This window comes from Panthera uncia, assembly GCF_023721935.1.
Source record: "Panthera uncia isolate 11264 chromosome E2 unlocalized genomic scaffold, Puncia_PCG_1.0 HiC_scaffold_19, whole genome shotgun sequence".
Lineage (NCBI taxonomy): Eukaryota > Metazoa > Chordata > Mammalia > Carnivora > Felidae > Panthera > Panthera uncia.
The window spans coordinates 10,399,995-10,513,806 of NW_026057588.1; the positions used below are offsets into that span (position 1 = coordinate 10,399,995).

General features: G+C 55.0%; 6 protein-coding genes and 1 pseudogene across 10 annotated transcripts in view; 5 read left to right on the forward strand and 2 right to left on the reverse strand.

The window, feature by feature from the left end:
* The first annotated feature begins 32,935 nt into the window (after window positions 1-32,935).
* Window positions 32,936-46,625, forward strand: ERCC1 (ERCC excision repair 1, endonuclease non-catalytic subunit). The gene is made up of 10 exons (XM_049621195.1): window positions 32,936-33,020; window positions 33,490-33,601; window positions 34,562-34,777; window positions 36,626-36,729; window positions 37,585-37,684; window positions 38,648-38,724; window positions 44,968-45,067; window positions 45,838-45,909; window positions 46,131-46,199; window positions 46,523-46,625. Exons 2-10 carry the CDS (start codon window positions 33,509-33,511, stop codon window positions 46,574-46,576), a joined length of 885 nt encoding a protein of 294 aa, XP_049477152.1. The 5' UTR covers window positions 32,936-33,020; window positions 33,490-33,508; the 3' UTR covers window positions 46,577-46,625.
* POLR1G (RNA polymerase I subunit G) lies at window positions 46,464-49,020 on the reverse strand. The gene is made up of 3 exons (XM_049621185.1): window positions 48,939-49,020; window positions 48,431-48,572; window positions 46,464-48,244 (listed from the first exon to the last, which is right to left on the reverse strand). The coding sequence occupies exons 1-3, from the start codon at window positions 48,958-48,960 to the stop codon at window positions 46,969-46,971; spliced, it is 1,440 nt and encodes a 479-aa protein (XP_049477142.1). The 5' UTR covers window positions 48,961-49,020; the 3' UTR covers window positions 46,464-46,968.
* PPP1R13L (protein phosphatase 1 regulatory subunit 13 like) lies at window positions 49,020-65,803 on the forward strand. Of its 3 annotated transcripts, XM_049621161.1 has the most exons (15): window positions 49,020-49,367; window positions 50,481-50,761; window positions 51,724-51,827; window positions 54,926-55,002; window positions 55,109-55,251; window positions 55,629-56,142; window positions 56,232-56,330; window positions 56,427-56,518; window positions 56,827-57,313; window positions 58,463-58,926; window positions 61,935-62,066; window positions 62,149-62,282; window positions 62,403-62,569; window positions 64,127-64,326; window positions 65,353-65,803. In XM_049621161.1, the coding sequence occupies exons 4-15, from the start codon at window positions 54,948-54,950 to the stop codon at window positions 65,389-65,391; spliced, it is 2,526 nt and encodes an 841-aa protein (XP_049477118.1). In that variant the 5' UTR covers window positions 49,020-49,367; window positions 50,481-50,761; window positions 51,724-51,827; window positions 54,926-54,947; the 3' UTR covers window positions 65,392-65,803. The 3 variants fall into 3 exon arrangements, with proteins under 3 accessions (XP_049477118.1, XP_049477117.1, XP_049477119.1); XM_049621160.1 differs by having other exon boundaries at window positions 49,020-50,761; XM_049621162.1 differs by lacking the exon at window positions 51,724-51,827 and having other exon boundaries at window positions 49,020-50,761.
* A 3,560-nt stretch (window positions 65,804-69,363) lies between these two features.
* Window positions 69,364-72,197, forward strand: LOC125916147 (V-type proton ATPase subunit G 1-like; annotated as a pseudogene).
* Window positions 72,198-75,508: 3,311 nt separating this feature from the next.
* On the forward strand, window positions 75,509-91,967 carry ERCC2 (ERCC excision repair 2, TFIIH core complex helicase subunit). Its single transcript, XM_049621163.1, has 23 exons — window positions 75,509-75,547; window positions 75,868-75,967; window positions 77,299-77,376; window positions 77,455-77,517; window positions 77,712-77,825; window positions 80,920-81,036; window positions 81,123-81,239; window positions 81,469-81,592; window positions 81,688-81,784; window positions 81,978-82,111; window positions 82,193-82,361; window positions 84,065-84,183; window positions 86,445-86,514; window positions 86,595-86,664; window positions 86,751-86,852; window positions 88,346-88,409; window positions 89,032-89,153; window positions 90,287-90,379; window positions 90,480-90,552; window positions 90,807-90,877; window positions 90,989-91,132; window positions 91,263-91,406; window positions 91,759-91,967. Exons 1-23 carry the CDS (start codon window positions 75,543-75,545, stop codon window positions 91,849-91,851), a joined length of 2,283 nt encoding a protein of 760 aa, XP_049477120.1. The 5' UTR covers window positions 75,509-75,542; the 3' UTR covers window positions 91,852-91,967.
* KLC3 (kinesin light chain 3) lies at window positions 91,951-99,977 on the reverse strand. Of its 3 annotated transcripts, none has more exons than XM_049621181.1 (13): window positions 99,884-99,977; window positions 96,419-96,684; window positions 95,693-95,923; window positions 95,310-95,379; window positions 94,735-94,954; window positions 94,323-94,410; window positions 94,149-94,250; window positions 93,554-93,727; window positions 92,935-93,025; window positions 92,813-92,853; window positions 92,623-92,729; window positions 92,370-92,433; window positions 91,951-92,184 (listed from the first exon to the last, which is right to left on the reverse strand). In XM_049621181.1, the coding sequence occupies exons 2-13, from the start codon at window positions 96,674-96,676 to the stop codon at window positions 92,113-92,115; spliced, it is 1,518 nt and encodes a 505-aa protein (XP_049477138.1). In that variant the 5' UTR covers window positions 96,677-96,684; window positions 99,884-99,977; the 3' UTR covers window positions 91,951-92,112. The 3 variants fall into 3 exon arrangements, with proteins under 3 accessions (XP_049477138.1, XP_049477137.1, XP_049477139.1); XM_049621180.1 differs by lacking the exon at window positions 99,884-99,977 and adding an exon at window positions 98,329-98,498; XM_049621182.1 differs by lacking the exons at window positions 92,813-92,853; window positions 99,884-99,977 and adding an exon at window positions 98,329-98,554.
* Window positions 99,978-109,341: 9,364 nt separating this feature from the next.
* Window positions 109,342-113,812, forward strand: part of CKM (creatine kinase, M-type) — a 10,232-nt gene continuing 5,761 nt past the window's right edge. The window contains exons 1-4 of the mRNA XM_049620860.1: window positions 109,342-109,436; window positions 111,692-111,902; window positions 112,675-112,829; window positions 113,226-113,358. Of these exons, the coding sequence (XP_049476817.1) occupies window positions 111,710-111,902; window positions 112,675-112,829; window positions 113,226-113,358 (481 nt within the window). The 5' untranslated portion in view covers window positions 109,342-109,436; window positions 111,692-111,709. The remainder of the gene's footprint in view (window positions 109,437-111,691; window positions 111,903-112,674; window positions 112,830-113,225; window positions 113,359-113,812) is intronic.

The window sequence follows — 113,812 nt, forward strand, 5'->3', positions numbered from 1 at the left end:
CTTAAGCATCCACCGGCAAGGGTCCTACCAGCTGCTTTACAAATTTCAAAGATCCTGATTCTTCCCTCCCAAAGCAGAGCCTCGCCCAGCCCTGGGCACAGAGGGAGAAGCGCTTTGAGACTATTGAAGCCCAGAGAGGACGAGACCCTGATCAGGGTCACAGGCAGGTCTGAGGCAGAGCAGGAGGGGGTGGGTGGACCCTGACTCCCAGGAGAGTCTTGATTCCCCGCTTCAATAGTGGGGAAGGAGGTAGGGAGACGTGGAAGGCTGGAGGGACACAGGGGCCAAGATGGGCAGGCTGAGGTTTCCAGACAAACGCCCAGCCTCAAGCCTACCCTCCACCTCCTTCCCCCACGCCCCCTCTGTCTGCCACCGGTCTGGAAGTAGGGACACGGACCAGGGTATGACACAGCAACCACCAGCAGGCAGTGACTCGGCCCCAGCATCAGACAGGGAGTGACCCCTCATTCCCTGTCCTGTCCAAGCCCCCCATCTCTCCCACAGAATAAAGGAGACGCACAAAAACCCTGCTGCCCAAAGACCTTCACACCCTAACAGGTGGCCCATGCAGCCACACAGCCACTGGCATGTACTCACAGGGTCATGTGGGTATTCAGACATTCACCTGCCAGCAGCAACACACAGGGCCACACACGGAAATAGCTCCACACACCCCCCCCCACCACCACCACACACACATATTGAAACACACACTGTTATGTGGTCACAAGCACACGTGACATTCACACCTTTACTATGGAGGCACCCGGATGTTCTTCTCACAATAATAACAAGAGGTTGTTCTTCCCGAGCACTCATATTAATTTCTCTCATCCTCACAACACTCCTATGAGGTAGGAACTACCATTTAACCTGCAAGGAAAAGGAGGCCCAGAGAGGTCAAGTCACTTTCCTAGAGTCACACAGCAAATTAGTGGCAGAGCTGGGCTAAGAATGCAGCATGTAGGCTTCAGAGCCTGTGCTTTTTTATTTTTTTATTTTTTTTTTTAAGATTTTATTTTTTTAGGGGCACCTGGGTGACTCCATCGGTTGAGCGACCGACTTCGGCTCGGGTCATGATCTCACGGTTCGTGAGTTCAAGCCCCACTTCGGGCTCTGTGCTGACAGCTCAGAGCCTGGAGCCTGCTTCAGATTCTGTGTCTCCCTCTCTCTCTGCCCCTCCCCTGCTCGTGCTCTGTCTCTCTGTCTCTCAAAAATAAATAAATGTCGGGGCACCTGGGTGGCTCAGTCGGTTAAGTGTCCGACTTCGGCTCAGGTCACGATCTCACTGTCTGTGAGTTCGAGCCCCGCGTCGGGCTCTGTGCTGACTGCTCAGAGCCTGGAGCCTGTTTCAGATTCTGTGTCTCCCTCTCTCTCTGACCCTCCCCCATTCATGCTCTGTCTCTCTCTGTCTCAAAATAAAAAAATAAACGTTAAAAAAAATAAAAAATAAATAAATAAATGTCAAAAAAAATTATTAAAAAAAAAAGTACAGGGGCGCTTGGGTGGCTCAGTCACTTAAGCGTCCGACTTCGGCTCAGGTCATGATCTCACGGTTCGTGAGTTCGAGCCCCGTGTCGGGCTCTGTGCTGACAGCTCAGAGCCTGGAGCCTGCTTCGGATTCTGCGTCTCCCTCTCTCTCTGCCCCTCCTCTGCTCATGCTCTGTCCCTGACTCTCTCTCATGACTCTCTCTCAAAAGTAAACTTTTAAAAAAAAATTTAAAGAGAACATTTTATTTTACCTAGAAGTTCAGGGTTTTTTTTCTTCTTATTTTAAAAGAAATTAAATTTTTTGGTGGGCCTCTAAAATTATCATAGGTCCTAGTACTGTGCCCTCTGTGTCTAAGGAAAAAGTTGGTCCTGGGGACCACACACACACACACACACACACACACACACACACACACACAGTGTCACTCAAACACACACACAATGACATGCTCACCTTGCCCACAGGGAGCCTGGGGTGGGCCATGGCAAGTCTTCCTTCACAGGGCTCAATCCCAGGGAGCTTCCGGGAGGAGGAGGACTTGAATGTGGGGGAGAAGGCAAGATCTCCGCTCTGGCTCCAGAGGGCTTGGTCCTGCTTGGGGAGGGGGCAGGGGAGCCCTCAGCCTTCTGCTCCCACTGGTGTGTGGAGTGGTCCTAGCTCCGAGCATCTCACAAACAGCCCTGGGGTCAACTCTGCCAAAGGCAGGCCTCACCACATCCTTCCATTCTTTCTTGGGCAATACTCTGGCTACCCTGTTCCTCAGTTTCCCTGCCCAGAGAGCAGGAAGGCTGGATGATGGTGGACTCCTTTCGGGAGCCCTTTCCTTTCCCTTTTCCTTTGGGGAGTCCTTTCGGGCTCTGAAATTTAAGGCTGAAAATGAGGAGGAGGAGGAGGAGGAGGAGGAGGAGGAGGAGGAGGAAAGCAAATACTTAGGAGGCTGTGCTTGGTGTTTTCACGCGCGTTACCCCGGTTAATCCTCCCAGCATGCCAGCCCCGTGAGGGGGTTGTGTTATTATCCACACTGTACAGAAAAGAAACAAAGGAAGGTTAAGCCTAAGGGCCATGTTTCCCAGCTGTTTGTGTGATGGAGAATCAGCCGGGAAATCTGGTTACAGCACAGATGTATTTGCATTTCTAGCAAGCCCCTGGGTGATGCTGAGGCTTCAGCCCAAAGAGAAAGGTCTGTGAGTGTTTCTGAGGCATGAAGGGGGGGTGGGGTGGGGGGGTGTGCAGGAGTGCGCGCGCAGGTGTGTGTCCTGCGGTCGTGACTGTGACCTCCGTGACAGTAGAGCCAGGCTGGTCGGTGACTGCTGGCTCCTTGATACTGAGCATCGAATAGTGTTCCTGGCTAGCCAGGCCAGCTCCCCACTGAGCACTCCTGGAGGCCTCTGGGAGGGGGTGTCTATAGCATTTCAGGGAAGCCAAGTGGTCCAGACTGGGGACTCCCAATACCCCTGCATTTGGAATTCAAGCTCCTCGCTCACCGTGGCCCACAAGGCCCGTGGCATAACCTGGACTGTGCCAACCACCTCTGGCTGGAGCTCTCTCCCCGTTGCTTCCTTAGCTCATAATCTCCTCCTCCAGGAAGCCCTCCCTGGGGCAGCCTCCCTCCCAGCTCTGCCTCTCTGGGCTCATCACCCTCTGGGGACTGGATCTCTCTCCCCCCAGGGGTCTGCACTGTTACAGAGGTCTGCGCCGCGGCTGTCCTGGTGTCACTGCCATGTCCCCAGCACAAGGTGCCAGGTACTCAGCAGGTCCTCAGGACACATTTTTTTTTTTTTTTTTACTGAATGAATCTTCACTGGTCCCTCATTTATGCATTCAAACTCCGACAGATTGTCTCCGACAGAAACCTATCCGGGCTCCTCTGTCCCTTTGCTATCACGCTGATTGAGGGGGAAAGATCTTATGGACCCGTTGACAGGGGCGGAGGCCGTAGGTGGGTGTCGAGGCCTGGCTCCGGGTGTTGAAGGGTCGGCATGCTTGTCTTCCCTGCCTGTTTCCCAGGGGAAACGGAGCTGGGCGGGCGACCTTGGGTCCTTCCAGGGGCGGGGCGGCGTGGGGCGGACGTGTTTTTCTCAGGGGTGGGAAGAAGGAGGCTTGGTTTACGGAATCCAACCCCGTGGAGACAGAAAGCCAGGCACGCGCGCCTTTCACTCCTGTGTGCCTGGATACAAAGACAAGTAAGTAAATACACAGTCATGCACACAGAACTACACATACACGCTTGTGCATACATGATCACAAGGGTGCGCCTACGGCAGACCACACAGATACCGACAGGCACGCCCCTTTGTCCGTCCGCATAGACACACAACTCCACACGCACAGAACGGCACAGCCAGGCACCCCCAAGGCCAGATAAAGCGGCGAACTCAACAGAAGTTCTCAGATGCCCCCATTTGTGCTGAGATGCCCCCACAGACGCACAGGCACAAAGAGCCTCCAGGGCCTTTGCTCAGAGTTGCATAAAAATCGACAGAACGGGGGCGCCTGGGTGGCTCAGTCGGTTGGGCGTCCGGCTGCGGCTCAGGTCATGATCTCATGGTTGGTGGGTTCGAGGCCCGTGTTGGGCTCTGTGCTGACGGTGCGGAGCCTGCTTGGGATTCTCATTCTCTCTCTCTCTCTCTCTCTCTCTCCCTCTCCCTCTCCCTCTCCCTCTCCCTCTCCCTCTCCCTCTCCCTCTCTCTCTGTCCCTCTCTCTCTGTCCCTCCCCACCCCACTCTCTCTCTCTCTCTCTCAAAAATAAATAAACTGGAGGGGCGCCTGGGTGGCTCAGTCGGTTAAGCGTCCGACTTCGGCTCAGGTCACGATCTCGCGGTCCGTGGGTTCGAGCCCCGCGTCGGGCTCTGTGCTGACCGCTCAGAGCCTGGAGCCTGTTTTGGATTCTGTGTCTCCCTCTCTCTCTGACCCTCCCCCATTCATGCTCTGTCTCTCTCTGTCTCAAAAATAAATAAACGTTAACAAAATTAAAAAAAAATAAATTAAAAAAAATAAATAAACTGGAAAAAAAAAAACAAAACCCTACAGAACAAGGCACACAGATACACAGAATCACACGCCCCGCTCCCACTACTGTGTATTCTCTCTCCCGTGCACGCTCATACTACGGGCACAGTTCCACATATGTGGGCAGGCAGACATAAGCAGAGGCCCCTCTCAGCTGCTGGCTTGTCTCGGGCCCTGGGCCACGGGTGCTGTGGACCCCCGCCCTGTGGGGACTAGCCTCTCATTCACCCCCAAACCAGACTCGCACAGTGTGGCGGTGTGGTTGTGTCACCGGCTATAGTCACTCCAGGCTTTGGGTGGCCTCACTCAGGCTGGAGCAAGCCAGGAGAACTTCCTGGTGGAGGTGTCTGGACAACCACTATCCAGTCCTGAAAAGATCTAGATAAGGAGGGAATCCCTAAAAGCACTCTCTCCTACTGTGTACATAGCAGACCAAAGACAGGGAAGCAGGAGAGACTGCGGGAAGCTAAGAGGAAGGACCAGGCCAAGGTAGCAAGGATCACTGTTCTGGAGGCTTTTCCAGCCGGACTAAGGATGAAAATAATATGAGCAGGATTAATAATATGGCAACAGTCATTGGAGAAAATTGACCACGTTCTACATTATACAGAACCACTCTATTTTTTTTTTCTTTTCTTTTTAAAAATGTTTTTATTTATTTTTGAGACGGAGAACAGACAGAGCACAAGCAGGGGAGGGGCAGAGAGAGAGGGAGACACAGACTCTGAAGCAGGCTCCAAGCTCCGAGCTGTCAGCCCAGAGCCTGATGTGGGGCTCGAACCCACGAACCGCCAGATCATGACCTGAGCTGAAGTCTGACCTTTAACCGACTGAGCCACCCAGACGCCCCTCCTTTTTATTGTTTAAGTAAGTTCTACGCCCAATGGGGGGCTTGAACTCATAACCCCAAGATCAGGATCGCGTGCTCCTCTGACCCAGCCAGCCAGGTGCCCCTAGAACTACCGTATTTTCTTGTTTAACTCTTCTAGGAACACGAGCTGTGGGACCCTGGGCAAGTAACTTAACTTCTCTGAGCCTCCGCGTCCTCCTGTGTAAAGTGGGGGTAACAACAGCACCTCCCTCCTAGCCTTGGTTTTCGGAGTAAATGAGTTTATATGCACAATCCTTAGAACAGTGCCTGGCAGAAAGAATGCTCCCTCTAAGCGTTAAGTGCCTAAGGCGATGATTCTTACTATCCCCATTCCCCAGATAAGGAAACTAAGGCAGGGAACCCTTAGGGAACCTGCCCAACTTGCAGGCTTGTGTGGAGTGAGGCCCAGGTGACGACCCACTGAGGGAGGCTCCGCAGTCTTGGGGTGGATGGCGGCAGGGACTCCCCACCTGGGGTTCGGGGTGTGCGTGTTATGTGTGGGTGTGTGTGCGTGCTCGAATCGTACGGAGATCCCATTGCCCCCCCCCCCCCTCCACCACCCGAGGTTCTCTGCGCAAACACCCAGGCCCACCCCACCCCAGAAGGTCATCCAGCCGCTGCCCACAAGCCACAGCCTCCCGGTCACACCCACACGGGCTTCCTCCTTCTGGCTTAGGGGCCTCCCCGCCGCTCTCCTCCCCACTCTCTCCCTCCAGCACCTTGAGGACGCCCGCGGGGCCGGTGGTCTCCGGCGGTAGCCGCCCGGTCCCTGACTCAGGCTCCGTGCCCCCTCACTGACCCCGAGGCGGCCTGCGGGCCCCCGCGGCCAGACGGCCACGCGGGGGTGTCTCGTGGAGGGGGGTCACAGCGGGCCACGTGCCCGCGCCCGCGGTGGCTGAATTCCGCCTGTGATTCAGTCCGCTTGTCTGGGCTGCCGGGGGGTGCCCTGGCTGGGTGATGTCAGCGGCCAGGTATGCGGCCCGGGGTTTCTCTGAGGTGACTCAGGCGCCTGAGCTACCCTTTCCCTCCTGCAGACACGCCGGGCATCCGTCCAGGGCGGGCAGCGGGCGGGCAGTTGACACTCCCTTCCCGGCCCCTTCCACGCCCTCCGCAGCCCTGAGCTGTGGGAACCGCGGGGTGGGGGATAGGGCCGAGGCAGGTCCCGGAGGCTGGGGCCCCTCTCCAGCCCTGACAGCCCACCAGGCCTTCCCCACCTACCCAGAAGCCCCAGACTCAGGCGGCTGTGGCATGAAATTCACTCACTCACGTATTCATTCAGTGGCCCATTCAAACACATTTACTCGGCAGGTTCCCTGGGTCAGGCGCTCTAGGCGCTGGGGGACAGAGCTGGGAACAAGACAGACAGAAATTCGTCTCCAAGCCCCTAGCAGAGTCTACACTCTGTACCTTCCTGTTATTGCTATTGTTACCCCCTCCCCAAATTCCACCAGCCTGCAAGACTCAGCCTGGTTTCTGTTCCTCCCACGGCTCTCCAGACACTTCCAGCTTCTTTTAATCCATTGAATGATTTGAACCTCCACACCTCCCACCCCCCAAACTCCACCCCTCCTCTGCCTTCCCCAGAACCTGGGCATCACAGTGATGATTATGACTGGGCCTTGCAGGCACTGAGTGCTCACTTCATACTTAACACACCAGGGCCAAGACTTAGGCACTTTCCAGATGCTCTCTTTATGAACTCATGCACTCCCCACAACAGTCCCATGCGGCGATCAGTTTTTTATCCCCATTTGCCAGATGACAAAAACTGAGGTATGTAGAGGCCTTAATGTCCAGACAGAGAGAACCACACGGGTCAGGTCCACAAATGTTGACCGGGACCCTCCTATGAGTCACACAGTGTGGCCGGGGCTAAAAATTAGAGCTACACGGTCAGACACAATGCTCTTTCCTGTGATCTGAATGAACACACAGGAGACCACCGTCCAGAAGGACAGAATCATTCGCACAGTTACACAGATCTGTGCACTTGACATGGACACACATGAGTCATTGATTCATCTACTCAGCTAATGATTACTGAGTACCTACTGTGTGCAGGGCAGCACTGGGGACCCAGCATTGACCACAACAGCTCTGGGCCTTGCCTTCATGGGACACACAGTCCGGGGGGGGGGGGGGGTGACAGACAGTAGACAAACAGAAGTATAACTAGAAATTGTGATAAATGCTGTAGGGAGAACCCAGAGATCACCCGCTCACAAATACAGGTACCTGCATAGTTACACGCAGATGACATATACAAGAACCACACACACACAAGGACCAGAAATGCAAACCAGACGCAAAACCATATACATCCATAGGTACTTATGCACTTAGTGTTTCACACATGACCACATGCAGAGACACAACTATGCACACGCACACACACACACACACACACACACACACACAGTGAGCAGGCCTCCAAATACCCACGTATCCAGATACACAAATGCAAGCTGAGGAAATTCTCAGTCCGCTAGCTGCTCTCTCACACACAAAGGAAGCCCTCATGATCGTGCTGTCACACGGGAAATACGGGACGGACACACTGTCACTGGCAGAGTCATTCACCTATAGTCACATCCACTCACACTGTCACACACCCAATTTCTTCTCTCTGCTTGGAGATTCGCCCCAGCCCTGGTCACATGAAGCTACTGGATTGGGGGTGTTGGGGGTATGTGTTGGGGATGAGTTATTAGACCCTCCCAGCTGTGGACAGCATCCCAGGCACAGGCTGTTAGGACCGCGGGCTGCCTGATGAAAGAGGACCGAGAAAAGACAGGCAAGAGAACCCCGAGGAGAGCGGGGGGAAAAGGAACGGGAGGGAGCTCTCGGGCTGTAGCTCCCACTGTGTGTGCCGATACAGGTTTGTCTCCACTGGTTGGGACCTCCGTAACAACAGTGCACCCAGAAACCCCAGAGTCTAAGGCAAAAGCGGCAGGGCCAGAGAAGTGTGCTTTTACCTATTTTGGTTGTTATTGTTTGGGGGGGAATATGAGACAGCCACGGCGCGGGAGACGCTGGACAAACAGACATGCCGGGGAGGAGGGGGCCCAGACGAACAGATACCCGAGCGGAGGCGGTCCCGGGTCAGACAGGAGGAGCAGGCGACAAGCAGACGGCGGCTGTCTAAAGGGAAACCGGCAATTTGGGGACCCGGTTCTCCCCCGCTCCCATCACCGCAGGCACCCCCACCCCGGGCTCCCGGTCGGCCCATCTGTCCGCCCGGGCCGGTCCTGGTTGCGCCCTGTGCGGCCGCGCAGCCGGGCCCGGGACAAACAGCCTTCCCGTTGCTAAGCGACAGCGTTCCACAGCCCTTCGCGTCACCGCGTCTGCGCGGGCGGGAGGGGGGGGCACGCGGAGACGGCGGGCGCGTCGTTTGTTGACGTTGCCTGGCAACCACGTTGGTGCTGCTGGGCAACGCCGGCCGACTGTTCGCTCTCTTAAAGGGGCAGGAACATTTTACAGGCGCCGACTTGGCGAGACTGAGGCGCTGTAAGGAGAGGAGAGGGTCCCACTCCAGGCGTCAGGGAAGTGTAGGGGAGCGGAGGCCGGGTTAGGTCCTCCCAAGCAGAGAAAGATGAGGCGGGAGCTCTCGGTATTTGAACTAAAGTATTTGAGATGTCAGTGTTAGATGTTACATCGATTGCACGGTGCATAGATGCACTGCGGGCACGTCCCCCGGGGAATGGGTGGCAGCGATAACCATCCAGAGAGACCTGGGTTCAAACACCCGCTCTATGACCTTGGCCTGTGACTTCCTTTCTTCGAGCCTCTTCCCTTCCTGAAATGGAGGTGATAACATCACCCACCTCCAGAGCTGTGACTGTATGAAGTCCTGTTAAGCACTTAGTACAGTGTTAGTGCTCTGTATATAACGGGTATAATTATGTTATAATTATATTATTTAATAACTGGATTCTGTCCCTACCTCACCGGGCTTTGGAATACGAGATGGTGTTTGTAAAGTACTCCCTGTGGCACAATGCACTCAATACCCAGGGGGGCTGTTGTGTTATTACCGGTCTATTTCCTCCCCTCTGGAAAGAGGCACATTGGTAGTCATTGCCTTTCTCGGTGCCTTGGGGTGCAAAGGCTATGAAATCAGGCAGATATGGTTGGAATTCCTGTGCTGCTGGATCCTGGCTGTGTGACCCAGAGCAAGTGCCCTGCCCTCCTCTGACCTCTACTTCGTCCTCAGTGAAACCCATGATCTCTCACATCTCAGAGTCATTTCCAGATAATGGCCCTGGGTAAGGGGGTCCCCTCTTGTTGGGTGTGTCAGGTCAGTGCCCCATGTCTGCAGCATGACTCACGGGGCTATGTTATGTAAAGCTCCTAGATTCTGCACAGAGGGCAGGTTATATAAACGCATTTAATGTGCATCCTACATACCGGGCCTGGGGAGGAGACCTGGCTTGGTAAGCTTGCAATTGCCAAACTATGGCACAGGCTGCTTCTCGAAAGTAGGGCCTATAAAACGTGGGCCATGTGTATACTGTCTCATTGAAAAGCAATGTTCCTCTCTTGGGGTATCCCTGCCCCTAAATGGCCGCCTCAGTCTCTGCTTCTTAATGTACCTCTCTGTCTGCATCTTTCTGACCCCTATCTCTATCTCTGTTTCGGTATTTCTGTGCATCTCCGTCACTGTCTCTGTTCCCCTAGGTCCCTTTCTGGGTCCCTGCCCTCCCCTGGTCCCCCCCCCCCCCCTTTTTCTGAGTCTCTGTATCCTGAGTTTCTGTTCATTTCTGGATCGCTCTCCGTATCTGATTTTTTTTTTTTTAATTTTATTATTCGACTCCCAAACTTGTTCCCAAAGGGATTCCACCAATCGTGGACAGCACGGAGCCCCTCACAGCTGACTACCGTGTGATGTTGGGATGGGGCCTCTGCTCTCTGAACGGATGCTCTTATCTGTGTGCAAAATTCCATGGAATAACTAGTAGAGGCCAACAGGGGTCCCAGTCACCCAGGGAGCTTTTTAGAGGTGGATTTCTCCAGTCCCACACACGACAGGCTGCTGGTCAGAATCTCAGAGAAAGAGGTGGCGGGGATTATAACATGTGAGATCCTCCCTGGGTGTTTCTGATCAGCTACCCAGAACTGCTGACCTGGGGCCTCCACATACTCGATGTCACATTATAGGTGAGGTTCTATGGAGACACATGGCCAGGGACAAGCGTGATCTCCACTGCAGGTAGAGGATCCTGAGTGTGGAGATTCGAATGAGAAAGACAGAGAGGGGGAGAGGGTGGGGTCAGAGAGAGGCAAAGATAGCAAGACAGAGAGATAGAGACAGGATAGGGTCAAAAAGATAGAAAGAAAAATACGGGAACAGAAAGAGACAGAAAGAGACAGAAATTATATGTTTTGTTCACGCTGCCTGAAAAATGCATCTCTGCAGTGGAGGGCCATGTACCTGTCTGCGTGCGAGCGTGTGACAGCTTAACAGGTTGCTGCAGGCAGCGGCTGGGGTGTGCCAGGGCCAGTGCTGGGATTAAGTGTGGGAGGCAGATGCTGGACTGGGAGGTTCTGGGTGGACCCTCCCTGCATGTAGCTGCCTGCCTCTAAGCAAGTGTCCCGGGCCAGCATGGGTGACTGGCTGATAACCTGAACACCAGTCGGGCAGCATTCTCCCGTCGGGCCATCGCTTTCTCTACACCCACCGGGTAAGGCCAGTGAGGGTCCTGGGGCTCACGCGGATGAGTTTGAGCGTAGCTCCAAGGCCCTGAGGGTGTTGTGAATTTGACAACAGCCACCCTGATAGAGAAGTGCCATGTTTGGAGCCCGACTGAGCTGTGAGTCCTTAGGCAAATTGAGTGACCTCTTTGGGCCTCAGTTTCTGCATCTGTAAAACGGGGCAGGGGGTGATAAGTTCTCTGGAGATGTCGTGAGCACCACCTAACATAATGGTAACTGCTGCCATCTACTGAGGGCTTGTCGTGAATGTGCCTGTCAGAAAATTCTGCAGCTCTAAGTTCAAACACTTCCAGAATCTGTTCCCTGCTCCCCCTACTCCAAGTCATCATTGCCCCTTGCCTGGACCATTGCCTGGGGCTCCTCACTGGTCTCCCTGCCTCCCAAAGTCTATTCCCCACATCGGGACACAGGGATGCTGTTAAAATCAAAGGCTTTCAAGTCCCTCTTTTGCTCAAAACCCCCCCCATGGCTCCTGACTCACTCAGAGTAAAAGTCGAAGGCCTCACCATGGCCCATAAAGCCCTCCCTGCACAATCTGTCTTTAATCCCTCTGACCCGGTCTCTGTCTCTGTCTCTGTCGCTCGCTCCCCTTCCCTGTTCTCTCTGCTCCCACCACACACCAGCCTCCCTGTTCCTCCAACTCGCCAGACGTGTTTCCACGTAAAGGCCTTTGGGCTTGCTGCTTCTGCTGACTGAGATGCTCTTAGCCCAGACTTCTGCCTGGCTTCCCCCTCACCCACCTCTGGTCTTTGCTCAAACATCACCTTCTCCTGTAGGTCTTCCCTTGACCACCCTACTGAAAATGGCAAATCCCGAAAAAAGAAAGAAAGAAAGAAAGAAAGAAAGAAAGAAAGAAAAAGATAAAATGGCAAATCCAACCCTCCACTTCTCCCCTCTCCCCCAGCACTTACTACTTTCCAATGCGCTGTATAGTTTGCTTCACTTATGTGTTGCTAACCGCCTCCCTCCCCACTCCCAGAAGGACCGGGATCTTTGTCTCATTCACTGATGTATACCCACGACTTACAACAGTGCCTGGCATATAACAGGTACTGAACAAATAGCTGTTGCATGAATGAATGACGGATGGCATGTGCCAGAACTGTGCTACGAGCTCTAGGTCGGTGCATTAACTGAATCGTCATAACAGCCCTAAACGCTAAGTGCTACCCATTTGACAGACACGGAAACTGAGAGTCAGAGAGGGGAAGTCCCCGCGACAGAAATGCAAAGGCCCTGACGATTAGAGGTAGATTATCCTGCCTTCAGAGGCGTCCCTGCGGGCCTGGGGTGGTCTGTGTTCATCTCGCTCGCTATCTCTGTGTTTATTGTGGGGGCCCGTCCTTGCTCGTCTCCAGATCTCTCTTCCTCACTGCGTCCCAGACAGATCCCTGTGGCTTCAGCCTCCACGAATTTCTCCGTGCTTCTTGCTCCGGGGCCCCGAATCTCCAGGTCCGAGTTGCTGGCTCTCTGTCTCCGGGTCTCTGCGCCCTGCAGGCCTCTGGGAGGGTGAGGGCCCCGGGCTCCAGGCCGGGGCCCAGCCGCCTCGCCGCCACCCTGCCCCGGCGCGGCTGGGCTCGCTCGGGCCGCCCCAGGGCGGGCGGGGCCTGTTGCCCGGAGACCAATGTTTTGCCGCCGCAAACTGGGTCTCTGGGCCACCGCGGGGGGGCGGCCTGGGAACCCGCGCCGGGCGTGGGAGCGCGCCGGGGAGGGGCGCGGGCCGGCCGGGCCGGGGGGCGGGGAGAGGCCCGGAGGGAGGGGCGGCTGTCAGGAGGGAGGGGGTTGGGGGAGGACGCGATTGGGGGGGCGGCATATCCGGACAATTTCGGGAAGAGGAAGGGGGACTGGGGGCTGAGATCAGGGACAAGAAAGAGTATTAGGGGTCAGTTGGAGGGTGGTTTGGGGAAGATGGAGATAGTGGGGCGAGGTTGGGCCGGGGAGGGGGGGGGGGGGGGAAGGGAGGAGATTGGAAGAGCGGGGAAGGTGGAGGAGGAGTTTGAGGGATCCGGAAGAGGGGCCCTGGGATGGGTGAATGAAGGAAAGCATGGGAAACTGGAAGTTTCGAGAATCGCAAGTGGCCGGGGTGAGGGCAGGGAGTTGGGGGGAGGCGGAGTGTAGATGACAGATATTTGGTGGGTCGGGCAAAGAGCCGGGTTGTAAGGGGTACAAGAACTGAGGGTGGAGAGTTTAGGGGAGCTAAGGATCCCTGAGGAGAAGGAGGGGGACGAAGCCGGCCGGAAACAAGGGTGAATCAGAGAAGGGGGCACCCCCTGCCACTGCAGGCTCCCGGCGGGAGGGGCCCCCGCCCATTGTCCCCGGACCGGTCAGGACGTCCGGCGACATCCCGGGGGACACGACGTCGGGTTGTGTAACACCGCCGGGGAGGGGCCGGAGTCTGGACTCCCGGTTCCTCTCCACGCCCCATCCCATGGGAGGGACAAGTGTCGGGATCCCCTAGCGGCTTGTGACATCACAAGCGGGCGGAGTCCACCAGAGGCGCGAACTCCTTTTCTGGTTCGCCCCTATCCCACTGGAGAAGCAAGGTCTGGGAGGGATCTGAGACGCTGAGTAGGGAGGGGTATCGCTAGGGACGCCTTCGGCTGAGGGGACCTGATGGCCACAGCTTTTAGGAAGGAGGATAAACTGAATCCCAGTCTCCCTTTCATTTGATTCCGTCATTCAGTAAAAATGCATTGAGCCCCTACTGTGTTCCAGTTACTGTCCTAGGTGATAGGGACACAGCAGTGAACAAATCACGAGTCCCTGATCCCAGCAGCCTTGGGCTGATCCCTGCTTCTGAGCCCAGACCGATGCCACCCCAGTCACATCTCCTTGAAGCTAGACCCCCTTCACTGGACATGGCCCCAAAAGACAGATGTCACCTCCAACCTCTAGGCGACCCTTCCCTAGTGCACGGGGCAGAACACATCTCTCAGCTCCTGAGTCCCTCTGGTCTTTGCATGGCTGCATTCCTGTCGACCTCCACTCCCACCCCATGGCTTGTCACTTCTTCCTATCCTCATTCCCCCCCCCCCCCCACAGGGCATGACGAGATGCTGGTTCTAACAGGCACTTGGCGAATCACTCAGACGTCATAACAGCCCGCTGTGCTATCACTGTGTCCCTGAAATGTCATCAAGCAGCCCCAGTCTCCTATAAACACCCCTGGGGTCCTGTGGGCCCGAGGAGGAGGCGCTGCCCTGGTGCCAGTAGTAACTCAGCCACGTCACCCCCACGGAAGTGATTTAATTCCCTCCAAACTCTTCACCAGAAGGCTCTGCAAGCCACCTTTCTGGCTACTCTCACTCCTCCAGGCAGCCCTCCTTGAACTCTCCACTGTGGGCACCCCCACTCCCATTGTTCCTGTTCCCTGGGCTCTGGACTCTGGCCTTAGGGACCTTCCCTCTTGGATCATTCCCGGTCCCATGCCTTCAATATTGAAAAGCTGTCAAATCCAGGCAGGTGAAAGGACTTCCCTGCATCTCTCCAGGCCTTAGTTTTCATTTCTCTAAGATGGGCATAGCACTGGTACCTGGCCCGTATACTGAGCAGTGAGGTGATTTGAGCGAGGGGGGGTTAGCACAGGCCATGCCAAAACCTCTTTAAATCCAATTGGCCGACGAACAAAAGAAATAGTTAACGGTGAGAAGTGGGGATCAGGGGGAGGAAGGAAATGTACTTTTCCAAGGTATAACTTTTTGGTTTTGCCAATGCATTTTCCAAAAACTAAAAACAAACAAACAACCTTGTTACTATTCAAAATTTACCATCTATGGACTGACTTTGAAACTTATCTGGGTGTCCCCCAGCCAGACCTGTCCCATCCCCCTCCTAGGCTTCATCTCAGGGGGGACCCCACCATCCACCCTGCCACCAGGGCAGAGACTTGGGCCTCATCCCAAGGGTTCCCCTCCCTCCACAGCCTCTTGGCCACCAAGTCTGGTCCTTCTTGCCTCCTGTCTCTCATATCTACCCTCTCCTCCTTCTCCCCTCCCCAGTCTGCCTCCACAAGGCTGGAAAGATCTTACTAAAGCATAGATCTGTCCTTGTCTCTCCCTGCTCAGAACCTGCCATGACTCCCTAGTGCCCGTGGGGCAGTAGTCGAGGCTCCTCACCATGGCCCATAGGACCCAGTTTGATCTGGTCCTTGAGGACCTTTCCAGCTTCTTAATTCCTTGATTCCAAATACATGATTCTTTATTTTTTAAAGGACCTTTGTCTGGTGGTGAGGTCCCTCTGCCATCCAGACAGCAAAACAACCGGGCACCTGGCTGAAGCTGGATGTCCCCTAGGGACAGGGACTTTACCGCCACTCAAAGCCTCCCATCCACAGCCAAGCAGTTCTGCCGGAACCAACATCTGCCTACTACACCCTGCTTTCCAGGGCCACACAGGACAGGGCAGGTCCTCCGGACTGTAATGTTTCAGAGGCTAGAAGATGTAAGTATTTGTTGTCTTTGAACCTTTGGAAACTGCAGTGTAAGATTCCCTGAGGCTGATTCTTGGAGTCAGCACTGAGAGTCACAGGCTATCAGAATAAAAAGGCGACTCCGTGGATCCAAGGGCAAAGGGGAGTTCTGGCTGTCCCCACTGCCTGTCCCCAGGCCTAGAGCTATTCTGTCCAATCAAGGACTTGCAAAGGTGGAAAGAACCGTAGCGGATTTAGGACTGGGAACAAACAGTGAGTGCTGGACTGTGCCCTGACTCTGATGACACAAAGACCCCAACATTGGTGAGGGAAGACCTCTGTCTGGCCCCAGCCTGAATCCTAACGCTGGGCATAGGATGAGGAAACCGGCCCAGACCCAGACCTAAACCTACAGGCAATGTAGAAACAAACCAAGAAGTCAGAGCCTTACCCCGAACCCTCAGCTGGTCTGTGTCTGACTTCCTGTGATCTCCCCCCACCCCACCCCCACCCCGGGGTCCAAAGGAAGGGCTGAGAACTGGGATGGTGAGCGGGGCAGAGACAGATTCAGAAAGGTGGGGAAGAATAGGGCCAGGGCTTTGGGATGGGGATGAATACCTGTTGGGGACACGGTTGGGGGCCAGGGCTGGGAATGAAGATCGGGATGGGCAAAGGGGGAGGAGGGCCGGTGGTCAGGGATGAGGGATAGAGGGGAAGCTGAGGATGGACGGGGACCGGAGATGGGCAATGCGGGAGGCAGCGGGGGAGAGGCGAGGGTGAAGCCAGGCTGGTGACAGGCTGGGGGCAGTTGGGGGCAGCGGGGCGGCCAGGTCGCGGTGGGGGCGGGGTGGGCCGGCCGGGACTGCGCGGCGAGGCCCGGCGGAGCCCGGCACCATCCTCCGCCCCCCGCTGCCTCCCCTTCCGCTCCCCGGAAGCGCTGAGTCGTCCTGCCTTATCTGGGGGCCGCTATTTCGGGCTCGGCTCCGAGCGCGGCGACTATTTTTAGCCGCGCTCGGGTAAAAATGGACGCGGCGCCGCGCGGGTTCCCGAGGCCGTGCGCGCCCCCTCGCGAGAACTGGGGGCCGGGGGCGCGCGCCTGAGTCACCTTCCCGCCCGCCCACCGCCACCGTCCCCCCCCCCCCCCGCCGCTCCCCGCGCGGCGAGGAGCGCGGCCCGTGGGTCCCGGACGCCTCGCATCCGCTCGAGCCTCCCGGGTTCCGCTCGGCGGGGCTCAGAACATTCCAGGAACATCGGGACGCGTCCACCGAGGCTCTGGCGGCCGCAGGCGGGCTTTGGGCAGAGGCGCCGCGCCGCCTGGTGGCCCCCGCGGGGATCGCAGGCGGGAGCCGGGCCGGGAGTCCACCCGCCCGCGTACCCACTTTATAGCGGAGGAAACTGAGGCCGGAGAGGATCTGGGGTGGGGCCTTGCAGCGTGAATTGAGAGGTACGAAAGCTTCTGTTTCAGCTGGGATACCTCCCTGAATGGAGAACTCACCACCTACCAGAAGTAGTATTTACCTCATCACTAGCAAATATTTACCAAGGGCCTGCCGTGTGGCAGGTGGCTCCGTGGCAGGACACCGGGACACAGCAGTGCCCAAGACAGGGATTCCTGCCCTCGTGAGGCCAACGTTCTAATGGGGAGACAAAGTAAATAAGATGTTTTCAGATTGTGATAAGTGCTGCAAAGAAAGTAAAATGTGATGGTTTAAAAAAGGGGGGGTGGGGGCGCCTGGCTGGCTCCGTGGGTAGAGCATGCGAATTGATCTCAGAATCGTGGGTTCGAGCCCCGCATTGGGTATAGGTGTTACTTAAAATGTTTTTAAATAAATAAATAAAGGGGGATGTTTTGGCAAGAGTAGTCAGGGAGGGCCTCTCTCTGGGGAGGTGACGCGGCTGCATCCTGGATGATGAGAAGGGGCGTCTAAAACGACCCCGTGTTTTAATTCGGTCCCCTCATCCCATTTCATACATAGACCTGGAAGCAGAAGCCTCCAGAGAAACCGGTTGGGGACCAAAGCAGGCTCTGAGCTGGCCGCACAGAGCCTGTCGTGGGGCTCGAACTCACGAACCGTGAGATCATGACCTGAGCTGAAGTCCGCCGCTTTACAGACTAAGCCAGCCAGGCGCCCCGATATTGATATTGTTATTTTAAAAATAACAGCCGCTCGGGCGCCTGGCTGGCTCAGTCCGTGGAGCCTGTGACTCTTGATCTTGGGGTTGTATGTTCGAGCCCCACGTTGGATGTAGAGATTACTTAAAAATAAAACCTTAAAAAAGAAAAAGCTACCGTGTATTCAACACCTCACCTACTCTTCGCAGAAAAGTCTGCTCAATGCCTCGCCTGCGTTATTTCTCCGAATCCTCTCCCTAGACCTAGGAGGTAAGGTACCGTTCCCATGCCCCATTAGCAGATGAGGAAAACGGCTTCCCTACCTCCCATTTCTCCCAGCCACGTGGGCATCTGTAGCTTGCCAGCCTTCTGCCTCCTGCTTGTCCTTTGAAAAACCACCCCTTTTGAAATGTCAGTTCACCTGTGTATCTCACTCCGCTCTCTCTTTCCCAGGAAGGGAACATGATTCAGGCCCAGCCAGTCAGAGCGTTCCGGTCCTGCCTTCTGAGGACGGTGCTTGTCTCAAGGGTGGACATGTGGCCCAATCCAGTTTGTGAATGATGGAACCACCGGGCAGGAGACCTTTCTTCCCTCTGGGGTCACTAAGAGGGTGGGATGTGAGCCCTGAGCTGTTGGGGCCATCTCTGCTACCTTAAGGAAAGTCTTCTTGAGGAAAAAAACCCCCAGAGAAATGTGGAACCTAGAGATTGGAGAATGACTTCATATCATCATTTGAGCTCCTGGATCAAGCTGTGACTGAAGCTGGTGTTACCCCTTGACTTTTTTTTTTTTTTTTAATTTTTCTTTTAGTGTTTTTATTTATTCTTGAGACAGAGAGAGACAGAGCATGAGCAGGGGAGGGGCAGAGAGGGAGACACAGACTCTGAAGCAGGCTCCAGGCTCTGAGTGGTCAGCACAGAGCCCAACGCCGGGCTTGAACCACGAACTGTGAGATCGTGACATGAGCCGAAGTCGGACACTTCACCGACTGAGCCACCCAGGCGCCCCAGACTTTTTTTTTTTTTTTTAACGTGAAACAGTACATCTCCCTAAATGTGTTTGCACTTGAAGCTGAGAGACTTCTGATTAATTCACTCTGTCTCTCCAAACTCCCTCCCAGAACTGGTCCTGACACTTCCACTGTCCCTGGTCCTTGGGCATGGGTCTCTGTACCTCCTGGAGCCCACATTCATCACACACATCCCCCGTGGAGGCATAGACTGCTTCTGTGCCTCTGGGCTCCGCCGCTGACCAGGCACTCCTGTGGGGCCTGGGTCTGCCCGTCTCCACGTCCCTAGGCATAGACCAACATGAGAACCTGGGCAGGGAGGCCACTCTCCTGGGCAGGGACACTTTCCGTTCATCGCCGGCTGATGGTGAGGTTACCGTGCTGTACCCTCCACCTTCTCCCACTGCCAAGATTTCAGCCCTATCTGAGCTCTGACAGCCTCCCGGCCTCAGCCTTGCTATCTCTTCTGCACTCTAGACCCTAGTGTCTGGCAATTCTTAGATGCCTCCCCTAAGATGTCCCACAGGATTTCATCCCAACCTCAGCTTCCTTCCTGTGCCTCCTTCTGCCCGGTCCCCAGCTCAGGCAGAGTCCCACCATTGGCCCTGTCTCCTGGACCAGAGGCCTGGCCTCATCCCGGATGCCTTCCTTCTCTTTCCTCCCATAGCTCGTCCCTCCTTTCCGTTCTATCATTTAAAGATTTCATATGTTCTGCCTCTTGCGCCTTCCTACTTGAGCCCCTATCCCCACTTCATCCTGCCCTACACTCCTCCCTCGTCCCTGCCCCAGTCCTGCCCCCTCCCATCCAGAAGGATCTTGCTAAAGCACAAACTTGTTCTTGTGAAGTCTTTCCCCTGCTCAGAGCCTGCCATGGCTCCCCAGTGCTCCAGTCCCCTGACCTACAAGGCTGTTCGTGGCCTGAACGCTGCTGCTTCTTTAACCCCATCTCTCACCCTCCCTTTCCCCAACACTCATTCACTCTGCCCTCAACTCGTCCCCAAACTGCTTGCCTTTTCCCAAACGCATTGCGCTCCGGCATGCTACCTGAAGTTGACCTTCGGTTCCTTCTGCCTGAAATATCTTTCCCATCCTTTTCCACCTAGTGAATATCTCTCCATCCTTCAAGGTCCAACTCAACCATCCCTCTGCTGAGAAACCTAGCACGAATCCCTCTTCGTAAGCCGGGCCCCCACCCCTAAGAAACCTGGTCTGTGTTAGCTCATTGTCTGCTGGTCAGTGTGCCGGGCCCTTTGCACATTCTATCTCACTGAGTTCCTCTAATAATCCTCTGGGGGCAGGAACAAACATTCCCAGTTTCTGGATGAAGGAACTAAGCGCCCGTGAGGACAAGTGACTTCCCAAAGGAATCGCAGCCAGGGAAGGGACAGAGTCAGGATTTGAACTCTCGACCTTGAGGCAGCCTGGCTTGTCCAGTTGTGCTGAGTATTTATCTCAGTTTTGTAAGTGTTTATTTTACAGCATTCTCAGTAGAAGCACACGCTCATACATACAATTAATTGATGAATAAAAAATAAACTCTGTAGGGGCGCCTGGATGGCTCAGTCGGTTGAGCATCCGACTTCGGCTCAGGTCATGATCTCACGGTTCGTGAGTTCGAGTCCTGCGTCAGGCTCTGTGCTGACCGCTCAGAGCCTGGAGCCTGTTCAGTTTCTTGTCTCTGCCCCTTCCCCACTCATGCTCTGTCTGTCTCTCTCTTTCCAAAATAAACATTAGGAAAAAAAGAAGTAAAAGGAAACAGGTGAAGATAATTTTGTTCATGTATATTATTTAACCAGATACATGCAAAATGTTATATCAACACGTACTCAAGAAGAGTAATTTTTTTTTAAGTTTATTTATTGTTTTAGTAATTGCTTTATCCGACATGGGGCTTGAACTCACAACCCCAAGATCAAGAGCCATGTTCTTGGGGCACCTGGGTGGCTCAGTTGGCTGAGTGTCCAACTCTTGGTTTTGGTTCAGGTCGTGATCTCATAGTCATGGGATCAAGCCCTTCATTGGGTTCCTCGCTGACAGTGTGGATGGAGTCTGATTGGGATTCTCTTTTTTCCTCTCCCTTTCCCCCCGCTCACGTGTGTATGCACTCAAGCTCTCTCTCGCTCTCTCGCTCTCTCAAAATAAATAAATAAACATTAAAATAAAGAAAGAGGGGCACTGTGTGGCTCAGTCAGTTGAGCATCCGACTTCGGCTCAGGTTGTGCTCTCACGATTTGGTTCGTGAGTTCGAGCCCCAGGTCGGGCTTGCTGTCAGTGCAGAGCCCCCTTCAGATCCTCTGTCCCCCTCTCTCTCTGCCCCTCCCCCACTCGTGCTCGCCCTCTCTCTCTCTCTCTCTCTCTCTCAAAAATAAATAAAAATAAACATTTAATTAAAAAAAAAAAAAAAGAGCTGCACATTTGCATGTACTTACAACTCAGCCAGCGAGGCACCCTTCAATATCAGCAATTAAAAAAAATTTTTTTAGTGTTTTATTTCTTTAAAAAAATTTTTTTTAACGTTTATTTATTTTTGAGACAGAGAGAGACAGAGCATGAACGGGGAAGGGTCAGAGAGAGGGAGACACAGAATCTGAAACAGGCTCCAGGCTCTGAGCTATCAGCACAGAGCCCGACGCGGGGCTCGAACTCACGGACCGCGCGATCGTGACCTGAGCCGAAGTCGGCCGCTCAACGGACTGAGCCACCCAGGTGCCCCTGTTTTATTTATTTATTTATTTATTTATTTATTATTATTATTATTTTTATTTATTTTTGGGACAGAGAGAGACAGAGCATGAACGGGGGAGGGGCAGAGAGAGAGGGAGACACAGAATCGGAAACAGGATCCAGGCTCCGAGCCATCAGCCCAGAGCCTGACGCGGGGCTCGAACTCACGGACCGCGAGATCATGACCTGGCTGAAGCCGGACGCTTAACCGACTGCGCCACCCAGGCGCCCCAACCCCTGTTTTATTTTTGAGAGAGAGAGGGAGAGAGACAGAGGATGAGCGGTGGGGAGTGGGGGGAGGCAGAGAGAGAGAGGGAGACACAGAATCCACGAAGCAGGCTCCAGGCTCTGAGCGGTCAGCACAGAGCCCGACGCGGGGCTCGAACTCACGGACCGCGCGATCGTGACCTGAGCCGAAGTCAGACCCTTCCCCGAGTGAGCCACCCAGGCGCCCCTAGCAGCAACTTTTAATGAGATAATTTACCTTCTTTTTTGCCGCTCCAACTCTCCAAACTCCAGTGTGGATTTCAGAGTCATGGCACATCTCATTTTGGACGAGCCGCGGTTCGAGCACCCAGGAGCCCCGTGCAAGCGGCGGCTCCCACATCTGACGGCCTGGCAGAGGACGATTCCCTGACCACGGACCCTGGAGCGCGGCCTCCTCAAAGTCCAAACGTAACACGCCCCAGGGTGCCTTCAGGAGACAGTCACGGCTTACAGTCAACACCCGGGACTCTGAAACCTGAGCGCGTGGTTCAAATATTAGCTCTGTAACTTCCAAGCTGCACCTCCAGCCTTCCAGTCCCTTCTAGAAAAGGATCTCCTAGGCGTTTTGTGGGGACTGAGTTCATAGATGTTCACCACTCAGAACACGGTGTGGCATAATTAAGCCCCGTGTGAGTGTCGGCTTTTATCAGTGTTTGGAGGTTTATGTGTGGGAGAGGATCCCTCAACTCCACGATAACAGTCGAAGCATGACAACTCCCTCCAAGACTTCCTGTCCTTGAAGTGGAGGATGAAGCGGGCTCTGCCCTGACAGGCTGACAGCCGCGAGCCCAATGTGGGACTCGAACTCACGAACCCCGAGATCATGACCTGAGCTGAAGTCGGAGGCTCGACCGCCTGAGCCACCCAGGTGCCCCGTCTTCTCTTTCGATCTGTGGAGTGGGTCGAATGATGCACCCGCCCAAGAAACGTCCACCTGAGACGTGTGGATGAGAGCTTATTTGGGAAAAGAGTCTTTGCAGATGTAATTAAGGGAAGGAACTCAAGATGAGATCATCTTGGATCGTCCGAGAAGCCCCCGAGCCCAAAGGCAAGTGTCCTTATAAAAGAGAAAGGCAGGGGCGCCTGGGTGGCTCAACTGGTTGAGCATCTGACTCTTGATTTGGCTCAGGTCACGATCCCAGGGTCGTGGGATCAAGTCCCGCACTGGGCTCCATCCTGAGCATGGAGCCTGCTTAAGACTCTGTCTCTCTCTCTCTCTCTCTCTCTCTCTCTGTCCTTCTCCCTTGCTCACACATACACACTCTCTCTGTCTTAAATTTTAAAAAGCCCCCGGGTGGCTCGGTTGGCTGGGCGTCCGACTTCAGCTCAGGTCATGGTTTGTGAGTTCGAACCCCTCATGGGGCTCTGGGCTGACAGTTTGGAGCCTGGAGTCTACTGCGGATTCTGTGTCTCCCTCTCTCGCTCTGCCCCCCCCCCCCCCCCCAAAAAAAAAAAAACGTTAAAAAAAAAAAGAGAGAAAGGCAGAGGGCAATTGCACACAGGAGAGGCAATTGCACAGGTACAGGAGAGGCCACGTGAAGACAGTCACAAAGGTTGCAGTGAGCCCGTCACAGGCCCAGGAGTGCCTGGAGTCATGAGCTGGAAGAGGCAAGGAAGGATCCCCCCAGAACCCTCCAGAAGGGGGGCAGAACCGTGGCCCTGTTACCAAACACCTGGTCTTAGGTCTTCCGGCCTCCGGGATGATAAGAGAATTCATTTCTGTTGTTTTCAGCCACCGGGTTTGTGGTAATTTGTTAGGCAGCCACAGGAAATGAATACAATCTATTTGGGGGCCTGTCTCCTCCACTCTGAAGGCAGAGTTTCTGTGGCTTTCAGATATCATCTCTTCAAACCCTCCGTCATAGGAGAAAACTGAGTCTAGGAAAGGGGGCGGAGCCGGAGCCAGACCTCAGGCCCCCAGCTCCACATCTAAGATCCAGAGGTCACTGTGGAAACTTCCAGGGTATTTTGCATGTTGGAAAAAATACATCGAATGTTTGCTGAGTTTTCTTTTAAGGCAGTGGTTGAGAACACAGGTTTTGGTTGGAGTCCTGGTTTGACCGCTTACTTGTCGTGTGGCCTTGGGCAAGAGACTAACTTCTCTGTGCCTCAGTTTCTCTGCCTATAAAATGGGGATAATGGGATAAGTCATCTCAGAGGGTTGTGATGTGCAGTATATGACAATTGATCTACGTTGCTGCTTGGCAAGGTCCTGAAAGTCTTTGCAAATGCTACAAGACAAGAAAATAGGTATAAAGATCAGAAGGCAAGGGGGAAAAAAAAAGCAAACAAAAACAGATCAGAAGGCAAGAGAGAAAACTGCCATTCGGATCATTTTCAAGGGAAAACTAAAAGAATCGACAAGCTATCTGAGTATGAGAATTTGGCCAGATTGCCCGTGGAAGGCAGTTCTGATCCACGTCCATGCCAGTCCCTCAAACCTAAGCTTTGTTCTTGACCGTCCCTCACCCTAGTCCAGGCGACCATCTGGCAACAGCAGTCACTTCCTCACTAGGCTTCCCGCTTTCATCCTTCCCCTCCCCCCCCCCCCCCCCCCCCGCACCCCTCCACAGTCCATTCTCCACTCAGAATAAAATCTAAAGTACTTATCATAGCCTTCAAGGCCTTTCTTATGTAGTCTGGTCCCTTGATCGCCCAGACTTTATTTCTTGCCACTCTCCCCTTGCTCCCTGGGCCCCAGCTCTTTCCATTTTTTCAAACTCACCTAGCAATTTCCCACCCACTGGGCCTTTGCACAAGCTGTTCCCACCCCCTTGAAAAGCTCTCCCTCCCTTCTCCCTAGCCAATTCCCGGTCGTCCTTCAGGTCTCCTCTTCAATGCTCCTTTGACAGAGAAACCTGTCCTGCCCTCAGTTGAAATGATGTTCCACATTCTTGTCCTTTATCTAACCCTCATTAGGTGTATATGATTATTAGTTCAGTGATTTGTAAACTTTTTGGTCTCAAGACCCCTTATGTTCTTAAAAATTATTGAGGACTCCAGGGACACCCGGGTGGCTCAGTTGGTTAAGCCTCTGACTCTTGATTTTGGCTCAGGTCATGATCTCCATGGTTTATGGGATCAAAGCCTACATCAGGCTCCATGCTAAGTGTGGAGCCTACTTGAGATTCTCTCTCCTTTTCTCTGCCGCTCTCCTGCTCATGCGTTCTCTGTCTCAAAATAAATAAATAAACATTAAAAAAAAATATTGAGGACTCCAAAGAGTTGTGTTTTTCTTTCAAAGGATTTTTCTTTTAATGTGGATTCTATCAATTTGGCTGTATTATAAATTAAAACTGAGAAATTTAAAAATGTTTCATTCATTTGAAAAAAATAAACGATTTCATGTTAACATAAAATCATATATTTTTGAAATATCTTTTTTTTTTTAAGTTTTATGTACTTAAGTATCTCTACATTCACCATGAGGCTCGAACTCACAGCCCCGAGATCAAGAGTCCCATGCTCTTCCCACTAAAGCCAAACAGGTGCCCCCAAATCATATATATATATTTTAATTTTTTCAATGATTATTTATTTTTGAGAGCGAAAGAGAGAGACAGAGCGTTGGCAGGGGAGGGGCAGAGAGAGGGAGACGTAGAATCCGAAGCAGGCTCCAGGTTCTGAGCTGTCAGCACAGAGCCCGATGCAGAGCTGGAACCCACGAGCCATGAGATCATGACCTGAACTAAAGCCAGATGTTGAACCGACTGAGCCACCCAGGCGCCCCCATTTTCTTTTAAATTAAAAATAACCAGATATTCCAAAATGAGGAAAAAAAAAATTAGTGAAAAAGGGCATTGTTTAAAATGTTTGCGGGGCGCCTGGGTGGCTCAGTCGGTTAAGCATCCGACTTCAGCTCAGGTCACCATCTCACGGTCTGTGAGTTCGAGCCCCGCGTCGGTCTCTGGGCTGATGGCTCAGAGCCTGGAGCCTGTTTCCGTTTCTGTGTCTCCCTTTCTCTCTGCCCCTCCCCTGTTCACGCTCTGTCTCTCTGTCTCAAAAAATAAAATAAAACGTTAAAAAAAATAAAAAATAAATAAAATGTTTGCAAACCACTTTAATGTGTGGCTCAACAGAAGATAGTTGTATGTCCTCACATCTGCTTGTGTGCCTACTGTATTGTGACAGTCTCCAGGCTGCACTGGGTAGTCATGAGAGTGAATGCGAAAAAGGCAGGTGTCTTAATATTATTGTAACCGTCTTGACCTCTTGCGCCCCTGGAGAGAGTGCTGGGGAACCCCCGCCCCAGGTTCCATGGACTGCACTTTGAGAATCATTCATTAGCTTTGGGTTCTATCGAGCCTAGACACAGTATCCTGGGAGCTGAAGGCTTTGGAGGTGGGGGGCAGGTAGCCCCGTTCAGGAGATGCCTCTGCCTACATTCAGGATGAGCTCAGATACTCTCTGAGCTGTGGTCTCTTCATCTCTAATGATGAAAACAGTAAAGGCACCTCTCCCTGCTAAGGTTATATAGTGAGACCCGGAGGAGATGACTCTCCAACCCACGCCTGGCTCGTAGCATACAATAAACATTTGCTGTTAGAATTTGGGAAAGTCATTTGATTTTATTACCAGCACTTTGCATTCATGCAGTTAATTTCTCCAGAGGCTTGCCTGGTGCTGGGCAGTGCTAAGGACTGAGTGGTGTTGACTGAGACGTGCCTGGCCCTGCCCTGGGGGGAGGGCGGTGGGGGGTTGCTCCTAGTCGAGGGGGGTCACAGAGTTTTCATTTGTGAGGGATTGCCCTTAGCACCCAGTTCTTAAAACTGGGGCAACAGGGCGACGGACTGGCCAGCTTAGCGTGTTTCTTTCTCTGCCCCCAGGATGCTTCCGTTCTGTGGCTGGGGAGAAATAGGAGGTGTGCGTATCTGTTTCCTCTCCCTTCCTTCCCAATCTCTCTTTTCGTATTAAAGTGAGTTCCTAGAGGGGCGCCTGGCTGGCTCAGTCGGTAAGAGCATGGGACTCTTGATCTCAGGGTGGTGAGTCCAAGCCCCACGTTGGGCACAGAGCATTCTTAAAATTTTTTTTAACGTTTATTTATTTTTGAGAGAGAGACAGTGCGTGAGCAGGGGAGGGACAGAGAGAGATAGAGAGGGAGGGAGACAGAATCTGAAGCAGGCTTCAGGCTCCGAGCTGTCAGCACAGAGCCTGACGCGGGGCTTGAACTCACAAACCATGAGATCATGACCCAAGCCAAGCTAAAGTCTGACGCTCCACAGACTAAGCCACCCAGGTGCCACCCGGGCATAGAGCGTTCTTAATACAAACAAACAAGCAAACAAACAAACAAAAAGTTTCTGGATTCCGGGCCCTTTGGGGGTAAGTCCCACCTCTGATCTAACCTCAGTCTCTCATGCTGCAGATCCTGCCTTTTGCTGCATGTCAATCCACAGCGCCCGGTGAAAACTTGGGACGTCCCAGCAGAAGAGGTGCCAGGGACGGCGCGGGGTCCGGGCCGGGCCCCTCCACTGCCCCCCATCCGGGGGCCGCCGCTCCGGGCCGGGTGAGTCAGTCCCCGGCGGCTCCCGCGTCATGCAGGCCGCTCGGCTCCGCGCTATTTCGGGCTCCGGGCGCTATAAATAGAGGCTCGCAGAGCCGAGCCGCCCCCCTCCGCTCTGGCCCCCCTGCGTCCCCAGCCCCGTCGCGATCGACTCGCCGGGCCGCCGCGCGTCACCGTGGCTAAGTTTAGAGGCGGGTGGGGACGCCGGCCTGGTCACTGCGCCCCTCGGCCGCGCCCCCGCTTCCAGAGCCTTCGGCTGGCGGCTCTCTGCCCCCCGCCCAGAGTTCCTCCCGCGGAATTAGGGGCCGGGTCCCCGTGGTCTCCATCCCCACCCCAGTGCCTCCGAGGCGCAGACGAAACTGGAAGTTGGGATGAGGGCAAGTTTTGGGAGTGGAGCAGGGGCCTGAAGTCACCAGGAGGAACTTGAATTGAGGCTGGAATTTGAACTTGGAACGTTCAAGGAGGACGCGGGATCAGAGCAGGGACAGCTGCAAGATTCGAATTCACAACTCTGAGAGCCCAGAAGATTCCAATCCAAGATCCAAAAGTTCCATAGGGGCATCGAGCAGAAAGAAATCAAACTTGGAAATGATGTGGAACCAAGGGCAACTTTTCCCCCACGTTAACTAATGCAGACAGGCTCAGCGTTACATTGACCGCAGGCGGTGGGGCCTTTGCACACTTTTGCGATAAAGAAACGGGTTCAGAAGAAGCGAAGGGGCCGCCTGCCGCCTTGGAGAGGTTTTGCCCCGGGTGGCTTCTGGCGAAGTAGCTCCCAGCGCCCCTACACCCCAAAATCCTCTTGTGGGGAACCATCGCCCCCTGGCGCAAAAGGCACGAGTTGCAAGTTGGTTTGGCAATTCCATTCCCTGGAGGGGGGAAACTAAGTCCCGCCGGGGTTGGCCTCCTAGAAGCGCTCTCTAGCCCTTGGATTCAGGGGCACATTTCCATGGTCCTTCTCTGTGTCGCTGGGGCCTCTCAGTTCCTTCATATGTCAAATGACCTAGTGATTCCTAAGGGGAGGATTATCGTGAGGTCTTAGCTCATAGTAAGTGCTCAATTTATTTTGATGGTATTCCAGTTGATGGTACTATTTTTATTATTTACAAACCTCCTCCTCGTGTGGCGCTGTGACCCCCTCCCGCATCACCTGCCTCACAACACTGTGTTTTATCTTCTTCATAGCAGGTATGGCTGTCTGGAACTTTCTTTAAAAAATGTGTATTTATTTTTGAGAGAGACAGAGACAGAATGCAAGCAGGGGAGGGGCAGAGAGAGAGGGAGACAGAATCCAAAGCAGGCTCCAGGCTCTGAGCTGTCAGCACAGAACCCCATGCAGGGCTGGAACCCACGACCGAACTGTGAGATCATGACCTGAGCCTAACCTACTGAGCCAGCCAGGCGCCCCTGTGTGCTTTTATTTATTTATTTTTTAAGTTTACTTATTTATTTTGAGAGAGAATGATAGTGAGCAGGGGAGGGGCAGAGAGAGGGAGAGAGAGAATCCCAAGCAGGCTCTGCACTGTCAGCGCACAGCCCGATACGGGGCTTGAACTCACAAACCATGAGATCATGAACTGAGCCAAAATCAAGAGTGGGGCCCTTAACCAACTGAGCCACCCGGACGCCCCCGTGTGTATTTCGTTCTCATGGTGTGTGTCCTCCATGAGACCATTAGCTGCACAGGGCAGGGACATGGACTGCTTTGTTCGGAGCTGTGCCCCCAGCGCCTGGCACACAATAGGTGCTCAATATGTAGTCACTCAAGGAATGCGTGAGCCATCCACGTCAATACAGTTCTCTGAGGGGCGCCTGGGTGGCTCAGTCGGTTAAGCGTCCGACTTCGGCTCAGGTCGTGATCTCACGGTCCTTGAGTTCAAGCCCCGCATCGGGCTCTGTGCTGATGGCTCAGAGCCTGGAGCCTGCTTCGGATTCTGTGTCTCCCTCTCTCTCTGACCCTCCCCTGTGCATGCTCTGTCTCTCTCTGTCTCAAAAATAAATAAACATTAAAAACATTTTTTTAAAAAATACAGTTCTCTGTAGTCTTATTGAATCCTCGGCAGTTGCAGACGGGGAAACTGAGGCTCTGAGTAGTGCAGTCGCTTGCCGTAGTGTTTGGCCTCGGTTTTCTGTTCATTCACACAGTACAAGGTTTGGGAGCCCCTTCTGGTTGCTGGGGGCTGGGGGGCGGTGGGTGCCCTGTGACATAACAATGGCCACAACAGCTCCAGCCCCCCCTGCCCAGGACTTGGTTAGTGGTATTTTATTTATATGATAGACTCAAATGTGGCACCTACTGTGTGTCAAGTACAGTTTGGGGCACTTTGCACATAGGTCGTTTCACCCTGGTAATAAAGCTATTATTATTATCCCCATCTCATGTATTTATTTATTTACATTTGAGAGAGAGGGAGAGCAGACAGAGACAGAGAGAGAATCCTAAGCAGGGTCCATGCTCAGTGTGGAGCCTGACGAGGGGCTGGATCCCAAGACCCTGGGATCACGACCTGAGCCGAAATCAAGAGTCAGACGCTCTACCGATTGAGCCACCCAGGAGCCCCATATTTATTTTTTTAAAGTTTCTTTTGTTTATTGACGCTTAAGTCATTTGTATACCCAACATCGGCTCGAACTGACAACCCCGAGATCAAGAGTCATGCCCTCCACTGACAGAGTCAGCCAGGGTCCTTCATCCCCATTTTAGAAATGAGCAAACTGACACACACAGAGAGGCTGAGTTGTTGGCCCAAGGCCACACTGCTAGTAAATGACCTTCCGGGGAGAGTTACACCCAGTGACGAGGCTGCTTACGTAGGAGGGAGAATCACAGAGATAGTACGCTTCTCATCAGAGACCCAGGAGCCGGGGAGATAGAGAACCAGTATCTCCTAACTCTTCTTTTTTATTTATTTATTTATTTATTTATTTTTGAGACAGAGAGAGACAGAGCATGAACAAGGGAGGGGCAGAGGGAGAGGGAGACACAGAATCTGAAGCAGTCTCCAGGCTCTGAGCTGTCAGCACAGAGCCCGACGTGGGGCTCGAACTCACGGACCGTGAGATCATGACCTGAGCCGAAGTCGGACGCTTGACCGACTGAGCCACCCAGGCGCCCCTCTCCTAACTCTTCAAGGGAAATAATAAGGAACCCAGAATTAGGGATTTCAATTTGGAGGATGAAATGAAGGTATTTTCAGATGAGCAAGACTCAGAACCTTACTATCCATGATTGTCCCTGAAAGAATTAGAAGTGAAGGGACTCTGGCAGGTAGTAAAATGAATTCAGAAGGAAGAAGGTTATGGGGGAGCCTGGGTGGCTCAGTCGGTTAAGCGTCCAACTTCGGCTCAGGTCATAATCTCGCAGTTCCAGAGTTCAAGCCCTGCGTCGGGCTCTGTGCTGACAGCTCGGGGCCTGGAGCCTGCTTCCGATTCTGTGTCTCCCTCTCTCTCTGCCCTTCCCCTGCTCATGCTCTGTCTCTCTCAAAAATAAATAAACATAAAAAAAAAAAAAAAAAGAAGAAGCAGGTTATAAAAAGTAACAGAATTGTTAGGGGCTGAATCCTGTCCTCCAAAAAAGAGATGTTAAAATCCTAACCCCTGATATTTCAGAATGTGACCATATTTGGAAATAAGGTCTTTACAGAGATATCAAGTTAAAAATGAGGTCATTAATGTGGGCCCTAATCCAATACGACTGGTGTCTTTATAAAACAGAGGAGTTGAGACACAGAGACAGACACACACAGAGAAAAGACCATGACCCAGGGAAAAGAAAGATGGTCATCTACAAGCCAAGATACTCCTGAGGCTCCCAGCAGCTAGGAGAGAGCCCTGGAACAGATTCTTCCTCTGTGCATTTGGAAGGAGCAGAACCCTCCCAAGACCTTGACTTTGGACCTCTAGCCTCCAGAACTGTGAGACAATACATTTCTGTTACTTAAGCCATCCAGTTTTTGGAGCTTTGCTACAGCTGTCCTAGGATACTAATACCAAAATGTATTTACGAATCGATTGTGCAAAAAAAAGAAAATTATTTACAAAAAAACTTTTATCGTAGTCTCCTCACAGAAGCTGGAATCGTTGGAAAGATGGAGACAATGAATATATTCAGGTATATGAAAAAGATGTCAAACTTCTTTTAATTAGCCCATCAATTCCATGAAATTCCAATCTCAGTCTCAATAGGATTTTTCATGGAAGTAGAAATCAGTTGCTAAAATCACTAGAAAAGGTATAAAAATGGTAAAGACAGATTTGAAACGGAACAGAGGGGCGACTTGCCTGATGTGATAACAAAACATCAGGATAAAATCATCCAACAGTGCAGCATGGAGGCAAGGAACAGATACACAGATTTTTAATACAACTTACTAGAAATGTCAGAAATAGACCCATGTATATATGGGAATTTGGTTCACGATAAAGGTGAAATATCAAAACTGGGGAAAGGATTGATTACATTTTTTTTAATGTTTATTTTTGAGAGACAGAGTGGGAGTGGTAGAGGGGCAGAGAGAGAGAGAGAGAGAGAGAGAGAGAGAGACAGAATCCAAAGCAGGCTCCAGGCTCTGAGTGCCGAAGTTTGATGCTTAACGCACTGAGCCACCCAGGCACCTGGGGGAAAGGATTGCTTTTTAAAATAAATGGTTTGGGGACAATTGGCTACATTCATCATAAGTTCCTACCATAGTGTATTTTCAAAAGTAAGTCTGATACAGATGAAAAACAGAAACAAAATCAAGACTCAGAAAAGTATTCTAAGCAGTTGTAGGATATATTTCTGACCTTAGGGTATAGCAGGCTTCCTAAACAACCCACCGAAAGCCAAAGTCAGGATGGAACAGACTGATAAATAGGCGTGAATAAACACTAAGAACTTCTCTGTGACATAAACGAATAGTTAAAAATACAAAGTGCACACTAGGAGGAAATATTTGGGATATATATTAAATTGACTAAGAATCAGAATCGGAATCCATAAAGTACTCCTACAAATTAATACTAATAGAAAAGGCATACAATCCCGTTTAAAAAAAATGGGCAAAGGATATGAGCAAGCAATCCACATAGGACAAACTACTACATAAGACCAATAAACTCACAAAAAAAGATGTTCTCTCTCCTTAGTAATCAGAGAGCCGCAAGTTAGAACAGTGTGATACTGTTCTTTCAGGAAATGACTAATACTAACTCATCAACCAGGTCTCAGCTCAGATGTCCCTTCCTCCAGGAAGCCCTTCCCTACCCTCGGGCTGGGTGGGCGGCCCCTCCCCAACCCTCTCCCGGGCGTCTGGGATCTCCCAACCCAGCCTTGACCATTCCAGGTCGTCCGTTTTGGGGGACGAGTCTGCCTCTCCCAGTGAACTGTGAGCTCCAGGAGGGCAGGAGGGGGCTATGGTTGTCGTTGGTCACCTCTGAGTCAGTAACACTGCCCCTCACAGGCCCGGGAACAGAGGAAGCGCTGGGGGAATATGAGTGGAATGAAATAATGAATGAATGTGGAAACTGAGGCCAAGTCAATGGCAGAGCCGGGATTCCATACAAGCCTGTACTGAGGGGAGGAACCTAATTTGCTCTCCCGCCGTTTTTCCCCACTGATTCCTGCCCGGAGCCCGAGCACAAGTTGGTGCTTAATACGGGCATCAAAATTGAAATTCTCGGCAACCAGGGACGTTCAGGGGGGTAGACGGACGGCTCTCTGTCCAACCCAAATCTCCGCAGTCCTCCAGGATCATAGAGAGCTGCGCAGGGACGGCCCCTGTCGAAGTTCTACCCCTCTGGGGAACGGTGAGGGCGGGATCGAGGGCTAGAGAGGCCGGAAGTGCGGCGAGCCCGGGGACGCGCTGGCCGCGCCGGCGGTGGGACGCCTCTGTCCCTCTCCGGTCTTTTACTCCCGGCTCGGGGACGAGGAGGTGAGTCGTCGCGGCGCTCAGACAGCGGGGCTGGGTCGAGAGGGGCGGGGAGGGACCTCCGGTGGCGATTGGCAGCCGCAGAGGCCAACCAGTCGTTGCAGTGCCTGAGAGATGGACGAGATGGACCGAGGGGAGGGTATCCAGGCGCCAGCCCTGCGGGCGGGACGGAGGGGGACGGAGGCTGGGGCGGGCAAACGGAAGGCGGGGAACAGTGAGGGCGGGGTAACTAGAACGCGAGGGGCGGGGCGAATGAAAAGTCTGGACCGGTAAGGGGCGGGGCGGACGGAAGGTGAGGCTCCGTGTGGGCGGGGCTTTGTAGAATCTGGGGCGCTCCGTGTTTGGAACTTGATGCTCTGGAGCCCTGGGATTTCTTGGGGCGGGATGGCTGTGAGTGGGGGTTCCTGCTGGAAGGATGGGCATGCAGGCGTTGCTGTCTCACTCGCCCCCGCCGCCGTGTCTTCATTTTCAGGCCCCAGAAGAACCTTGGGATGGACGAAGAGGGAGTGCGGCAGCCCTCCGGGCCACCCACGAGGAAGAAGTTCTTCATACCACTGGATGAGGATGAGGCCCCTCCTGCGGGGGTAGGACAGAGGAGGAGATGGGGAGAACGCTGGCAGACTGGGGTGGGGGGGGTGGATTGAGAGGAAGGGGCCTCCAAGGCCCATGGTGTGGTTTAGGAAATGTTGTGGCCTGGGTCACCTTGGGAAAACAGTCCTTTGCTCTCCGCGAGTCTGCTTCCGTATCTGTAAAATGTCATGGTGGTTCCAAGACAGGGCTCTGGCAGAGGCTGCAAACGCAAGCAGCGGGTGGCTTTGGGTTGTGTTTTATGTGGTCAGCCCCCTGGTTTGCAAAGGATGAATTTATTGCTGACATTGGAGAATTGGAAGGCCTTGCAACTAAAAGGAAAAGTCGGCACTTTTGACATCTCTTGGTAAATTGAAGGATCTGACCACGCCGACATCACGTTCCCGCAGGAAAACAATTGGCTGGTGCTGAGTACTGTCCGCTCCGTATGCGCTAGGAAGAAAAAGTGGGCTAAGGGTGCAGGGAATGATGGGGGAGAGGTGCTCCCTTAGGTCAAGGGGCTGCCTCTCTGAGGAGGTGACATCTTGGCAGTGATGTGAAGGAGGTGAAGGAGTGAGCTGTGTGGCAACCTCTGGGGCAGAGGGAACAGCCGATGCAAAGGCCCAGGATCAGAGGGAGCCTGACAGATTTGAGGGCAGCAAGAAGGCCAGTGGGGCTGGAATCGAGAAAGGAAAGGGAAGGAGGTGGGAGAGGAGACAGGGGGAGCAGGGACAGATCTTCTAGAGCCTTGTGGGCTGTGGCGACAGCTTTGGCTTTTACTCTGAGATGGGAGCCACCAGGGTCTCTGAGCAGAGGGATGTGAAATGACCGTGAACAGAACAGACCGCGGGGAGTAAGGATGTAGGTGGGGAGCTGGTCCAAGGGAGAGAAGTTGGTGGCCGGGACCGGTATAGCGGCTGAGGAGCAGGGAGGAGTGGCTAGATTCAGATTTTGACACTCCTCCCCCTCCCCCACAGTTCAAGCCCTTATTCAAGTCCACGCGGAGCCTTCCCACCACGGAGACCTCAGCCCAGGCCGCCCCTCAGACCTACGCTGAGTATGCCATCTCGGGACCTCCAGGAGGGGCTGGGGCTCCACACCCCACGGGGCCAGAACCCCTGGCAGGAGAGACCCCCAACCAGGCCCCCAAAGCGGGGACGAAATCCAGCAGCATCATTGTGAGCCCCCGGCAGGTGAGGAGGGGAAGGAGTAGCGGGGCTTTGAGCTTTCTGGTGGGAAACACGGGTACGGGGGTGGCACTCCAGTGGGCAGTGGAAGGAAGTCAGAGCTCTTGCCATTGCGCTCTGGGCGACGCGAATTCTCTCATTCATCCATCCAACTACCAGGTGTGGGTTGAGGTTGCACCGTGTCTATTCTTTTGTTAAAACAAAAATACCGTAGACTGGGTCGTTCAAACAACAGACTTTTATTTCTCACACTTCCGGGGGCTGGGAAGTCCAAGGTCAAGGCGCTGGCCAATTCAGTGTCCAGGAAGGATCCGCCTCCTGGTTCATAGACTGCTGTCTACTTTCTGTGTCCTCACCTGGCAGAAGGGGTGAAGGAGCTCTCTCGGGTCCCTTTTGTGAGGACCAGTCCCATTCATGGAGGTTCTACCCTCCTGACCTCATCACCGCTCCTCACCTCCCGCCTCCTTTTTTTTTTTTTTTTTTCAAAGTTTATGTTTTTATTTTGAGAGAGACAGAAACAGCGTGAGTGGGGGAGGGGGAGAGAGCGAATCCCAAGCAGGCTCCATGCTGCCAGCCCGGATCCCGACGTGGGGCTCGAACTCACAACACTGTGAGATCACGACCCGAGCCAAAACCAAGAGTTGGACACTTAACCGACTCTGCCCAACCCACACCCCATCGTGGAGCAGGTCCTACCCTCTTTATTAAAAGCACATTCTACCTCATTTAATAATTACTCTTTCATCCCCGAGATGGTTTTGTGTAACATCTGTGTCCCCCACAAGGCAGGGATCTTTGTCTGTCTTGGTTCCTGCTGTATCACAGCACTTAGACACACAATAGGCGCTCAATAAATACTGCTCGGATGGGTTAGAGGCTGACTTGCTCAGAGAATCTCGATTTGGGGCTACAGGGTATGTTCAGAGTGGAGTGAGAGCCCGAAGCCTGTCCAGCAGACTCCTGACTGTTGGGGGTGGGGGTCACAGGCCACGTGGGGCTTCCTCTCAGATCACTGGGGGCCACGGTGGGGTTAAGAGCAGGCCAAGGGGCAGGTTTGTGCTTTAGGAAGCACTGGCTTCTGTTCAGAGGCCAGGAGGGGGCCCTACTGGGGCAGGCGACCAGGAGGAGGCAGGGTAGGGGCCTGGGTATGGGCTATGGCAGCGCAGGGGGAGACTTTGATGGGGATGTCATCCTGGGGGTGCCCGTGGCCCATTCAGCTAAGCATTCGACTCTTGATTTCGGCTCAGGTCACGATCTCAGAGTCCGTGAGATTGAGCCTTGTGTCGGGCTCTGCGCTGACAGTGCAGAGCCTGCTTGGAGTTCTCTCTCTGCCTGCCTCTCTCTCTCTCTCTCTCTCTCTCTCTCTGTCTCTCAAAATAAGTAAATAAACTTAAAAAAAAAATCCTGGAAGGTAGACGTCCCCCCTGGAGGAGAGGGACGGGTCCGTGACTAGGCTTGGGTCTCTGGATGATGGGCCTGTCCCTGAGATGAGGGGAGGAGGGGCAGGTGCGGGAGCTGGTGCTGAAGGCACTCGGGGTGCAGTGAGGCGGACATCCTGGGGGGAGTGCCCACCAACCCCAGGGCACACACGTGGGGCTAGGGGAGAGGACTGAGCCCGAGAGACAGACTCAGGGACCCTTTAGTTAAGGCCCAGGTCTGGGGGAGAGGTCTGGGTCAAAGCCAGAGCACCCAAGGGCATTCCCGGCTGAGGAGGTGGACTCCGGAGGGAGGGGAACAGGCACAGGCAGGAGGGGGGATGGGGAGGTGTCGACACAGGTAGGGGGAGGGGAGCCCTGGGGCTGGCAGTGGTCCCAGGGCCCTCCCTGTTAATGGCTTCCGCCCTTCCCTCCCCAGAGGGGCAACCCCGTGCTGAAGTTTGTGCGTAACGTGCCCTGGGAGTTTGGCGACGTGCTTCCCGACTATGTGCTGGGCCAGAGCACCTGTGCCCTGTTCCTCAGGTGAGCTCTGAGGGGGCTGCCCCACCTTCCTGAAGGCCTGTGAGGCTGTGCTCCCATGTTTGGGACCATTGGGTGGGAGACCTTGGGGTGTGGCCCTGTCAGCTCTGGGCCTAGCGACCTGGCCGGGAGGAAGAGGTCTTCTCCTGGAGGTGCCCAGAGGGACGAGAGCGGCAGGCCCAGACTCTGGTTCTGAGGGAGGACAGGCTGGGCGCCTGGAGTCCTGGGTCTGAGCAGGTTGGGGGTAGGGTCCCTCAGGTCCCAGACATCCAGGGTGAGTTGATGAGAGCCAGGATTTCGCCAGCCTGTACCGCAGTTAAGCAAGTTCCCTCTCCATTCCCGGGCGCCCCTCTGCACACAGAGCTAGATGGGGGAAGTGAACCTTCTAAGTTCCTGTCCTCCCTGCAAGGTACGAGAGCTGGTGGCTGCTGGACAGAGATGTCCCCTAGTTCCCTGGGTGGAGAAGCCACCCCAGCCCCTCCCTGCCAGTGCCTTCTGAGGCTAAAGCAGACAGTCCCTGGGATGGGCCTGCTTCCCAAGACCAGCTGCCCCGTGTCCCCCAGTCCACACCCTCTAGGCGCTTGTCTCCTGTCCTCTACCCGAAGCCCAAGTCTCTTCCCTTCCCCAGTGAGGAACCTGGGGTCCATCCCTCCAGGGAAGCCAGAGCCAGTCAGTCCTTTCTGCCAACCCCGCCATCCCCTTCCTTGATGGGTGACCTGAGGCAAGTCACTTAACTTCTCTGAGCCTTAGGTCCCGGTGTCGCCCGCGCCGTCTGCATTCCAGTGAGAGTAAAGAAGGGCTCCCAGGGTTTTGGGGAGAGCGAGACCTCTCAATCCCTCCCTCTCCCCTGCCCCCCAGCCTCCGCTACCACAACCTCCACCCGGACTACATCCACGGGCGGCTGCAGAGCCTGGGGAAGAGCTTCGCCCTGCGGGTCCTGCTCGTCCAGGTGGACGTGGTAAGCAGGGGTCACTTCCCCCCCCGGCCTCGTGGTCCTCATCTGTTGGGCCACGCAGCAGCCAAGTGGATTGTTGAATCCCAAGAGAAGGTGCAAGTTGAACCATTTTTACATCGGACATTAACACCCTGTGTTGGCAAGGGGGCGCGAGGGTAAACTCCTGTCTCCTCCTTCCCTACACCACTTCCGCTGGTCCCAGCCCTCTGCCACCTGAGCGTGTTTTGAAGCTATGTCATTCTATCTTCACAGCCTGGCCCGCCTGGGTCTCTGCCCCAGCCTCTTCTCTCGTCTCAGGGCCTCCAGCCCCAACGGCTTCCATCCTCACAGCAGCTGGGGGGGGGGGGGGGGTTCCTAAAGCACAGATCTGATGTCCAGACCCCTCCATGGCTCCCCAGTGCCTCGCTATGGCCCGTGAGGCCATGTGACCGGACCCCTGCCCTGCTCTCTGGGTTCATTTCCCAGCTTCCATGTGGTCGCCCTTTCTTTTACGTTCTCCATCACATTCCGTGTGAATTGCAATTCCTCAAGTCCTTTCCCCCCCCTCCTGTCTTCCCTATGTTTAAAATGTCCTTTTCGTTCTCCTTTGCCTCCTTCACTCCTCCTCCTCCTTCAGGTCTCAGTTCAGATGTCCCCTCTTCCAGGAAGCTCTCCCTGATCCCCTGGGCAAGTCAGGTATCCGCTCCTGCTCTCCCATCCCAATCCTGGCCACTCTGGGTCATCACTGTATGGGGACAGTTTGATCTCCCTCATCAGACTGTGAGCCCCAGCGGGCAGAGCCCTGGCTCTCTTGGTTACTGTGTGTTACCAGCATTGCCCAGCACAGGCGGGCACCCAGTCAGAGCTTAGGGAGTGCCTTAAGTGGAAGGCTCTTGGCATCCTACTGTGGCATAACCTACTGTTCTTCAAGACTATAATTCCTTGTTGACTACCAGATTTCCCATTCTGATTTTCTTTTCCACCCAGAAAGATCCACAGCAGGCCCTCAAGGAGCTGGCTAAGATGTGTATCCTGGCTGACTGCACCCTGGTCCTTGCCTGGAGGTGAGACCGAGGCTTCCCTGCCCAGGTCAGGCTCTATCCTAAGAGTCGGTCCACCCTTCTGCCCCCCAGCCCTTTCCTTCTGCCATGAGCTCCCCAGGTGAGCCTGGTCCCGGCACTGCCTCTCTCTCGGCCTCAATTTCTGCATCTTTAAAATAGGATCTTAATATTTGTCTTCTAGGGCTATAGTCACAAAAGCAGGTGATATAGATCAAATTGCCAGGGCCATACTGCTTACTTACGAATCAGACCTAAAGTCTGTCTGAATAATTAATTCCACATCTAGGTTTCTAAAGACTATTTAAATTTTTCTTTTAATGTTTATTTAATTTTGAGAGAGTGAGAGCTAGAGTATGAGCAGGGAAGAAGCAGAGAGAGAGGGAGACACAGAATCTGAAGCAGGTTCTAGGCTCCAGGCTGTCAGCACAGAGCCCGACGTGGGGCTCGAACCCATGAGCCATGAGGTCATGACCTGAGCTGAAGTCAGATGCTTAACTGACTGAGCCACCCAGGCGCCCCTCTAAAGACTATTTAGATTGGCTAATTTCCAGTTGGAAAAAAAGACATACCTTCCTCACCCCATAAGAAAAAAAAATTAAATCCTGAGAAATTGACATAAAAAAGGTGTTAGAAGAAATCGTTTTTTTTTTAAGTAATTAGGCTTGTTATTTATTTATTTTTTTACGTTTATTTATTTATTTTGAGAAAGAGAGGAGGAGGGCCAGAGAGAGAGGGAAAGAGAGGGAATCCCAAGCTGGGCTCTATCCTGGAGCTGACACACCAGGGCTCAGCTCACAAACTGTGAGATCATGATTTGAGCTTGAATCAAGGGTCGGATGCCTAATCAGCTGAGCCACTCAGGTGCCCTAGAAGAAATCTTATAGGGGAATATATATCTAGTTTTTAATGTTTATTTTATTTTTGAGAGAGAGAGAGCACACACAAGCGGGGGAGGGGTAGAGCGAGAAAGAGACACAGAATCCAAAGCAGGCTCGAAGCTCTGAGCTGTCAGCACAAAGCCCAACACGGGGCTCAAACCCATGAACTTTGAGATCATGACCTGAACTAAGTCTGACATTTAACTGACTGAACCATCCAGGCACCCCAGGAGAATATTTGTTATAATCTTGGGGTAGGAAAAGTCTTCCAAAGCAAGACCCAGAACCCCAAAGCCGTAAAGGAAAAGGTTGGCTGATTTGAGAAAATTAAAATTTTAAAACTTCTGGGTGGTAAGACATACTGTAAATAAAGTTGAAAGACAAGTGACAAATTACCAAAAAGTATTTGCTGTGTATATATTGCATAATATATATATGTATATATATACGTATATATATACACATACATATAAATAGAAAATACTTAACATCTCTAATTTATGTATGTATATATAAGTTATATTTATACAGTGCAAATACATTTAAATGTTTATATTCATATGCATATATTTAAACATGTTTATTATATATTTATATATGTAAAGAACTTCCCACAAGTCAATAAGAACCCAAATAAGAGTTTAATGCAGGTTGCCAAAACACATGAAAAAATATCAACCATATGGTTTATCAAGAAAAAAGCACATTTTAAAAAACGAGGTGCTGGGGCGTCTGGGTGGCTCAGTTGGTTAAGCGTCTGACTTTGGCTCAGATTGTGATCTGGCAGTTCCTGAGTTCCAGCAGTTGGTTAAGCGTCCGGCTTTGGCTCAGGTCATGATCTCGTGGTTCGAGAGTTCAAACCCCACATCGGGCTCTGTGCTAACAGCTCGGAGCCTGGAGCCTGCTTCAGAGTCTGTCTCTGTTTTTCTCTGTCCCTCCCCCGCTTGCACATTGTCTGTCTCTCTCTCTCAAATACAAATAAACATTAAAAAAAAAAAACCAAAGTGAGGTGCCCTAAATTTGGTGCAAATCTCTCGTATGGATAGTACGAAACGGGCACCCGCATATTTGCTTGGCAGGAGATTTGACGGGCTATTGAAACACAAAATAGACACCACTCTTCGACACAGAAACTCCTGCACTAGGATAGTCCCTGCTTGTGCGTGCTCACGCGTGTCCGAAGTGACATGGGCCATCACTGTAGCATCAGTGGGTGAGAACCAGAGTTGCAGAAGCGAACGGCCTCGTATTTGTATTTATATACAGAAGGGAGGAAGAAAATGAGCTGTGTTTATGAACAGACTCGTATGTGGATAAACCGAAAAGGGCTCCAGAGGCTCCAGAGGCTCCAGGCCCTGGACAGTGCTGACCTCTGGGGACCGTATGAGGCATAGATGGGGATGAGAGCGGGGCTGTTGTCTTCTGCTTCTCTTTGTTCTGAATATAGACACTGGTTAAACTTTCTTGTGTTAAATAGATGGCACGTTCACGTAGTTCACAGATGAGAAGCGACACGAAAATGTTATGTGTGTGCATATGTCTAGTCGTACATATATATGGTACATACACACGGTGTATATACATGTGGCAGTGTAGACATATGGTTATATATAGATGCTGTTCTGTGCCTTACGTGGTCGTGTCCTTACCTGGAGATCTCTCTCTCTCTCTCTTTTTTTTTTTTTTAAAGTTTATTATTTTGAGAGAGAGAGAGACACAAGCAGGGAAGAAGCAGAGAGGGAGACAGAGAGAGAGAGAGAGAGAGAGAGAGAGAAAAGCCCAAGTGGGCACAATGCAGGACTTGAACTCACAAACTGGGAGATCATGACCTGATCCGACCGGAGCCTAGAGTCAGATGCTTAACCGGCTGAGCCACTCCAGGCGCCCCTTTAAAAAAACATTTTTTTTTTTTAAGTTTATTTATGTATTTAGAGAGAGTGCTCAAGAGTGTGAGCGGGGGACGGGCAGAGAGCTAGAGGGAGAGAGAATCCCAAGCAGGCTCTCCGTTGTCAGCACGGAGCCCGACGCAGGGTGTTCATATTTTTAAAAATACTAATTTTTTAGAGCATTAAAAAAAATTTTTTTTTAATTTTTTTTATTACATTTATTTATTTTTGAGAGACAGAGTGAGTCAAGGTGAGAGTGGGGGAGGGGCAGAGAGAGAAGGAGACAGAACTTGAAGCAGGCTCCAGGCTCTGAGCTGTCAGCACAGAGCCCAACGCGGGGCTCAAACCCACAAACTGTGAGATCATGACCTGAGCCGAAGTCGGACGCCTAACCGACTTAGCCACCCAACTGCCCCCCAAATTTTTTTTCTTAATGTTTATTTATTTTTGAGAGAGACAGAGCATGAGTGGGGAGGGGCAGAGAGAGAGAGGGAGACACAGAACCTAAAGCAGGCTCCAGGCTCTGAGCTGTCAGCACAGAGCCCGACATGGGACTCGAACTCACGGGGCGTGAGATCATGACCTGTTGCTCTCTGTTTTATATTCTGAGTCTTGACAAAGGTATGATAATGTGTCCATAAATTCTGTATCACACAGAATAGTTGCACTGCCCTAAAATTTCCCGTGTTCCACTTATTCATCCCTTCCACCCCCAAACTCCTCATCTTTTCACAGTCTGCTTAGTTTTGCCTTTTTCAGGATATCATATAGTTGGAATCATACAATCTGTAGTAGAAATAGAAAAACCCACGGTTCTCCTTGTGTGTAGGAAAAAAAATGCCAGTTCTTCCCTAATGTGGGTCTTTATCCTGTGTGTGTGTGTGTGTGTGTGTGTGTGTGTGTGTGTGTGTTTAATCTTTATTCATTTTTGAGAGAGAAGAGAGAGGGAGAACAAGTGGGGGAGGGCAGAAGAGAGAGAGAGAGAGGGGGGGACAGAGGATCCAAAGCAGGCTCTGTGCTTACAGTACAGGGCTGTGTGGGGCTCGAACTCACAAACCGTGAGATCAGGACCTGAGCCCAAGTCAGACCACCAGATGCGCCAAAGTTTTTCCCACACCAAGCAAGTCTCTGCAGCACCAGCTGGGCGTCCTACCATTTGACTCACTTCTGACACTACCTGGGGATGGCCTCAGGTCCCACAGGTGAAGGGGCTCAGTCCCACACTGCCCCCCCCACTTCAGACGCCAGTCATAAACCCCGCTTGTACTTCTGACCGTCCCGCTCCCAGTGACTCCCTGAGAGGCTCAGAGCTCAGGGAAGCACATTTTCCGGTTTAATAAAGGATATGATGTTAAGAGAATCAACAGCAAGACGATGAGAGACGTAGGGCGAGAGGTCTGGGAGGGTCCTGCGTGCAGGAGTTTCTGTCCCCGTGGAATTGGGGTGTATCACTTCCCAGTGGCTGCCCTTCTGGAAGCTCTGAGTCCCCTAGTACTGGGATTTTATGGAGTCTTCCTTACGTGGACCCGGTTGAGGATTAGCTCCATTTCCAGCCCCCATCCAGGAGCCCACCCAGAGTCATCTCTGTAGGACAAAAGATGCTCCTCTGTGTTCTTATCACTGAGGAGTTGGAAGGTTCTCTGGGGCTCTGTGCCGGGAGCCAGGGCAAGAGACCATATATATTTCCTATTACCTCACAGAAGCCTTTTCAGACTGGCTTTTCTCACTTAGCAGTATTCTTTTAACCTCCCTCCGTGCCTTCTTGTAATTTGGTAGCTTACTCTTCTTTAAAAAAGAATTTTTTTTTTTTTAATATTCGTCTATTTTTGACAGAGCATGAGTGGGGAGGGGCAGAGAGAGAGGCAGACACAGAATCCGAAGCAGGCTCCAGGCTCCGAGCTGTCGGCACAGAGCCCGACACGGGGCTCGAACCCACAAACCATGAGATCATGATCTGAGAGGAAGTCAGACACTTAAGCGACTGAGCCACCCAGGCGCCGTGGTAGCTCAGTCTTCTTATTGCTGAATAATATCCCATTGTCCGGATGCACATTCTTTCCCAGCTGCGTAATATTCCATCGTGGAGATAGGCCAGGTCATGACCTTGAACTCATGACCCCAAGAGATCAAGAGTTGCATACTTTACCGACCAGGCTCTTGGGCAAGTGACTCAACCCCCCCGCTGGTCTCTTTCCCTCTCTGTGTATAATGGTTTGAAAATAATAATTGCCTTAGAGGATCCTTCTCTGGAAGCTTCTGAACACAGTGAGTTAGAACAGTGCGTCGGCCCCCGGAAGGGGAATGTTTCCTATGTTTTTACATCCAAATTATGGGATATTTTGCAACCATCCCACGAAAGAGGTCAAGCTCTTTCTGCTGACATAGGAAGACATCCTGCTGAGAACTGCAGAGGGCAAAAATGAAAGCAAATTGTAGAACAGGACGCAATGTGCTCACTGTGTGCCCTGAACAAATTAAGAACCGGAACGATAATCCTGCTGCAGTGAGGGGAGAGCCACAAAGCCCATGTAACGGGAAAAAAACAGAATTAGAAAAATGCAGGTTTCTTTCAGGAATATGGACCAACACTTGATCAGCAAAGATGGCTTATTAGCTGGGATTTGAAGGCTCACAGAAAATGCCTCGGCACAAGTCCTTCCTTTACTTGGACTCAACTCCCTAGTCTCAAGTTCAAAGAACAAAAAAGGCCAGCTTTCTCCCAGTGCTAATAAACTTGGGTTACTTTATTGCGCACACATACAAACCCTTTTTAAGATTCGGTTGTCCCACCTACCTTTGAAACTGTTCATTACATGTCAAAAAAAAAGGAAAAAACCTCCGTGCCTGACGTGAAAATTAATGGCGATTATTAAATCAGGTTAGTTGCTATAAAAGCTTCAGCAGTTGGCTCACCCCGCAGCCTTTCTCTTGAAAGTGCGCTATATTAAAAATCTTCAGTGGGAACTGAATTGCATCCTGAGTTTTGTCTTCCTGAGGCTGGGAAAATAGTAACAGTGTTTCTGGTTTTTCTCCCGCCCCGGCTCCACTGCGCTGACTTCCCTTCCAGAATAGCTCACATTTCTTAAACAGGCTCTAAGTGCCAGGCACGGTTCTGAGCGCTTGGGAGCGATGACGCGTGTAATTGTCACAATTCCGCTATCCACGCCACTCTGCAGATGAGGACACTGAGGCCCAGAGAGAGAAAATCACTGGCCCTGGGGTCACGCAGGTGGGAAGGGCGAACCTGAGCCCAACAACTCGTCAGGCTCCCAAGCTCTCTCCCTTTGCCAGCAAAGATGTGTAAAGATGTGCCTGGCCGGGGTTACTGCCAGGGACCTTTTTGGGGAGGAAAGTTCGGTTTGCTCTGTATTCGAGTTTGGAACTTTTAGCATCGGCACTGACTACTACTACGGCAATGAAATGAATCTAAAACATGACCACTGCCCTCACCACACTGGCTGACCCGAATGTTCTCACCCCAGCCCTGAGGAGGCCGGGCGGTACCTGGAGACCTACAAGGCCTATGAGCAGAAGCCGGCGGACCTCCTGATGGAGAAGCTGGAACAGGACTTCGTCGCCCGGGTGAGGCCACTACACCCCCCTGCCTGCCCCCCCGCCCCCGGCCCCTCCCTGCTGCTGGAATCCTACCTCTCCTCCCCAGTCTCCCCCTCAGTTCATCACCTTTCTCTTCCTAAGCACAAACTTGTTTCTGTCCTCCCCAGCTCAGAATCCTCCCATGGCTCCCCAGTACCCTCAGGGAAAGCCTGGCCTTCTCACCACACCCTACAAGGTCCTGCCTATTCCGCCCAGCAGCTCTGTCCACCCCTGACCTTGCATGCATTCTGGCCAGGCTGGCTGGCTCAGTCCCTCCTGTGTCCCCAGCACCACCCAGCACTCAGTGGGTGCGCAGGGAGTATTTACCAAATGAAGCATTTAACCTGAGCTCCAACGCCTGAGTAATGGTGGATGTCCACCACCACTCCTGAGGCAGGTACTGTTAGGACCCCCATTTGCCTGAAAAGAAAGTCCAGAGGTCAATTCCCTTGCCCAGCCCTCATAGGGAGCAAGCAGTGGGGCCGGGTTTTGAACACAGATCTGACTCCAGAGCCTATGGTCTACCCTGGGCAGAACGAACTCAAGAGAAATGGCATTTATCTTCTCATGATGTGACCAATATTCTCTCAGCTAGTGGGGGACCCACTCTGAGATGAACTTTTAATCAGCCAAAAGGGGGGGTATTTATTGAATACCTCCTGCATGCGAGGCAGTCTGGGGACACAGTGGTGACCCAGCGCTCAGATCGCTCTCATTTCTTCTCCTGCCACACCTCTGCCTCCTCCCCTCCCTTGCAGGTGACTGAATGCCTGACCACCGTGAAGTCTGTCAATAAAACCGACAGCCAGACCCTCCTAACTACTTTTGGGGTAAGGAATGGTTCCCTTGTCCTGATGGCATTTCTGCCCCCTTGCTTTTTCAAGGAATGCCTCCCCCCCCCCCCCCACCGCCTCCCCTGCCCTCCCAGAGGGCCTCCCCTGCCCTCCCAGAGGACCTCACCTCCTTCCAGGGAGATCTTAGACCCCCGATGAGCTGGGGCAGGGTAGTTTTGTGCTCCCCATCTCTGACCCTCACCTTCCACCTTCCTCAGTCTCTGGAACAGCTCATAGCTGCATCCCGAGAAGATCTGGCTTTGTGCCCGGGCCTGGGGCCCCAAAAGGTAAGAACTGTGGGAATGGGCTTGAGGGGTCGGGGACAGGAGGGAGCACTACATAGATGGCACCTCAGATCCCAAAGTTCTAAGGCTGTGGAAGGCCCACAGTGCTTCTCCTACAGTTGGGGAAAACCAAGGCCCAGAGAGGGTGGGGACCAGCCCTAACTCACATAGTCAGCCTGGGACAGAATCAAGATCAGGATGTTTCTCTCCCAGCCCCCAGAGTACCCTCCGAGCCGAAACCGAAAGAACCAAAGCCCACTCTGGATGTAGCAAGCAGATGGCTCATTTAATGACCAGTTCCTTGTTTCTTTCTTGCTCTCACACAGGCCCGGAGGCTGTTTGATGTCCTACACGAGCCCTTCTTGAAAGTGCCCCGATGACCCCAGCCGCCAGAGAGGCCCTCGTTGTAACAATAAAGCATTTTCCAGGCTCGGGCTGCTTCTGGTGTGGCGGCGCCGTCATCGGGAAGGGGTTCTCTGTTCTCGCTCTCTGCTGGCCCAGGCGGTCACCTCCGGCTTTTTTCTTTTCTTCCCCTTTCTTTTCCTTTCTCTTTCTTTCTTTTTTTTTGTTTTAAAGTGTATTTATTTTGAGGGAGAGGAGACAGAGAACCCCAAGCAGGCTCCACACTGTCGGTGCACAGCCTGATGCGGCGCTCGATCTCATGAAACGCGAGATCGTGACCTGAGCCGAAATCAAGAGTCTCAACCGACTGAGCCACCCAGGCGCCCCTCCAGCTTTTCTTGACCACAGTCGTCAGTTTCCCTGGGGGAGGCTACACAGGATCCGGCTGCAGCCTCTTCAACTTCTTCTCCCGGCCTGTGGAAGCCACCTCCCCAGGCTCTGGACCCCGCGGCAGCTCTGGCATCTCCTCCCGGGGTGCTACCTCTGGCACCCCGCTTTCCCGGCCCCGTTTCTTCTTCTTCTTAGCAGATGCTGGATCTGCCCCTGCCTCAGGTTCACGCTCTTCCGGAAGCTCAGGCTCCATCGGCTCACCCTGTGGGTCCGTAACCTCAGTCCTCGGCTCAGTTGCTCTGAGCCCCCGTTCTTTCTTCTTCTTCTTGGTGGATGCTAGAGCCGCCTGACCCTCAAGGTCACCTGGCAACTCAGGCTCCACCGCCTCTGCCCCTGGCTCCACTGTCACGTCTTGCTGTTTTTCTTTCTTCCTCCTCTTTTTGGCGGGTGTTGGAGCTGCCTCAGCCTGAAGCTCAACTTCTTGTGGTGGTTCAGGCTCTATCATCTCCCCTGGGAGTTCCAGAGGCCTCCTCTCCAGCTCTAGAGCCTCATCAGTCCCCGGCTCCATCATGACTTTGTGCCCCTTGTCTTTCTTCTTCTTCTTCTTCTTCGAAGATGGCAGTGGGACGGCTTCCTCCCGTGGCTCCTCCTTCAACTGCGGCTGAGACTCAATCGGCATCCTTTCCCCAGGCTCCCTCTCTTCTGTCCCCTTCAGCCTCTTCCTCTTCCTGGTGGTGGATGATGGGAACAGCGCTTCCGGAGGCTCCGGCATCTTGGCCGCAGGTTCGGCTGTCACCAGCTCCATCACCTCTAGTTCTGGCGGCTCCTGCTTTTTCTTCTTCTTCTTCTTCGCCACATCGGGGGACCCCAAAGCTGTGTCCACCGCCAGGGCCCCCAGCCCATTCACTGCCTCCTGGGGAGCTGGGGCCTCTGGTATTTGCCTCTTCTTTTTCCTCTTTTTTGAGGCGGGTGACTTCAGTGCCAAGGCTGACCCAGGCCCTGTTACTGGTAGGCCGCCTCCAAAGGCACAGAACCGGGGTCTCAGGTCAGGGGGGATCTGTGGCGGGGGGCTCGTTGGAATAGGCTGCAGCAGGGTCCCTGGTGGGGATTCCTGGGAACCCTCAAAGATCCTCAGGCTGCCCTGGGGGGCTGGGGCACAGGTGAGTCCCCCCCCTGCCGCCACGGAGGGAGCCAGCAGGATTGCTCCTCCAGCCTGGGGACCGCTGCTTCTGAGGACCCGGTAGCGGTGCCGCTTGCCTGCCAACTTGCCCTTCACAATCTGGGAGCCAGAGAGAGGCACTAGCCGCCCGTTGAGGCTGCGAGGAGAAAGGGGAAGGCAGGAGCTCCGTCAGATTCTTTGCGTGAAACGGGGGGGGGGGGGGGGGGGGGGGAAGAGCTGAAAACCGCGTTTCTGGAAGCCTAAGAAAAGCCCCTCTAAACTTCCCCCAAGTTCAGCCACTAGGATGGAGCATATTCCCAGGAGGTGGCCTGGGACCACTCACCAGTCTGGGGCGAAGTCTACAGGGGCCTGGATAAGCCACAGTTCCGTATCTGGGTCTGTTAACACTTCCAAAGAGAAACGGGTGGGCTCTGAGGTTGGGGACGTCGCGGTAAAGTTGGGGGGGCAAGAGAACTGAGCAGCACCTGCAGAAGGGGAAATGGGGGTCTGCTGACACTTCCCGTGAATCCAATTCTCCAGGGCGCCTAGGGGGCCCACTGGCCCCAGCCTCTTGAGCGCCTCAACCCCTCACCCGGTCTCTTCTCTGCCTGCTCCCCAGAGGCATCCCTGTCTCCACCGATCCAATCCCGGGGGGCGCCCTTCGCTCCACCGGTAGTTTCCCCCACCCCGTACGCTCCCTCGGTCTGAAGTCCCTTCCTCGCGGGCGATACACTCTCCACAGGTCCTGTCTCGAGGATGTCCCTTTTTCCGTCCGAACGCTCCTGGGCGCCCCTTTCTCCTCCCGGCGGCCAACTCTCCGCACCCCGTCGGCCCGCCCTGATGCAACTCACCGCCGGACGGGGTCCCCGCCATCCCCGGACCCGTGCCTCCCTCAGACCCAGCCGCCGGAGCCTCAGGAGCTCCGTGGACGACCACGTGGAACCAGAGGGGCGGGGCCTCGTCCGGGAGCGTCCATGTGGCGCGGGAGCGCGGGGGTGTCGCTCGGAGTACGCTCTCTCTACGAGCAGAACTGGGGGGAGTTTCCGCTTGCGCAGAGCAGACAGCCGAGGAAGACGTTCTTTTCCCGAAAATCTGCTCCCGAAAACAGCTGCTTGGCTCCTGGGCGGGAGTTAGCGCCTCATCAGGTCTCGGCGCATATCCCCCTCCATGTCTCGGACTTTAATTGCGCCAACGTCGCCTTAAAGGGGCAGCCACATTGGTAGCTTCTAACTCTTAAAGAGACAGGAAGGTCGATTGGTCTGAGATTCTTAAAGAGACAGGTAAGAGTGTAGGTTGGCAGGGCTGTGCTTTCAGTGTCACAATCCCTTCTTGGGAGGCCCAGATGCCTGGGAAATTCGGAACTTGAGTGGGACAGGTGGGAAAATGGAGAAATGGTGTAATTCCAACGGAGGGCGTTGAAGTACCAGCCAGGGGCGGGGCTTCTGGACTCCTAGGGCGCGGGAAACCTAGAGGGAGGAGCCTGTGGGCTCCGAGGCGGGGCTTCCAGACGAGCTAATCACGCGTGGGGCGGTGCGGACTAAAGGGCGGGGTTTGTGGATCAAATGAGACATATAGATGCCCCCGAGAATTTAGTCTAGTGCGTGGGGGACCTTCCTGTAAGGCTCTGAGGAAGAGAGAGGGAGTAGAAGGCTTGAGCAGCGCCCTTTCTCTGCCGGGGGGCGCGTGTAAACAGAGGCACGCGGCCGCGGATTTGGGGGTCGCATCCACGCCCCTTTCCACAGGGACCACACCGCTTGGGGCGGCGGGCGGAGCCGCGGGACGGCGGCTAGACAGGGTGACCCGACTGCATTCCTGGCCAGTGTGTCAGAGCCACTTCCCGCCCCCTCTGCCGTGATTTCGGATCCTATTCCACAATTGGGGCGTCCCTCCTTCTCTGGGTGTGAGCGGCTTCTCAGAGCGGAGGGAGGGTCAGGGGAAGGGAACGCGTTCCCTCAGCCCGGGATCACCAGACAGTTTCCCCAGCGTGGGCGAGACTCCGGGACTGCGGGCTCGGGACTACAATTCCCAGAGGGCGCAAGGAGGGGAGACGCCCGATGTCCATCGTGGAAGCTGCTGGGGATTGTAGTCCCAGCCTAAGACTTTGGACTCTTGCTAGGAAATTGTATAAAGATCCAACCCATCCTTTTTACCGACGGGGAGATTGAGATTCAGAGACTCGAGGGGATACTGATTTAGCGAGGGTGTCTTCTCGACTTAGGGGCGGGGCATGTGAGTCTCCCCCAACCTCTAACCTTCTAACCCTTTAGTGGCGTCCAAATCTTCTTTCTAGGAGGGGGAAACTAAGCCTGGAGGGGTGGGACAGGGACTCAGGAGTCTGCCTCCTACAGCCCCGGCGAGATTAAAGTCTGAATTCTATCTGCGTGGCCACATAGACCTCGGCTTCTGGACCTCGCCCTTCCTGTCTGTGAAATGGACTTTGGGTGATTCCCAATGGGAACGTCTCCAGAAGTCGGCCTACTGCCCCTGCAGGACTACAAGTCCCAAGGTGCTCGAGGCGACCCCTACTCCCCCTCCTCTCTGGGACCCGCCTCCCGTCTGCCGGAGTCACGTCGTCTAACCTGTTCCCGGAGCCTGCCCCGCCCCGTCCTCCGCTCCCCGCAGCCGGAGCCGGAGCCGGAGGAAGTCCCCCGGTGCCAGGATTTGCCCCGGATCCGTGAGTTCCACCCACCCCTGGGGTCCAGCGGCTCGGGGGGAGCCCGACACCGCGTCCCTGGGAGGACTGGGAGGGGACTCGGACACCGATTCCCAGGGCGGAATTGGGCGTTCGCAGATGCCAGGGTCCTTCGAAGGAAAGAACTCATATTCACTGGGCAGAAGCAAAGGGGACCCTGATGCCTGAGTTCTTGGGGTGGAGGGCTCGGACGCCGTGGTCCTGGGGGGACGCTGGAGCTGGGACTCCCGAGTTCCACGAATTGGGCGCTCTCGAAAGCCTGAGTCTTTGAGTAAAATTGGAGTATCAGATCCCTGAGTCTTGGGCAGCAATGACAAGACTCGGACTTCTGGACCCTGGAAAGGGCGGCCATCCCTGCCGCCCTCCAGCTGCCTTCTCGACCAAGCCTCTAGGTCTCAAGGTGGAATTAGGAGTGGGATGGGGATAGTGGAACTCGGGTCCCTGGAATGTAGCAGGACAAGCCCCCGAGGTCCCCCTGGAGGCTAGGTTCCGGCGCTCCCTACACTTTCCGGCTCTGGGGTGGGGGCGAGGAGGGGAACCGAGGCAGCTCTCCAACCTCTGTGGGGCTGCGACATCGCCAACATATCATTAACCGGGGCGTCAGACCTGCCTAACCAGAGGAGGGACCTCCACCCCAGGGCGCCCCCTGGTGGGAGCGGAATCCTCCCATTACCCCACGGAGGTGGGAAATAACTTGGGGTTTGCAGAGGGGGTTCTGGAACCCAGGGCCGAATTCCAGAAGGTAGGATTGGATTCTGGGAGGCTTGCATGCCTGGGCCCTACGCAGTCATTGCACAGAGGGGACAGGGGTAAACTGAGGCTAAGAAGTCACACAGGTAGCAGAGTTGATAGGAGTTTGGCTTCCTCCTCTTTCTGCAGCCTGTCTGGGAGACGGGATTCCATTCATTCCCACCAGATTTTCTGACTAACCTTCTCTCTCCTAGGGCTCCTCGCCCTGACCCTGAGGTGAGAAATGTCACCTCCACCCCCATCTGTCTGACCTGAGGTTGTGTGGGAGATAAGCGAGGGATAGAGGCTAATTCTGGAGGTGTGTGTCTGTCCTTGAAGCTGGGGGAGGGCAGGGACCTTCACCTCCCTCTGTCTCCCCCCTCTCTCCGCCCCCATGAGTCATGTGATGGGATTAAACAAGGGGGTGGGGGAGGAAGGGGGTTCTGATGAGAGAGGGAAGAACTTCCTAATGTCTGGGCTTGAAGGGCATTTGGTGATAGCCTGAGATGAAATTAAAAATAATAACCGTGGCTGCCAAGACAGAGCTCCCTGTGAGCCAGGCTCAGCGCTGATAGGTAGATGGGATGGTCCCCATTGTCTACAGAAGTTTCGGGCAACTGCCCAAAGGTGCTTACTGACTCCACCCCAGGGAATGACTCCTCTCTACTCCACTGGGGAAACTAAGGCTGGAGAGCAGGCATAGCCCACATCCTGGACTTTTGCCACCTTCTCTCTGGAATCTTCTCTCTCCCCATGCACCTCTGCCTAGATTACTGGGGATGACCACTAGCCAGAACTCACTAGTGACCGGAGAGGATTGAGGGCGTAGGAAGTCGAGACTCCAGAGGTCAAAACTCATGGCTTTTAGAAAGAGCCGAAAGGGCTCTCTTGTTGGGAGGGGGGAAAAAAAAACCCAACAGATTACTCTCCGTCTTGAGCCCTCACTGTGTGCCAGATCCTATGTTATCTTAATGAACAGCCATGAAAAGTCCCTAATTAAGAATCCTATATGTGTGAACTTTATTTGGTGCCTGCATTGTTCTAAACACTGTGCCTAAATTATGTCACTCAAACCTCACACCCTTTTGAGGTGAAGGTATTAATTCCCCCATTATACACACGAGGTAACTGAGGCACAGAATATAACTAGCCCAGGGTAGAGACTTAGAGAGGGGAAAACCAAGTCCTAGAGAGGGTGGGGCCTCTCCCGGCGACAGTCAGTCCGGACGGAAATGTAGGATTTCAAGTAGGGTATTCCCAGCCTAGCCTGGCGCTCTGACTTGGTTCCCACTGCGGATGATTCCTCCAGGAAGCCCCCCGAGATCCTTAACCGCGAAGAACTTGGCTTGGCCGCGTGCACGAGGGCGGGGGAAAGGAGAGTTAGGGGTGGGAGGGGAGGGGAGGGGAGGAGTGGGAGTTGGGGTTAGAGGGTATCCTGGGGTGGATTGGAGTCCGCAGGAGGGGGAGCCGGGAGGTGGAAGTGGAGGGCAGGGACCTGGGAGCAGAGGCGCGGCCTGTACCGCCCTCGCGCCCCGCCCGCTCCCTCCCTCGCCCCCCACGCCTCGCCTGTCGCGGGAGGTGAGGCACCTGCCCGGGCCCGCAGCGCATTCCCGGGGTCTGAGCTCACTCGCTGTCCGCCTGCCCCGCCAGGTTCGGGCCGTGACCCAGAGCGCCCCCTGGCGGCCCGGACAACCCCTCTGCCCGCTCCAGCCCCGCGAGGGCCCCACGCCCAGCCTTGGCATTTCCTTAGAGCCAGAGGCTGTCAAGCATGGGATCTGAGAGCCTTAGAAATGTGGGAGTCCTGAAACCCCCAGAAGAACCTCTCACTGCCAGAATGCGCGCACTGGAGGCCGCATGGAGTTGTCCGTTTTTATATTTTAACAGACAAGAGCGTTTTCACGTGTGTCTGAGATTCTAAGGGCCCTGAGTTCTGATTCCTGTGGTTTCTACTTTCTGAGGCCTGAGTTCCCAGAGCCTTGATTCCTCTTGCGATCTCTGGCCACTTGGATCCTCACAATTGTTCTCTCTACCGTGCATTCAGCTAGACTTTCAGGACAGTGGAATCCTGGGATAGAGAGACCACAGTGCAGGAAGATGGAGACATCTAGGCTAGCAACACTGGAGAATTCTAGAATGTTCCAAAGATGGAATCTTGGACTCAGGACTTTCAGACAGTAGACTTTCAAGCTGAGAGTTTTAGGCTCTGTAGAGCTTTAATTGCAGTCTCAAGGTCCTACCATTTCAGAATCTAGGCCTCTGAGAGATTGAAGAGGCCTCTGAGAATAGCTGATTGGCCTCCTCCTCCCACCGTTGGGGAAACTGAGGCCCGGGGAGTGGAAGGGACTTGTTGCCCAAAGTCACATGCTCCCAGCACACCCAGATGAACCACCAGCCCCAACAGGTTCTGTTCCGAGGCTTCCCAGAGGCCAGAATCAGCGTGCCCCAGCCTGCCCTGCTTCCCACGCCTGCACCTCCAAAGCTAAGGGGTTGGTGCAGACAGGGGAGGTGGCAAAGCTGGTGGGGCGTGGTGGCTACCATGGGGATGGTCCTGGCTTGACCGGTTCCTCTGAACCCGTGACCACAGCAGCCCAGCCACCTCCCTATTCTTCCTGTTAACCCTGGGTCCCTGTGAACAAGGTCTACTCTGGGGAGAGGAAGCTGAGTTGGTCCCTGCCCTGTGGGGGACTCTTCCTGTCTGGTCGAGAGGACCCAGACTCACAAGTTAGGTGCAGGTGTGAAACCTAGTACTGCCGAGTGATGTTGAACAAATGTTTCGGAGCCCCACTTTCTGGCCTGCTACACTGATCGTGACCGTCAAGTGAGGGTGCAAAGCACTCAGCTCAGTTCTCCCAGGCGGTGGCCCCTCGACAAATAGTTGTTATTTCATTTCATTATGCCCTCGAGCCACTACACAGGCCCTGGCACACACCGTAGGTGATCGGTAGGTGATCGGTAGATAATTGATGAAGGAGTGATTCAACTCTCATTAGGACTGAGATAGAGAGGTGGACGGTGAACTCTGCCCCGAGACTTCCAGGAAGATTTTAACGTTTTTATTTACTTTTGAGACCGAGAGAGAGACAGAGCATGAACGGGGGAGGGTCAGAGAGAGAGGGAGACACAGAATCCGAAACAGGCTCCAGGCCCTGAGCTGTCAGCACAGAGCCCGACGCCGGGCTCGAACTCACGGACCGTGAGATCATGACCTGAGCCGAAGTCGGAAGCTTAACCGACTGAGCCACCCAGGCGCCCCCAGGAAGATTGGAAGGAGTTGGCATTTCCCAGCCAGGGAAGCGGAGGGGTATAGCGCTTCCAGTGGAAAAAATTAGGAGAGTAAAGGTGCCGTCCCGCTCCTCAAGGACCCCTGGCTCCCTGCGGGCGGGGTCTGAGAAGGCTCTCTCCTCACACCCCACGCAGGCGCCCCGCTTCGGCCGGCACCATGGACAGCGAGGCATTCCAGAGCACCAGGGACCTTCTGGACCTGAACTTCCAGTGTGAGCTGGGGTAGGGGGCGGGGCTTGCCCGCAAGGGGCCCTCCAGGGTAGAGGCGGGGCTCTGCCCGCAAGACCCGGGTCCTTACCGCCCTTCCCTCCTGCCCAGCGCTGGCCATGAGACACATGGACCTCAAACAGATGGAGCTGGACACGGCGGCGGCCAAGGTGGATGAACTGACCAAACAGTTGGAGTCGCTGTGGTCAGACTCGCCGACGCCTGTCGGCTCACAGGGGGGAGCCCCCTCTAGGGTGAGCCTCTTCGCCTTGGTCCCCACCTTGGCCCCCAAAGCCAGCTTCTTTCTGCCTGGAGTTCTGTCCCATAGGATTATAGAGTCTGTGGGCTATTTAAGGGCACCGGAAGGCGGGGACCAGTAGAAATGGACATCTAACAGGACCCTCGGAAGAACAGGGCCTTTTTCTAAGCGGCAGAAAGGCACTGTATGGGCTAGCCTCGGCCCCAATTTCAGGGCTGTCTCACCAGTACCCCTCACCAGGGCTCCCGGTGCCTGAATCTCCAGCGCCGGTCTAACTCCCCCGCGTGAATTTTCGATGACCTCTTTTGATCTTCTACTAACCCCCTCGACTAATGTCTCCTTTGCCCCCTCAATGTGCGGGCCTCCCTACAGCTGTCCCGGTACAGCTCCAGCCCGGTCCCCGAGCACTTTAGCAGCCGTGGGTCTCCCCGGAAGGCGGCCAGCGACGGCGCAGACACCTCCTCTTTCGGACGCTCCGAGAACGCCCCGGCTTTGCTCCCCTACAGCCCGCTGTCCCCTAAAGGCCGGCCTTCGTCACCGCGCACCCCGCTCTACCTGCAGCCGGATGCCTACGGCAGCCTGGACCGCGCGCCCTCGCCCCGGCCCCGCGCCTTCGATGGCGCAGGCGGCCCCCTCGGCCGTGCGCCCTCCCCGCGGCCCGGATCGGGCCCGCTCCGCCAGCAGGGTCCCCCCACGACCTTCGACTTTCTGGGCCGCACCGGCTCCCCGCGTGGCAGCCCCCTGGCCGAAGGGCCCCAGGCCTTCTTCCCTGAGCGCGGGCCCTCGCCACGCCCCCAGACCTCAGCCTACGATGCGCCTGTAGCTTTTGGGAGCCCCCTACTGGGCGCGGGCGGCAGCGCTTTCGCCCCGCCTCTGCGCGCTCAAGGTGAACCAGGGGCCCTATTTGGGGGATGGGAGGGACGCGGGCCTGGGACCAGCCTCCCGCCACATCCCCCATTTGCAACTTCTCCCTAGACGACTTGACGCTGCGCCGGCGGCCCCCCAAAGCCTGGAATGAGTCTGACCTGGACGTGGCGTACGAGAAGAAGCCTTCGCAGACAGCGAGCTATGAACGTGAGTGGTGGGAGGCCAGAGGAGCGGGGGAGGGGGGGGAGGGGGAAGGGAGGGCGGAGAGGTGTCCCCCAGACCCTAATGACTCCCGCCTTGCAGGCCTGGACGTCTTCTCGCGGCCTGCTTCGCCAGGCCTGCAGCTGTTACCCTGGAGAGAAAGCAGCCTGGACGGGCTGGGGGCCACCAGCAAGGTGAGAGGCTGCCGGGGAGGGGGCTAGTGGGCAGGGGCCAGGAATGAGGCTAGGACCAGCTCCCACTCCCGGCTGCACCCCCCAGTTTCCGTGCCTTCCACCCTAAGCTCTTCCTTCTTCATCCTGGATTTCTGCCCCTCTCCCTGACCCTCTCTTTCCCTCACCCCCTCTGCCTTCCCTCCCCTTCTCTCCCTTCTGACCTTCTACCCTTACCTCCCTCCCCCTTCTGCCTCCTCCTTTATCATTCTTTGTCCCTAACTTCCTCCCACCTGAGCCCCTTCTTTCCTCCTTGCCTCTTTCTCCCCCAGGACAACCTCACCAGTGCCACTCTGCCCCGAAACTACAAGGTCTCCCCTCTGGCCAACGACCGGCGTTCCGATGTGGGCGGCTACCGCAGATCCCTGGGCTCCGCGGGGCCATCAGGCACTTTGCCCCGCAGCTGGCAGCCTGTTAGCCGCATCCCCATGCCTCCTTCCAGCCCCCAGCCCCGCAGTTCCCCGCGCCAGCGTCCCATCCCCCTCAGCATGATATTCAAGCTGCAGAATGCCTTTTGGGAGCACGGGGCCAGCAGGGCCATGCTCCCGGGCTCCCCCATCTTCTCCCGAGCACCCCCGCCTAAGCTGCCTCCCCAGCCCCAGGTGCCCCTTCAGCCCCAGCCTCCCCCCCAGCCCCAGCCCCAGCCTCTGCCCCAGCCCCAGCCCCAGCCCCAGCCTCAGCCCCAGCCTCAGCCCCAGACTCAGCCCCCCGCCCCAGCCCCCCAACCTCCCCAACAAACTTGGGCCCCTGTGAGTGAAGGTGAGTCAACAGTGGGGGGGGCCCAGAGGGCTGGTTAGAGGGAGGACACTTGGCTGAAGACCAGAACAGCTGGGGGAGACATCACAGCCAAACACCCGTTTCCGGACATTGTCCCTACAGAGAGCTAGGCTACAGGAGCTTGGGAATTTGCTCGGGAGCTAGGGACAGCACAGTGGTTAAGCATGGACCCTGGAATCCGACTGCCTGGCTCTGTGCTGTGTGACCTCGGGCAAGTCACTTAACCTCTCTGGACCTCAATTTCCTTGAGTGTAAAAGGTGATAGAGCCCATCTCACTCAGATATGGTATTAGATTATTTAATCCGTATAAAGTCATTAAAATAGGGCCTGATGTATAGGAAGTTCTCGATAGCTATTATATTATAATCATTAACGTGTGTGTGTGTGTGTGTGTGTGTGTGTGTGTGTGACTAGCACAGAGCCTAGAGTGAAAGCGAAATGGGTTTAGAGCTCCTTTCCACCACGGACTTGCTGTATGACTCAGGATACATTAGCTAACCTATCCGAGCTTCTGTTTTGTCATCTGTGAAGACAGATTAATGGTCTCTACCTCGTAGATTGTGATGGGCGTTCAGTGGAGTAATGTGTGTATGGAGTGATCGTTACTATTTCTACCTGCTCTAGACGCTCTGATAGAGAGGGATCAGACCAAGAAGAGACCATCAAGCGCCAGGATTGAGTATTCTGCCTGAGAGGGTAGGCGAGGAAGGTCTTAGAATCTTCGAAAGTCAAATCTATCACGATGGCAGGGGCACACGATTCAGAAGTCAGAGAGCACTGAGTTCAAATCCCAAGCATGTGGCTTTGGGCAACTGACCACCCCCTCTGAGGCTCAGCTTCTCTTTCTGTAAATAAGAAGATGATAGTAATACCTACCTCACAAAGTAGTGGTGAGAATTCAGTAAGGCAGGCGCGGAAAGCACCAGGCGCGTGCTAAGCACTCGACACGTGGGAGATGTCACAATTGGATGGTATTCGCCGCTCATGGAAAGTAGCCCAGAGACAGCAAGGAACTGCCCCGGGGTCACACAGCAAATCAGATGCTGGCTGCAGGTCCTGGAGGTTGTGGGGAGGGCGTCTTGGGGTTCTCCCAGGGATTCACCCTCTGATGGGCTTCTTGTTCCTTCTAGGCTCTCCCAAACCTCCCCCTGAGCTGGAGCCGGAGCCGGACCTGGAAGGGCTGCTGACGCCAGTGCTGGAGGCCGGGGACGCAGATGAAGGCGCTGTAACTCGGCCCCTCAGCCCCACGAGGCTGCAGCCAGCACTGCCACCCGAGGCACAGTCGGTGCCCGAGCTAGAGGAGGTGGCCCGGGTGCTGGCAGAGATACCCCGGCCCCTCAAACGCAGGGGCTCCATGGAGCAGAGCCCAGCTGTGGCCCTGCCCCCCACCCACAAGAAACAATACCAGCAGATCATCAGCCGCCTCTTCCATCGCCACGGGGGGCCCGGGGGGCCCGGGGGGCCTGAGCCCGACCTGTCCCCCATCACTGAGGCGTCCGAGGCCAGGGCAGGGCCCCCTGCTCCTGCCCCACCAGCTCCCGTACCACCCCCCGCCCTGCCCCAGCTCAGCCCATCAGACCAGCTACAGAGCATGGTAAGTAACACAGGAGGAAACAGGGGTATGTTAGCACAGGGAAGCGCCCTTTCCCTTTTAGGGCAGAACCTGGACGTGGCACACATCACATCTGCCTCTTCCAACTGGCCAGGAACCCAGGTGCAAGGGAGGCTGGGAAATGTAGTCTTTAATCTAGGCGCGCCTGCGTTTTGATGACAGGGAGGACGTATACGGGGAGGCATTCGGAAGCCTTGGCCACACAGAGACTTTCTCTGCTCCTCTCCAATAACCTGCCCCCCCGAGGGCATCCCTTCGGGAATCTTGGGAGTCTTACAACCTGGAAATGAGTGTATCTTGGCACAACAGCGGGTCTATTCCGGGACCTGAAAAGCCTGCCTGAATCAAAGTATTCCCCGTTTCTCTCCCCGGTTGCTGCACAGGCTCATGTCTGCATTCTCTGGGGATCCGCTCTCTCCTCTCAGACCTCAGCAAGCCTGTGCCATGGCTAGAAATGCGCCCCCGCCCAAGACCCCAAATGACCTCTGAGTTCAAGCCCATGGTGTCCTCGGACGCCACTCAGAGCTTCTTTCATTCAAAACTGCAAGAGCAAGTCTCTGGTCCCTGAGGCTGTGGGTGTCGTGATTAAGTTCATCAGCTGCAGAGCTGGGCTGCCTGGGTTCAAATCCCAGCTCCACGGCATTTATCAGCTGTGCAACCTGAGGCAAGATACTTAGCCTCTCTGGACCTCAGTTTCTTCATCTGTAAAATGGCGGGGTCGGGGGGGGGGTGGGCGCGGAGAATAACCACAGGGTCGCTGTAAGGATTAAGCACGTAGTGCTTAGAATAGTGCCTGGCACTTAACTGGTAACTACTATTATCATTGTTAGCTTTTGACCGGGGGATGGATGGTCTCCTGCTGAATTTGGTCCAGTCCCTGCATCTTGGCTTGGGGTGGGCGGGTGTAGTCACATAGAACAGTCCTGTTCTCTCAGTGTGGATGGACGGAGAGAGGGGAACGATTCCCGGAGAAGAAGCAGGGACCGGATAGACACCCCAAAATGCCTATTCCCAAGCCCCCCTGGGGGCGGAGCCAAGATTCAGGATCTTGAAATCAAGAATGGAAGAATGACAACATCTTGAAATGACCTCATCATAGAATCACAAAGTCTTGGCCACAGAGAGACCTGAAAACTCACAGAATTCAAGAGTTAAATCTTGTTATCAGTCTCAGAACAGTGAAATTTCAGAACCCTCGGGCACTGAAGTTTTGAAGAACAGGATCTTAGAATTTAAGTCAGTAACACACCAGGAAATCACAGATTAGTGCACGAATACGCTGTAATACAGAATTATATATTTTTTTAAGATTTTATTATTTTATTTTATTTTTCATTAATTTTTTTGGTAATGTTTATTTTAGAGAGACAGAGAGACAGAGCATGAGCAGGGAAGGGGCAGAGAGAGAGAGGGAGACACAGGATCCGAAGCGGGCTCCAGGCTTTGAGCTGTCAGCACAGAGCCCGACGCAGGGCTTGAACTCACGAACCGTGAGATCATGACCTGAGCCAAAGTCATGCGCTTAACCGACTGAGCCACCCAGGAGCCCCTTTTTATTTTATTTTTATTTTATTTTATTTTATTTTATTTTATTTTATTTTATTTTATTTTATTTTAAAGAGGGGGTAGGAAAGGGGCAGAGGGAGAGAGAGAATCTCAAGCAATCTCCACGCCCAGCACAGAGCCTGATGTGGGATTCGAACCCACAACTCTGGGATCATGACGCTAGCTGAAATCAAGAGTCAGATGCTCAACCAACTGAGCCACCCAGGTGCCCCAAAGATTTTATTTTATTTTTTACATTTTTTAAATGTTTTATTTTTATTTTTGAGAGACAGAGTATGAGCAGGGGAGGGGCAGAGAGAGAGGGAGACAGAATTCGAAGCAGGCTTCAGGCTCTGAGCTGTCAGCACTGGGCCCCACTTGGGGCTCGAATTCACAAACTGTGACATCATGACCTGAGCTGAAGTCGGACACTTAACTGAGCCACCCAGGCACTTCCAAAGATTTTATTTTTTTAAGTAATCTCTACACCCAACATGGGGCTTGAACTCACAAACCCAAGATCAAGAGATGCATGGTTTACACACTGAGCCAAGCAGGTGCCTCCAGAATTATATTTTAAATGAATATTTTCCACTAGAAAGGAATACACAAACACCATACTAAGCAGGAGGAAATAGATAAAAGAATAAAGAGGCCAAAATCACAGCGGTCAGAGAGAACAAGGATTAACAGAGTATCTCCTTCCAATCTTTTGGAAGAAATTCTAAACTTAAAATATTAAAGTTCCCAATCATAGAATCTTGGGAATGTGACATCCTGGGTCTTCAGCAATTTGAAATGGCACAGCTTAGCATTCCTGGACTCAACATTGGAAATCTGACATATAGCTGCACATCAGAGAATTTTGGAAACCAGTGGCTCTTGGGATCTCCGAATTCCAGGATCTTGACATCATTGACATCAAAGACCAGAATCACAAATGCTATGTGCTCAGAATAAACGAATCTTGTAGGAGGACACTTGAACATCAAAAACAAGAAAGCAGAAGGAATAAGAGGATAAATATTCTAATTCCGAACATCCGGAATTAACACTGGGCAACCTGTTGTCCGTGCGTTTCACAGCATTTATGTTTTATAAAAGAAATAAGACTGCGGGTGGGTTGACTATCTGGCTTCTACAATCAACAACTCCATGGTCTCCCAGCTTCCTCTCAGTTCTCAGGGCCCAGGATTCCATAATCACCAGATTCCCTGACAATTGTAGGGAACCAGAGGCTGTAGAACTGAGGGATCCTACCCCCGCCCCGCCCCCACCCCGCCCTCTGGACTCAGGCTCTGTACCTCCCTGTCCTCCAATCCCAGCCTTCACCTCTGTCTAGTTGGACGACCTGGGGCAGCTACCGTCGTCTATTTTCCCCTTTGAGTAATGGGTATATTAACAAACTCTCCCAAGTCACTGAAGCCCCCCTCCCTGTCCCCCAGGAGACGCGCTCGGTGCTGCGGAAGGCGGGCTCCCCGCGCAAGGTCCGCCGCGCCCGCCTCAACCCGCTTGTGCTCCTGCTGGACGCCGCGCTGACCGGGGAGCTGGACGTGGTGCAGCAGGCAGTGAAGGAGGTGAGTGTTGCCGAAGTGCAGGGCCGGCGGGGTGGAGGCTGGGGGACGCGGGACTGAGTCTCTGCGTCCCCCGTCCGTCCAGATGAACGACCCGAGCCAGCCCAACGAGGAGGGCATCACGGCTCTGCACAACGCCATCTGCGGCGCCAACTACCCCATCGTGGACTTCCTCATCGCGGCTGGGGCCAACGTCAACTCCCCTGACAGCCACGGCTGGTGAGCCCAGACCCGCACGGGGCGGGAGGGGGGCAGGACGTCGCTGCGGGTTAACGCACCTGCAGGGGGCAGGGGGCGGGGGGCGCGTGCACGGCCTCTCACGCACGCCTCCCCACCTAGGACACCTTTGCACTGCGCCGCGTCCTGCAACGACACGGCGATCTGCACCGCGCTGGTGCAGCACGGCGCAGCAATCTTCGCCACCACGCTCAGCGACGGCGCCACGGCGATCGAGAAGTGCGACCCCTACCGCGAGGGTTACGCCGATTGCGCCACTTACCTGGCAGGTGCGAGGCAGCGCTGGGACGCCTCGGTGGGAGGAAGGGGGTCGTGGGGACTGGGCCACGCAGCTAGCAGTCGGGGAGGGGAAGGAGGCAGGCCGCCAATCACAGGAGAGAAGACGTGGGGGCTGCACCAATCAAGTGGCAGGATCGCAGCAGAAGGGCAGTGGGACGGACCACCTAGGGGTGGGGTGGGGGACAGGGCCTCCCACCGGGCAGGTGCAAGCTGGGTGTGTGGGGTGAGCAGACTGCGCCAACCTCGAGGGATGCGGGGACATGGGGACTCTGCCATGCAGGCTGGACCCCTGTGCGGATATGAGCGGTCTTGCAAATGGCACTGCTCACCTGCTTTCTCGCGTGCGGGCGTGGGCGGTTGGACGTTCCAACTATGCCATCTGCCCGGCATAGGGCTGAGCAGGTGAGCTGTGCTGCCAGTGGGAGATACAGTGCCACACAGCTGGCAGGTGAGCAAGCCATGGCTTCTGGGGAGGGGCTTGGGGACTCTTCCGTGTGTAGTGAGACGTGAGGCTTACCTCACGAGAGGGGCCACATCATCTAACGAGGTGACGGGAGGAAGTCGGTAGCAATGGCATGGGGGTGTGAATAGCCTCTGTACTGCACACCCGGGCAAACTGTATCATAGGGTGGGTTGGGGACATCGCAGAGTCGGCGTCAGGTAGGCTCTAGGACCTGGGGGTGGGACAGTACTTTTGAGAGGTGAGCCTCTACACGACAGCCTGCTGTCTGTGCCACCCGGCGGCAGAAAGTGGACAGGGGCCACGGGGCTTATGGTGAGCAAGGGCAGACGGGGAGTGCCCTGTCGTCGGGCCATTACACCTTTGGGCAGGTAGGTGGAGCCTATGAGATGTGAAGACCGTAGGCTCCGCCTGGGAGAGTTCGGGAGGGGAGGAGAAACTGGAACACAGTGGACTGAACCACTGGAGAGAGGGGGCATGCTGGACTGTACCATTAGGAAAGGGGGTTAAATTCTTGAGGGAAATTGTACCCCCTTAAGGGGGGGGGGGGGCAGAGGCGGGGGCGGGTGGGCTGTACCCTCGGGAGAAGTTATCGCATCCTCTTTGGAGACTTTGCCCCTCGGGGAGGGGGAAGCCATGTGGACTCGCCATCTGGAAAGGGGGAGATGGGACCACTTAAGGGGGAGGAAGGGAAAGGCTGTACCATCGGAAGGAGGGGTTGAGAAGAGAGACTGTAAACTTAAGTAGGGGAGGGGGGTGGTGCACGGACGACTGTACCTCTGGGAGGGACTTAACGATGTACAGGAGGGGTGGGGACCACTGATCTTGCCTTGGGGTTGGACACCCAGTTGGATGCACCCCGATGTTCTCGAATTTTAGAGAGTGCGGGGCCCTGGCGGCCGACTCCAGCTCAGGCGCCCGGCTCTAGGCGGGGAGACACAGCTTTGCAGGTGGCTCATCCCTCAGCTGGGGCGGCGCCAAATCCCAGGGACTTTCCCTGTCCTCGGCGTGTCTCGTGTCCCTGAGTGTCCTTGCCCCCCCCCCCCCTCCCCCGTGCGCTCACGATCCCTGCCGTTTTATGTTTCAGACGTGGAGCAGAGTATGGGGCTGCTGCACAACGGCGTCGTGTACGCCCTCTGGGACTACAGCGCCGAGTTCGGGGACGAGCTGTCCTTCCGGGAGGGCGAGTCTGTCACCGTGCTGCGCAGGGACGGGCCAGAGGAGACAGACTGGTGGTGGGCCTTGCTGCATGGCCAGGAGGGCTACGTACCTCGTAACTACTTCGGGGTGAGCCGGGAAGAGAGGTTGTGGGGGCCTCCTGGGGCTATTTGGGGGAAAGGGGTGATTTCCACGGGAAAAAGAGGGGCAAGAGGGACAGTCCATTATACCGGGGCGGGGGGGGGGGGGGGGGGGGGGGGGGCGGCGAGGGAGGTCAGAAGAACCCATTAGGGTTCGTGGGGAGACGAGGAAAAGCCCATTATAGTAACGCGAGAGGTAAAGAAAAGCCCCCTCCTCACGGCCTTTCGTGGGGGAACTCCCCAGCGCTGCCTTAGTAGCTTGAGCAGAACTCAATCAAATATTTTTATTATCATCCCTAATAATATTACTGGGAGGTAAGGAAGAATTTTTTGTTTTTCAGTTTTAATGTTTATTTATTTGTTTTGAGAGAGAGCGCAGGGGAGGGGCAGAGAGAGAGGGAGCGCGAGAGACTCCCAAGCCGGATTGCACTCTCACCAAGAGTCGGATGCCCAACCAACTGAGCCACCCAGGCGCCCCAAGGAAGAATGTATTTTAGCCAAGGGAAGGGGTGAAAAATACCCTGTTAGTAACGGGGGATGTTACAGACGCGTATGTTACTGGCCTGGGGGCGGGGCAGGTTTCCCTACGCCGCACTGGGCAGGGAGAGAAGACTCCATTAGTAAAACTATGGTAGGGTTGCGGGAGGTTCTAGTCAAGGGAGGAGACCAGGAAGATCCCATTATATTCCCAGGGGAGAAGATTCCTTTAATTGGGGGACAGGTGGAGGCGGGTCCCAACCAGACCCCATGGGGGCAGTAGGTGTTTCCTTCGTGGCCGAATGGAAAACTCCATTCCATTTCATCACCTGGGCGGCAGACCTAAGGCATCATCTGGTGCTTGGTCGTGACAGGGACCTCGGGGATTCTGAGGTGGTTTGGGAGATGCCGGAGTCCTCGGAAGGGAGGGGAGGGTGGAGACGGCCCACCTGTTTCGGGGGCGGGTGACTCCATTAAGTTTGGGGGTGGGACGAGGGAGTGAGAGTTCCTGGTGTCTAAAGATCCTGTCTTCCCTCAGCTCTTCCCCAGGGTGAAGACCCAGAGGAATAAGGTCTAGCTGGAGAGGAGGACGTTTCCAGGGGAGACAGGAGGAAGCGTCCCTGCCTTTGCTCCAGACCTGTCCCTCAGTAACTGCTGCCTCTCCTTGGGCCCCAAGCCCTACAGGGGTGGGGTCCTCACCTCCAGCTCTCTGCTTACCCGGAAGCCCAGGGGAGAAGGAGAACCTCAGCCTAGAAACTGTCATAGCCCTGGGAGGTCACGATGGGGCTGGGAATCATTGGAGGCAAGAGACACCCCCCTCCCCTCCATTTGTCAAATCAGATTCCGTCCCAAGTGCCTCCTATTCCTGCTGCCACCCCCTCCCACCCCCTCGACACAAGCCAACACCCCAGCCTAGGAGAGCCTGCGATGTGTCGCCTCCACTGGATTTCCCTGGGAGTCACCTCTGCCCCCACCTCCCCAGGGCTAGGAGAGACACCCTGGTCTCTACCCGGACCCCTGCCACCGCCTCTCCCCAGTCAAGTGCCGTCACACAGTGCTGGTTTTATAACCAGATGGGGAAGTTTTTCCTTATAAATAAAGGTAGTTTGCACAGGAATTGGCTCCTCTCTCTTCGGATCCCCTTCTGACTTAATAAGAGCTCATCATTGTTACTGTATTTTCACACCAGTATTCAGGTTGCCCCTTTCTAAGGGATTTCTCCCTCCTGTAAATCCAATCCTTCCTCCTCCAAGCACCCCTGGGTCTTTTGTCTGTTTTCTTTGGTGGGGGGCGGGGGCCTTTTTGGTGTTTGGGGGTTTTGTTTGTTTTGGTAGTGTCTTGCTCTTTCATATTTTGGATTCTTCCTTTATGTCTTTAACCATTTTAAGCTTAGTTATTTTATAATGTATGTTTGATAATACTATCATCTGAAGTTTGGAGCCATCTAGTTCTAGAATTTGCTGGGTCCCGCTTTGGATTCTGTGTCTCCCTCCCTCTCTGTCCCTCCCCCGCTCATGCTCTATCTCCTTTTCTCCCTCTTAAAAATAAATAAACATGAAAAAATAAATAAATTTTAAAAAAGGGGTGCCTGGGTGGCTCAGTCGGTTAAGCATCCAACTTCGGCTCAGGTCATGATCTCACGGTTCGTGGGTTCCAGCCCCACCTTGGGCTCTGTGCTGACAGCTCAGAGTCTGGAGCCTGCTTCGGATTCTGTGTCTCCCTCTCTCTCTGCCCCTCCCCCGCTTGCACTCTGTCTCTCTCTGTCTCTCAAAAATGAATAAACGTTAAAAAGTGTTTTTAATTAAATAAAAATTAAGGATTGCTTCTCAGTCACACTGGCCACTTTTCTCGTGCTCAGTAGCCGTGCGTGGCTGGTGCCTACCATTTTGGGCAGTGCAGATGGAGAACATTTTCATTATCCCAGAAAGTTCTCTCGGATACAGCTGATACACAGCATTTCTAGAAGCTCCATGGTGCCTCTTCGCAGTTAACCACAGTTGGGACTTTTATCACTACTGATTAGTTTTCGTGAATATACTTTAAAAATCAAACTGTACTGGGGCACCTATCTGGCTCAGTCAGAAGAACATGAGATTCTTGGTCTTGGGGTTGTGAGTTTGAGCTCCATGTTGGGTATAGAGATTACTGAAAAAAGAAATCAAACTGTACTAAAATATGAAAAAAAAAACAGTCCTATGTACTGTCTTTCCCCACTCCCCTCTGCTCGCCAGAGGCAACCACTTTCAACGACTTTACCAGTTTCTTCTAGTATTTTCTTCCATGTTTCTAAATATGCTGACACTGCTATTTCGTGATAGCCAATTTTAGACATTCTCTACTGACTTCCTACTACAGTAGGTGAGGCTTGAGCTCATGCTGACCCAGTTTCCCTCTCCCAACGAAATCATGTCATAATTTTTATATCAATGTTTTTTACAATATGATATGTAAATGTTTTCATTGCAGAGCCATGTAATATACTAGCATTTTCTTTCTCAAACTTTAAAATTGAGAATTAAGAATTACCTTAATTTTAGATGCACCTATATATACTTAATATTTTTCTTTTTCTTTCTAAAAAAATGTTTATTTATTTTGAGGGGGGAGGGGCAGAGAGAGGGAGAGAGAGAATCCTAAACAGGCTCCATGCTGTCAGTATAGAGCCTGTCATGGGGCTTGAACTCATGAACCATGAGATCATGACCTGAGCCAAAATCAACAGTCAGAGGGTTAATGACTGAGAGCCACCCAGGCGACCCTGCAGTCCTCTTTTAATATAATCTGGACTTGCTGCTCTCCAGGCCTGTGCTAAGCTATCCTGGGATTTCCCCGAGTTGGACACTATTTCCTGGATTCCAGGTCTTTGTCTTTTTTCGTTGACTCTTCATTTCGGTGGAGCACATCCTCCAATTGTTCCCTTAAAAGAGTGAAGAAGAGGTAAATATTTTTGGGTTCTTACAAAACTAAATATGTCTTCATTCTATCCTCCCACATTATTATAGTTTGGCTGGGTATAAAATTCTAGGTTGGAAATACATGTATCCTTTTCCATTCAAATCTGTATGCACCCTGAGTTGGAATGCAATTTTAGATAACAAGGGAAAACTGTTTTTCCCCTCAGATTTGTTTGCATTCTCCCTTTCCTTTGAACTTATATTTGACTTTTTATTATTTTTGCTAGCTTTTTTTTTCTTCTTTTTTTCTGAGAGCTTTTGTGATCTTCCCTCTTTCTCTGGTTCTAAAAATTCACAAAGATATGCCTTACTGTAGTCTTTATTCATTAATCATTCTGACCTTAAGTCTGTTCTTTCAATCTGGAGATTGAACACCCTTTGGTTCTGAGACATTTTCTTTGTATACTTTTTGTGCTGATTTCTTCCCCTTCATTTGCTTGCTCTTTTTCTGGAATCTTCATTATTATGGATGTTCAATCTTCTGAGTTGAGCCTTCAATTTTCTTATATTTTCACTACTATTTTCCAGCCCTTTGTCAATTTTCCCTTTCTAGATTTCCCCGACTTTACTTCTAGTCCTTCTCTTCAAATTTATATTTCATCTAGAATTTTTTTTAAGATTTTATTTTTAAGTAATCTCTACACCCAATGTGGGGCTCAAACTCATGACCCTGAAATGAAGAGTCATACACTGGGGCACCTGGGTGGCTCAGTTCATTGAGTGTCCTACTAAGGCTCGGGTCATGATCTCACAGTTTGTGAGCTCGAGCCCTACATCAGGCTCTGTGCTGACAGCTCAGAGTCTGGAGCGTGCTTCGGATTCTGTGTCTCCCTCTCTCTCTTCCCCTCCCCCACTCATGCTCTGTCTCTCTCTCCTTCAAAAATAAATAAACATTGGGGCGCCTGGGTGGCTCAGTCGGTTAAGTGTCCGACTTCAGTTCAGGTCACGATCTCGAGGTCCGTGAGTTCGAGCCCGGTGTCGGGCTCAGGGCTGATGGCTCAGAGCCTGGAGCCTGCTTCTGAATCTGTGTCTCCCTCTCTCTCTGCCCCTCCCCCTTTCATGTGCTGTCTCTCTCTGTCTCAAAAATAAATAAACGTTAATTAAAAAAAAATTTAAAAATGCATTAAAAAATAAATAAACATTAAAAAAAAAAAAAAGAGTCATACACACCATTGACTGAGCCAGGCAGGCACCCCTATAATTTTGAATTCCCAAGAACCTTTCTTGTTATTTAATTATTAATTCTTCATAGCCTCCAGCTCTTTATAAATGTGATAGTTTCCATTATCTTGCTAAGTATTTCACAAAGCGTTTAGTTATAGATGTTTTGTGTTTCTTTTGTCGCTTTCTTGTTATTTTTTTTTTTTTTCTGTATGATGTTTGTTTCTTCTGGGCTTCTTTATATTGTGTGGGCTTCTTTAAAAAAATTTTTTTTAATGCTTATTATTTATTTTTGAGAGAGAGAGAGAGAGAGAGAGAGAGAGACAGCGTGCAAGCAGTGGAGAGGCAGAGAAAGAGGGAGACACAGAATCTGAAGCAGGCTCCAGGCTCTGAGCTGTCGGCACAGCCGAAGTCGGATGCTTAACCCACTGAGCCACCCAGGCACCCCTTGTGTGGGCTTCTTTATTCAGTCTGACCTCTCTTTTTCACAACAGAGGTATGTTAGTCTCCTATGACTGCTGTAACAAATTACCACAAGCTTACATAACACACATTTATTATCTTATAATTCTGGGGGGGTCAGAAGTCTGAAATGGGGACCCGAGGGGGCGACCAAGTCGATTTAGGCTGCTCCCTTGGGCTCGGAATGGCTGCCACCACCTCCAACCAGTCGCAGGGCATCCTGCAGCTGCTACAGACCAAAAAGGGGGCCACTGAGAAGGTGTCTGAGGCCCACAGGTGAAAGAACCAGAGGCGGAAGCTGGCCAAAGAAGGTCGGCTGAAATTGAACAATACCATCTGTGCAGAGAGGAGTTCAAGGCCAAGAAAGCTGCTGCTCTGGAATCCCACCGCAGGTGCAGTACTGGAGCGAACGGAGAAGGAGATGCAGGAGAGATGACCATCCTCCAGACCTACTTCTAGCTGAACAGGGATGAAATCCTGGACAACCTCTCAGCCTTTGTCTGTGACATCTGGCCAGAAATCCATGAAGACGACTGCATAAATGGACAGGGGAGGAAGGAGCAATTCTGCCTGTGGATTGGCCTTTTGTTTTATTTTATTTTATTTTATTTTATTTTATTATTATTTTAGACAGAGGAAGCAAGTGGGGAAGAGGGGAAGAGAGAGGGAGAGAAAGAGAATCCCAAGCAGGCTCCATGCTCAGTGCAGAGTCCAACACGGGGCTCGATCCCACGACCCTGGGATTGTGACCTGAGCCAAAATCAGAAGTCAGGCACTCATCTGAGCCACCCAGGCACCCCGATTGACATTTTAGATGCCTTCACGGAATATGGAGCTTCAGCAAAGCTTGAGTTACATTCTTGCGGAAAGGTATTGGATGATTTCTGGGTATAATACAGTAGGTCCCTTCACTTTTAGGAGAATAGCAAATCTAGCTTCTTTGTACAAACTTAGAGCTTATCCAAAGATTTTCTCCTTTAACCTCATATCTCTTAGAAATGTAATGTGTTTACACTGTTTTTTCTATGCTCGAACAACATATATATTAATACTTTTTCTTTCTTAGATGCAGTAAAAAGCCATTTTTTAAAGAAAGAAAGGGAAGGGCGCCTGGGTGGCTCAGTTGGTTAAGCGTCCGACTTCGGCTCAGGTCAAGATCTCACAGTTCATGGATTCGAGCCCCGCGTTGGGTTCTGTGCTGACAGCTCGGAGCCTGCTTTGGATTCTGTGTCTCCGTCTCTCTGCTCCTCCCCCACTCACGCTCTGTCTGTGTCTCTCTCAAAAATAAACATTAAAAATTTTTTGAAGTTGCCCATAATAAACAGTTACAAAATGACCGTGATATTAGAGCCGATATTCTAGTGGATGAGACAGACAATAAATAGAATACTAAGCAGAAAAATATCTCAGACACTGATCACCATTATGGAAAAAAACTGAATCAGGAGAGGCGGATATATTGCACCTGCTTGAGTGCTATATTCATTTCCTGTGGCTGCCTGCAACAACTCAGTGGCTTAAAACAACACACATTTATTTTCTTACAGTTCTGGAGGTGGGAAGCCCAAACAAAAATCAGTTTCACGGACTGAAATCAACCATTGGCAGGGCTGCGTTCCCTGAGGCTCTGTGGGAGAATCAGTTTCCTTTCCTCTTTCAGCTTCTGGAGCTGTGTTCCTTGTTTTCTTTGGCTCTGCCCCTTTCCTCCTGCAGTGTAGCCTACATTCTGTGTTACATTGTCTCTGTTTCTGCCCTGCTGTTGGATCTCCTTCTTGTAAGGACATTTGTGATTATACTTGGGGCACACCTCAGTATCTCAAGTGCCTTAACTTCATCACACTTGCAAAAGTGTGTTGAACCCAGAGATCAAGGGCTCGGAGGTCCTTGCAGACCATTTTTCAGCCTATCCAGGGAGTGTTGCAATTTAAGTTTTATTTTTTAACTTATTTTTGAGAGAGAGAGAGAGACAGCATGGGAGGGGCAGAGAGAGAGGGAAAGGGAGAATACCAAGTGGGCTCCACACTGGCAGTGTGGAGCCCGACATGGGGCTCAAACCCAGGAACCATGAGATCAACCTGATGCTGATCAAGAGTGAGATACTTGGGGCGCCCGGGTGGCTCAGTTGGTTAGGCGTCCGACTTCAGCCCAGGTCATGATCTCACAGTTTGTGAGTTCGAGCCCTGCGTCTGGCTCTGTGCTGACAGCACGGAGCCTGGAGCCTGCTTCAGATTCTGTGTCTCCCTCTCACTCTGCCCCTCCCCTGCTCATGCTCTGTCTCTTTCTACCTCAAAAATAAATAAAACATTAAAAAAAAATCTTTAAAAAAAGAGTGAGATGCTTAACCAACAGAGCCACCCAGGTGCCCCGGGAGTATTGCAGTTTAAATCGATGAAAGGAGCTTTATGGAAGGTTTGAGGGAGAGGAGGGAGGGAGCCACACAGAGATCTGGGGGGAGAGCCTTCCAGACAGAGGGAGCAGTGACCAGTGACCGCAGGGGCTGAGGAGGCTGGAGGAAGTCATTCTAAAGTGGGACCTAATTATCCCTGCCTCCTGGTGTTCAGCCCCTTGAGTAACCCCCTCTCCTTGACCCATGGGCTGGATGTAGGGATGTATTTTAAGGGATGGAGTTCAGCAAAAGTGATGGACTGTCCCTTCTGACACCAGATTACAAAAAACAGTGACTTCCATCTTCTTTGCACCTCAATCCGGTGCCTCCTGCTTCTCCCGATGAAGCCAGCTGCCTTCAGAGACGCCCGTGTGGCCGGGACCTGAAGGTGGTCCCCGCCACGAGCCCCCAGAGAAGTGAATCTTGGCGACAACCACCTGGTGAGCTTAGCGGTGGATTGCTTCCGAAAGAGGAACTGGGCTATCTGCAGCTGCTTGCAATTCCTGACCACAGAACCCGTGAGACGAGGCTGTTGTCGCCCGGTACATTTGGGGGTGATTTGTTGTACGCATTGGCCAACGAGTGTAGGTCCGGCACCTGCACGGAAAAGCCAGGAAGCTAAAGTGTGTCTGGGAGGGGCGCCCGGGGCAGGGGGAACAGTTAGAAATGACGTCAGGCAGGTTAGCAGAACACTTAGTAGGATGCCTGGCTCATGTCGGTCTGGTACTCAATTTCCTTTCATCATAATCTCAGTTTCATCATATTCTTGCGTGGCTCGGTTGGTTAAGTGTCCCTCTCTGATTTCAGCTCAGGTCATGATCTCACGGTTCATGGGTTCAAGCCTGCTTGGGATTCTCTTACTCTCTCTCTGCCTCTCCCCCATTTGCGCTCTCTCTCTCTCTCAAAATAAATAAATAAATAAATAAACATTAAAAAAAGAGGTATTTTATTAAAAAAATAAGATGTCCTTCCTCCTTTCCCCCCACTTGAATAAAGTAACCAGGGATAGGATGGGGGAGGCCAGAGATGGGGTCTGACGCAGTTGTTGGGGTGGGGGGGGGTCAGGGAGAGCTTCCTGGAGGAGGGGATGTCTCTGAGACCTGGAGGTGGGTTGAGGAATAGGAATGAGCAACGAGATGGGGCTAGTTGCTGCATGGAAAGGCACAAGCCTCTCGGAAATGGAAATGGAAGGTGATGGGGGGGGGGGGGCAAGCGGAGGGAAAAATACAGGCGGGCCCCCCCCCCCCCCAGGTGGAAAATGTGTGATATTCCCCAGACCTCCTGGCTCCCCATGAACAAAGGAAAGGGGTTTAAGTGCTTGCCACGGTGATTATGGGGAACTGAGGCAAATGAAAACTTAAATTCCCTTACTGCCTCCAGCCCATTGGCACGTCCTTGAAACCGACAGAGTGACCTCCCTCCAGGAGCTCAGCTGCCTGGATGATGACACTTTGCTGGGGGCAAAAGGGAATCTTGGCTTAACATTATCCTGACCCCCCAGGATCCTGTAAATGTATTTCTTTTATCTCAACTGCCCCCAAAATATGCTGGCAATCCTACTCCAAGTTTATGCCCCCCCCATATACATCGGAAGGGTCTCATGACTGAGTTTTGTTGTTGTTGTTGTTGTTGTTGTTGTTGTTTACAAAAGGTAATAAATGGCGTTTCCCTAGCAACAGCTAGCCCCTCAAGGTCCCGGAAACCTTGCTTCCAGGATTCCTTTAGAGATGTACTATCCCTGACCCCCTCCCCAACCTGAGGGTAAATAATGAGTTACCCCTCACTTCACGACCCCAGTGCAGCTCTTCCTGCCCACGGGCCTTGTCCCGGTGCTTTAATAAAATCCCCTTTTTGCACCAAAGACGTCTTTAAGGATTCTTTCTTGGCTGTCACACACTTAACCGACTGAGCCACCCAGGCACCCCGCTTCCCCAGCCTTAGCCACTGACTGGCTCTGTTTGCCAGTCTCAAGGCACCCCCACGTGACGTATGGGTTCAGAACGCAAATTTGACCGTTTCCCTCCCCCCTGCTTATTTACTCCTTCCACAAATATTTATTGATGTCCTACTTTGTGCCAGGCACAGTAGCAAGGACTGCAGTATGGGAGTGAACAAAATGGACAAAAATCCCTGTCCTTATGGATCTGACCTAAACAAAATAAATAAGTCAAATATTTAGCATGTCGGGTGGTTAGATGGGCTCCGAAGAAAAATAAAGCAGGAAAGGCAGATATGGTGGGTAGTGTGTGAGGTGTGTGTGTGTGTGTGTGTGTGTGTGTAAGGGGTTAAGTTTAATTTGGTGCCACCGAGAGCAAGGACCTGAAGAATGTGAGGACGTCCAGACATATGGACGTCAGGGGAAAGAACATTCCAGGCAGAGGAAAGAGCAAGTGCAAAGGCTCTAAGGTGGGATGTGCCTGGAGTGTTCTGGAAACAGCAAGGAGGATAATGTGGCTGAAACAGAATGAGCTAGGTGGGAGAGGAGGGGATTAGAGAGGGAAGGTGGGTTGGTGCGGGGGTGATGGGGGGGTACAGTCGTTACAGTTCTGTAGGCTGCTATCAAGATGTTTGGCCTGGCCCTGCCCCCTCCCTCCAGCTACAATCTCTCTACTCTCTCTCTTTGCTTCTCTCCTTCCAGCACGCAAGCTTCCTGTGCTTCCTTCTGGCCACAGAGATTTTGTGTACAACATTCCCTCTGGCTGGAACACCAATACCGTTTCCACTTCTCTCATGTATCCCCTTTGGTACTTTCTCGTACTTCCTGTCTCTATTCAAACCTCATTTCCTCCACAAAGGCTTTTCTGACCACTCCGCACCCCGTTGTCAACAACCCATTTTCTGTATGTAGCCCCTATGGTTTCCAGAATTTTTCCATCACAGCACTTGTCATACTTGTAACCATATATTCACTTGTAGGTTTAATCTTTGTTCTTTGAGGACAGGAACAGGGGCTGTCTTGGCCACCTTTGTGTTTCCAGGCCCTAGCACAGTAGAGGCCCCATTTCTATTTGTTGAATAATCACATAAAAGCTGCTAGCATTTACTGAATGCTTAGTATGAGCTAAACCCAGTTTTAACTGCCTTATGTGGGTTTATTTAAGCATCATCTACATTGTAGATAATCTAATTGTTCCTACTTTGCAGGTGAGAAGTTAATTTGACCAAGGTCACACAGCTAATAGACAGTGGAGCCAGGATTTGGACCCGGGCACTCTGATTCCAGAGTCCACACCTTAGCCGACAAGCCACAGTGCCTTTGCATTACTGCCTGATGGCAAACAGTAGGCGGTCACTAAATGGGAGGAGTTATTTCTCCCCAGAAAAATCTACGGCACAGCAGGGATTTTATAGATGCATGTTTGTCTCGTGCGGCGAAGACATTCCTTAATCGTGGGGTCTGTAGGGGTCCCCAATTTTCCTGTCATTTCCTTTCGACTATTTGCTAGATGAACTACGTAGATGCAGAGAGAACAAACAGTAATGAATGGGATCGATTATCTCGGTTCTCTCCCTTCATGTTTTGTTCTTGGCACTCTGCGATCCTCAGCGACGCCTCCGACACCTCCTCTCCCCGGGTCCGCCCCCCGCCCCCCCGCATAGCAGTGCGCACGCGCATTATCCCCCGCCCCAGTAGAGTGACGGGCGGCTTCAGCCAATGGCGTCGTGAGAAAGGCGGAGCGGCACCTCGTGGACGCCCGACGGATCCCGGCTCTGAATATTTATGAGGGAGGCGGGCCAACGCCGCTTCTCGCCGAGGCCGGCGCCATGAAGTGAGAGCGGGGTCGGGGTTCGCTGCTCGCCGGGGTCTTAAAGATGGGGGGGACCAGTGGGTGCGCCCGGGGCCCGGGCGGGGCGCGGGGGTGCGGGAGGAGTGGGGTGAAGTTAGCCGCGGGGCCCCACGGGGCGGTAACGAGGACGGTCAGCGAGGCGATGCCGAAGGGACCCGCGGGTCCTGGGGAAGCGGGGGATGCTCGGGGGGACCGGCTCCCGGCAGGTAACTCCTCTCGGCCGGACAACAGGGGAGTGCGGGGGCTGGAGAGGGGCCCAGGGGGCGGGGGACTGACCCTGCCCCCCACCCCCCCGCCGCCAGGCTCAACGTGGACGGGCTGCTGGTCTACTTCCCCTACGACTACATCTACCCGGAGCAGTTCTCTTACATGCTGGAGCTCAAACGCACACTGGACGCCAAGGTGGGGGGGGCCCGGCCCTCCGCTTCCCACCTGACAAGTGGGACGGCCACGCGTGCCTCTAAGACTGAACTTTCTGGACGTCTAGGTTTTAGGAATCTGAGGTCCTTGGGAGGCCAGCGCTCCCCAAACTCCTGGCATCTAAAATAATAGTTCATAAAAGCAGCACCTAACATTTATCAGAGGCTGCTGCGCTGCATTAGAGCCGGCTCTCGGGTGGGAAGCCTGGACCCACAGCCGTGTGCAGTTGGGTGAATCACTTAATCTCCCTGTTGCGCGCTTTTCACGTGTGTGAAACGGGCTTAGTTAAGACTGCCTACCCTCAGAGGTTAGTGTGCAGGTTGTTAGGAGTTAATTCGGGAAGTGAGGCAGCAGTTCTTAACTGGGGATGATTTTGACCGCCCGAGGCAGTGTCCGGAGACATTCCTGGTTGTCCTACTAGTGGAGGGGGGCGGGTGCTACCGGCATCTAGCAGGTAGAGGCCATGGACTCTGCTAACCATCCTGTAGAGCGTAGGACAGGCCCCCCTCACCCCACAGCCAAGTAGTATCTGACCCGCGAATGTCCAGAGAGACTAGGTTGAGAGATTCTGATGGAAGACCCTTAGAAGCAGAGCCAAGGGCTTCTGGGTGGCTCAGTTGGTTGAACTTTCCACTTTGGCTCAGGTCGTGATCTCCGGACTCCCGATTTCTAGCCCCGCATCTGCTCGCAACTGTCCGCATGGAGCCTGCTTTGGATCCTCTGTCCCCCTTTCTCTCTGCCCCTTTCCCCCTTTGTGCGAGCACGCGCGCGCTCGTTCTCTGTCTCTCTCTCAAAAATAAACGTTAAAAAAAAAAAAAGCGTCAGGCACAGGGTAAGTGCTGTAAAAGGGTTTGCTAAATTAAAAGGCAGGTCACTACCTGTCAGTTACCATGCTAAATGTATAACCCTCAGTTTCTCATTAGTCCTCACAGTAATTCTGTAAGGAGGTGCTTAGTAGGCCCATTTTATTTATTTACTTATTTTTAAAAAATTTATTTGCTTTTTAAAGTAATCTCTATACCCAGTGTGGGGCTCAAACTCACAACCCCGAGATCAAGAGTCTCATGCTCTTCTGACTGAGCCAGCCAGGCGCCCTTGGCCTGTTTTAGAGATGAGAATACCAAGGTCAGATGGGTGAAGGCACTTGCTATGACCACTCAACAACAAAGAGGTGGCCAAAGTGGGGTTCAAACCCACTGTCCCTGGGGCCTAGACTTTTAACTGCTGTTGTCCCTCTTATTTCAAGATGGTGGCATTCTGGGGGCAGTCCCCAGAGTTTGTGTCCCTGAAGTTCTGTCTCTCTCCACATGCAGGGTCATGGAGTCCTGGAGATGCCCTCAGGCACTGGGAAGACCGTGTCCCTGTTGGCCCTGATCATGGCATACCAGAGGGTAAGTGACCCCTGGGCCCGTGGAGGGGGAGGCAGAGGGAAGGGATCCAGCAGGGGCTGAGCCCATTGTCATCGGCAGGCATATCCACTGGAGGTGACTAAACTCATCTACTGCTCGAGGACTGTGCCTGAGATTGAGAAGGTGAGCCAGGGCCAATCCCCGGCCAAGGCCAAGTTCTGTAGGACTTGTTGGTCCCTCTGGTGGTTGCTCCTGTAGCTGGGGGGTGTTTGAGAAACTCCTCTAGCTGGAGGGTGTTTGAGAAGCTGGGGGAGGGGCGGGGCCAGGCTGGGCAGGGACTTGTGCCGGAGTCCTCCCTCCCTCCTCCACGGGAACAGGTGATCGAAGAGCTTCGAAAGTTGCTCCATTTCTATGAGAAGCAGGAGGGTGAGAAGCTGCCGTTTTTGGGGCTGGCTCTGAGCTCCCGGAAGAACCTGTGCATTCATCCCGAGGTGAGTGCCCTTTTCTCCCCTTTCCCCACGCCTCAGGGTTGGGCAGACCGCCATCCAACCAGGAATCCTAGATCCCTAGACCATACCTCTCAGGGTGATAGGCAGGGACCACACGCAGAATTCTCTCCTCACTCGTCAAATTCTGAGTCCTCATTCGCGGCCCAAACGCACATCCTCCCTAGCCTGAGAGAGGTTAAAAAGGCACTTCCTGGAATCCAGCAGGCCTGGATTCCTGGCTCTGAAACTTAATAGTCCTGTATTCTCGGATAGGTGGTTTCTATAGTCAGACTTCAGTCTCTCTTTCTGTAAAATGGGGGTGATTAGTTACCTGCTTCATATAGCTGTTGATAAGATTGGGCAAGGGGGTAGGGGGGTGGGTGAAGTGGGCGAAGGGGGTCAGAATGTACAAACTTCCAGTTATAAAACACATAGGTCACGGGGTTGTAACGTATAGCATGTTGACTGCAGTAAATAATACTGTATCATATATTTGAAGGTTGCCGAGAGAGTAGATCTTAAAAATTCTCATCGTAAGAAAAAATTGTGGGGTGCCTGGCTGGGTCGCTCAGTGGAGCATGCGACTCTTGATCTCCGGGGTCGTAAGTTTCAAGCCCCGCATTGGGCACAGAGCTTCCTTTAAAAAAAAAAAAAAAAAAAAGAGGGGCGCCTGGGTGGCGCAGTCGGTTAAGCGTCCGACTTCAGCCAGGTCACAATCTCGCGGTCTGTGAGTTCGAGCCCCGCGTCAGGCTCTGGGCTGATGGCTCGGAGCCTGGAGCCTGTTTCCGATTCTGTGTCTCCCTCTCTCTCTGCCCCTCCCCCGTTCATGCTCTGTCTCTCTCTCTCCCAAAAAAAAAAAAAAAAAATTTGAAAAAAAAAAAAAGAAAAAGAAAAGAATTGTAACTATGTGGTGACAGATATTAGCTGACTTATTGTGGTGGTCATTTTGCAGTATATACAGGCATCGAGTCCTTACGTTGTACAGCCTGAAACTAACATAGTGTTGTATGTCCATTATATCTCAATAATTAAAAAAAAAAAAAGATTAAGGGGTGCCTGGGTGGTTCAGTCGGTTAAACTCAGGTTATGATCTCACAGTTCGTGGGTTCGAGCCCCGCGTCGGGCTTTGTGCTGACAGCTCAGAGCCTGGAGCCTGATTCAGATTCTGTGTCTCCCTTTCTGCCCCTCCCCTGCTGGCACTGTGTCTCTGAAAAATGAATAAATGTTATACATAAATAAGTAACTGACCGAGCGAGGTAATGTACATATAACCCTTAGCATGTGCAAAAATCTAAAACATGACAAGTGACCATGCTATTTATACAATAATCTGTGACACGTAGAATATTACTTATTGTTAAGTTACGTCTCAAAACCATCGGGGCTCACGCCCAAGCAGTGTTCTGAGCACTTTGCGTGTGGTAAACGCGTGGAATATATATCATGACATTATTATTTTTTTTTTAATTTTTTTTAATATTTATTTTTGAGACAGAGAGCATGAATGGGGGAGGGTCAGAGAGAGAGGGAGACACAGAATCCGAAGCAGGCTCCAGGCTCTGAGCTGTCAGCACAGAGCCCGACGCGGGGCTCGAACTCACGGACCGTGAGATCATGACCTGAGCCGAAGTCGGACACTTAACCAACTGAGCCACCCAGGCGCCCCTCATGACATTATTTGTGAGAACACGAGACATGATAGATGAGGTCGGTGATCATTAGAAGTAGCTCCAGCCTTGGGGCTTAACCCCACGCGCTAAAGATTCTTCAAAGCTTGATTTTTTAAAAAAATTGAGGTGTCATTGACATACAATGTTAGTTTCAGGTGGGCAGCGTAAAGATTTGGTACCTGTATAGTGTGCAAAATGATCACCATGGTTAAGTCTAGTTATATGTATCACTTTATATAATTCCAAACATTTTTTTTTTGTCTCGTAATGAGAACTTTTCAGATCTCCCTTAGGAACTTGCAATAATGCAGTACGGTATTATGAACTATAGTCTCCGTGCTGTATGTTACATCCCTAGAACTCAGTTGTTTCAAAACTGGAAGTTTGCCGTTTTTCATCCCCTTCACCCGTTTCTCACTCCCCTCCCCTGGCAACCACCAATCTGTTCTTTTTTTTTTTTATATAAAGATTTTTTTTTTTTTTTTAATGTTTATTTATTTCTGAGACAGAGACAGAGCATGAGCAGGGGAGGGGCAGAGAGAGAGGGAGACACAGAATCCAAAGCAGGCTCCAGGCTCTGAGCTGTCGGCACAGAGCCCTACGCAGGGCTCAAACTCACAAACCGTGAGATCATGACCCGAGCCCAGGTCGGTCGCTCAACCGACTGAGCCACCCAGGCGCCCCTAAAGATTTTTTTTTTTTAAGTTTATTTATTTTGAGAGAGAGCGCATGCAAGTGTGTGAATGGGGGAGGGGCAGAGAGAGAGAGGGAGAGAGAATCCCAAGCAGGCTCTGAGCTCTGCCAGCACAGAGCCCAACGTGGGGCTCCCATCTCACGAATCGTGAGATCATGACCTGAGCCAAGATCAAGAGCCGGACGCTTGCCCAACCGAGCCATCCAGGTGCCCCTAAAGATTTTATTTTATCACTGTTACTGTTTCTAAGTTTATTGGTGAGAGAGAGAGAGAGCACACGAATGTGCAAGTGGGGGAGGGGCAGAGAGAGAGGGAAAGAGAGTCCCAGGCAGACTCCACACTGACAGAGCAGAGCCCAGTGTGGGGCTCGAACTCATGAACTGTGAGATCATGACCTTAGCCGAAGTCGGGATGCTTAACCGACTGAGCCACCCCGGTGCCCCAAGATTTTATGTTTTAAGTAATCTCTATACCCAGCATTGGGCTCAAGCTCACAATCCCAAGGTCAGCATAGGAGTCTGGCATTTGCTCCCCTCTGATACCTCCTCGGTTAAGTTCGCAAGCGTCTTAACCGTTTAGTAACGAAACAAGTTGAGGTTCGAGTTTCCCCACAATTCCCGATTCTCCCCCCAGACGGCCAGGACAGCCCCCCATCCCACGTAGCTGGTGGGTGTAGAGCCAGGGTCGAGGAATGCTTGAGCTTCTCGGTGCTAAGATGCCCCCCGGCCGCCAGGTGATGCCCCTGCGCTTTGGGAAAGACGTCGACGGGAAATGCCACAGCCTCACGGCCTCCTACGTGCGCGCACAGTACCAGCAGGACTCCAGCCTGCCCCACTGCCGCTTCTACGAGGTGCCCGCCGAATGGGCTGAGGGAGGGAGGGCAGGAGGGTAAGCCGGCTGCGACAGCCGACCTCCCTGACCCCCGCTCCCCCCCAGGAGTTTGACGTCCATGGGCGCCAGGTGCCCCTCCCTGCTGGCATCTACAACCTGGATGACCTGAAGGCCCTGGGGCGGCGCCAGGGCTGGTGCCCCTACTTCCTTGCCCGCTATTCGGTGAGAAGGCTGGGGGGCTGGGCAGAGGGGCGGGGGTGTGCGTTACGGCCTGCCTGCCTGTTTGTCGGTCTGTCTGTCCATCAGCTCGTGTTTGTACCTTGCCCAGGTCTGGCCTGGCAAGACCTGGCCTTGCGTCTACGAGCCCGTGAGGGAAGCGGGTGCCGGCAGGGGAGGGGTAGGTGGGGGGGGGGGACAGGGCCGGGGTAACCATGCCCTCCTTGGCCCCTAGATCTTGCACGCCAACGTGGTGGTTTACAGCTACCACTACCTCCTGGACCCCAAGATCGCGGAGCTGGTCTCCAAGGAGCTGGCCCGGAAAGCTGTCGTGGTCTTCGACGAGGCCCACAACATCGGTGAGGCGGGAGGCAGAGGAGAGGAGAGACTCGGCCCCTCCGGCCGCCGCTCCGGCCGCCCGCCTGAGCCCGGCTCTCCCCCGTCTCCTCTCTAGACAACGTCTGCATCGACTCTATGAGCGTCAACATCACCCGCCGGACCCTCGACCGGTGCCAGGGCAACCTGGAGACCTTGCAGAAGACGGTGCTCAGGTGGGGGCCTCGGGTGGCTGCCGGACCTGAACGCCCACCCTGCGCCCTGCCGTCTGGTTCCCAGCTTCTCCCGGGCCCCCGCTTTCTGCCCGACTTACTCCCGGGGACACCGGGCCTATCCCAGTGCCCCCCCCCCCCCCCCCCCCAGATGCCCCCCCCCTTCCCACCCCCGATCCCCCCTCCCCCCGCCCAGGATCAAGGAGACCGATGAGCAGCGACTGCGGGACGAGTACCGCCGCCTGGTGGAGGGGCTGCGCGAGGCCAGTGCGGCCCGGGAGACCGACGCCCACCTGGCCAACCCCGTGCTTCCCGACGAGGTGCTCCAGGGTGAGCTGAGCTGCCGCTCCCTGCTGCCACCTGCCCCCGGTCCCGCCCTCCCCGGTGGTGGCTGATTGCGTCTCCCCGCAGAGGCGGTACCCGGCTCCATCCGCACGGCCGAGCACTTCCTGGGCTTCCTCCGGCGGCTGCTGGAGTATGTCAAGTGGCGGCTGCGGGTACAGCACGTGGTGCAGGAGAGCCCCCCCGCCTTCCTGAGCGGCCTGGCCCAGCGTGTGTGCATCCAGCGCAAGCCCCTCAGGTGCGGCCCCCCCCCACGGCCGGGGGCGTCCGGTCCCCGCGGGGGGTTCGGGGCCTCCCCGAGCCCCCGTCCTCTGTGCCCGGGGCCGCCGCGTGGCCGGTGTCAGGAGTAAGTGACGGGCGCAGAGCGAGCGTGTGCGGTGACTCGGCAGACCGGGCAGATCCCCGGGGAGGTCGGAGCCGGCCCCGCGTCCCTGTGTGTGTCGGGCGGGAAACCGGCAGGCAACGCGTGGCTTAACCAGAGAGCTTGATGGAGGCGCGACTGACAGAGGCGGGCAGGGCAGGATGTCCGACAGGGGTCCTGGACCCTCGTCCGGCTCAGGTATTTCCGCCTGAGGCCACGGTGGCAGGGGAGGGACGGCCCCGGAGGGGGCTCCTGACAAGCTCCAGCAGGGTGGGAGCTGGGGGCAAATGCTGTAGGTCCCCTGGACCCCTGTCGCCTCCTACCGGTGCTTCTCTTTGTCCCCAAGAAGCCTGATGGCAGGGACCAGGAACCCCCCGCCTCCCCCCCGCCAGGCAGTCTGGCGGGGATCATCCCTAGCACGGAACAAGCGGAGAATGGACCTGGGAGAGGGGTGGGGCCTCCTGTACTTTCCTTTGGCTGTTTTGCATTAAGTCATTGGTCTTCTCTGAACCTCAGTTTCCTCTTTTGTTCCAACGGGTAGGAGGGCCGTCATGTTCCCTCCCGGGTTTCTGTGGTGGTGAAACGAGAAAGCACTGACAGAAATAACTTACTTGCCCTGTCTTGAGCACTGGTGATGAGCTAAGCACTTCACGCTCTGCATCTTGTGGGAGCTCGGGAGGGCGCTCCTGTGCCGCAGAGGAGGACGGTGTGGCCTAGAGAGGGGAAGCCGCTGCCCCGGGGTCATCCGGCACTTTGTGGGCCAGTCGTGCGAAGCCAGGTCCTTAGGGCCCCAAAGCCCCTCACTGCCCTGCCTCTAAGGGGCTGGGGCGGCCCTCAGGGTGGCTCTGTCTGTCCCCAGACCAGGATGACCAGGGTGAGCATGGCTGGGATGGGGGAGCTCAAAGGGGGCACCTGATCCAGCCGGGGTGGGGACGTACAGATGACAGGCTTGAACGGTGGCATTCGGAGGCAGGTTCTAAAGCTCCGGGCATCCCCCGGGCTCTGAAACCAGGCGTTCCCGCTCCATGACCCGCCCTTGAGGGGCGACAGCCTCAAGCCTGACCACCGGTCAGGTGCCTGGGCGGCCTTGTGTGGGAGGGCTGGCGACACGGCATATGTGAGATTGTCCTCTGTGAGTACGCGGGGCTCTGATGCTTGGATGTGTCACCACGGTGGCCAGGTGTGACTGACACGGTGTGACAGGTCGTGGGTGTGAGCTGCATGCGGCCGTGCGGGATTCGGGCTGTGACCGGGATTCTGGGGGTGCTCTTGGGTCTCCTCTTTTGACCGAGAGCCTGCACGGGGTGGTGTGGCCGTGTGTGACGTATGACCGCGGGACTCTGGACGTATGACGCGTGACTTCTCCGCGTGCGCTGTCCTACAGCTGTGGCTCTGCGTGATGGGCAGTTGTACGGTGTGGGGACACGGGGGTGACTGAAACAGCCCCGGTCTCTGCCCTCACGGAGCACCCGGTCACCCGGGGAGACCGATGTGTGACCGAGTGCTGGCGAGGGCGGAGGAGGTCGCTGGTCCTGTTGGCTCTCTGCCGCCACCCTGACCCCGTCCGGCCTTCGCACCAGATTCTGCGCCGAACGCCTCCGCTCCCTGCTGCACACCCTGGAGATCGCCGACCTTGCCGACTTCTCTCCCCTCACCCTCCTCGCTAACTTCGCCACCCTCGTCAGCACCTACGCCAAGGGTAAGCTCATCTTCTCCTACCTCTGCCAGGCCCCCCCCCCGGCAGGTGGAATCGGGAGCCCGGCAGAGTCCAGAGAGTTGTCAGTGAGACTTAGACTCTCGGGACCTTGTAGGGCTGGGCTCGGGAGTTTGGGCTTTATTTCAAGCGCAGTGAGGATCCACAGATAGATCTTGGGTTAGCGCAAGCCTCGCGCTCAGATTTGTATTTTCTAGCTTCGAAGTGGAGTAGGATGGGGGACGAGGCCAGAGAAACTCTGTGGGGTCCCTCACGCTGTTGGGGGTGGTAAGGAGTGGGCCTTTCTACTGCCGGGAAGTAGGGAGCCATGGCAGGTTCTGAGCAAGGGAGGGGTAGGGGCCTAGGGAAGGATGGGAGGACGGGAGGGGCTGGAGAGAGATGTGGGACCTGGTGTCTGGGGTGGGGGGTGCAGGGAGGCAGGGGGGCTGGGGAGCAAGGAGCTGAGTGCATGGCTCAGGTTTCCAGCTTGCCAGGGAGAGGGGATGTTGTTCCCGTTCCTGAGGCTTTACTGGTCAGCACGTGTTAAGCTGGCCAAGGGCTCAGTCTGATCCCCGGGGATTACTGCTCTGTCCCGGAAACCAGGTCAGACTTCCTGACACCCTGCAGCAGGATGGAGAGTCTGTCCCCCCACCCGGCACACATCAGTAGCAAGTCCCACTACAAGCTTCCTTCTGTATCCCTCTCCTGCCCCAGCCCACCTTCTTCCGGGGCTGGCTTTCTCGTCTCTTCCCATCCACTAGAGCCTCCCGTTCTTTGACCTGGAACATCTTGCCCGATACTCCTCAGCCCCCAGCTACCTCCTACTCATCCTTCGGTTTAGCTGGTTAAAGATGGCCCCTGTTCGAGGAAGCCCTTCCTGACCCCAGGCTGCGTCAGGCTCCCCTCCTCTTGGCTCCCCTGTCCCAACCCTCTCTGGTCACCTGGTCACTCACTGGGGACAGGACTGCGTCCCCATCATTAGACTGTGAGCCCTGAGAGGGCAGGGCCAGAGCTGTCTTGGTTCCCACTGTGTCCCCAGTACAGAGCTGGGCATAGAGAACTTGATTGTTTTCTTTTTTAACTAGGTGAAATTGAGTATGTGAGTTCATTCATTCACCTATTGTTTTTTTTTTTTTTTTTTTGATGTTTGTCTTAGTGTGTGTGCACGCACACACGGGAGGGAAGCAGGGAAAGAGGGAGAGCGAGAATCCCAAGCAGGCTGGGCACTGCCAGTGCAAAGGGGCACAAACCCCCAAACTGTGAGATCATGACCTGAACTGAAACCAAGGGTCAGTGGCTCAACCAACTGAGACACCCAGACGACCCCATTCACCTGTTTTTTTTGTTTTTTTTTTTTTCAACAAACAGGCCAGGCCCCGCACTGGGGAAGTGACAGGAATCAAGAGGGACCTCATTTCTGATCTCCTGGAACTTATATTGTAGAAAGGAAGACAGGTAGCAAAGACTCAGATAAGAAAGATAATTCTAAAAAGGGATCGTTTTCATGAGAAACAAAAACATTGCCGTGTTGGAGCATGCCTGCGGTGGCTGGGGTGGCCAGGGGAGGCCTGAGGCGTGGACATTTAAGCTGAGTCCCAAATGACCAAATGGAACCAGCTGCCTTGGGAATCTTTTCGGACTGTGGGTCCAGCAAGTGCAAAGGCCCCGGGGTGGAGTGAGCCCAGTGGTTTTTGAAAGTTAGGCAGGAGGCCTGTGAGTGAGGAAATGGGGTCAGCGTGGCAGGGTCCTAGATGATTTTGCACCTTGAGAGGGGTGTGGGGAGCTATACCGGGCTTCTGAGCAGGGCAGGGATATGACCTGACTTAGGATTTCACAGGGTCTCTCTGGCTGCTGGGAAGGGAGCGGGGGTGGGAGCTGGAAGCCCGGTGAGGTGGTGACTGCAGTGGTCCAGGCCAGAGGTGATGGTCTTGGGAAGGGGGTTGGAGGAGTGGTCAGGTTGCAGATGGGCTTTGGAGGCAGAGCTGACCAGCCTGATGGGTTGGATAGATCTGGGGGAAAGGCTCCAGGTTCTGGCTTGAGTGGCGGGGTAGGTTCTCGAGGCTCTGGGAGAGTCAGGAGTAAACCTTCGGTGCTCTCTGTTCATGATGCTGAGTGGGTGTCGGCTCTGGGAGAAGCGGACAGGTTGGGGCGTATGTTGGACTCTGGATGCTGGGGCAAAGGGTTGGTGGTCCAGGTCACTGATGGAAGAGGGTGTGGCCAGGTGGGCGTGGCTCCGACCGGTGACCTGGAATCTCGCTGGCTCATAGGTTTCACCATCATCATCGAGCCCTTTGATGACCGGACCCCCACCATTGCCAACCCCATCCTGCACTTCAGGTGAGACCCCACCCCAGTGGGGGGTGTGAACAGACCACAGGGGCCCCAGCGTGGCCCTCGACACCCTCTTCTTCCTGCAGCTGCATGGACGCTTCCCTGGCCATCAAACCCGTGTTCGAGCGCTTCCAGTCTGTCATCATCACATCTGGGGTGAGGACCCTTTTCTGTCCCCAGCCCTCCACTATGGGGTTCCTGGCCCAGTCCTGCTGAGGTCCCGCTTGCTGTCTCTGCTACAGACGCTGTCCCCACTGGACATCTACCCCAAGATTCTGGACTTCCATCCTGTCACCATGGCAACCTTCACCATGACGCTGGCCCGGGTGTGCCTCTGCCCGATGGTGCGTGGGAGAGGGTGGATGCTGGGGTAGGGGAGATGGGAATGGGGGCCGCCTTTCCTCCCTCTGTTCTGTTGCTCAGGTAGGAGAGTTTTACAGCTGAGGGCACAGACTCTGGATTCAGAGACAGACCTGGGGTTGATGTTACTTCTCCCGGTAGGGAGGACTTTCCAAGCCTCAGTTTCTAATCTGTAAAATGGGAATGCATCCTCTCTGATGTCCCAGGCTGCTTGAGGGGATAGTGAGATAAGGGGCATAAAATGCTTCTGCAGCCCAGGGCCTGCCAGTAGGCACTCAGTCAACATCTCGGTTAACGTGGCTTTGCCTGAGTTGCTTTGCCTCAGTTTCCTTTGTAAACAGGTATCAAAACATGGGCCCTCCGTCCTTTATCTGAATCCCTTGGGCCAGATGTATTTTATTTTTTTAAAGCTTATTTTGCGAGAGAGAGAGAGAGAGCGAGCAGGGGAGGGGCAGAGAAGGGGAGAGAGAGAGAATCTCAAGCAGGCTCTGCACTGCCAGCACAGAGCCCAGCGTGGGGCTCGAACTCCCGAACCGTGAGATCATGACCTGGGCTGAGATCGAGTCAGACGCTTAACCAACTGAGCCACCCAGGTGCCCTGGCCAGATGTATGTTAGAATTGAGGCTTTTCCTGGGGCGCCTGGGTGGCTCAGTTGGTTGTCTGACTTCGGCTCAGGTCATGATCTCACTGCTTGTGAGTTTGAGCCCTGCGTCGGGCTCTGTGTTGACAGCTCAGAGCCTGGAGCCTGCTTCAGATTCTGTGTCTCCGTCTTTCTACCCCTCCCCCGCTACTGCGTGCTCGCTCGCTCTCAAAAATAAACATTAAAAAAAAAAAATTTAGAATTGAGACTTTTCCAGACTTTAAAAACAAAGCATGTGCCGTGTGGTATGTAAACATGGCCAGCGGGGTCTGGGCAGCTCCCTCCAGTGCAAGTCGTGTTTTAGCAGGAAGAGGTTTTAAGACGTCAAAGGGAGGCAAGCCGGGACTCTGAACAGACTCCGGTCGGAGCAGATTCTGCTGTCGTACATGTTTGTGCCAAATTCAAATAGCTGGAGTTTCTGGAGTTTTTTGGCTCTTGGAATTGCCCTTGGGGGTCGTGGACCGGTGGTGACCGCGTATTGCGTTGCGGTATTGTGGAGGTGCCTGGGGAGGGACGCGCCAGGGGCTGGTGGCTGTCGAGGTCGGGGTGACACGTTCTCCTGGAGCCGCCTGACCTGGAGGCTGGGGCCGGTAGAACACCCTTGCTGGTTAGCGACACAGACAGACGGGTTCAGTCCTGCCTCTGCCGTTTATCTGCCGTGTGACCTTGGGCAGGCAACTCACCTTCTCAGAGCCTTAGGTCATTCATCTGTGCCGGGCAGATAACAGCGTAGCTGAGGGTTCGTCCAGTGACATTGTGTCTATAAAACGCTGGCAGCTAACGCATTAGAGTGGTGACCGCCGGTTGCTTACCGTGATGGCTCTCGCTCTCTCCAGATCATCGGTCGGGGCAATGACCAGGTGGCCATCAGCTCCAAATTTGAGACCCGGGAAGATACTGGTATGCTGCTCGCGGGGCTGGGTGCATGGGTTGCGAGAGGGGAGGTGTATCAATGGGCTGAGTCAGGCCGCAGTAACAAATAGCCCCGAATCAGAGTGGCTTCACACGGAGGGTGCTTCTTGCTTCTTGCTCGTGGTGTGTGCCATTGTGGGTTGGGCGGGGGGCCTCCCCAGGTGTCCCCTCCCTCTGGGCACCTTCACTGTTGGACACATCATGGCGGTGGGGAGATGTGACGGGAGGGATCCTGGTGATCGTGCTGTGCCTCCTAAAGGCGTTCGGCCCCCAGAAGTGACTCCCGGCCACTCATTTCATTGGTCAAGACGAGTCACATGGCCACACCTAACCTGGAGTCCACCCACGTGGCTGGAAAAAGTGGAGCGTGTGTGAACAGCCCTACAGCTGGCCTCAGTGGGGCTTCTGGGGACCCCGAGTTGAAGATAGGGCACTAGAGGGGCGCCTGAGTAGCTCAGTCTCAGCTCAGGTCTTGAGCTCAGGGTCGTGAGTTCAAGTGGAGCCTACTTTAAAAAAAAAACCAAAAAGCCAAAACCAGGGCATTAGATAGGAGCGCCCTGACAGGGAGCAGGGAGGAGGAGGACCGAGGCCGCCCTCTGACCCCTCCCAGCGGTGATCCGGAACTACGGGAACCTCCTGCTGGAGATGTCCGCCGTGGTCCCCGACGGCATTGTGGCCTTCTTCACCAGCTACCAGTACATGGAGAGCACCGTGGCCTCCTGGTACGAGCAGGTACGCCCAGCCGCCCCCTCCCCGGAAGTCCCCTCTCCCCTCAGCGTGTTGGTTTCCTTTGTCTTGCGTTCTGAGTGGCGACGGGCACCACAGGTGACGGGACAGCGTGTGGAACACAGCGAACAGTTCGAAGAATACACAGTGTGTACCCTTGCACGTGCCTCTCCCCCCTCCCCCCCTCCAGGTTAAAAACTCGAGCCCCTGCTAGGGAGTGTGTGGGTGAGATCATGGGCCTTCTGGAAAAGGGGCTCACCACAGCTGGGCACCGGGTGGCTGCTGTGACCTCTCTCCTGGTGCACCACGGCCCAGCTCTCGGTGGGGGGGGGGGGTGGAGGGGAAGCGGGCACTTCCTGAGGGCGAGATGAGAGAACGTGGCTGATCCAAGGACCCAGGAACAGAGCAAGGGGGGAGGGGGAGGGGCCTCATCCTCTTGGCCAAGACCTTTGTCTTGTCCTCACGTGGGCGCTTCCCACACGTTGGGGAAGGTGGCTTCCGGCCACCTGAATCCACATCCTGAGTGGTGTCCTCTTTAAGAAGACGTCGCCTGGCCCAGGGTCATGAAGGTGGTCTCGTGTGTGTCTTCTAGAAGCCTTGTAGTTCTGGCTTTCACATGTGGGTCTGTGAGTTACCTCAGATTCGTCCTTGTGTAGGGGGTAAGGTCAGGGCCCAGGTTCTTTTTTCTCCGTGTGGAGAACTGGAAAGCACTCTCCCCACTGGAGACGGACACAGGTACGGATGACCTGTGTGGGGGTGCGTTTCTGGACCCTCTGGTCTGTCCCCGCGTCCGTCCTTGATCTCACCCAGTTAAATGCAGTGTCACAGGAAATCCCTGGGCCGCCTCTGTTTGGCTCTGCCTGACCTACATCAGCCTCTCTACTAACCACCAGCCGGGGGCCGGAGTGTCCCAATGGGCCACCTCGGGGCATATGGCCGCCCCACTTGTCCGAAGGATGGCGTGCGGGGGTTGCCCCCCCACCCCCCGCAGATCACAGAGCTTCCCACGAGGAAGGCTGAAGGAAGGTGCAAGGCTGGCGCACAGGAGCTGGGGCAGAGCTGGGTTTAGCCAGGAGGCCTGTGCCCTTAGTCCACTTCCGGCCCACCCGCAGCCCGACCTGCCTGGTGTCCTTCCCTAGGGCATTCTCGAAAACATCCAGAGGAACAAGCTGCTCTTCATCGAGACGCAAGATGGGGCCGAGACCAGCGTCGCCCTGGAGAAGTACCAGGAGGTGGGTAGGGGCGTGGGGGATGCCAGGAGACTGCGTGCAGAGGGCCTGAAGGAGGCGGCTCCGAGGGCACACAGCTCCTGTCTCGGCCTCCCCTCCCCAGGCCTGCGAGAACGGCCGCGGAGCCATCCTGCTGTCAGTGGCCCGAGGCAAAGTGTCCGAGGGAATTGACTTTGGTGAGTGGACTAGCTCCACCCCCCCCCCCCCCCCCGTGTCTGCGTGGAGCTCTGGCTGTTTCTGGTCCCCCAGGGGACAGCACCCTCCCCCGTCGCCTGCGCACACACCGGGATCTCCCCTTCGTGAGTCCCGAGTACCCGGTGGGGCCCTCGGAGCGTAGCCGCGCTCTTCCCATTGAGACAGCACAACCTCCTGGCCCACGCGAGGTCAGGCCACCCGGTAACCCCGTGCCCCTCCTGTGCTCGCCCCCCAGTGCACCACTACGGGAGGGCCGTCATCATGTTTGGTGTTCCCTACGTCTACACCCAGAGCCGGATTCTCAAGGTGAGCAGCCCCCGGGGGCGCTAGGATGTTAGGGCCCCTCGGGCCAACCCCTGGAATGGGTGCCGGGTGGAGGGGGCCGGAGGGACCGCTCTGCCACCTTCTCACCGGCAGGCGCGGCTGGAGTACCTGCGGGACCAGTTCCAGATCCGAGAGAACGACTTTCTCACCTTCGATGCCATGCGCCACGCAGCCCAGTGTGTGGGTCGGGCCATCAGGGGCAAGACGGACTACGGCCTCATGGTCTTTGCCGATAAGGTGGGGGTTCAGGGGCCTCTGGCTGCCAGGGTGCTCCCCCCTTTTCCAGAGGGTGAGGGAGGCCTGGGCTCCCCCCCACACCCCCAGGGTCCTGATGTCTATCCTTTCTCCCTTGCCTGCCTGCCGCAAGCGGTTCGCCCGGGCAGACAAGCGCGGGAAGCTTCCCCGCTGGATCCAGGAGCACCTCACTGACGCCAACCTCAACCTGACGGTGGATGAGGGGGTCCAGGTCGCCAAGTACTTCCTGAGGCAGATGGCTCAGCCCTTCCACCGGGTGAGCTGGACGTGGCTAAGCCCCTCGTCCGGGAAGGTCCCTTGACCTTCTCCCCAAGCCCCAACTCTAGCCCGCCCCCCACCGAGAGGCCTTTAGAATGGGGGCCCCGTGGGGCATCTGTAGTGATTGGGCAGGGGTGTGGGAGTCCGGCCGGCTCCCCTCTCCCTCCCTCGGGCCTGTTTTGGCCTGCCAGGGGATGGTATGTTCCCTATCGTGCGGCTGTTTCTAAAGCCCCAGTAGGCCCGATGCAGGCCACTTCCTGTCACTACTGGTGCTCAAGTCTTGGATCCTTGAGTCCCGTGGGGAAGCTCTACACCGCCTGCCCCTGACCTGATCGCTCCGTCCCCTCCAGGAGGACCAGCTGGGCCTGTCCCTGCTCAGCCTGGAGCAGCTGCAATCGGAGGAGACGCTGCGGAGGATAGAGCAGATTGCTCAGCAGCTGTAGCTCAGGGCGGGGACTCCAGAGTCCTACCTGGCCCTGGGTCCCAGCAGCCTGGAAGTCGCCCCGGGTCCTTGCACGAAGCCGCAGGCAGACGTTCCTGGCTTCCGAATCCACAGCCTTTAATGGCAGGAGGAGAGCGGGGCACAGCGAAGCCCGATACCCCGGGGGCCCCCCCAGGGGAGAGGTCATGCGGGAGCTGAAAGGCCACCCTCCGCCCCTTCCCCACTCTTCCTGAGAAGCTGGAGCCGTGTGGTCCTGTCAACTTCAGCGGGGGCCCAGGTCCTGGGTGCTGGCGCTGAGGGTCCGAGCAGCCTCACTCAGGTGCTGGTTGGCGAACTGCGGACAGGCACGTGGGCAGGACGAGGCCTGGCTCCAGTCACCGTGAGGGCCGCCCCCCAGCGTGCTCACTAGCTGGTCCATCCCTGTCTCTGTCCCCACTCTAGCCTGACCGGACCCAGCCTTGCCTCTGGGTCTCCCAGCGTGGCCCCCTACTCCAGCCTTGACCCGAGTGCCCCCCTCACCTGGGTCCCTGCAGCCTTTGGACCATCCACGTTCAGCATATTGAGCGACATGGCTCTCTTCATCCTGTAAGAAGAGGGGGAGTCCCGGAGGGTCCGGCTCCCGCTCTGGGGGAGCCTGTCCCAGCACCTGATCTGACTGTTCGTGTCCCAGAGCAGATGGGAACCATAGACGGTTCTCGAGCAGGACAGGGGGTGGGGTGGGTTGCAGAGGCTGCAGCCGTCCGGCTCTGTGCTGACCCAGTGGACCACTCACCCTGCTGCCCCAGCCACCCCCTCGCCTCGGAGACGGGAGACCAGCTTCTCGCTTCCACGCCGGAGGGACTCGCGGAACTTGGAGAATGAGCTGCTCCGACGCAGGGGCTGGGGAGGGCACCGGGGAAGGGGTCAGTCCCCGCTTCTCAGCCAGGCCCCACCCCTGTGGCAGAAGCGAAGCCCATCCTCACCTGCTGTTCTGCGTCCCCAGCCGTGCCTGTGGGGGGGGCTCCTAAGAACAGATGGGGGACAGTGCAGTGGGGACACTGAAAAGTCACCTGGGGGGGGGGGGGGGGGGGGGAAGGGGGCTCACCCAGAGGGGCAGGCAGGTCTTCCCGGCTGAGGATCTCTTTGTACAGCTCTTCTGCCTGCTGGTACTTGTTCTGTTTCAGGTAGGCCGAGGCCTGCGGGGAGGGGAGGGCCTGGGTGATCTCGGCTCCGATCTACCTCCCTGGGCCCGGTGTTACAGGAGGAGCCAGACGCGTCCGCCCCCAGCCTCCCACCTAGTGACCAAGGGCAGGTGACTGGTTCCTGCTCTGCCTTGGGCTAGTGACACCACCTCTTTGTGCCTCCATTTCCTCGTTTGCAAAATGGGACGGTAACAGCACCTCCCTCCTAGGGCCCTTTAAGAAGTGGAGGGTACCGGGAAGGTACTAAAACAAGGGGGGGGGGGGGAGGCTAGAGCTCAATAAATAGGACACTGACATCTTGGCCTCAGCGACGCGCGTGGTTTCCTGATGTTTCCATGTCCTTCCTGTGCTGAGCGATCTCGAGCTGAGGCCAGGTTGGAGAGGACCCCCTCCTCCAGGGGCTCAGCAGAGGAGGGGGGATCCTGGCCTGCAGCCTGTCCCACCCTTGAGCCAATGGGGTTCCCTCCCGAGGGACCCTGGCAGTCCGCCCCAGGTTGTACCTGTGCCCCGCCATGCCCTCACCAGGTTGTTCTTGGTCTTGGCCACGTTCGGGTCGTGGGGCCCCCCCAGGGCCTCATAAATGCTCAGGGCTCGGGCATAGTGCTGTTCCACCTCCTCGAACTTGCCCTGGTTCTGGCAGAGCAGGGCCAGGTTGTTGAGCTGCTTGGCCACGTCCGGGTGGTCGGTGCCCAGGACCTAGGGGTCAGTGGGATTGGTGGGCCACGTGATGCCAGCAGCCGTGATGGGGGCCAGGAGTTAAGGTTTATAGGATCAATGGGGAGAGTTGCGGGAGGGTAGAAGTCACACAAATGCCATTTATCAGGTCACAAAGTCATGGGGGGGGGGTCCGATGGGGTTGGAAGGTCAGGACCGGGTTGGGGGGCACATGAGGGGATTTTTAAGGAGGATCAGAGTCAAGATCAGGCGGAGCTCACCGAAGGTCAAGGGTAGTGAGTCCTGCGATGGGGTAATTTAGGCTCAAACTGGGTGCTCATGATATCAGATGGCAAGGACATCATGGGATCAGGGTTCCAACGCGAGAGCCACTGATTTGAGCGCATCAGGATCGAGTGGGAAGGGGCAGGGGACTGTGCTGGGCAGGGGGTGGTGGCAATACCTTCTCGCGGATCTCCAGGGCACGCTGGCACAGCGGCTCGGCCTCCCGGTAACGCCCGCGCTTCCCATAGAGCACAGCCAGGTTGTTGAGGGTGGCGGCCACCTGTGGAGCGGGGGAGGCAGGTCAGGGGGGAAGGCATGGCCCCGAAGCCCTCACTCCTCGTCCCCTCCTCACCGCGGGGTGCTCGGGGCCCAGCGTCTGCTCCCGGATCTGCAGGGCATCGTGGAGAAGGTCTGTGGCCTCTTTGTACTTGTTCTGGTCCCTGCGGGGTGGCCCAGGGACGGAGGGGGCGGTCAGCTGTGCTGGGTAGTACTTGGCTGAACCAAGCGGGGTGGCACCACCCTTCTGCGGTCCCTTCTGGGTCTCCGCACCCCCCAAGTCTAGCACAGGGTCCCTTTACCCCCAGATTGCCTCCAACCACCCCAACGTCTCTTCCCTGTCTGTTGCCCACATTCTCGGATTCCTCTTTGCCTGGGTTACAGTGGCTTCCCCAGATCCCTCTCGACGCCCCCACCCACCAGTCCAGGTGCCCCATGCTGGCTCCCCTGCCCCCAGCAACGGGTCCACGACCGACGGCGGCCCTCACCGGTACACCAGCGCCAGGATGTTGAGCATGGTGGCCACGTCAGGGTGGCAGTGGCCTGAGCTCCGCTCCAGGTCCTCTAAGGCCTGGCGGCACAGTGGCACGGCGACCTCGTAGCGGCCCTGCCCTGCGTACTGGATCACGAGGTTGTGCAGGGTCCGAAGGCGGGCGGGGATCTCATAGCCCCCCTGCTGAGCGGCTGCGGCCCCCACTGCCTCCGGACCTGCAGGTGGGGGACGTCGAGTCACTGCAGGTCTCCTACCCCTCCCACCCCACGAAAGGGAACGCATGCACCCCCAGAACTATAGCTGCCTCGCAGCCCCACCGGCCGCTGGGCCGACGTCTGAGATCGGGATCGCAGGCGTCTAACTGGTCCAAGGGCTGTGAACATGGGGTCTACCCGGGGTGGGGGGTAGGCAAGGGTGGAGGGCTGGCTTCACGGCGACCAGCTTCCCCTGCCAGCTGCCACTCGCCCTGGCCCAGCCACTTTCTCCCGATAGCCGGCCCCGAGGCCCACATCCCTGCCCGGAGACCTTGGGGGCTCACGGCCCCACCATCGCGTGCTCCCCCACACCCACCTTTCCTCTCTTCCTCCTCACTGGGGAACAGGGAGGCCAGGCTGTCCCGGCGAGGCGGGGATTCAGGCCGCTGCAGAGGACAGGAAAGCGGGGAGTCATGAGGGCTGGGAAGTTTGTTTTAGAGACCGGGGTCCTGGATCTCAGGGTTTGAGGGAGGTAGCGTTCAGGAGCCTCGGGAAGTTTCCGGAGGGCTCGGGGAGGATCTGGAGAGGGGTGTGGAAGCTGGAGGGCTTCTGTGGAAATTCAAGGGGGTTCTCTGAAGGGTCTACGGCGCTGGGGGCTCCGTGGAGAGTGCAGGTCTGTGGGGTACCTAAGGAGGGCCAGTGGCGGGGGGGGGGGGGGGCAGCGCATTGTGGCCCTGGCCCCCGCTGACCCTGAAGCACCTGGTTCTCCGCGGGCGGGTCATACTGCCTCAGCTGCCCTAGGAACTCGAGGTGGCTCTTCTCCTCCTCCAGCTGGGCCACGGCCTCCTCGCTGGCCCTCAGCCGTCGCTGCGTCTCCTCCAGCTCCTCCCGCAGCCACGAGTTCTCCTGGGCCAGCCGCCGGGCCTGCGCTCGCAGCCGCTGCTTCTCTGCCTCCAGGGAGCCCACGTGCGCAGACAGGGCCAGCAGCACCTGTAGGGGGTTGGGGAGCAGGGGCCGGTCCCCACCCTGCCAGACAGCCCCTGGTCCACCCCCGGGGCCTCCGATCGTGCCAGCGCACCCCCATCCCACCCAAGATCCCCCGGATTCTACAGAGGCCCTTCCGTGTGACCCCCAAGGATACATACGCAGAGGCTCCCAGGGGCGTACCCACATCCTGCCCAGGGACCCTTCTGATTTTACCTAGGCACACAAATTATGCGTAGGGACACTTCACATTCTGCCCAGGTAACCCCCAAAGCCTCCCTAGGACAAGTTCTATAGACGGCCACTATCTGGTTCAGGGGCCCCCGTCCCACACAAGGACCCGGTAATGCTGCCCAGGGACCCCTAAGCCTAACCCAGCCTAGGCCTTCCCTGCTCCAGGCTTCCCTCCCCCACCCCACACACCTGCCCCCTTCATCCCTGGGCCTCCTCCCAGCTCCGAGCCTCCCCCGCACCACAGCGGGATGGCCGGTCCCCTCATACCTGGGCCTCACCCAGTCCCAGCTCGATGGCCTCCAGCGCGTGGCTCACCACCTGCTGCTTTTCTTCCAGCAGCTCCAAGCCCGCCACCAGGCCCTGCCCTGCCAGGGCCTCCGCCAGGTGCCTGGCCAGGCCACGGTGCTCCGCCCGCAGGGCCTCCAGCCCCTGGACCACCTGCCGCGTCTGGCGCACCAGCTCCTCGGGGCTCAGGCGCTCCGGGCCCAGCGCCGCGTTTCCGGGGGCCGCCACCTGCACGGACATCGCCGCTCCTGGGGGCGGCAGGGATTGGGGGATCGTCATTGCCGGAGCCAGGCAAGCCAGCCCGTCAGCCGCGGCGTCATTCCAGCCAGCAGGACCCTTCCCGACTCTCTCCCCAGCCCGCCAGCCCTCTGCCTCCGTGCCCTCCCCACGCCAGCCGGCTCCCTGTCCCACACCCATTCCAGCAACTGGAAACGTTCTAGTCTAGCTTTGCCTGTCCTCAGCCCAGGGCCCTGCCCTGAGGGCAACTCCAAACCCCGTGTGCCACTAACCAAAAGAGGGCAAACGGTGGTCTTGTGGCCTCTCACCTGCCCTGAGCTCACCTGGCCAGGCCCCTCCACCCCAAGGGCCCCAGGTACCCTGGCCCAGCACTCCGGGCTATGTGACCTGGGACTGGAGGCGCCCTCCGCGGCTGGGCGTGTGGGGCGGGGCGTGTGGAGGCAGCAGCCTCTCCGTGAGCTCATTCTTAGGGTGTTTTTGTTGGGAACCAGTCAGACCACTGGGGGTGGGGTGGGGCCCGGAGATGAGGGCCAAGGGGCTGGGGCACCAGAAGCAGAGGAGCCCTCTGGAATTGGGGGGTCAGGAAAGGGGGGGGCCCATGTGTCAGCTCCCGGGGCCTGAGATGCCGACAGATCCCAAGGGAACAGGGGCTCCGCCCTCCACGGCAGACGGGCTCCGCCAGCCCAAGGCATGTTGGGACACACGTGTGCCAGGCACGGCCCATGGATGTCACATTGGCCATGCGACAGCTCAGAGTCCGAGGCCTAGAGGGTGACGCGTGGGGGTCTCACATGTGGCGCTTCATGTGGTTGTATGTGGATGACAAAGTCAGTGACACAGCTGGTGGGGCCTCTGGAACCCTCAACCGACTGAGCCACCCAGGCGCCCCACAACCTCCCTTCTTAATCACACAGGGTGGCACACACATTCTCCTCTCAGAAACAGAATACATGCTCTTTCTTTTTTCAAATACAGCACAACACATACCTAGTTTCTCAGAAACACACACACACACACACACACACACACACACACACTCCCTTCTTAAATATATAACGTGGGGTGCCTGGGTGGTTCAGTCGGTTGAGCGTCCGACTTCGGCTCAGGCCGTGATCTCATGGTTCGTGAGTTCGAGCCCCACGCTGACAGTGGGGAGCCTGCTGGGGTTTCTATCTGCCCTGACCTGGTCACGCTCTCTCAAAATAAAGACATTAAAAAAAAAAACAAAAAACCTAATGCAACATACTAACTCGGGCACACACACATACACAGAAATAACACGCTTTCCTCGTGGAACTCCAACCCAGCACAAAAGTATATTTTCCTCTCAGAAGTAAAAGCCAACAGGGGCGCCCGGGTGGCTCAGTTGGTTAAACGCCCGACTTTGGCTCAGGTCATGACCTCACGGTCCGTGCGTTCGAGCCCCGCGTCGGGCTCTGTGCTGACAACTCAGAGCCTGGAGCCTGCTTCGGATTCTGTGTCTCCCTCTCTCTCTCCCTCCTCTGCTTGTGTTCTCTCTCTCTCTCTCAAAAATAAACAAACATTAATAATAAAACGAAATAAAAGCCAACACACACAGAAACTCTGTGCCCCCTCACTAGTGAAAATACCATCAAATCCCAAATCACATTCAGCCTCTTCTCGTGCACTTTTACCCATGACATCTCTCTCCCACGCTCATATGATCCTGCAAGGAGCTAACTCTCCATTATATGCCCATAGTCTCCTCCAGGGGTACGAGTGCGCGCGCGCGCACGCACACACACATAAAGTCCGGATTCACTGTGCACCTTCCTCCTTCCTCCAGCACCCCCCACCCACTGCCGGGCCGGCCAGGGATTCACACACCCACGCAGCACACACACGGACACACAGAGCTTCAAGCGTGGACGTGCAAACGACCCCTGAACTCAGGCTCCGTTGTGCCGTCACAAGCACGCGCCCACTGTGGGCACAGACAGCGGCGGAGACCCGCAGAGGCGGGTCCGCGGCTTGGACACACACCCTCTCACGCACACGTCACTTAAGCGGCCGCTCCGTCGGAAGCAGCCCCGCGGTTCGGGCACCTACGCACGTGCTCCCAAACCTGTGCGCTTAGACACACGGTCAGGGGGTCGCGGAATCATGGATTTTATACACCGTCGGCTCTCACTCGCCAGCCATCTCTACGGATACGCGGGTCTCTCGCTATACGTACATACGTGCGCGCACGCCACGCCATACTGCGTGTCACGCCTCCCACACGAGCCCCACGAGACGAAGTCACCGTCCCCCAAGTTCACGGAGAGGCAGCCTGACGACCACAACCACCGTCCCCACCATTTTGCCCGCGTGGACTTCCGCCGAGCCGAACGCTCTTGCTGGCGCCACCCACCAGCTTGACCACAGCCACACGCCACGTGGCCCGCCGCCTCGACACACACCGGTTCCCGCACTCGGTACCCGCCCCCCCCAAGCAACAAACTCCCTTTCGCACGCTCAGCCCCGTGCGCACACGCTCACGGCCGACGGGGAGAATCACACAGCCACCCTGCACGTCCGCGTGGGTCCCCCATCACCCACCCCTCCTCCACCCCGCCCGCACCCTCACACCTAATCCTATAAACAGTGCCCCCCCGCCCCCCCCCCGCATGAGACACACCGTCCGAGGTGTCGCCCACGTTCCCATCTCTCGGAAGCCGTTCCCCGTCATCCACGCGGTCCCTCCGCGCCCCTCCCAGGGCGACCCCGCCCGTCCGTCGCCCTTTCTCACCCACACCCACGGCCTGACACCACCGCGCCCACACCGGAGCTTCGCACACCGTCTCTCCACACACACACACCCCTGCGTCAGGCGGCCCCCATCATGGCCAGCCCCCCAAACCGCACACCTTACCCCTGGCCGTCTGGCCCGACCGACCCCGCGCACCCGGGCTTCCCCCCGGCGCCCGGGCGTCACAAGGCCCCCCCCCCCTTCCCCAGGCCCCGCCCCGTCTTCGCTCCTGTTTACCTGCGCACGGGGGAGGGGGCGCGGCCCCAGCTGGGCCTCCAGACCCGGGGAGCTGGGGGGGGAGCCCCAGGGCGGGGCAGGGGGGGTCCAGGGGCCCCAAGGCCCGTCCCCTTCCCCAGGCCGGCGGGCCCAAGGGTGCGCCGGGCCCCGGCCCTCACCCTCCGCCCCCGCCCCCATCCTCGAAGGCCCCGGGACCCCCCGCCCGGCACCTCGGCGCCCACCTGAGCGCGGACGGCTCCGGGACCCGCTCCGCCGCTACGCGCCCGCCCGCGTCCGGCACGCCGCGCTCGCCCCGCCGCTCCCGGCGGCGCCCCGGGTCTCCGGCCGCGGGCGGCTCCTCCGAGGGGCGGGGCGGCCTGGAGCCCCGCCCCCGCAGGTGAGGCCGGCCCCGCCCCCCGCCCGGCTCCACCGGAGCCCCCGCGGTCCCGGCCCTGCGGGAGCAGCACCACCGCGCAGGCCGAACCCGCAGGCCGCGGGTCCCGTCGAATCTGAGGATGATTCCGGCGCGCTGGAGTCCGGCCAGCCGGGTCTCAGAGAAGCTGGAATGTTGGAAACTTTGGATCCCAGACCGATGGCTTTCTTGCAGGGCCGGCCGCTCTCGGCCCCCTCTGCCCACGGATCCCATCCGTCCGTCTGGTAGCTTCTCAAAGGCCGCTTCGTCCCAGAGGCCTTCCCCGACTGCCCCTTCTAAATGACACTGTCCCCCCAAAACACTCCCGCATTCCCCGGCTTGATCTGGTTCGCAAAACTTCTCAGGGCCTAAAATGATTCTAGGTAACGTTATGTCCTATTGCTGTGTCTCATCACGTGGTTGGCGAGGTGATGTAATGGCTAAAGCTTGGGGTCTGTGTTCAAAGTTGACTTCGGCACCTACTGGCTGCGAAGCCCTTGGGCAAGTAACTTAAACTCTGTGTGTGTGCCCAACGTGCTGAGTCTGTAAAATGGGGATAGTCAAAGGCTGCCAGGGTTGAATGAGGTCATATATAGATGGGACTCTGTATTGTCAGCATCGGATCTTCAACACTAGAGCAGATCCTGGTGCCAAGTATGTGCTCAATAAGCAATTTGTCGAGCAGTTGACTGAGTGAAGTCAGGTCTTAGAAACGTAAATCGGCCAAAGCTGGGCGCACAGGATTTTCACATCGTGGAATTCGGTTCAGCTGGAGGCGTTTCCATACTCCTGCCGTACCCCAGTCCCTGCACTACAGGATGCTTCCAGCAGAGAGCGCTGCGGGCCCGTGATCCAGGCCCCAGACCACAGCGCAGATCCGCACCTTCCCTCCGAGCCTCAGCCAACCTGCCTTCTGCTCCCTTGTTCTCTGAGCCCCAGTGCAGATGGTCCCTCCTCCCGGAAGCCCTCTGGGGACCCCAAGGCCGGATGAGACGTTCCTTTCTGGATCCGGTAGCCTTCTGGGCTCCCACATCTCAGTCGTGCCCGTTCTGGGTCATCACTGTCTTGAAGACAGGTCTATCCCCAATATTCGAATGTAGTCCCAAGAGGGGACTGCTGGGCCAAGGCTTCTCAGTCACCATTGTGTCCCCAGTGCCACCCAGCACAGGCTGAACACAGAGGAGTCACTTGGGCGAATAACTGTTGGTTGAATAATGGAAAACACAACTCAAATTCACGCTCTAACTTCTCCAGGTATTTCTAAGGAACAGGGTAGAAAGGGTCAAACTCTTCCCCCCCTCCCCTCACCGGGTTGGCCTCAGGGGACTGGACATCAGGCTCTGGATCTGCCACATGCTTACGGAGAGGCAGTGCGGGACCTGCACATCATGTGCTGGCTGTGTGACCCCCGAGCCAGGAACTAACGTCTCTGGGCCTAAGGTTTCTGGTCTGCAGAACAGGACTCACAGGAAACCTACTTTTCGAGGCTGTTGTGGGATTAGTGAGTAATCCCTGTAAAAGGCTTAGAACAGAGTGGCACGTGGTAAACACAGTGTGTGTGTGTGTGTGTGTGTGTCTGCGCTCGTACCCGCTGGGGGGGTGGGGGGAGGGAGTTGGAGCCAGGTAGATCTGAGTTCAAAAACCTCTATCCTATCACTGAAGGCCTCAGTTTGCCGTGCCAGGAAAATGGGCACATGAGTTGCGGGCTTTTCTATTTTCGCCTCTTGGCTACAGTTTTTATTTTTATTATTTTTTTTAAGATTTTATTTTTTTAAAATTTTTTTAACATTTATTTATTTTTGAGACAGAGACAGAGCATGAACGGGGGAGGGGCAGAGAGAGAGGTAGACACAGAATCGGAAGTAGGCTCCAGGCTCTGAGCCATCAGCCCAGAGCCTGATGCGGGGCTCGAACTCACGGACCACGAGATCGTGACCTGAGCTGAAGTCAGACGCTTAACCGACTGAGCCACCCAGGCGCCCCTTTAAGATTTTATTTTTAAGGAATCTCTACGCCCAACATGGGGCTCGAACTTACAACCCTGAGATCAAGCGTTGCATGTTCTACCAACTGAGCCAGCCACATGCTCCTCCCTCTTAGCCATGTTTAAAAAAAAAACAAAAACAAAACAAAACAAAACAAAAAACTCACCAGTTTCTTTTTAATTTAAAAAGTTCACCAATGTTGGGGCATTGCTGGGGGGCTCAGTCGGTTGAGCATCCAACTTCAGGTTATGATCTCATGGCTCGTGAGTTTGAGCCCCGCATTGGGCTGGCTGCTGTCAGGGCAAAGCCTGCTTCGGATCCTCTGTCCCCCTAAGGTCTGGGCTTAGACCTTAAGAGGCTGAGAGTGTTTCCGTTTGCAACCAACAAGAGGTGTGAGAAAGGCTTCCCTCGTGTGGCTGTCCCCCCTTTGGCCCACACCCCACAATGTTAAAAAGTAACCTGAGGCACGTTACAAAGTTTAGAAGTTTTTTTGAGCAAAAATCAATTTGAACCCGTCCCAGCCCAGCAGATGGAAAGGGGTCCCCAGGAGCTGTTGAAAATCAAAGACCTTTTAGGCAGAAGGGAGCAGGAACAAGGAATTTAAACGATGCAAAAAAGTGGGTTGATTACTGCGAGGTTACTTTTTCCTTTAGGGGATGGCAGAGATCTATCAGGAGAATGACCTTCCTAGTGTTGATCAGGTGACTCCTGACTGACCGGGTTAACATTCCATTTCCAGGAGAGCTGAAACCGTCTTAAGTCCCAGTTTGGTGACATGGGGCTTAGCATAAATGGCTCTATTTGGGGCCTGCTCTTCTTGCTTTTAACAGTATTGGGCAGACCTTCCCAGCTGAGCCCAGCCCAGATCAGCCACCTCTCAGCCAAACGCACATCTGTTTTAAAGTGACTGCATTTCGGGAGGCACCTGGGAGGCTCAGTGAGTTAAGCATCTGACTTCGGCTCGGGTCATGATCTCGCAGTTTGTGGGTTCGAGCCCCGCGCCGGGCTCTGTGCTGACAGCTCAGAGCCTGGAGCCTGCTTCGGATTCTGGGTCTCCCTCTCTCTCTGCCCTCCCCCGCTTGTTCTCTCTCTCTCTCTCCCTCTCTCTCTCTCTCCCAAAAATAAATAAACATTAAAAAATTTAAAAAAATAAAGTGACTGCATTTTGGGGCACCTGGGTGGCTCAGTCGGTTGAGCGTCCGACTTTGGCTCAGGTCATGATCTCACGGTTCATGAGTTCGAGCCCCACATCGGGCTCTCTGTTGTCACCACTGGGTTCCCCTGGGATGCTCTGTCCCGGGCTCTCTCTGCCCCTCCCCCACTCGTGCTCTTTGTCTCTCAAAAATAGACATAAAAAAAAATAAAGTGACTGCATTTTGGTGTGGTGTGTTTCATGGCATTTTTGTGGCAATAGATACATATTCCACCCACCCCCCCCGATATATCTTGGTGCTATGGTCTGAATGTCTGTATTCCCTCCAGATTCACATGTTGAAATCCTAACCCTCAAAGGTGATGATATTAGGATTCATCCTTCCTCCCACGTGAGGATACAAGCAGTCTGTGTTCTAGAAGAGGACCTCCACCTGAGCAGCTGGCACCCTGCTCTCAGACTTCCCGCTTTCCAGGACCATGAGCAATAAATTTCTGTTGTTTAGTAGCCATCCAGTCTGTAATTCAGCATCCTGAATGGATTAAGACATTTGGCAATTGTTCCAAAGCGGTACCTATAGATCAGCTTTATTCTTTTTTTTTTTTTAATGTTTATTTTTGAGAGAGAGAGACAGAACACGAGCAGGGGAGGGGCAGAGAGAGAGGGAGACACAGAATCCGAAGCAGGCTCCAGGCTCTGAGCTGTCAGCACAGAGCCCGACGCGGGGCTCGAACTCACAGACGGGAGATTACGACCTGAGCTGAAGTCGGATGCTCAACCGACGGAGCCACCCAGGTGCCCCTAGATTACCTTTATTCTTTTTAACAGCTGCCAAGTTTTTCTTTCTTTTAACTTAAAAAAATGTTTAGTTTTGAGAGAGAGAGAGAGAGAGAGAGAGAGAGTGTGTGTGTGTGTGTGTACGAGTGGGGCGGGGGGGGGGGACAGAGGACGCAAAGCAGGCTCTGCACCGACAGCAAAGAGCCCGATGTGGGGCTTGAACTCGCGAATGACGAGATAATGACCTGAACTGAAGTCTGATGCTTAACTGACTGAGCCACCCAGGCCCCATCAGCTGCATAGTAGCACATTATTTCATTAAGTGATGTCTCATCTTTTATCCATTTATATATCTATAGATATAGATATAGATATAGATATAGATATAGATATAGATATAGATAGATATATATAGATATATATAGATATATAGATATAGATATATATAGATAGATATAGATATAGATATAATCCATTTATATATGGAAATCTCTACACCCAACTGGGGCTTGAACTTACGATCCCAATATCAAGAGCAGCGTGCTCTTCTTGCTGAGCCAGCCAAGTGCCCCAATAAAAAAGATTTATGTATAAATATACATAAAAGTTCATCAATCTTAAGATTAGGGCACTTTGCGGTATATAAGTTATACCTTAACACAGAGGTAAATTTAAGAGACTAAAATATTAATAAATGTGACCGTCCATACATTCCACATATAACATTTTCAAAGTAAAGAATACATTCGAAATAGTAGAATGTAAAAACAACCAAAAAACAACAGCAAGAAACTAAGATGCAGCTAAAGCGACCCCTAGAGGAAAATGTATAGCTATGTTGATAAAGATGGATTTGGAGGGACTGGAGTAGGGCTGGTGGGGAGTCATGAAAGACTATCTTGTTTGCCTGTCTTTCTGCCACCAGCTCCACCACCGGGGGGTCTGACATCCAGTGGATCGCAGGGATTCTTGGGGAACAAGAAGGAGCAGACACGTCCTTAACTCTCTGGTTCTTCAGTTCTGGGACTGGCTTGGATTTATGTCTTGTCTTCCCTGAACCGTTGGGTTCGTGGACTGCCAGGATTGGGAGAGGCATTTTGGAGTTGGGTGAGGAGAGCACTCTGGGGTGATGGCTCATGGGGGTGAAGTGCTGCTTCTTGGAGCCTCTCCTGGAGATGGCAGCCTCATCCCTAGGGGAGGGGTGGGGACAGAGGAGGTGGTAGATAAAAGGGAGGGTTTGGGAGCAGGGATGTTCCGTAATGCCAGGGCTTAGGGGTGAAAGGAAAATTCTAAAATTTTAGAATCCTGAAATTCTAGTATGCCGGCTCTTGCCTTGGGTCAATCCTTGCCACCCCCCGCGCCCCCCGTTTAAAATTATTTTAAAGAGAAAGGGAACGAGTTGGGGAGAGAGACAGAGGGAAAAGAGAGAGAATCTCAAGCAAGCTCCACACTCAGCATGGAGCCCAATGTGGGACTCGATCCCACGACCCTGGAATCATGACCTGAGCTGAAATCAAGAGTCAGAGGCTCAACGGACGAGCCACCCGGGCACCCCCTCCTGGCCCTTTTTGCAGCCTCAGTGTCCCTCTTCTGTAAAATGGAGCCTCAGCAGGAAGAGGTGGGATTGGGGAGGGATAAGAAAGACAAACTCGGGGCGCCTGGGTGGCGCAGTCGGTTAAGCGTCCGGCTTCAGCCAGGTCACGATCTCGCGGTCCGTGAGTTCGAGCCCCGCGTCAGGCTCTGGGCTGATGGCTCGGAGCCTGGAGCCTGTTTCCGATTCTGTGTCTCCCTCTCTCTCTGCCCCTCCCCCGTTCATGCTCTGTCTCTCTCTGTCCCAAAAATAAATAAAAAACGTTGAAAAAAAATTAATTAAAAAAAAAAAAAAAAAGAAAGAAAGACAAACTCAGGGACTAACTACCGGGGCCAGTTTGGTTCTGTTATTTCCCAGCTGTGTTACTTTGGGCAAGTAACTCGACCTCTCTGGGCTTCACTTTTCTGATTTGTAAAATTTTCAATACACACCTCTTAGGACGGTCAGGGAATTAAATTGGTTAAAACACATACAATGCTTGGGCCCTGAAGCCAGACGGCCGGGGTGATGAAGGGGGCATGGGAAGGAGGTCCAAATTACCAGGGCCCGAAGGTCCCCCAGGAAAGGGACTCTGGGATGACAATGTGACTTTGCGGAGAGGCCTGTACATTGTCTTCGTCAAAGCCTGAACCTACTCTCGGCAGCTTTGTGCCTGTTTGATTCCCAGCTCCGCCCCTTCTCAGGCTGCGCGACCCTGGGCAAGTCATTTCACCTTTCTGAGCTTTACTGTTGGGTGTGTTAAGTGAGTTAATATATACAATGCACTTCGCATTACACTTGACATACAGGAGTGCTCCCTAAGACTTAACGGTTAGGGTGGGGACTGTGGAGTGGCCACTCAACATCCATGCTAACCTCCTTCTAGCGTGTCCAGCGTTCTAAAGGGAGCGTGGTTCTGGGGGGGGGGGGAGGCGAGAGATGTTCAACCCTTTCAATGATTTTTGTAAGCACCTAATATTTGGTAGTCAGGCCCTTTTCTGCATGAGCTGGGTAGAATGGTTTCCAATGGACAGATAAGGCTACTGTTATTTCCGGAGTCAACAAATACTCATGTAGCCTGAGGGCACTGGGGAGCCATGGCAAGTTCTATGCGCCGGAGCAAGCTGCAGGTAGAGAGTAGATGGGAGGGGGCAGCTTGGGGCAGGAGATCAGGGAGGAGGTGAGGGCAGAAGGGAAGAACATGAAGGAGGTCTTGAGCTAGGGTAGGGGGAGGCCTGGGAGACTGACGGGCTTTGGGAGGTTGGAGCCTGGGATGAATATACTGGGGGGGGGGGTCTTGGCTCCCCAGGGCCGACTGTTTCTATGAGACTCAAAGAAAGTAAAGGAGTAGAGCTCATGACCCAAGGCCCAAGGTCCCTCTGTTTGAGCCACCCAGCCCAGGTCACACGACTGGAATAGTGCTGCAAAGGATTCTGGGAAACCGAGTTTCTGCCATTTTTGGCTTCTCTAAAGGAGGCTGTCATAGGGCAGCAACCTCCCCAAACACAGAAAGTGCTTCTTATGCTGTGTGGCCAAAAGGAATGTCAAATGTCCCCATAAGTGGTTATTAGGGCTCCAGGGGGCTGGGCTGGGCTGAATCCTGTGTGTGTGTGTGTATGTGTGTGCGTGCACGTGTGTGTGATGTGTCCGGATCCTGTCTCTCCCTTGTTCACAGCCCTCAGGGGCTCCCGTCCACTCACAGCGTGCTGGAAACTCCTCCATGGTCCCTAGGGTCCCATGGGTCTGCTCCTATCCCCTCATCTTCTTCCTCCCACTCTCCCCTCTGCTCCAGCCCTCCAGCCTCTTCCTTGTCTCTCAGATACTCCAAGCCACTCCCACCTCAGGGCCTTTGCACCTGCTGTTCCGCTTCCAGATCCTCACATAGCTGGCTCCCTTCTCCCCCTCAGGTCGCTGCTCAGATGTCACTTCCCCTGACATGCCTGACCTGACCTCCTCTGCTGTGCCTTCGCTCTCACCTCTTACCCTCTTTGATTTTCTGTCAGAGCCCTGTGGCCCCTGACATTACAGCATATGTTTACTTTCCACGCTCACTAAAGTGTCACCTCCATGAGGGCAGTGGTTTTGGTCGTTTTCTGCTGTCTCCCCAGTAAGTGCTTAATAAAGAATTGTTGAGGGGCGCCTGCGTGGCTCAGTGGGTTAAGCGTCCGACTCTTGGTTTCGGCTCAGGTCATGTTCTCACGGTTTGTGGGTTCGAGCCCCAGGGCCCGGCTCTGTGCTGCCGGGGCAGAGGCTGCTTCGGATTCTCTCTCTTCCTCTCTCTGCCTCCCCTGCTCTTGCGTGCTCTCTCTCTCCCTCCCTCCCTCTCTCAAAATAAATAAATAGACTTAAAAAATATTGTTGACGTGATAAATGCCTCACTATTGCAGTGTAGTTCCTTTTGGTTCTCTGGGCCTCAGTTTCCCTAGCCATGCAGGAGAGCTTTGCCACTCCGACCTTGGTGGGAAGGGACAGTGGGTGGAGAGACCAGGGGCTGGGCCCCAAGGAAAAGTTTTCTAAGCACCCCGTCCCCACCAGGAATCTGGGGAAAGGCAGAGAGGCCCCCCCTTTCCCTAGGTCAGTCCCCACCTGCCTGGGAAGAAATGGGGGACACCTGGGAGGAGGGAGGAGCCCCAGAGGAAAAAAGAACGGTCTCTTCTTGGTTGTAATCCTGGGTGATCCCTGGACTCCTCCTGGCCCCTGGACTCGCCTCGCCTGCCCAGCAATCTTGGCGCCCTCTAGGCAGAGGAAGCAGCTTCCTTCAGCCACCCCTGCGTCCACAGAATGTGCTCCTCAGCCCTTCAGGTCCCTGTCACGGTGGAGTGTCCCTGCTCTGCCCGGATCTGGCGGGAAGGAGCGGGCGGGTGCTCTGCTCTGACCCAAGTGGCTGCCCAGACCCCTTCCCCTGCGCCCTGCGGTGGGGGCGGCCTCCCGGGTCAGCGGCTGCCCTTGTAAGGAGGTGACACCCCGGACACCCGACACGCCGGGTTATAATTAACTCAGACACGTGGCGACCCCACCCCCCCAACACCTGTCCCTGTGTCCCCCCAGCCCCAGCGCCTGGGGTCTAGGTCTTTGCAGAGGCGACAGCGAAGCGCCCTCTAAAAATAAGCTCCCTTCTAGGATGAGTCCCTCCCTGTCCCCTCCCCGCCAGCCCAGCGGAAATCTCCCAGCGTCAGCCCCGCGGCTGGGGGGGGGGGGCGGGCAACCCCTTCCCCCAACCTGGCCTCGAGTTCCAATCCTCTCGACTCAGGAGAGCCTCAGTTTCCCTCCTACTCACTGTGCACCCAAGCACAGGCTTCTGGGCTTACACTGTCCTGCGTTCAGGCCTGGGCTTTGGCCAAGTGCTCCCCATAGCTGGGTGACAACGGGCAAGTCTCCGCAAAACCAGATACCGGGCCTCCCGGGGGGCTATTGCAAGGCTTCCCCAGGTGCAGGCCTCAGGACCCGCTGTTTGCCCAGGTCAAGGCCACTGGGGGCTGGAGGAGAGGTCTGGGCATAGGAGGGGCTGGCGGCCCAGTGCAGGGCCAGGGGAGGGTGGCTTCTACGTGCCTGGGACGTCCCCTGCCACGGTCCCGTGTCCTGGGCGGGGGGGCCAGCTGTCCCTGCCAGCCCGACTCAGCACTTGGTCAGGGAATCAGCTTGATGTGACGCTCAGCCCCTGGGGCAGCCCATACAAGGCCATGGGGCTGGGCACAAGGCATGCCTGGGTTCAGGGTGGGCACGGTGCCCGGGCAGCGAGGTGAGAGGCTCAGCCGCCCTCCAGCTCCCTTCCCCGGGGGGCAGCCCCTCCCAGCTGCACAGCCCGGCCCCCCTATATAAGGCCAGGGCTACAGGCCCTTCCTTTGGGTCAGTGTCGCCTCCAGGATACAGACAGCCCCTTTCAGCACAGCCCAGCCAGGTACCGCTGGGGGTGGGAATCAGGGTGGGGTCCAGAATGGGGACCCCCCCCCCCCGGTGCCAGCAGCCGATCTGGTCCTACACACAGGAGGGCTGGTGTGTGGGGAGATTGGCCCTGCGTCTGGAAGTCACCTCCACCTGTGACCCCCCCCCCCCACTGCCCGCAGGGTCCGTGTCGCAGGGCCACGGGGAGGGATCTTGGAGACAAAGGGAGTCCTGCTGCCAGCTGTCACCCCTGCAAGGGGCTGAGGGGCTGCAGGGCTGCAGGCCGGGGCCTGTGATTGTGATGGTTTGTCACCAGAATGGCGGGGGGGAGGGGGGGTGATGGCACGAGCCGTGGGGAGTGTCCGTATGTCCACCGGCAGGGTCTGCAAGAGCAGGCTCCGCGGGGTCTTGGCATTTGTGATTCTGTGGGTCCCCGTGGTGTCCCACAACAGTGTGACCTTGTGTTCTGGACTTTCTGTGGCTCCCGCATGGGTGCCTGCACCCCGGGTGTGTCCCTGAGCTTGGAGGGGTGTGTGTGTGTGTGTGTGTGTGTGTGGTGCTGGGGCTATTTCTGTCTGTGTCTCTGGGCCACCCCCACCCTGCAAGAGACATGTCAGCAGAGGGCATGGAGGCAAGGCGGGGGTGGGAGAGCATGAAGGGGGGTTTCTGGGCTGGAAGCCCTTGAGGCCCGAGGCCTGGACGCGTGTCCTCCCGGCCTCCTTGGCCCACCTGTCTCCGGCCTGCTGACTTGGCGCAAGCCGAGCCCCTGGAATGTGGGGGGTGGGGGTGGGGGGACAGCAGCTGGAGGGGGGGAGGAGGAGGAGTCTGCCAGACTATAAATAATCCCCAACCCTGGACAGCAGCTCCGTGGTGAATTCCACCCGCCCCTGGCCTGATGCCGCAGCCTTCGGCTCCCCCCTGGTCCTGATTCCCTTCTCACCATCCTACCTGCCTCCCACTCCTGGAGCCGGGAGCGAGCTCCCAGTCCCGCCACGGCCACTGAAGAGTCCCTCCCCCTTCCTGGCTCTTATGGATAAACGTAAGGGTAACAACAGCAGCCGGCCCTCCAGGTAGCAGGCCCCAGCTCCACGGGAGGGCATGTGATCAGCTGGCCTCATGATGGAGTCTGAAGAGTCCTCTTGGCCACCCCCTAGGCGAGGCTTAGTCCACAGGAGACAGAGGCTCAGAGAGGCTGAGCAACCGGCTTGGGGGTCACACAGCAGGGAAGTGGCCCAGGTGGCATTTGAACCCAGCTCTCACGACTCCCGCAGCTGAGCTCTTCTCAACGGAGCCCTGAGGGAGGGTTGCCAGCAGACAGGGGTGGGGACGGCCACCCAGCCTTCCCTTCCACCCTGCCCCTCATCCCTTGAACCCAGGAACCTCCGCAGACAGGATGTCCCTTCTCTGCTCGCACGCTCGCTCGTTCTCCGCAACACCCTCCACCTTCTCTGAAACTCCTCACGCAGACCTTTAAAATAATAACAACAGGGGCGCCGGGGGGGGGGGGGCTCAGTCGGTTAAGCGGCCGACTTTGGCTCAGGTCACGATCTCACGGTCTGTGAGTTCGAGCCCCGCGTCGGGCTCTGTGCTGACAGCTCGGAGCCTGGAGCCTGCTTCGGATTCTGTATCTCTCTCTCTCTCTCTCTCTCTCTCTCTCTCTGCCCCTCCCCCGCTTGTGCTCTGTCTCTCCCTCTCAAAAATAAACATTAAAAAAATTTAAAAAAATAACAGCAATAATTATAATAATGGCCAAGCAAAATAATGCTTATTGTGAGCCAGGACTATCCCAAGTGCTTTACGTAGTTTGGCTCCTTTCGTGCTCCCAATAGCCCCATGGGATGAGTGCTATTATGACCCCCCCATTCCACACATGAGTAATCTGAAAGCACAGAGAAGTTAAGCAAGGTGCCCAAGGTCACACAGTGTCTTGTAAGTGGCAGACCTGGAATTTAAACCCGGGCTGTCCGATTCTGGAAACTACGCTTTTATCCATGCCGGCATTACTATTCCATCCGAAAGGCCCCCCACTTCATTTTCCAGCTGGAGAAACTGTCTCTAGCAAGATTATTAGTCTGGGGTCACCTGTCAGGGTGTGACCGAGCTGGGATCTTAGCCATAGAGTTCGGATGCATCCTGTGAAGGCGCAGGGGCTCAGAGAGGGCGCCCTTCTTGTCCCCAGTCACGCAGCCGTCGACCCCCAGACCTTGCTCTGTTCCCTTGCTGGTCTCTGCTGGACGCGAGCTAACCTTCTCCACCTTCCCTGCCCACCAGGCCCCCCACGCCGCCACCATGCCGTTCGGTAACACCCACAACAAGTTCAAGCTGAACTACAAGCCTGAGGAGGAGTACCCTGACCTCAGCAAGCACAACAACCACATGGCCAAGGCGCTGACCCTTGAGATTTACAAGAAGCTGCGGGACAAGGAGACTCCATCCGGGTTCACTCTGGACGACGTCATCCAGACAGGTGTGGACAACCCAGGTAAGCCTCCTTTGTGGAGCGGGGACAGGGATTAGAATGGCGGCGGTGGGGGGTGGCGGGGGAGGGGGGCTCTGGAGCTGCCTGCCAGGCCTCGATCCCACTTCCCTGGGCCTCAGTTTCCTCATCCGAAAAATGGGCACCCGTGTTGCGAACACATAGGAGTCGGCGCACACAAGTGCTTAGAGCAGCCCCTGGTACAGGGCCACCACTCGGGATCTGAGGGGGGATGTCATTGGTGCTCTGGTTCTTTCTCCAAGGACACCCTGCGAGGGTCAGCAGCACCAGAGGCAAAAGAGCACGTCCTAGCCTCCAACTCACTGTGCCATTGAGGAGGGAGGGCCCCTCTTTCCAGACCCCTGTTTTCCCCTCTGGGAACACAAGGGCTGTTCAAGTCTCTTATCATCTGTGGGAGCCGATAGTCTAATAAGCTTTTGAAAATGTTTAGGTAAAGGAAGAGTATGTGATTTGGGGACTCTGAAGTGGTCATATTTTTAGTACCTTGTAACTGGCCCCCCCAAGACTCTCCTTTCTCCGTTGCCCTGCCCCCAGCACCTTGCCCTCACCCCAGATGCTGCCTAGACCTCTCCTAGCCTTCCCTCCCCATCCACATAACCCTCAGCCTCTGCAGTTCTGAAACACACACACTCACAGGCGCGCGCGCGCGCACACACACACACACACACACACACACACACACAGTCTACGCTGGACCCAGGAGCCCGGGCCTTCCTTGCTGGGGACAGGCAGCTCTGACCTCACCCTGAACCCCCAGGTCACCCCTTCATCATGACCGTGGGCTGTGTGGCTGGCGACGAGGAGTCCTACCAGGTTTTCAAGGATCTCTTCGACCCCATCATCCAGGACCGGCACGGGGGCTACAAACCCACCGACAAGCACAAGACCGATCTCAACCATGAGAACCTCAAGGTCAGCCACCCCCTCCCACCCACCACCAGAGGGGAGGGATGGGGGAGGGAGGGAGGCAGACAGAGGGACAGAGGGGCAGAGAGGCACAGAAGACAGACCAGGAGGCTGGGGTCAGATGGGAGGGGAGCCAGGGAGGGAGATGAAGAGACACAGGAAGTGGGGGGCCAAGGTGGGGAAAGAGATGCTTGGAGAGAAAAACAGGGACACATGAGGGGCGGGGAGAGAGACAGATGGAGGGACGGACAGAGAAGGGAGAACCCAGCGAGCGGGGCAAGGAGGAGCTGAAAAAAGTAGCAGAGAGTAAGAACGGGGAGCATCTGGGGGGTCACAGGCTTGCTGGGGAAGGGGCAGCCTGGGCGGCATGCCCAGCCCTGACCCCCCACTCCTGCCCTCCAGGGCGGAGACGATCTGGATCCCAACTACGTGCTCAGCAGCCGCGTCCGCACGGGCCGCAGCATCAAGGGCTACACGCTGCCCCCCCACTGCTCCCGGGGCGAGCGCCGGGCGGTGGAGAAGCTCTCCGTGGAAGGTGAGAACCCCCACCCTGCCCACCATTGGGGCCACCCAGCTCTGGCCCTGCTTCTCCATGGAAAGAGCTTGGTAAATCATAGCTGCTTGGTGAGTGATGGCTGGCAGCACTACCCTTGGTGGAAGTCTGAGGGTGCTGTCAGATCTGAGCAGATCTCTGCCTGTAGACACCAGGGACCTGACTTCCATCCATCCATCCACCCACCCATCCATCCATCCTCCATCATCCATCCATCCATCATCCATCCATCCATTCATTATCCATCCATCCATCATCCATCCATCCATCCATCCATCCATCCATCATCCATCATCCATCATCCATCCATCATCCATCATCCATCCATCCATCCATCATCCATCCATCCATTCATCATCCCTCCCTCCATCCATCCATCCATCCATCCATCATCCATCCATTCATCCATCCATCCATCCATCATCCATCCATCCAC

Bases quoted from the DNA above. Each gene is read 5' to 3' on its own strand.
- ERCC1 (XM_049621195.1), top strand. From the start codon at position 33,509: ATGGACGAAGAGGGAGTGCGGCAGCCCTCCGGGCCACCCACGAGGAAG. The intron at 33,602-34,561 runs GTAGGACAGAGG...CCTCCCCCACAG, and splicing joins ATGAGGCCCCTCCTGCGGGG to TTCAAGCCCTTATTCAAGTC. The intron at 37,685-38,647 runs GTAAGCAGGGGT...TTTTCCACCCAG, and splicing joins TGCTCGTCCAGGTGGACGTG to AAAGATCCACAGCAGGCCCT.
- POLR1G (XM_049621185.1), bottom strand. From the start codon at position 48,960: ATGGCGGGGACCCCGTCCGGCG. The intron at 48,573-48,938 runs GTGAGTTGCATC...CCCCTTCTGCAG, and splicing joins GGCGGGGACCCCGTCCGGCG to GTGCTGCTCAGTTCTCTTGC. The intron at 48,245-48,430 runs GTGAGTGGTCCC...TTCTCCTCGCAG, and splicing joins GTAGACTTCGCCCCAGACTG to CCTCAACGGGCGGCTAGTGC.
- PPP1R13L (XM_049621160.1), top strand. From the start codon at position 54,948: ATGGACAGCGAGGCATTCCAGAGCACCAGGGACCTTCTGGACCTGAAC. The intron at 55,003-55,108 runs GTGAGCTGGGGT...CCTCCTGCCCAG, and splicing joins TCTGGACCTGAACTTCCAGT to CGCTGGCCATGAGACACATG. The intron at 62,283-62,402 runs GTGAGCCCAGAC...CTCCCCACCTAG, and splicing joins TCCCCTGACAGCCACGGCTG to GACACCTTTGCACTGCGCCG.
- ERCC2 (XM_049621163.1), top strand. The intron at 81,593-81,687 runs GTGAGGCGGGAG...TCTCCTCTCTAG, and splicing joins CGACGAGGCCCACAACATCG to ACAACGTCTGCATCGACTCT. The intron at 86,515-86,594 runs GTGAGACCCCAC...TTCTTCCTGCAG, and splicing joins AACCCCATCCTGCACTTCAG to CTGCATGGACGCTTCCCTGG.
- KLC3 (XM_049621180.1), bottom strand. The intron at 93,026-93,553 runs GTGAGGGCATGG...CCCTCCCCGCAG, and splicing joins CCAAGACCAAGAACAACCTG to GCCTCGGCCTACCTGAAACA. The intron at 92,185-92,369 runs GTGAGGGGGGCA...GCCTGTCCGCAG, and splicing joins CAAAGGCTGCAGGGACCCAG to TTCGCCAACCAGCACCTGAG.